At 43.0% G+C, this 125,403-nt stretch overlaps 2 protein-coding genes across 4 annotated transcripts; both read right to left on the reverse strand.

Annotated features, from left to right (window-relative positions):
• Positions 1–6,254: 6,254 nt before the first annotated feature.
• Positions 6,255–76,494, reverse strand: LOC144669367 (protein phosphatase 1 regulatory subunit 12C-like). Its single transcript, XM_078531744.1, has 22 exons — positions 76,161–76,494; positions 67,505–67,635; positions 62,482–62,600; positions 61,030–61,189; positions 59,483–59,627; positions 58,596–58,670; positions 55,184–55,269; positions 51,187–51,356; positions 50,763–50,866; positions 47,593–47,775; positions 38,415–38,512; positions 37,073–37,189; positions 30,642–30,732; positions 29,936–30,079; positions 27,338–27,443; positions 20,314–20,441; positions 17,035–17,081; positions 13,470–13,581; positions 12,197–12,301; positions 11,223–11,273; positions 9,125–9,175; positions 6,255–8,250 (listed from the first exon to the last, which is right to left on the reverse strand). Exons 1-22 carry the CDS (start codon positions 76,470–76,472, stop codon positions 8,164–8,166), a joined length of 2,622 nt encoding a protein of 873 aa, XP_078387870.1. The 5' UTR covers positions 76,473–76,494; the 3' UTR covers positions 6,255–8,163.
• Positions 76,495–80,419: 3,925 nt separating this feature from the next.
• On the reverse strand, positions 80,420–109,621 carry tnnt1 (troponin T type 1 (skeletal, slow)). Of its 3 annotated transcripts, none has more exons than XM_078531758.1 (12): positions 109,607–109,621; positions 107,100–107,123; positions 106,789–106,812; positions 104,972–104,993; positions 104,054–104,114; positions 102,928–103,044; positions 96,957–97,034; positions 96,577–96,690; positions 95,249–95,358; positions 92,918–93,008; positions 83,464–83,504; positions 80,420–80,673 (listed from the first exon to the last, which is right to left on the reverse strand). In XM_078531758.1, exons 6-12 carry the CDS (start codon positions 103,024–103,026, stop codon positions 80,628–80,630), a joined length of 579 nt encoding a protein of 192 aa, XP_078387884.1. In that variant the 5' UTR covers positions 103,027–103,044; positions 104,054–104,114; positions 104,972–104,993; positions 106,789–106,812; positions 107,100–107,123; positions 109,607–109,621; the 3' UTR covers positions 80,420–80,627. The 3 variants fall into 3 exon arrangements, with proteins under 3 accessions (XP_078387884.1, XP_078387883.1, XP_078387885.1); XM_078531757.1 differs by having other exon boundaries at positions 107,100–107,126; positions 109,607–109,620; XM_078531759.1 differs by lacking the exons at positions 106,789–106,812; positions 109,607–109,621 and having other exon boundaries at positions 107,100–107,126.
• Between the last annotated feature and the right edge of the window lie 15,782 nt (positions 109,622–125,403).

Raw genomic sequence — 125,403 nt, forward strand, 5'->3', positions numbered from 1 at the left:
ATAAACAAGTTAAGGTGCAGAAAGCAATTTTTACAAAATACATGAAAATTACTTTAAAAAGGCATCATCGAACAAAAATTACATCTAATGATTAACAAATACTGCTTCCGGCTGTATGTATGAATTATGGGAAATTAAGAGTCTTCATGCTTTGATTAAGCTTACAACAAAACACATTTTCTGGTCTTCAAAAGTCATTTATAATCTTCACATTTCAAGATATGGTGATAATGGCTGGCAGGAGGAATTATTAAACGGTGAATATTAATACAAAAACCTATTTAGCTCCTAGTCACTGTTTGGCAGATGACAAAAATAGTTCTTGAAGCCATAATGTTTACCTATATATCTAAAACACACCCTATCACAGCTGCCGTGCTTCAGGGAAAGATTTCTCAACAATGTTAACCGTCTAATCTTAAGGTTATGGGGAGCTTTGATAGGAGTATTCAAAATCATGAAGGGTTTTAACAGGCTAAATGTGAAACCGTTTAGAGGAAGAAGGGATGGTAACCTGAAGGTGATTTAAGATGATTGGAATAAATGCCAGAGGCAATTTGGGAAAGCATACTTTTATACCTCAAGTTATGATAATCTGGAATCCACTTCCTGAAAGGGTGATGGAAGCATCATGATGCAGTGACAGTCGAAAGGGAGTTGGAAAAATTCTTGAAGGGGAAAACCTTGCAGGGCTATAGGGAAAGAGCAGAATTAGTTGGATAGCTCTCTCAGAGCCAACATAGGCTTGATGGGCCAAATGCCCTCCTGTGCTGTATTACTCTGATTCTTTTCTATCTCAGCTCTGTAGAGGAAACGACTCAACATTCATTTTCAACGCACTCGCAAATGATTAGAATTACCACCTTTCCTTTGAACTGAAGCAATGCCATTTGCCAAACTTTCATACAATAGCTGGCCATTATCATTTGAATCAGGACATTTTACTTTTTGATACTGAATGGACACCCTTAACCTTGAATTGGAAAAAGGAGTAAGGGAACCTATAGAAAAAGCGCTTATACGAGGGAGAAGTAATTTTTGTGATGTATCCTCAGAACTTCAGCATTTGATTGTAAATCCCATTTGTCCATTCCACGTAAAAATAGGTCCAAGACAATAAAAATTTCAGTTTCTGAGTGATAAGGAACTTTAATGTAACAAATAACTTGCCGTAACCATGGTCAAGCAACTAGTTTATCACCTCTTCCACTCACGAGAGATGGGGAAGTTCCATAAGGGGCTCAGTCCAGCAATATTGCTGAAAATTAATCTCTCCGAGTGGGGAGGTGGACTGGAACGGTAGGTTTGACTATGTCGATTGGGCAGGCCCTCTAACCCCATCTAGGTTACTTAAGTTCAATAAGTGTTCGAATGCGAAATGCCTTAAAATAAAGAAGAAAGTTGCATTCCTATAGCACCTTCCACCACCTCAGGACATCGCAAAACCCTTTACAGCCAATTAGCTATTTTTGAAGCGTGGCAAAGTGGAAGTACGGCTGCAAACTCTCACAAACAGCAAAGTAATGGTCAGACAGTACTTTTTCTACGTTAGTATTGCTTGAGAGATATTGTCCAGGACACCAGAAGAGGTCCCTTGAACATCTTCAAAATTGTGGCCATGTGTCTCTTACATCCACCCAAGAGGGCAGATGGGATGTGGGGTTTCCAGTCCTATCTGATAGATGGCCCCTTTCCCTTCCTCCGTGCTGGCACTGGGTGTATTGGCCTAGATTGTGTGCTCAAATTCCTGGATGTTTTAATACATTAAAAGACACTATATAAATGCAAGATGTTATTGTTAACTAAAAATAAAGCTAAAACTGGCATCAGCATGTTAAAAATAGGAATTCTTCCAGTGTCATCTGAAGAATAGAGAGTCCTCAAGAGGCACAAAAGCAGTGTGCACATATACACCCACTGTTTACATTCGGCACAGAATTTTAAAAAAGGCAAGGCAGCGTTATCCAATTTTAAAATGCAATTTACAGTTTAATAAACATCGATGTTGCCTTTTTAATTACACATTAAGTTATACAAGAAGGCATCAACAGTATGTTTACTGTGCTTAAAGCAATGCAGCTTAGCTGCTGTAACAAATAAAGTACATTTTTTTTGTGTAAAGTCCGATGTGTATTGCACATTGCAACAATGCATATTTGATTTATTTTTTAAAAAGATTCCATATACATATATTCAGGCCACCACTCGTGGCACAGTTTTCAGACACCACACAACATCATGGCCATTTTGAGAGAGTCCAGCCAAAAGATAATTCAAAATTAGGGTTGAAGATGAAACAGCAAACCATTTTGCTGACAGCCATTGATACATAATTAAGACCCCTGCTGACACACATGTTGCCGGTCACTATACACTTCACATTTTATATTGAAAAAAAAAATCATTTAACGCGAGTACTTCAAAATTAACCAAGTTGCGGCATAATGCCAAGGCACTCCTTCAAATCGATGAAACCATGATTCTTTTTGTGACACCAGGTAATCATCAACTAAAGCCATCATCTCTTTCCCCACCCTTCCCAGTATAAGTCTTGGTCTTGGGTCATCAGCTGAACTGGCAGTGGAACCACTCAGTGCAGAACAAAGTCAGAATTGTACTGAACCTCCACACCATCACCTCAAAACATTCTCCACCAAGAAAAAAAAGCATCACTGAATGCCCTTGAGGTGTGGAGCAGGAAAGCCAAACCCATAACCTGGAACGATTACAGATCAGCAGTTTCAGAGCGGCACTGAGATTGCGCTCGGGGATACCCTGGGTCAACGATGGCACGTTTGCGGTGAAGTGCGCTAACTTCTGACGGGCCTCAAAGCAAAGAAAAAAAATAGCGCTGCAAGAGATTTTTTCCAATCTTCACCAAGTCCTAAACTAGACTCTGCCACGTTAAATAACTGATGCACCAGTACTACACAGTCAAATTCCCTTGGAAGTAAGTTAACAGTTTCCTTGGAAGTTTACTGCAACAATTCAGCTGGATTACTGATTTAGAAAAAAAAATCCAACCATATGTCACTATATTTAAAAAAATATATATATATTTATAAATGTTCACAACACATTCCATCAAAGAGTTTCAGGCAACAACCCTGGTTGCTCAAAATAGTCTCACTAGTATTGATAGCCATTGAACAGTTCTTGTACCTTGCCACGCAAGGATTAATAGCTGCATTCTGTGGTATTCCAAGGTGGGGGAAAAAGCTTCTAACAAGCAGATAGAAGAACCTGCTCAATTCTAACAGGCTATTTACAGTGTGTGGGGATTAATTTAATCTGTGGGAAGAGGACACAAACCTCTATATGCTTGAGCTTTTGAAACAGAGAGTGTAATTAGAAATACAGGACAGTCTTGAAACTGTGGCTGGTCAGTTGGAAAACATATCTGTAGTTCATTTTGAGCAATTATGTTTTACATTGAAACAGCTATCATGGTGTGATCACAACAGGCCTTGCAAACTTCAAATGCAAGGCTAGAATCTGCAGAACAAATGGTCCAAGTCCTGACTGCACTCCACTCACCAGAAGGGAGCCTTGCACACAAATGCACAGAGCACCGTTCCTGGCTCCTCCTCATTTATAAATAAAATCGAGATTGCAGGTCGGAACCTTTACTTTTTCAAAACATTAAGAAAGGGGCTGGGTGCATTAAGTTTACAAAACATTCGGGGGTATTTAAAAGCACGTTATAAGGCTGGTTTGAGGAATAAATATTGAGGAATACAATTTATATATTGCCATTCACAACCTCAGGATGTCCCAAAGTGCTTTATAGCCAATTACATATTTTTGCAGCGTAGTCTCAGCTATAAACAGAGGAATCGGGGCAGCCAATTTGCACACGGCAAGATTCCACAAACAGCAAGGCGAAATGATCAGGCTATCTTTTCTCGATTGAGGGATAAATATTGGCTAGAACACCAGGGAGAGCTACCCCGGTCTTCTTCAAAGTAGTGCTACGGGATCTTTTATGTTCACCTGAGAGGGCTGACAGGGATCTCAGTTTAATGTCTCATCTGAAAGACGGTACTGCAACATTGCAGCACTCCCTCAGTACTGCACTGGAGTGTCAGCCTAGATATTTGTTTTCAAGCTGCTAGATTTGGACTTGAACCCACAATTTTGAGACTCAAGAGCAAGAGTGCCACCAACAGAGCCATGCTTACGCTTGATGACTGAGGCAATGCAAGTGCACTCTTTCCAAACCATCCTCACTCAAAACTTTATGTTCTTCAGACAAGGCAAGGAAACAGAAGCCAAACAAAGCTAGTTAACCAATGTAAAAGGAAAGATTTTAATCAAATCACCACAGGAAACTATGCTGCACCAGTGACTTCGCTATCAGTGTTTTGGAACCAAGCAGGTTGAAAAAGGTTGCACGTATGCTGGAAACTAACAAAAAAGACTGGAGATTCTAGAAACAGGCCCATCAGCGCCCAGAAGAGGGAAAATAAAGCAGGTGAATGCTTCACGTGAAAGCCCTGCCTTTGTGTTAGGTATTGGGGGCAGGGTGGACAGGTAGGGTAATGCGGGCTAACAGCAAGCCTCTCAGAGTTCCAGGGCCTGACTGCAAACCCCAATGCAAGTGCGTGGGCAATAAGAATGACCTCGGCTGCAATGAGCAAAAAGCCCATCTCTGCTCAAGGTTCATCCATGAATAACAGTCAGGTGGAACACAACAAACAACCCTTGGAACTGTTGAAGCAAGCAGTCTGTGCCAGCAGAAGTGGCAAGTAAATGAAAAATGGATCATTTGGTGTTTGGGGTGGGGGGGGGGGTGGATTGGGGAGAGGTGATATTTATGTGAATAGGCAAGTGAGTGTAAATAGATCCAGCAGTTCCCCTTTCAAATGGGGCACTTAATTAGTAATGGGTTTACGACAGAGGGATAAATGTCTACTCATGATGCTTAAAAACAGTTTCTTCGGTTAGGCACAGCCTTTTCACTTCTGGGTCTAGGATGAAAGTGTTCTCTGCTAACTATACGGCTCTGCCCTGAATGAAATTAATTTGGCAATTTCAGTCTAGTTCCTAAAGGATATGGACTTGCAGCACTTCACTAGTTAGCACACAAAATGGAAAAGAAATGCCATGCTGGTGTAATTGGGTACGTCTTCTGAAGTTGTGACGAGACAAGTCGAGAGGGGGTTTTGCACTGCACTATACCTGACCTGGGAGGCTTCGATGCTGGGTGTGTGAAATGGATTCATTTTCCAGCACTAGCATCCCTCACCTTGATGAGCGAGCCATGTCAATTCCTGCACGAGACGCCGGAAGGTGCACAAATTGGAGAGAGTGAGGCGCTTGAGCTAAAGGAAAAATCACCAACAGTGACACAACACAAACTATACAACCTCATTTGACAACCTGCGTACAGAAGATCTCGAAGAATGTACACAGCAGTGATTAACCATATTACAAAAACATATGTTTCTACTTGTAACATAATGCTACCATAAGGCAAGTTCCACCTGCTTATGTTTCAATGACTGTTAAGCATGGCAAGAACAATTTACATTGAAGCTAGTGAACAATGATTAAAAAAGGGTCACGGAATGTCCATAACAACTGGAAATAGTAATCTGCATAAGCGATAACATTCCTGGATGGCAAAGTGGGTAAGATTATGTTTAATTGTATTGAGCCACAAAACTGGAAAGTTCCACTACCTGGTCTATAGTGGGTGAGTTGATTGTGGATGGGCAGTAACAACTGGGGAGAAGGGGGGATAATATCAAAGCAGGGCATTTGGTCCTGATTGCCATCAGTAACTGCTATAAAGTGTAAACATTCAGCAGACTGTGCCCTTCCGTAACGCTACACAATTGTAGGGATCTTCCACCTACGTTCGCTAAACTCATTTACCTGGACTAAGCAGGCTTGCTGAGGAAGTGTACCTCAACAGGCAGCTTTAGAAGAAGGAAAGCACATAAGAACCAAAAAAAAAAAAATGTACCCCACACAATTTTTTTCACTGAAAACCTAAGAACAAATCAATCTGCTTAAAAAGGCAAGAACCACTCAAGTCACAGGAAGCCAGCGAAAAAAACTATTTTCAACCGCACCGATAAATTCAAACTTCAGATCAGCCTGGTTGGTTGTCCTCGAGTAATCAGGATCAAAAACAGAAACTTAAGGAGATTAGAAAGCAAAAGGGTTCAGACAAAAAAAGCGTTTTTCATTTTCTCCCCCAAAAAGCACAAGATTTGCTTTAAGATAATTCCACTGAATTTCTTTTTGGCTTTGGAATTAAGAATAGGAGCTGAAATTAAATCAGAAGACATATGTATGCACTTTGCAGATGGTGAACATTCACAGTCTAAACCTTGAGCGGGTGCTACACAAGTGCGATGTGCACATACGGCTGGGGTTACAGAACTGTGAACAAGAGCAGGAGCCCTGGCTGATTTTAATATTCCTCTAGCATGGCGATCCTGACTAAATGGAGCTCTCTACTGCAGCCTTGCATTCAATTAGCCAGCTTATCACAAACTAAAGATCAGATCTATGATTGCCCTGGACTCCTTAGCTCAATTCCATACCACACAATCCATTAAACCTGTCGTATCATTGGGAAGCATTATTTTAAAATTTCTCGCTCTGCTCCCTGACACTGCTAACCCCCCCAATATAACATTTAGTTTTGGCCTTTGCTTAGTTTTCCTTGTACCACATAGGTTGGACAGTAACTTGGTTCCAAGGTTTTTGCCAGCTGCCTGTAAACAGCTACCAATTGGCACACAACAGAGAGCCCCCAAAATTTTCACCGCAACCTTGAAACACAGATGCAAAACCACACTGTACTGCTTTGTGGTAAAGCTTGCAAGTTAAGCATTTTGAAAATATTTAACTCAGAGTAAGGACCATCATAAAAAGGCAGTTAGAATCATGATCGCTGGTGAGGCTAGTTGCCCGTTGAAATAGGGCACGTCTATAGTTACCCTCCGCACCGCCAACCCTGTCTAGTCTTTAAGCAGAAAATAGCGTAACCGTAAATTATTACAACACCGAAATTGACTTCTGTTTCAAGATATGCTAGTCCAGGATCCAACTGCATCAAAAGAATTCGCAGTAAAAGGAAAATTTCTTGGGTTTTGCACTACCTCTGTCTGCCACTAGATGCTGCTAGCATTATGCCCTTGAGCAACACTGCAACACTAACAGGCGCACACAATTTCCCTCAAATCAACCTAAGGTTATGAGTTCACTGCTGATTTTGAAAAAAAAAATTGACGTACACAATTAAATGCTTTTGAATACCAAATGCCTCCTCTAACATCCTGAAAGGTCAGAGGGATTTAAACAAAACATTTCCTCCACTTAATAAGTGTTATGATGCTACTGGTGAAAACTGCATCCTAAACAAGGATTTAAACCTCAGTGGACCAGGGCATTTTAACCAGCTGTACTAAATTTCAAGCCCCAAAGATCTGTTTAAATTTTGAAAAGTACACCCCCCGCTCAAGTCAAAATTAATTCACATTAAACTTTTGGTTTAATACTGGTCTTAATATATTTTTAAAAATACTGCACAGAGGCATTCAAAATCTCTTCTTTTACCTTTCACGTACTGATCACCGTTAGAGCTTACAGAAAAGGAGTAAGACTGAAATGCATTCCATCACTGCGAGATTTGTTTTTTTTGATGGGGTGGGAAGGGCAGTGATAACCTTCAAGTGGCCAGAGCTTTAATGATAGTGAAAATAAAATATTTATCCAACTGACCAGGACACACAAGAGAGGAATGTGGATTAATGAAATAAGTTTTCCATTTACTAGAACATAAATATATATTTTATGTGCACACACAGGTCTCGAAAGAGAACCTTCACAATTGGTTAGGTACAAAAATCAAACAAAAGGAACTCCGGACAGCAGAGTCACCGTTGGCAATTTTACTCAACCAGAACAATATCTGGCAACTTGCATCAGCTTTGGCCACTGGAGTTACTTAGTTTGGTGGCTAGCTGCCTAAACTACCTTAATTTCTCCCCTCGCCCCACACACACTGGTTAACTGTATTGGCTGTGGAAAAATACTTGGCATTGAAGATGTTCTCTTTTGACCCAAACCTAGAGTCAACTCTACAGTATCAGTGATGGCAACGGTTTTCCCATAGGGTGATGCAGCTGGATGATGGCATCTCAACTATTTTGACAACTTGCTGATGACACGGATCAGGGCTGCATTCTCATCCTTTAGTCTCTGATTGTCTGTTTTTAAGTCTGTTAAAATCTGTGAGGGCAGAAAAAAAAACATAACATAAACATAAAAACATAACATAACACGCAATACATTTCATCTCAAGAAAGAGAGAGAGAGATGTTGCTAGTGGAATTTTATTTTATATTATTCTAAGGCTGTAGAAATGAACAGGGGATACTGTCATTTTCAGGACTAAGAGCCTTGTGACAAATATATAGCTTGTCCTACACTCTAGAGTTATCACTCTGGAAGCAGATCGCAGTTTCTCTGAAAAGAAGGAATAGCAAAGACAGAGCAAGTGAATAAATGGGGAAAACAAAGATGCTGATAGGAAGTTCCAACTGCAACCTCTCAGACAGATGGGGCAAGCGGAGGGAATGGAGCAAACTCTATCTGAAGCATCAGGTTCACTGTCTAAACAGCCGCATAAAAATGGACTCAAAAAATAGAAGCACCAACCTCTGTGACGAGTCTATTATTTTCTTCTATAAAAAGGGGAGGCAGGAGTATGCTTTTTTAAAAAAAAACTGTGCTAGTACAAGAGAAATAGTCTAAACATGAAATTATGTTGAGCAAAATAAAAGCATTTGAAAGTGAGCGCACAAACGTGAGAAGAGTGCTTGAGGATTCCATCTGGATCCTTGTGAGCTGCTAGTCTTCATTGCACTCAAGTAACATTTTGCCAGAATAAATACTGAACAGGAAAGGCAGGTTTGATAATGGCTCCCGCTCTCCAATTTAGTTTACATATTAAAAAAAAATCAACACCACCTTCCTAGCATCCCTAGTTACTCTCAAGTAGGCCTGCTATAACAATGTATAGCCACAGATTGACAATAAAATACATCTGGGAAAATTATACGTTTGATGATTCTGTCTTCACTTGTTTAAAATATATAATTACCTTTAGCTGCTCTTCCAGTTCAGCTGTCTTTCTTTCAAATGCCCTTCGCTCCTGTTTTGTAAAGAAGCAGACAGACATTAAACATTAAGATACAAAATGACATTTTACCCACTGACAAATAATGGGAACCAAACATAAAAGATGGTCATATTTCAAAATTTCCAGTTCTGATTCTGATCTTTCACAGAACAGAACCATAGAATCACACAGCACAGCAGGCGGCCAATCAGCCCCATCGTGTCTGTGCTGGTTCTTTTGAAAGAGCTATCCAATTAGTCACACTACCCCTTGCTTTTTCCCCCATAGCCCTGCAATTTTCGCTACTCCAAGTATTTATCCAGTTGTCTTTTGAAAGTTGCTACTGAATCTGTTTTTTCTCTCCCATCCCTTCCCAAAAAGCAGAACCACCAGTTCACAGCACCATGGGTTTGTGAAGTGCTACCTGTGAAGCAGATAATCCCAGACAGAAGATGGCCACTTACTGTGGGGCAACCATAGTTCTCATGAAAAACTGCTTTCTTGCCAAAACAACAGGCGGCAAAACCGATACTGTCTGTCCTTGTGAACATTTACCCAATAGTTACCATTCATCTAAATAATAGGAACATCGGACTTAGGAGCAGGAATAGGTCATTCAGCCCTTTGAGCCTGCTCCGCCATTCAATAAGATCATGGCTGACCCCTGTTGTGGTCTCAACTCAACTTTCCTGTCTGGTCCCCACAACCCTTGACTCCTTGTCTATCTGTCTAACTCTGCCTTGAATAAATTCCATCCTCCACTGCTTTCTGGGGAAGAGAATGTAAAACTTCAATGGCAAGTTGGTAAAAAAAACAAGTCTTTACTCCTTCCAGACAGAGCTTTATTCCAACTCACATAAAGCTCCTTCCCAAATCATTACCCTTTTCCTCTTTATATGCACCCAGTGATGTGCTCAACCAATTAACCTCTAATTACTAATATAATCACCTGTTGATTATTAACTATTTCCTATCCTAACAGAATTTCACAAATGATGAACCTCAGAAAATATTTCTTCTCATCTCCGCCTTAGGTAGACCTCTTATTCTTAAACTGTGTCCCCTATTTCTAGTCTCTCCCACAAGTGGAAATATCCTCCTGGTATTAACCCTATCGAGTCCCCTCAAAATCTTATATGTTTCAATAAGATCACCTCTCATTCTTAGAAACTCCAATGGGTATAGGCCCAACCTGTTCAACTTTTCTTCATAAAATAAGCCCCTCATCCCAAGAATGAGTCGAGTGAACCTTCTCTCAACTGCTTCTATCGCAATTAAATCTTTTTTCAAATAAGGAGGTCAAAACTGGACACTGTATTCCAGATGCGGTCTCCCCAAGCTCTGTACAGCTGCAGTAAAACTTCCCTACTTTTATATTTCATTCTCCTTGCAATAAACGGCAACATTCCATTTGCCTTCCTAATCACTTGCTGTACCTGCTAACTTTTCGTGATTCATGTACCAGGACACACACATCCCTCTGTGCCACCGAGTTCCGCAATCTCTATCCATTTAAATAGTATAACGCTTTTTTGTTCTTCCTGTCAAAGTGGACAAGTTCACATTTTCCCACATTATACCCCATCTGCCAATTTTTTGCACACTCACTAAACCTGCCTATATCCCCTTGCAGAGTCTCTCCCTCTTCTTGAAAACTTTCCTACCTATCTTGGCGTCATTGACAATTTTAGCTACCATACATTTGGTCCCTTCATCCAAATCATTGATGCAGATTGTAAATAGTTGAGGGTCCAGCATGGATCCCTGTGGCACTCCACTTGCCAACCCAAAAAATACTCAACTACCCCAACCTCTCTGCATCCTGTTAGCTAACTAATCCTTTATCCATGCTAATATATTACCCAATACACCATGTAATCTTAGTGTGGCCACCTTTAGTGTTGAATAAGTTGCACTGTAGTAACCGCTAGACAGTTGGTTTTGGTGCATTCATCGATTGTTATATTTTTAACTTGTATAGTTTTGGACAGCATTGTGTAAACATGGCAGTTTTGATGGAAAAAGATTAAATGAACTGCTGTACCAGAATTTACGCGGCATGTACAATATGATGACTTACAAATCTTTCCAGCTCCAGCTGCGCCGGCCTATTTTCATGCCTCCCTGGTCTCTAAAAATGGACAGAGTGAACAATAGTAAACAGTGAAGAAAAGATGGAATACCAAAGAGTCAGAAATGCAAAACAAAATTCCTCCCTATAGTGGCTGATCACATCTCAAGGTGCTGCATGTGCAATGAATGACTTTATAAAGTCACTATTCCAGTATAGGCAAATGCACGGATTATCTTCTTCCTCGCAAGGTCCCACAAGCAGCAATGAGGTGAATCTATTTTTTCTGGGGTTGACTGAAGGAAGAATAGTGACCAGGTTGCGGGTGTGGTGATATCAGGAGAACCCTCTGCTCTTCTTCTAATAATGCAGTAGGATCTTTAACATCTACATGAACCACCAGAATAGGCAGAGGGAGCTGTAGCTGATGTGTGCCCAATCCGTGGATTGGAACTTGAACCTACAACCTTCTGTTTCAGAGGCGAGGATACTAGTATCAAGGAAAGATATCAGAATACAATGAGACACAGTTAACAATTTTGAATATTGCACCGCATATCAAATAGATAGAATGGATAAATTCTTGCTCATGGTACCAATGTTGCAAGGGAACGGGGTTGAATTTTTATTGTTGCGCACATGATAATTAATCATCCTATAATCACTGACTAGGACTGCAGTGAAAAATGACCACTTGCACAAAAGAGAGATCAATAGGATACCAGTCACTGCCTCCAAATGAGGAAGACAAGATGGGGAAAACACAATGAGAAACTGAAGCATTTCCAGAATGAGCACTAGCCACCACTATTTGATAGGTATGTGTTCCATCTTGAGCGTTAGCTACTGAATAAGTATAAAATACACATCATGGCCCTGATGGAAGGCAACTAACAACATGCACACAAAATACAAGGACTGTGGCGATAACAGGTCCACAGCTAACACTTTCAAGCAAGATGCGTGCGACTTTAATCTCTTACCTGTAAAACCCTCTCCAATTCCTGATTAGCTTGTGTGAGGTAGGTTTGTGCTTCTCGTAACTCATCCTTAAGTCTCACGTTCTCTGACAAGACCACCTCGTACATCTGCTTAGGGAAACAGAGCAGAATGGCTTGCTTTGCTGTGCAGTGTAGTTAGGATTGTTTTGCATGCAGAGTAATCACAACACAAAATGCTGCATTTATACAGTGTGTTATCACGTTAGTGAACTATCTCAAAGCACTTTATACAACAGGTTACTTTCTAAAGTGCTGTTACATAGGTAATTGTAACAGCAACACTCGACAAACAGCAACAAGTCAAATGTTCACTTTAAGGCATTTGACAAGAAAGGGATAGGTATTGAGAGGATTCTCTGTCAACCTTCAAATACAACTATGCATTCTTTAATGTCTATAGCAATAGATAGTTCTTGGCTTAAGGTCTCATTGTGATATTTACTGTATTGGAGGGTCAATCTAGGTCACAAGTTCAAGTTCAAGTTTTGGATTGAAGCCTTGAACCCACGACCTTCTGTCCAGTGAAGGAAGCACTGCCAAACAAGCCAAGCTGGCACCCATTGACATAAATCATTTACCAACTTAAGGGTGCTTGCATTGCCTAATAATTGGATTAGTTTAAATCCTGCTCTTGGCTGACAACCATTGTTTAGAGTGAGCTTCATCAGTCCTCAGTGATACTGTTTGATGCAATGGTCAGTATTCACAGAAGCTCCACAAAGTGGAGGGAGATAATGGTAGGGCTTCACCTGTGCAAGCACGTCTGGGGAGGTAAAGCAATGTCATTATAACAACGATGCAGAGATCAGCACATCACCCAAGGTCTCTCCAGGCGGCTCAAAAGGTGAGACAAAATACAAGTCTGTTTTCTTTTAATTAAAAGAGGGCTATATTCAGTGGAAACAATATAAACATGCTATGTGGATTATACAGGTCTGCTTAGACTGTGGAGCTATTGCAGAGGTTGTTTGAAGCAATGGATACAGCTTTCAGAATTTCAAATCAAGGCAAAGATTCGTGTGGTGAACTTCTTGAGCTTCAGTGTTCTGTTTTTTTCCTTAGAAAGATGAAACATTTTATTTAAGAGCAGGGGCACTGTTCCATTAGCTCATGATGACCTGGCTCTAGATCAGCTGCCTAGTTACAAGCACAACACTTTCCTTTGGACTGAATTACTTAAGATATTGCATCACAGTCTTAAGCATGCACACATAGATAACTACAACAATGATCCATCCACGTGTCACTTTATTACCTTCCTGAAGTCGTTATTACCATCCGCCATTACCCCTGTACTGGAGTGGGAGGAAGTCCCAATTCTGCTTAGAAGCCGATCACTCATCCGGTCACTCAGACTTGGGCCATACCTGCCACCAATCAAAGAGATTTATTTGCTGACAGGGTAGTTATGCATGGATGGAGGAAACCTACAATTGACAGCAAATGAATTACAGACAAACCGAGAAGACCCTACCAAACTTTCGCAAAACCCAGGTGGACTTGCAATTACACCAAGGTTGTGGCTTTCCAATTTTCTGGGCTAGAACTTTGGCATTAATTGGGAAAGAGGCTGCAAGTTGATTTAAGGGCGGCTACATTTCGTGATACAGTTGGCACGTCCAAAGTTATCATAGAAAGCTTTTTTCCCCACAAATGGATCAGCTGCTGGATTTTGGCTTTAGGCCAGTTGCAAGTATAATGCAATACCAAACTGTGAAAAGGCAAGGGTTTAAGTGACTGTGAGGATCTCAGACTCTCCCTACTTCTTGGATGTCAATTACGCTGTACGTCTCATTTCCTAACCAGGGCACAGCTGCAAAAGCGTTAAAGCTCTGCAGTACCTTTCCAAATGGTCTTTATTCATGTGTGGACAGGCTAGTCATCTACAGGGGTCAATATTGCTTATCTAATGTTCACACACTACATTTTCAGCAGGGATGATAATTATGAGCTAGAACTACATCTGATTTTCCCCTTTCTAATAACTCAATGTGCCACTCTTACCTCTCATTGACCAAGCTAGGATCAGATGACTCAGCACTGACCTTGGGTCAAACTTGGGACTTGCCTGATTTGTAAGGCACTGCTACTGACAGGCACTGCTACTGAATGGATAAACTCATTGAGCGATTTTGGTAGCAGTACACTAACTTCTCCAGTCTGGAAATCTAAAATCCGGACACACCAGTTGTCCGGAATTTTTTGGAACAGCTCTCTGACTCACCACTCATGACGCTGCAACAAATCGTGAAATAGTGAACGTGATGGCCTTTATGGTCATTGTAATGGTCCTGCTTCTACTGTGTACAATACTAAATCTAAATTAGAGCTTCTAGGAAAGGAAGGAGTAATAGCTGCTGAAGGTAAAGGGAGCAGTCTTTGGCTGTTTCAATCGGAAGGCTGTAGGTGAGAGAGACAAGGTGGATGACAGAGGAAAAAAAGTTGTCTAACTTGGGAGAAATTAAAATTGTGACTAGACATTCTAGTGTTATCTGTAATCCAGAAAATTCTGAAGTCCAGATATTCCTTGGTCCCAAGCATTCCGGACTGGAGAGGTTACAGGGTATTGCAAAACACCGAATCACAGGAGCACAAGTAGGCCCTGCTCTGCTTTTCAATTATATCATGTCTGATCCGTACCTCAACTCCATAACCCTGGATACCCTTAACTAACAAAAATCAACCCGTCTCAGTTTTGAAAGCTCCAGCTGTACCCAGGGTATTGGGGAAAGAGATGCAGGTTTCTACATCAAGGTTTAGCCAAACGTCAGAATGACAACGAAATCAAGAGATTAATTCATGACTCTTATACAATCCTACAGTCAATAGTTGTGGACCACTAGTTAGGATCATGATGGGCAGCCTGGCTACTAGATTTTTCCTGTTTTTTTTAAAAAAAGAGACCTTCCCATCCAATTTCCAATACCTTGAAGAAGGATCAATCCTTTCTCAGGGCTGCTGCGGACACTATATTTTAATTGGTGTTGTATTTGAAAAATTTAAATAAAAATAGAAAATGCTGGAAATCAGAATGATACAGCACAGGAGGCGGACATTCAGCCCATCATGCGTGAACCAGCTCTTTGAAAGAACTATCCAGTTAGTCCCATTCTCCACAGCCCTGCAAATTTCTTCATTTCAAGTATTTATCCAATTCCCTTTTGAAAGTAATTTTTGAATCTGCTTCCACCACCCTTTCAGGCAACGCATTGCAGGTCACAGCAACTCAGATTATTATTTTTTCCCCTTAAGTCGCCTCTGGTTCCTTTGCCAATTACCTTTAACCTGTATCCTCTAGATACAGAGGTTCTGACACAGGAAACAGTTTCTCTTTATTTATTTTTGAAACTCTCTAGGATTTTGAACAACTAAATCCCCCCCTTAACCGTCCTCCTCCAAGAAGAACAATCCTGAGCTTCTCCAGCCTCTTCATGCAACTTTTCATCCGTGAAACTATTCTAGTACATTTCCTCCATGCTCCCTCCAAGGCCTTGACATCCTTCCGAGAATATGGTGCCAAGAACGGGCCGCACTACTCCAGTCAAGGCTCAGATAGTTTTACAAAAGGTTTAGCACAATTTCTTTGCTTTTATACGCTATGCCTCTACTTATAGATTTAAGGGCACCATGCACCTTTTTAAAACAGCCTTCTCAACTTGTCCTGCCACATTCAAAGGCTTGTGTATGTCCATTCCCAGGTCTCTGTCCCTGCACTGTCTTTAAATTTCTTCCATTTAGTTTATGTTGCCAGAAATTCAGAAAAAGTCAGACTGTAATTAAGTGCATTCTGATAAAAGGATACTGTCATTGAATGCAAGCAGACCCACTATATAGTTCTAGCATCCGCTTTTAATATGGATATCCAGCATTTTCTTATAAAACTTGCTAATTGAATTAAAGCCCCTGCAGGATTTAGGAATGGAAACCAATTAAACTGCACTTGCACCATTATGGTGAAAACTGAAGGAACTGTAACTCGTGTCCGTATCAATACTGTGTACAGTGAAATTCTGCAGTTTCTCTAATCAACAATTTAAGCCTCTGTAGCCCTCTTTACATAGAGTGTTTTGCAGGTACGTGGGATAGCAAATGACAACCCAGTCTACGGATGGATATCAATGGTTGGGAAGCTATAGGGTCAAGAGCATTTTGAAGGGTAGCCAGTGGAAATATTGAGCGAGTCCCAGGGAGCCAAATTGGGTGAAGGCACACCAGTAACAGTGGAGGGCACAAGAAGCATACTGGTGTTGGAGGACCAGAAGTGACACACAGAGACACCAGACTGAAGGGAATCAAGAAGATACGGAGTGGTGGTGTCTACACCACATTTTAGTAATTCACTATAATGTTACTCGGTCAGGTTAATGAGGTACAATTTAGTCATTTGGTAGTACAGAACTTGTGTATTGCTGAAAGAGAGAGACACGGTGAAGCTTTTCGACTTGAACTCATCAGGACACTTTGCAACAATTTATACTGTATGAGAAGAGAGAGTGCTGATTGGTTAGCAAGTGGACTCTGATTGGTAGAGGTGTTGCCATGGAGAATGCACCAATTGACAGTGGCTGACAATTAACTGCCAACCATTGTTTGAAAAATAAACTGGGCAGCTTGACCCTAATTATTGCAAAGTGTTCTGATGAGTGCAAGACGAAAAGCAATACTCGAAGTACAATTTGTTCATTTTCTGTGAAGCTCTGGTCTGGACTACTGCTCTGGTCATGCCAAAGTGCTATATAAATGCAACTTTTTTGTTCCATCAGGCTCCAAGAACCATTTAAGTCTGTTCAGTCAGTGAGTGTCAAGTAAAATGTTCTTGCCTGTGCATTGCAGTATCCACACTGTTCATCTGCTCTGTGCTGTCTTCCTGAAACACAACATAGAAACACCACATTAAAACAGACAAACCCACAATCTTAGTATCTTGCAGGTGCAAACTTGTATCTGGTGAGCAATGACGGTATCGGGAGTTAGAATACGTCATATAAACGTAACTGTCCTTATTGTTTGGGTATCATTTATAAATGAATAGCCACAAAAAATGCAGCTGCAAGGCACACCACCCCAAATTGAGGGAGAGGTAAAGATGTAAACAATATGAACAAGGCTCAAAGAATAAGATATATCGTGGGGTTCCCCAGTGTTCAGTACTAGGGCCACTCTTTTTGGTCTATATTAAAGACCTAGATTTGAGTGTGCAGGCTACAATTTCAAAATTTGCAGATAACACAAAACCTGGGAGCATCGTCAATTGTGAGGAGGATGGCGATAGACTTCAAGAGGACATAGGCTGGTGGAATGGATGGACACGTGGCAGATCAAATTTAATGCAGAGAAGTGTGAAGTGGTGCATTTTGGCAGTAGGGCCAAGTAAAGGCAATATGATGGTGGCAGGGGCAGGTTGAACAAGTGGTTAATAAAGAATACAGGATCCTGAATTTTATAAATAGAGGTGTAGAGTACAAAAGCAAAGAAGTGTTGGTGAACCTTTATAAAGCAGCATGGTCTCAACGAGAGTATTTTGTCCAATTCTGTGCGCTGCACTTTAGGAAGGATGTGAAAACATTCGAGAGGGTGAAGAAATGATTTATGACAATGGCTACAGGGATGAGGGGCTTCGGTTACTTGGGTAGACTGGCAAAGCTAAGGCTGCTCTCCTCAATGTTAAGAGGAGATTTGACAGAAAAGTTCAAAATCATGCCGGACCTGGGCAGATAGAGAGAAATTGTTTCCATTTGTGGAAGGGTCAAGAACCAAAAGGACACTGATTTAAGATGACTGGCAAAAGAACCAAAGGCAACATGAAGGAAAAACTTTTCTAAAAAAAGCGCAGCAGTGGTTAGGATCTGGAACGCACTACCTGAGAGTGGGTGGAGACAAATTCAATTGTGGTTTACAACAGGTAATTCGATAATTATCTGAACAGAAAAGATTCACAGGGTTACAGGAAAAAGGCAGGGGCGTGGGACGAGCGGAGTTGGTCTTGCAGAGGGCCTGCACAGGCAGGACAGACCAAATGGCCTCCTTCTGCGCTGCAACTGTTCTATGATTCTATAACCCATTGCTAAAAGTCAGCCACGATAAATTCTCTCATTAATCCAATGCTCCTATACAAAACATACTGAGAGAGAGAGAGAGAGAGAGAGAGAGAGAGAGAGAGAGAGAGAGAGAGAGAGCATGAGAGCGAACAATTTAATGCTGTTGCCAGCTTGGAGCCCGGCTGCACTACATCAAGATAGCAAGGCTTTGAAAGTGCATGCAATTTATTTAAGATTCTTTCCTTAGAAGTAGAGTCAAGCATCTTTCACGAGTAAGTCCGTGACTTGGTAATAAATTAAGCTGAATGATCACTGGATGTAATCCGCAGGGAATAAAGTGTCAAAGCAAATTCTACTAGGTAATAAACTAAAACTATGGTGTAGGAAAGGTTTAATCTCTTTATAACCAAAGAAAACAGACCAGTGCCCAGTCTGGCAACTGACTGCAACCCAACATACAAAAGGAACAATGGGAGTCTTGTACATCCACCTGGACTTCCTTAGACACAATTTTAGGTCCAATAGTATAAGGCAGATCCTCCACAAGAGTTCACTAACTCAGAGCACAAATCAGAGCTGTATGCCAGTCTTTAGTCAGAAATTCATAAGAAATCATGGGTTCAAATAGTTCAGACACAGGATGCTCAAAACAAGCTTTGAATTTCAGGAAGTATAGGCCCAGAAAGGTCGTTTTTGCAGAGAATCACCACCGGATCCCCAAGATAACGTCCAGCAAACACCATCGGCATTTCCCAAAAAAGAGGTGTGGTTAAGGGGTGAGGAAATCTTTTAATGACATTGAGAAGACCACAAAACAAAAACTGAAGTATCTACCATAGGATGGGGTGCCTTATTATATTAACATCTATTCCCATTGTCTCTACAATAAGCGCATGCACAATCCCCACCACATACGAGTGCACTCATGCTTAGAGATTGGCCTGCAATATTGTGCATAGCAAGCCCATAATAGGTTTAGCAATAAAATAACTCCAGTAATAAATGCAAACAGCTGATTTAAGTAGCCTGAAGTCTCAATTTTCCAATTGTCTCCCAAAATTTTTTTTTAAGTGCCAACAGCTGATGGAGACTTCTAGCTGCTTTAATCAGTTATTGGCAAGTACCGAACTGCACAAAATAGGGGGCCCTTAAATGGTGCCTTTGGAATAAACTCCTATGCCAATAACAAGTGGCTATCACCATTTGGCCAATATAAGTAGTTGGCAGTGATAAGCATGGATGTTATATAGGTACTATAACACAAAAGACATGTTCCTAACACACATGTATGATCTTAAAATAATGACATCCATGCCTTTCCCATCCTATGGCTATCGGCCTGTGTTAAGTGTTCCTCTTTTGGGGTATTTCATCCAGCTGGAAACTTTTGGTTTTGAAGATTGATGGAGCTGCACCTTTTATAGTAGGACAGCAGCAGAGTTAATATTTACAAATTGCAGAACAATACAATTTTATTAAAGGGATTCAGAACTGCTAGGTCTAAGGAGCAGTCACTCCAAAACATATGTCAGACATCTACAGTTCTAATAGCTCATGCGGAAAAACTCTATGAATATTGGGCAATCCAATCTCTACAAGTTTCTCTCACTGGATAAAAGGGAAAGGAAACACTCCGGCCTGAAATTACCAGTCGATGCAAGGACGACAAAATGCTTGCTTTGGGATGTTTGGTAGGCCCGTCTAGATATCTGGCTCATGGGCACCAAAAGATCCTCTTGACTTAGATAGGATCTGGTCTGTTCAGCATATACTTAGAAAGTACAGGTTTACTAGAGAACAAACTGGCAACGTGCGACAATTGGGGTCTCTGTGATTTATTTCCACTGTAAATACAAAGGCTATATGTCCAAGACAATTCACACAGACAGACTGATTGAAACAGAACAAAAAAAAACACCCAAAATTCTGGAAGAAGCTTACAATTACATTACATACAAGCAAACCTAGAGTGCCCCAAGCAAATGTCTCCTGAAGAAGAGCACCAGCAAAGTTAGCCTTCTCTTAAATTAGCATTTATTGTACCGTCAGTACAGCACTTACCTCTTCTGCAAATTCTGGCTTGCCAGTAAACCTACGTTCTTTTCGGGCTTTCCGTCGATCTCGTACAGATAACCGATTTTGATTGCTATGGTCCGAATCTCCTTCCTCCCTTTTGCTGCCTTCCGATTCTGCAGATGGAACAAAGAGAATAGTTCCAGCTACTGTGTGCTCTGAAACTCTGTTAAGTCATTCTACAATTGAACAAGGAAAACTGAATCAATTACCTTTATTCATGCAGACAGCTGGGTTTACAACATATGTTTCATTCTTAAAAGTTACAAATTTATCAAAGGCCACTGGGAGGAGTTTGCTCCTTGTAGTTAATGCCTAGATGAAAGCAGAATTTCTATTCTACTCTTATAATTTCAGCGATATGCCCAAGGTACAAAATGCAGAGGGAAATGTTAAGAATCTCATTCTTTATATAAATTAGTATCTCCATTTGAAAATGAAAAAGAAGTAAAAGCCAGCGGGAAGGTTTGCATGCAACAAGGGAGACTGATTACTGTTTTGGATAATGACCAGAACTAACGCTCTGGAATTCAAAACCCAGGCACACTTAAGTTGACTCAATTTGGAATTCCCCTCCAACGATCTAACTTTTGAATTCTTTATCTGGGATATGAGATAGCAGTCTTGTCACATTATGCAGGCCTTTCCCATATCAGTAATTTATCAGATTTGGCTGTCATCACAGTAACCTGACTTATGTTCTCCCAAATAGCCTTTGGAATCTATCCACACTATTGGCAGCATTACAAGACTTGGAACAACAGGACACTGCAAAACTCTAGGGACCCAGAATAAAATGCCAGGTTAAGGTGGAGTTCTTAAGAACATAAAAAGGCCCAATTTTGAAAGTGTCAGGCAGCAACAAACAACGTGAATTTATACAATTACACCCATCCAGGACCCTCCACCCCTGCCTGTCCCTCTGTCCCCATCCCGTCTTCCAATCCTAGCCCCGGCCATGTATTCACCATACCCCCTGACCTTCCCCTCTCCAACGCTGAACGTTCAGTGCTCAGCAAAGGACTTAGTTTCATACCCTTACGCCCTCATCTCAATGAATTTCGGGCTCGGCACGATGCTGAACTCTTCTTCCGCCGCCTTCGTCTCCGTGCTCACTTCTTTGGGCAGGAGTCCTCTCCCCATTCAACAGATCCTTTTACCCACCTCCAATATTCTCCCTCCACCTGGACCCCTCCCTCTGGATTCTTACCTTCTCTTGATCTTTTCATTGAGAACTGTCGGCGTGACATTAGTCGTCTCAATTTCTCTGCTCCTCTCATCCATTCTAACCCGTCTCTCTCTGAACTTACTGCACTCCGTTCTCTCAGGTCCAACCCTAACATTGTCATCAAACCCGCTGACAAGGGTGGTGCTGTTGTTGTCTGGCACACTGACCTCTACCTCACAGAGGCTGAGCGTCAACTTGCAGACACTTCCTCCTACCTCTTCCTGGACCATGACCCCACCAATGAACATCAAGCCATTGTTTCCAGGGCTGTCACTGACCTCATCTCCTCTGGAGATCTTCCTCCCACAGCTTCCAACATGATAGTCGCCCAACCTCGGATGGCCCGCTTCTACCTCCTACCCAAAATCCACAAACAGGACTGTCCTGGCAGACCGATCGTGTCAGCCTGTTCCTGCCCCACGGAACTCATTTCTTGCTATCTTGACTCCATTCTCTCTCCCCTTGTCCAGTCCCTTCCCACCTACATCCGTGATTCCTCTGACACCCTACATCATATCAACAATTTCCAGTTGCCTGGCCCCAACCGCCTCCTCTTCACCATGGACGTCCAATCCCTCTACACCTCCATCCCCCACCGGGATGGTCTGATGGCTCTCCGCTTCTTCCTCGAACAGAGGCCCGAACAATCCCCATCCACCACTACTCTCCTCCATCTGGCTGAACTTGTTCTCACACTGAACAATTTCTCCTTAGACTCCTCTCACTTCCTCCAAATAAAAGGTGTGGCTATGGGTACCCGCATGGGCCCCAGCTATGCCTGTCTCTTTATGGGGTATGTGGAACATTTCTTGTTCCAGTCCTACTCCGGCCCCCCTCCCACAACTCTTTCTCCGGTACATCGATGATTACTTCGGTGCTGCTTCATGCTCTCATCTGGATTTATTAATTTTGCTTCCAATTTCCACCCCTCCATCATTTTCACATGGTCCATCTCTGACACTTCCCTTCCTTGACCTCTCTGTCTCAATTTCTGGTGATAGACTGTCCACCAATATCCATTACAAGCCTACCGACTCCCACAGCTACCTCAACTACAGCTCCTCACACCCCGCTTCCTGTAAGGACTCCATCCCATTCTCTCAGTTCTTTCACCTCCGTCGCATCTGTTCTGATGATGCCACTTTCAAAAACAGTTCCTCTGACATGTCCTCCTTCTTCCTTAACCGAGGTTTTCCACCCACGGTGGTTGACAGGGCCCTCAACTGTGTCCAGCCCATCTCCCGCTCATCCGCCCTCACACCTTCTTCTCCCTCCCAGAAACATGATAGGGTCCCCCTTGTCCTCACTTTTCACCCCACCAGCCTCCGCATTCAAAGGATCATCCTCCGCCATTTCCGCCAACTTCCAGCATGATGCTACCACCAAACACATCTTCCTTTCACCCCCCCGGAGGCATTCCGCAGGGATCGTTCCCTCCGGGACACCCTGGTCCATTCCTCCATCACCCGCAACACCTCAACCCCCTCCCACGGCACCTTCCCATGCAACCGCAGAAGATGCAACACCTGCCCCTTTACTTCCTCTCTCCTCACCGTCCAAGGGCCCAAACACTCCTTTCAAGTGAGGCAGCATTTCACTTGCACTTCCCTCAATTTAGTCTATTGCATTCGTTGCTCCCAATGCGGTCTCCTCTACATTGGAGAGACCAAACACAGACTGGGTGACCGCTTTGCAGAACACCTTCGGTCTGTCCGCAAGCATCACCCAGACCTCCCTGTCGCTGACCACTTCAACACTCCACCCTGCTCTCATGCCCACATGTCCATCCTTATCCTGCTGCATTGTTCCAGTGAAGCTCAACGCAAACTGGAGGAACAGCACCTCATCTTCCGACTAGGCACTTTACAGCTTTCCGGACTGAATATTGAGTTCAACAATTTTAGATCATGAACTCTCTCCTCCACCACCCCCCCCCCACCCCCCACTTCCAATAATTTATATAGATTTTTCTTTTCCCACCTATTTCCATTATTTTTAAATGTATTTCCATCCATTGTTTTATCTCTACCTTTTAGCCTTTTTCGATTCCTTCAACCCACCCCCACCAGGGCTGTCAGTACCTTGCTTGTCCTGCTTTTTACCCTTAATTAGCACATTCCGTAGATAATATCACCACCTTCAACACCTCTTTGTCCTTTTGTCTGTGACATCTTTTGATTATCTCCACCTATCATTGACCTTCTATCCAGCTCTACTTGTCCCACCCTCCCCTTAAACCAGCTTATATTTCACCTCTCTTCTACTTTTACTTAGTTCTGTTGAAGGGTCATTCGGACTCGAAACGTTAACTGTGCTCCTCTCCGCAGATGCTGCCAGACCTGCTGAGTTTTTCCAGGTATTTTTGTTTTTGTTTTGAATTTATACAGCCTTTTAAAATATTAAAACATTATAAAGTGCTTTGCAGAAGTACTATTGGACAGAAATTTGACACTGAGCCACATAAAGGGACATTAGGACAGGTGACTAAAAGCTTGACCAAAAAGGTAGGTTTTAAGGAGGAACTTAGAGCAGTAGAGGGGTGAAGAGGTTTTGGGAAGGAAATCCAGAATTTAGAGCCTCAGCAATGTGGAGCGAAGGAAAGCAGGGATGCACAAGAGACCAAACCCCTCCCAATGGCCTTTGATAAATGCATAACTTTTCAGAGTGAAACCTTTCTTTGTAAACCAGTTGTATTCTTGAATAAAAGTCAATTGATTCAGTTTTGCTTGTTGAACTGTAGAATTACTATGATGTAGATTTCATGTAATTTATCCCAATGGTAAATTTTATGCAGGTGATGCTGTGCTTCTGATAAGTTTCCACTGTTAATATACATCTGCATGGGTATATATATTGTATTCTATTGGAGGAGCACTGTGGTCCTGAAGGTTTGGAGGAGGTTACAGAGAAAGGGAGGGCAAAGCTGTGAAGGGATTTGAACACCGAGGTTGAGAATTTTAAAAACAATAGACATATAACTGAGACCAAGTGTTTAATTATTTTGCTCGTTCTTCCAAAGGATCTGAAGAAACAAAGTGCACCAGTTATAGGTTAATAGAAAAGGACTTGATCTGGCTTTCTAGGAGTAGCAACCTTAACTACCCAATGGTTCTCTATGACCTTCCATCTGCTGGGAGACACTAAGAGATCTCAGAACTCTTCCAATTCTGTTTCATGCACGACCTGATTTTCATCACTTCAACAATGAGGGCACAGCAGCCAGTTGCCTGGGCCCTAAGCTCTGGAAGTCCCTTCCTAAACCTTGCCTTTCCCCCTCTCCTCCCATATTCCTAAAACCAGCTGGCTTAACCAAGCTTTAGTTCACCCGTCCTAATATCTCTAAGTGGCTGGTTGTCAAATTTTATTTGATAATGTTCCTGTGAAGCACTTGGGACGTTTCTCTATGATTGAGGTGTTACATAAATGGACGTTATTGTTCATTTATGAAGGAAGGGAAGGAAAATATCCACAAATTTCACTTCCCTTCAACGTCACTGGTGTCAGTACACTGGCTTGGGAGGCATGCACTTTTGTCCAGTGCTAAAAATATTTTCATCAATTACTTAACCTCTTTTGTGAGGTATGCAGTTGCAGCTATAAACGGATTAAACAATGTAGAAGAGCAGCAAACAGGACTTATCTGGAGTAGTTCTTTCTCCGCCCCCCCTAGTTATACCCTGCCTTGTACTGTCATATGTGTCTGATCCATAGTTCTGATTTTTCAATGAGCTGGTTTTTAAACATCTCTTTGCTTGAAAGATCAAATTAAGAATGCTCTCAAGTGTGATGTCTAATACATTAAGCATTTGTAAACTTTTGTTCTAGGGTATGTCAATTAAATAGTCAATCATGGATTAAACGTTCTAGTGGGAAGCTCCCAACACTCTAGCTTAGCAACCAATTATGGGTTAGAGTAGCAGAGCTGTAGAAATTAGTAACAGGCTCAAGGGGTTGAATGGCTTATTTAACAACCATACACCATCTGTTGGGCCGTTGCTATATCAGGAAGAAAAAATATTTACCATTAAGGAGTCTTGAGGTGCTGTAATTAAGTGTTGGAGTTTCAACAAGAAGGTCTCTTGTAATAATTCTCTGACATCAACAAGTTCTTATATGGGGAATCCTCTTGTATAAAGAGCTCGTCTCAATTAGCTCCAATATATTGAACTGCTAAAATGTCATTAATTCATATGCATGTTTTTTTATTAAAGCAGTATTATTGTGTAATACAACTAAAGGCTGGCCTCAGCTGTGACTCATGTTGGTAGCACACTAGGCTAAGTCAGAAGTACGTGGGTTCAAGCCCCACTACAGACTTCTAGGCTGATACTCCAGTGTGGTACTGAACTGACGTTAAACCAAGGGCCCCATCTGACCTTTTGGGTTTAACATTTTAAAATCGGTCAAGAACACAGATTATTTGCCAATTATAAAGCACCATTGGATGTGACTAGTGGAGTTCCGCAGGGGTCAGTGTTTGGACCACAACTTTTCACTTTATACATTAATGATCTAGATGAAGGAACTGAGGGCATCCTGGCTAAGTTTGCAGATGATACAAAGATATGTGGAGGGACAGGTAGTATTGAGGAGGCGGGGAGGCTGCAGAAGGATTTGGACAGGTTAGGAGAATGGGCAAAGTGGCAGATGGAATACAACATGGGGAAGTGTGAGGTCATGCACTTTGGTAGAAAGAATAGAGGCATAGACTATTTTCTAAATGGGGAGAGAATTCAGAAATCTGGAGTGCAAAGGGACTTGGGAGTCCTAGTCCAGGATTAACTTGCAGGTTGAGTCGGTAGTTAGGAAGGCAAATGCAATGTTGGCATTTATTTCGAGAGGACTAGAATATAAAAGCAGGGATGTGCTGCTGAGGCTTTATAAGGCTCTGGTCAGACCGCATTTAGAATATTGTGAGCAATTTTGGGCCCCATATCTCAGGAAGGATGTGCTGGCCCTGGAGAGGGTCCAGAGGAGGTTCACGAGAATGATCCCAGGAATGAAAGGCTTAACATATGAGGAACGTTTGAGACTCTGGGTCTATACTCGATGGAGTTTAGAAGGATGAGGGGGGGATCTGATTGAAACTTACAGAATACTGAAAGGCCTGGATAGAGTGGACGCGGGGAAGATGTTTCCATTAGTAGGAGAGACTAGGACCCGAGGGCACAGCCTCAGAGTAAAGGGAAGACCCTTTAGAACAGAGATGAGGAGAAACTTCTTTAGCCAGAGAGTGGTGAATCTATGGAATTCATTGTCACGGAAGGCTGTGGAGGCCAGGTCATTGAGTGTATTTATGACCGAGATAGATAGGTTCTTGATTGGTAAGGGGATCAAAGGTTACGGGGAGAAGGCGGGAGAATGGGGTTGAGAAACTTCTCAGCCATGATTGAATGGTGGAACAGACTCGATGGGCCGAATGGCCTAATTTCTGCTCCTATGTCTTATGTGGTCAGACACCAGATTGATTTGGAAACCCTAATTCTTCCAGCCAAAGATAGATGTGAAGAGTTGAGAAGCAAGACCTGCCAGACCACAAGTAATGCCTGGTGCCAGCCTCTTGAGAGGTTCATTGCAAGAACTAATCAGTTTAATCTCACAATGGAAGAGTTTTTATGCTTCTATTTGGGTTGCAAATGAACTCAGGAGTAAATGTTAATTAGTGCATAAAATTACCATACCAATTACTACTTTTAGATACAAACCAAGTCTAAAGTGAAGGTGAATTTATTCAACTAAAACTCTAAAACTTAGAAAGATATTGCTGATATAGTTTTACATTACCTTTGTTTAAGCCTATAACTGAAGCTGAAGGAATAGAATATCTGGAATATGCAGAAGTAAGCGATATGCCTTCCGTGGTCAAGGGTCTCAGTCGACTACCCACTTCCTGTAGAGGCAGCAGAGAAACCATTGTTTGGTTTGGTTCAAGAGGATAGAAAATAAATGTTCACACTCAGGAGCTGAATATTTTTCGCCGAGCGGGACATGCTTTAGCACACCAATGATATGAAGGAGTTAAAATCAGAGGTTGAGTAATTGGCAGTATTGATTTATACCTCAATTCCCTTTATCAGCCTTTGCTCTCTCTCCTTTGATACCTTTAATCTAACAAAAAAATCTATCAGAGTACTCAAAATTGCAATTAACTCCCAATCTGAACAGCCTACATTTTATAGGTTTGGGGAGGGGGGAGGTTTGGGGAGAGGGGGGAGAAGAGCACTCCACATTTCCACACTCCTTCCTGCCCTCTTGAACAGCTAGCACTAATTTTAAAGTTTGTACCCCCACTTCTTCTGGAGTTCCTTCACCAGAGGAAATAGTTTCTCTCTCTCTCTCACTCTCTCTACCCTATCAACTCTTTTAATCATTTTAAACAGCTCAATTAAATCATCTATACTCAATGGAACACAGATCTAATCTATGCAACCTGCCTTCACAATTTATACTGGCAAATCCCAAAGCATGTTTTGCAATAAACAGAACCTTATTTCACTTTCATCTCAATCATCACCAGAAAGCAGCCTTATGGCACTGGGGAAAGGAAAATATCAGCAATGCAAAGAACATTAGCATGTGTCTCTTGATTTAATAATTTTCTGCCCAGCTCTTTTGTCAGCTGAAAAAGTCTCCGCATACAACAGATTCATAATGGTCAAGCTCTTATTATCCTACTGTTGAGTCATGCACAGGGAAATGCATTCCACATGTTGAACTATTATTCTTTCAGATTCTGGCTCAAATGATTTAATCCCTCAGTTTAGTCAACCACTGGCAAAGTAGCTTGACAGTGGGAGTTGCAGTGTAATTTGTCCGAATCACTTTATGCAACATTTGGATGTAACCATTAGAGTTGGTTAAACAGATACGAAAGATCATTTCATTCTCTCCTATCCCGCCTAAACATTATTTCAAATAAAAACTAGTCTTATTTGAACATGCAATTCACAATCTCCAGTTCTGGATTTTGAATAATAAACCCCAGCTGCTCAATCCCAGCAACACAACAACACACTCAAAGAGCTCCAGCTGCTAAATTGCACGCATCCAATGCTCAAGCAGCTCTTTTCAGCCATTAAAGCAATGTGTGCACAACAGTTCTTTGCCCCAACTTTTTCATCTGTCAGTTATTCTTCACACACAATATCAAATAAAGTAGCATCTCAGTTGGAGCTGGGTTTAGTAACGAGGGAGGGTCATCCAAGACAAGCTGGTGGAACAAACAGTACTAGTGTTACATTATGCGCTTGCAGGATAGCTTCCCTTAACTTTTGAGAGTAGTTCAGCCTTGATTAAGGACACATCATTCAAAATTGGGGAGGTTGGGGTTAGGTTGGAGAAGAAACACTGAAATACTCTCTCTCAATAGTTTGCATTTTCCAGGAACCAAGTGGGCCTGGTCAATTGCTGACTTCCTGAAGCACCAGTTCCACCATTTCACCTCACCTCTAAGCAATAGTGGAGATATCCAAATGATGCAACAGCACAAAAAGGTAATAAAAAAAAATTCCTTGTTTACGGCCAAAAGTAACAAAAATGTAAGATGAATGGTTCTCAGTGTATTGAAATTGAGCTACATTCAAAGAATGAGCAAAATCTTAACCAATTACAGATAATTTACCATTCTTACTTCTTTGTTTAATTACCATGTACAAGATGGGTTATACATGGGATGGTATGAAAAATGTAGCTGGGTCACTCATAGCACAGACGTACCAAACCTCTTGAGATGTCAGATCTTAGCAACAACAAAGCTGCCTTGCAGGTACGAGCAAGAGAAACCCATCTATCACTCCATGAGACTGCCATAGTATGAGCAGACCAAACCTTTACCTTGTCTGTAGCTTTCAACCAGGTAAACAAAATCACAAGAGGAATTCTACCACTTGTTGAGTCACACATTCCCTCCTAATGGGTTTACCTGACGTTCCAAAAACCAAGCTGACTGCTTTGGCATAGGCTATGGTAAATGCAAGTGACTCGGGTACTCGGATACCATTCAATGATCCTGCAACTGGAGGTTGTGTCAATACTGACACTTCAGTCACCTTCACCTCGAGTGATTTTGAACCTGAATAGAAAGACCAACTTCAGCCCCGAGATCAGAAAAATCTGACATGCAGGCAGAACTGGGTAAATTATAAAGGCAAGCAAAAGGAGGAGAGAAAATAAATTAAAGAGGCCAAGGGAAACACTGAAGACAAGACTGCTGAGAACATCTCAAGTGACAGCTTTTGAAATATAGATATATAAACAAAAGGATGAAAGGAAACGCCAATCCACTTCAAAACAATAGTTCAGGGTAGTACCCAACCAAATGACCCATTGCAGGTTGTTCTCTTCGCAGTTTCAATAACTTGTTTGATATCTGTGCACACTCACCTTGTCCTCTGTCACAAAACTCCTTCCTTTTTTGCCATCATTCTCTTTCCCTTCTTCCCTCTTCTCCGGCTGATCTTGCGATTTTTTCTCAGTGGCAATACCCAAGGTCTTTTCCGCCTCTTTTAGATCCGTGAGTGTAACGCCCTACGAACAAACCGAAAGCATAATTTGTTTTTAAAGAAGACAAGTACATTCATGGTAGGGACGAAATCATGCATTCCAATTACATTCCACCGACACCAAACCAAACATTATTTTCTTACACACAGCATCAATTATTGGGACCTTATTATCACAGCACTACTTTGGACTTCACATAGAATGGACAAATAGTGAGATTGCAAATTCATGTGAAACCATCTATATTCACTTTCTTCAACTTGTCAATAATTTAGTTTTGGTATGAGCTCTACCCAGAATAACAGTTTCCCAGATGCTGACAGACTTGATGTGTGGTTCAGGTACAGATATACAACTATTTCTTTCTTTGAAGTAAATCTATCCACTAATTAATCCCCCATTCAGGCATGAACCAGTACTGGATTGAATGAGTGGTCGAAAGGTGGCTATGGGCAGATGCCACTGCAATTTTATGCCAAGTACAGCAGGTTACCTTAAACTGCAAAGTTAAATGGTCACATTTGAGTTACTGAAGTCATGTTAAAGCAGCTACATTTAGCACTTGTTACAACATGTTATCACTTACCTGCGTCGATCGCCTGGACTGCCGTGCATGCCGTGACCGTGCCTTTCTTTGGGATTCTGATTCCTCATCACGCACTGGGGTAAGATATAACCTGCAGGAACCGGAGGGGGATTTAAACCAAATGAACTTTGAAATGGCCAACGATAGTGAAAAATTCCACAGATAATCAGTCAGACAGCTTTTCAAACAGCGATGATCTATGGGTATGCCAGAGGGGTTGCATACCTGTCAAACTGGCTCTCCAATACTGGCCCTTCTATCTTTGGCAAAAGGGGCAAAACTACTTATTAACCCTCCAACAGCTAAGGAGTGTATTTTCATTGCAGGTGGCTTGCAGAGAAAGGCTAGTATCAATAGCATGATCCACCAGCCTTTCAAGGGCGTCAGTTAATTCCCACTTTAAATTGCTCGATCATAGAGTCATTGGTGATTCAGGTACGGGTATACCCATGAATGGGCGTAACAAATTCCATGCAACATTTTGTCGTGTCAATTGTACAAGCATTATTCCAAGCCTTGATGGAGTTTAACCAGAAGTAAAACTAACTCAATTGCTTTGGTGAACAAACTCCATTCACTAACTCCATCACCACCCCCAACCACATAACTGCTTTAATCACTAGGACTACCTATTTTCACCTCTGTAACATTACCCATCTCTGAACCTGCTTCAACTCATTTTCTGCTGAAAGCCTCATCCATGCCACTATTACCTGCACTTAACATACAAATTAGGGGCAGGAGTAGTCCATTCGGCCTGCCCCACCATTAAATAAGATCATGGCTGATCTGATTTTAATCTCAACTCCACGCTCCTGCCTACCTCGATAACCTTTCACCCCTTTGCTTATCAATAATCTACCTACCTCTGCCTTAAAAACATGGCTATTAGTACAAATTGAGATAAATAAGTGCGATCTATCAATTCATCAGTTTTGTTTCAAATGCTACATGCACTCAGATACACAGCCTTAAGTTTTGTCCTTTTATTATTTTTGTAACCTCTAGCCTTATCTGCTGATTTACTCTTAGATTTGTACTCTGTCCCTTCCTGGGATGGTCTGCTTATCATTTCCCACATTAGTACCTTTCTCGTTTGCCTTGTCTCTACTCTTATCACATCTTCCCAAATTTGATCCTTTTCCCCCACCATTTAGTTTAAAGCTCTCTATTTCCCTAGTTATGCGGCTTGCAAGAAACTGGTCCCAGCATGATTGAGGTGCAGGCCCTCTCAATGGTACAGCCCGCACTTTAAAAAAAAAAATCGTTTATGGATGTGAGTGTCGCTGGCTAGGCCATCATTTATTGCCCATCCCTAATTGCCCTCGAAGGTGGTGATGAGCTGCTTTCTTGAACCACTGCAGTCCATGCGGTGTAACAATACTGTTAGGGAGGGAGCTCCTGGATTTTGACTAAGTGACAGTGAAAGAATGGCGATATATTTCCAAGTCAGAATGGTATGTGGCTTGGAGGGGAACTTCCAGGTGGTGGTATTCCAATCTGTCTGCTGTCCTTGTCCTTCTAGATGGTAGTGGTAGTGGGTTTGAAAAGTGCTGTCTAAGCAGACTTGGTGAGTTCCTGCAGTGCATCTTGTGGCACAGTGGCAGCAGTGAATGTTTGTGGATGGGGTGCCAATCAAGCAGGCTGTTTTTTTCCTGAATGGTGTCAAGCTTCTTGAGTGTTGTTGAGCACTCATCCAGGAAAGTGGAGAGTATCCCATCACACTCCTGAATTGTGCCTTGTAGATGGTGGACAGGCTTTGGGGAGTCAGGTAGTGAATACTTGCCACAGGATTCCTAGCCTCTGACCTGCTCTTATAGCCACACAGTATTTATATGGCTAGTCTAGTTCAGTTTCTGGTCAATGGTAAACCCCAGGATGTTGATAGTGGGGAGGGGGTTCAACATTCAATGGCATTACCATTGCTATGGGGCGACAGTTAGATTCTCTCTTGTTGGAGATGTCATTGCCTGGCACTTGTGTGGCATGAATGTTACTTGCCACTTGTCAGTCCAAGCCTGGATATTGTTCAGGTCTTGTTGCATTTGGGCATGGACTGTTTCAGTACCTGAGGAGTTGTGAATGGAGCTGAACTTTCCCCAGTACTAGTGTTAGTGCCCCACGAACCAGAACCCAACTTCTCCCACACCAGTCTTTAAGCCACGCATTCATCTCTTTAATCTTATTTGCCCTATGCCAATTTGCACATGGCTCAGGTAATAATCTAGAGATTACTACCTTTGAGATTCTACTTCTTAATTTGGTGCCCAGCTCCTCATACTGACCATGCAGAACCTCCTTCCTTGTCCTATGTTGTTGGCACCTACTTGGACCACGACAAATGGATTCTCCCCGTCTCACTGCAAGTTTCTCCAGCTCTGAGCAGATGTCCTGAACACTGACACTGGCCAGGAAACACAGCCTTCTAGACTCTTGCTCTTTGCTGCAGAGAACAGTGTCAATCCCCCCTCACTATACTGTCCTCTACTACCACTACATTCCTTTTAACTCCCTCCGCTTGAATGGCTTCCTGCACCACGGTGCTATGGCCAGTCTGCTCATCCGCCTTGCAGACCTCACCCTCGTCTACACAGGTTGCGAGCACCTCAAACCTGTTTTGACAATTGTAAAGTCTGATGCTCCTCCACTACTGTCTGCTCAGTCCCTTTACCTGCCTCACTCGTGCTCCTCATGTCCCTCACTGCTGACCAAAACAGATTACTTTATTCTAAGAAATGTGACCGTCTTCTTTAACAAAGTGTCCAGGTATTTCTCCTCCTCCCTTATGTTGTGCAGTGTCTTTTGCTGTACCTAATGATACCTATCTTCTTTACAGTTAATTATTTTATTATAAATTGCTGTTCAGAATAGGTATTGTGTGCTTAAAAACAAGCCACCTGTGCATGCAGTGGTCACATTTTGTTGCAGAGGCTACGCGATCTTCAAATGTTGTGCATTTCTCTCCTGCAGCTCGAATGTAACAAGCACACTGCAGTCCCCACAGCTTCCCAACAAACTAAACCCATTGTCCTTTGAGTTCACTTAATAACAAATTCTTAGAGAAACAGCTCATCTCACCAACAGATTAATTAGCATATTAAAAAAGGTACAACACATCCTTAAATGTTCAATGCATACAATGCTGCAGAGATCCATTCACATCCCTACGATCCTGAGTTTCTGGTCAATTGCCTCTGTAAGTTGCCATCCCACTCCATCCTAGCTGCCCTCAGCCTCCTACACTAGTCTGATGAAGTTTAACGCAAACTAGACGGAACAGTAACTTGTCTTTCTACATGGCACTTGCAACCTTCCAGTCTAAACACCGAGTTTAACAACTTTAGATCTTAACCATCACTCCCATTTTCTCCTTGGTCATTCTGTAACCTTCCACGTGCGCTAGACCATTATTGGTTTTCATGTTTGTCCAAGTATCACCTCCTTTACCTTGAACCACGATCCCATTTGTTTTTCAATCACTCCTGCCCTTCACCTCATTGCAGAACTTTTTGTTCTTTCCCTGCCCCCCCACCCTGCTCCAACTTCCAGTTCCAATGAAATGTTAACTTTTTCACTCTCTACAAATGCTGCTCGAGTGTTTGACATTTTCTGGTTTAGTTTAAATTTCCTGCATCTGTGGCTGCAGGACAACAAAGATTGGGTCCTTAATATTGAGGGGTACATGACATTCAAGAAGAATAGGAAGCTAGGTCAAGGTGGAAGGGTAGCACTGTTAATCAAAGAGGGCATTGGTGCAATAGTTAGAGATGACCTTGGTTCAGGAGATCAGGATGTAGAATTGGTTTGGGAGGAGATGAGGAATAGTAGGGGAAAATAGTCATTAGTGGGAGTGATCTAGAAGCCTCTAACAGTAGCCACAGTGTAGGACAAAGTACTCAAGAGAAAATATTGTGTGCTTGTGATAAAGGGACAGCCATAATCATGGGTGATTTTAATCTACACAAACTCGAAAAATCAGTTTGGCAGTAGTAATCTGGATGAGGAGTTCTTAGAATGCTTTCAAGATAGTTCCTTAGAGCAGCATGATCTGGAACCAACCAGAGAGCAGGTTACATTAGACTTGGTATTGCGTAACGTGACAGGATTAATTAACGACCTCAGAGTAAAGGCACCCCTAGGTTGCAAAGGCCGCAATATGACTGAATTTTACATCCTGTTTGAAAGGGAGAAGAGTGGGTCTAAGACTAGCATCTTTAACTGAAATAAGCGCAACGATGTGGGGATGAAAGCTGAGCTAGCTGAGGTGAACTTGGAAACTAAGCTAGAGGATGGATCAATAGAGAAGCAATGGCAGACTTTTAAGAGGATATTTCAGAGTATTCAGAATAAGTGCATATGTACTATAAAGAAAAATTCTAAGGGGAGGGCCCACTATTGATGGTTAACTAAAGTAGTTAAGGAAAGCATCAAACTTAAGGAAAAAGCATACAACGCCGCGAAGATGAGTGGCAGGACAGATGATTGGACAGAATATAAAGAATGGCTAAAAGGTTAATCAGGAGAAAGAAATTAGAGTATGAGGGGAAGCTAGCTAGAAATATAAAAACGGATAGCAAGAGTTTCTACACGTACTTAAAAAGGAAATGAGTAAGTAAAGTGAGTGTTGATCCTCTAGAGAGAGACATTGGGGGGTTAATAGTAGATAATAAGGAAGCAGTGGAAGAAATGAACAAATATTTTGCTTCTGTGTTCACTATAAAGGATACAAAAAACATTCCAGTAATAGCTGCAAATCAGGAGGTGAATGGGAGAAAGGAACTTGGGTGAAATTGAAATCACTAGGGAAATGTTACTGAGCAAATTGATGGAGCTGCGGGCTGGCAAGACTCCGGGTCACGATGGACTACATCCTAGGGTCTTAAAGGAGGTGGCCAATGAGATAGTCAATTCGCTGGTGTTAATTTTCCAAAATTCGCTAGATTCTGGAAAGTAGCAAATATAACCCCTCTATTCAAGAAGGGAGGGAGGCAGAAAACAGGAAACTATAGGCCAGTTAGCTTGACGTCTGGTGTGGGCAAGTTATGAGAATCAATCATTAAGGAGGTTATAGCTGGGCACTTAGAAGAGCTCAAGGCAATTGGGAAGAGTCAGCATGGTTTTGTGAAAGAAAAATCATGTTTAACCAATTTATTGGAGTTTTTTTTTGAAGGAGTAACATGCGCAGTGGATAAAGGGGAACCTGTAGACATACTGTACTTGGATTTCCATAAGGCATCTGATAAGGTGCCACATCAAAGGTTACTACGGAAAATAAAAGCACATGGTGTAGGGGGCAACATATTAGCATGAATAGAAGATTGGCTGGCAGAAAGCAGAGAGTATGCATAAATGGGTCTTTTTCTGATTGGCAGGATGTGATGAGTGGAGTCCCACAGGGCTCTGTACTTTTTACAATTTACATCAATGACTTAGATGACGGGAGTGAAGACATGGTAGCTAAATTTGCAGATGACACAAAGATAGGTAGGAAAGTATGTTGTGAAGAGGACATGAGGAGATTGTAGATGGATATAGAAAGGTTGAGTGAGTGTGCAAAGATCTGGCAAATGGAGTTTAATATGGGAAAATGTGAAGTTGTTCACTTTGGCAGGAAGAACAAAAAAGCAGAGGATTACTTAAATGGAGAACGGCTGCATAATTCTGAGGTGCAGAGGGATTTAGGTATTCTAGTACATGGGTCACAAAAAGCTAGTGTGCAGGTACAGCAAGCAGTTAAGGCAGCTAATGGAATACTATCCTTTATTACAAGTGGGATTGAACATAAAAGTAAGGATGTTATGCTTCAGTTATACAGGGAATTGGTGAGATCTCACCTTGAATACTGTGTGCAGTTTTGGTCTCCTTATTTAAAGAAGGATGTAAATGCATTGGAGGTGGTTCAAAGGAGGTTTACTAGATTAATACCTGGAATGAGTGGGTTGTCTCATAAGGAAAGGTTGGACAGGCTGGGCTTGTTTCCACTGGAGTTTAGAAGGGTGAGGGGTGATCTGACTGAAATACAAAAGATCTTGAACAGTCTTAAGAAGGTAGACTTCGAAAGGATGCTTCCTCTTGTTTGAGTCCAGAACTAGGGGGCACTGTTTTAAGATTAGGGGTTGCCCTTTTAGGGCAGAGATGAGGAGGAATTTTTTTCTCTCAGGGGGGCTGTGCGACTTTGGAACTCTCTGCCTCAGAAGATGGTGGAGGCATGGTCATTGAATATTTTTAAGGCAGAGGCAGATAGATTCTTGTTAGGCAAGGGAGTCAAAGGTTATCGGGGTTAGATGGGAAACACAAGGTGATCAGCCATGATCGTATTTAATGGTGGAGCAGGCTTGAGGGGCTGAATGGTCTACTCCTGTTCCTATTTCTTATGTTATGTTCTATTTTGATCTTGCCTGTATCTCTGTTCGTGTCAAAAGCTAACTTACCGACGCCTCTCTTTAATGTCTGTGATGCTTGTCAGGGCAGTGGTACCACCTTGATAAGTGCCTGTAACATCCTTTGGCATCTGGGAGCTGGGTTCTCTACCCTGTTGGTGTGCAGAGCTTGAGGCAGACAACAATGAAACAGTTCAGTAAAAGAAATGAAAAAAGAAAATATATAAGAAACAGATCTTTTTAATTTCCCATTTTTCAGTTCTTACGAACAAGGATATGTTATATACTGCCCATGTCCCCCTTTCTTTCATAGGATGTGTGCGCATAGTAGTTAGACGCTATAGCCTTAAGGGACACATCAGTTACCCACAGTTTCACAGTGGCAGCAGAATACAGTTTCCTCATCAAACACAGTAAATTCTGACTTACTATGAGCGTGACACAGGTATGGTAGTGTAAACGATACAGGATTCAAACGAAAAGATTGGAATTCAAATCTCACTATGCATGGCTAGTTATGAAGCTAAATTCAACTCAACAGGAGCTCCACAAGTAAGTTACAGAAAATGCACAGAATACAATCAAATCAGCCAAAAGTTCTTTATTTACTCAAGAGCGGAATGGTGCAGGACCACTGATATAATTCATGTTGGATCAGTGTGGAAAATACGTTCATTGCCATGGTCTCTAAACAGAGAGTGTGCTGAGCTGGTGTAAATGTACAGCAAGCACACTCAAAAGATTTCCATAACCTAACGTCAATGAGAATAGCTAGCATTTCAAAACCTGGTGGTGCTCTTTAAGTTAAAATTGAAGCAGAGGATAATTTCAAGAGATTTGATGCCATTTCATTTTCAGATCAACAGAGAAAGAAAGATCTTCACAAAAATATTTCAATGCGTATTTTGGGAACAAACTGAAATTCACTTTTTATTATTAGGGACATGAAGGGAAATGCTACTGCTGTTCCAACAAAAACAGTTCGCAAATCAATCCAATAGGGAATTCATGAGAAACATCTTTACCCATGGAGTGATTAAAATTTGAAACTCAAAAATCACATGGGGCGATTATAGTGACCAGCTTTGACATATTTTAAGGGGCAGCTAGACAAAAACAGGAAAGAGTAGAAGATGTACTGATAATGCACGATGAAGACTGGCGAAAGGAAGCCTGTATGGAGCATTCACACCAGCCTAGGCCTCACTGACCCATTTTGGTGTGAAAAGGGGCGGACGACAGAAGAATTTTTAAATTATGAAACTGGGTCACCTTGTGCAACGTTAAACGCATGCTCCAGAACTACAAAAGAAGAGGGGCTTTGCTCTAGGTAGCTATTCCAAAATAAGGATCATAATATCACAGAACTGATTTGCTCCAACCCCAAACTCACCTTACTGCATGTTCAACAGAAGTCTCAGGCACACTGAACGTTCTTCCGACTGGAGTCGGAGGCACTCTGGCCAGGCGGGTCTCACGTACTTCTTTGTCCTGCAGAATTGGGAAAAAAAAATGCTGCATGAGTAGTCACACTTTGTTAGTGATTTCTTCCCAAACAGCCTTTGTGAAAACGACTGGCTTCCTCCCAACGGGTTCTTCTAGCCGGGAGGCAGGATTGTACAAGCAGTTACAACAAGAACTCCAGGATCCCAAGAATCCAGAAGCAAGCTGCAATAAGCTGATTGGGCCACTGATGACAATTCCTTAGGGGGTGTAACAAAGCAGTGACTTTAAAATCATTGAACAAGATTAACAGCGTGATGTCGCAATGGTGCTCTAGACACGAGCAACACCAGAGGAGCTGCACTAATATAAACCAGTTGCATTTACGTAATACTTCTAACATAGCAAAATGTCTCAAGGCCCTCAAGAAGAGCATCAATAACATTTTGACACTGAGCCATAGAAGGAGATATCTGAACAGAAGCCCAAATGTTTAATCAAAGACACAGGTTTGAAGGGGGATTTTCAAGGAGAGGGGTGGAGGCAGAGAGGTTTGGGGAGGAAATTCCAGAACTTAGTGCCAAGGCACCTGAAAGCATGGCCACCAGTGGTGTAGTGAATAAAATAAAATCAAGGATGCTAGACTCCTGCATTCTCAACACTTTCTGGGCAAAGAAGTTTCTCTTCCTGACTTCCTTATCGGATTGATTATATTTTGGAACCTAATTTGAGCCATAGAACACCAAGTCTCAAAGCAGCTTTTAGGTTGATGATTCAGGCCAATTGGGATGCACGAAAACACTCAAAACCTTTTGCTGTTAACCTTAGGAATGTTAGTTTGTTGTTTTTTTTATTCGTTCATGGGATGTGGGTGTCGCTGCCTAGACCAGCATTTATTGCCCAGCCCTAATTAAGAGTCACCCACATTGCTGTGGATCTGGAGTCAAATGTAGACCAGACCAGGTGAGGGTGGCAGATTTCCTTCCCTAAAGGACATGAGTGAACTGGATGGGTTTTTGCAACAATCAGCAATGGCTTCATGGTCATCATTAGACTTTTAATGAATTCAAATTTCATCATCTGCCGTGGTGGGATTCAAACTGGGGTCCACAGAGCATTACCCTGGGTCTCTGGAATGCTGGTCCACTATGCCACCACCTCCCCTTTTTTATGATCAACTATAGATAATCTATCTATATTTGTTCAAAACACCAAAGCCAGTTTTAGTATTCTCTTTTCGTTATTCAAAATAATCTCAAGACCATTCTTCATTGTATTTGTCAACCTCTCTTTATTCTTGGTCACTCATGGTTCCTCTTTCTGTGTTCCAGTGACAGGCAGTAATCCATCTGCTGCTCATGCCCACCCGTCTCCCAAAACCACATCCTCCTTTACCAACAGTATCAATATCTAAAACCAGCCACCACAATCAGATTACAATACTGACTGTGTAATGGTCTACCGCGATGGGGAAAGAAAGGCAGTTCCGCCCGTGTGTTTTTTTTCTAATTTTTTTTTCCATCCTGCAGGGATTGGTTCTTGCTCTACTACAGGGGAAGACGCTAGTTGTTTGGTATCTAGTAAGTGGATAAGTCTACTCTATTCCTAAGGTTCAAAACAATACAGGAATTTGTGGTAAGATTTATAAATTACATAAAAGAAAATAAACAATCGAATAAAATAATTAAGTAATTAATTAAAACACATGAAGATGGCAGGACAGGTGGTGTGTTATGGCTGCAGCACGTGGGACTCCTGGATGCCAGTGAGATCCAGGGAAAACACAACTGCAGTGAGTGCCTGCGCCTTGAGGAGCTTTGGCTCAGAGTCATTGAGCTGGAGGCTGAGCTGAGGACACTCACATCAGGGAGGGGGAGAGTTACCTGGACACTTTGTACCAGGAGGCTGTCACACCCCTTAGGATAGGGTTTTCTGATTTGGAAAGTGGCCAGGGAAAGGAGGTTGTGACTGCGAGTGAGGCAGATAAGATGACCCAGAAGACAGGACTGCAGAAGTGTCAGCCTCTGCAATTGTCTAACAGGTTTGAAGTTCTCTCAGCTTGTTTGGGTGGGAGTGGGGGGCTGCAGGATAGTTGAGCTGACTGACCATGGCACCGTGGTACAGGAAGCCATTTAAGTAGAGGGAACAAAAAGGAATGTAGTGGTAGTAGGGGACAGTATAGTGAGGGGGGATTGACACTGTTCTTTGCAGCAAAGAGCGAGAGTCCAGACGGTTGTGTTGCCTGCCTGGTGCCAGGGTTCGAGACATTTGCTCAGGGATGGAGAGGAAATTGCAGTGGGAGGGGGTGGATCCAGTTGTCGTGGTCCATGTAGGTGCTAACAACATAGGCAGTACAAGGAAGGAGGTTCTGCATAGGCAGTATGAGGAGTTGGGCACCAAATTAAGCAGAACCTCAAAGGAAATGATCTCTGGATCACTACCCAAGCCATGTGCAAATTGGCATAGAACAAATAAGGTTAGTGAAATGAATGCGTGGTTCAAAGACTGGTGTGGGAGAAGTGGGTTCCGGTTTGTGGGCCATTAGCACCAATACTGGGGAAAGTGGGGGCTGTACCGTTTGGATGGTCTACACCTGAACTGTGCTGGGACTGATGTTCTAGCTAGCCACAAAACTAAGGAAGTGTAGAGGGCTTTAAACTAAATAGTGGGGGCAAGGGATCAAATTTGGGAAGATGTGCTAAATCAAAGAGTAGAGCCAAGGCAAGAGAGAAAGGTACTAATATGGGAAATGATAAACTGAACATGACAGGAAGGGACAGAGAGGGTACAAATGTAAGAGGAAATCAGCAGATAAGGCCAGACATTACAAAAATATTAAAAAGACAACATTAAAAGGATCTGTATCTAAATGAATGTAGCATTCCAAATAAAACAGATGAACTGATGGAGCAAATAGAAATAATTAAGTATGATCTAATAGCCATTACAGAGACATGGCTGCAGGATGACAGATTGGAACCTGAATGTCGAAGGGTGTGAGATATTTAAGAAGGACAGGAAGCTAGGGAAGGTAGAGGGCTGGCTCTGTTAATAAATGATGATATTGGCATATTAGAGAGGGCTGACCCAAGCTCAGGAAGCCAGAATGTAGAAGCAGTTTTGTTTGAGATGAGAAACGATAAAGGCAAAAAGTCACTTGTGGGAGTAGTGTACAGGCTCCCTAATTGTAACTGCATGATAGGGCAGAGTACAAAGAAACTTGTCAGAAAGGTACAGTGCTAATCATGGGGGATTTTAATCTACAGGTAGACTGGAGAAAGCAGATGGGCAAAGGTAGCCCAGATGAGTAGTTCATAGAATGTTTTCAGGATAGTTTCTTGGAACAGCATGTCCTGGAGCCAGAGAGCAGGCTATACTAGACCTGGTACTGTGCAACGAGATGGGATTAGTTGATAACCTCATAGCGAAGGCACCCCTTGGCAGCAGCAATCATAATATGATTGAATTTTGTATTCAGTTTGTGGGAGAGAAGAGTGGGTCCAAGACTAGCATTTTAAACTCAAATAAAGGCACTTAAGAGGGCATGAAAGCAGAGCTATCTAGAGTGAACTGGCAAATGAGGTTAAGGGATAGGTCCATAGAAATGCAGTGGCAGACTTTTAAAGGGATATTTCAGAATGCACAGAACAGATACATTCCAATGAGAAAGAAAAATTCCAAAGGGAGGGCACACCATCCATAGTTAACTAAAAATGTTAGACAGTATCAAAGTTGAAAAAAAAGCATACAATTGCGCAAAGGTGGGTGGCAGGTCAGAAGATTGGGCAGAATGTAAAGAACAGAAAAGAATGGTAAAAAGACGAATAAGGAGAGAAAAATTAAAGTACGAGAAAAAGCTAGCTGGAAATATGAAGTTGGATAGTAAGAGTTTCTGTTGATAGTTAAATAAGAAAAAAGTTAACAAAGAGAGCGATGGTCCTATAGAGAGTCTGCGGAATTAATAATGGAAAGTAAGGAGATGGCAAATGTATTGAAGAGGTATTTTGCATCGGTTTTCATTATACAGGATGCAAGTAACATCCCAGAAATAGCTGTAAATCAGGAAGTAGAAGGGAAGGAGGTACTCGGGAAAATCACAATCACCAGAGAAGTAGTCTTGAGAAAACTGTTGGGGTTGCGGGCTGACAAATCCCCAGGTCCTGATGAACTTCATCCTAGGGTCTTGAAAGAAGTGGCTAGTGAGATAGTTGATGCACTGGTTTTAATTTTCCAAAATTCCCTGGATTCAGGGAAGGTTCCATTAGATTGGAAAATAGCAAATGTGAAAAACAGCAAATGTAACTCCTTTATTCAAAAAGGGAGACAGAGCAGGAAACTACAGGCCAGTTAGCTTAACATCTGTTAAAGGGAAAATGTTAGAACCTATTATTAAAGATGTTGTAGCAAGGCACTTAGAAAAGTTTATGGCAATCAGGCAGAATCAACATGGTTTTGTAAAAGGGAAATCATGTTTAACCAATTTATTGATGTTCTTTGATGGAGTCACATGTGTTGTGGATAAAGGGGAACCAGTGGATGTACTGTGCTTGGGTTTCCAAAGGCATTTGATAAGGTGCCTCATCACAAGGTTATTTCGGAAAATAAAAGCTCATGGTGTAGGGAGTAATGTATTGGTGTGGCTAGAAGATTGGCTAGCTAACAGGAAACAGAGTGACCATAAATTGGTATTTTTCTGGTTGGTGGGATGTAACAAGTGGTGAGCCACAGGGATCAGTGTTGGGACCTCAACTTTTTACAATTTATATAAATGACTTGGATGAAGGGGCAGAAGGAATGGCTGCTGAATTTGCTGAGAATTGAAGATAGTTAGGCAAGTAAGTGTGAAGAAGATGCTACAAAGTGACATAGATAGGTAAACGAGTGGGCAAAGATCTGGCAAATGGAGTATAATGTGGGCAAATGTGAAATTGTCCATTTTGGCAGGAAAAGTAAAAAAGAAGCATATTATCTAAATGGTGCGAGATTGCAGAGTTCGGAGATTCAGAGGGTTCTGGGTGTCCTAGTACATGAATACAAAAGGCAGGTACAGCAGGTAATTAGGAAAACTAATAGAATTGAATACAAAAGTAGGGAGGTTATGCTTCAGCTGTACAGAGCACTGGTGAGACCACACCTGGAGTACCTTGTGCAGTACTGGTCTCCTTATTTAAGGAAAGATGTAAATGCGTTAGCAGCAATTCAGAGGAGGTTTACTAGACTAATACCAGGAATGGGCAGGTTGCCTTAAGAGGAAAGGTTGGCCAGGTTAGGCTTGTATCCACTGGAATTTAGAAGAGTAAGAGGTGACTTGATCAAAACCTTTAAGATCCCGAGAGGTCTTGACAGAGTGGATGTGGAGAAGATGTTTCCTCTTGTAGGAGAATCTAGAACTAGGGGGTCACTGTTTAAAAATAAGGGGACGCTCATTTAAGACAGAGAAGAAGAGAATTTTTTTTCTGAGGGTTGCGAGTCTTTGGAACTCTCTTCCACAAAAGCAGTGGAAGGTGGGTCTTTGAACATTTTTAAGGCAGAGCTAGATAGGTTCTTGATTAATAAGGGAGTGAAAGATTATCAGGGGTAAGTGGAAGGTTACAATCAGATCAACCATGATCTTATTGAATGGCAGAGCAGGCTTGAAGGGCCAAATGGCCTACACCTGCTCCTAGTTCATATGTTAAGTAAAATAATCCCTGCAGGTATTTGGATTCTTATTGTTACAAGCAGCTTTTCACATGCTCAGTTTCTAACTCATCAGTTTCCTTGCTCGCTCAATGACTCCAGCTGACACATGCATTCTTTCTATCTAGAGGATACAAAAAACATTCCAATAGTAGCTACAAATCTGGAAATGAAAGGGATAGAAGAACTTGGTGAAATTGAAATCACTAGGGGAATAGTACTGAGCAAACTGATGGAGCTGCGGGCTGGCAAGTCTCAAGGTCCCGATGGACTACATCCTAGGGTCTTAAAAGAGGTGGCTAACGAGGTAGTCGATGTGCTGGTGTTAATGTTCCAAAATTCATTAGATTCTGGAAAGGTTCCATCAGACTGGAAAGTAGCAAATATAACCCCTCTATTCAAGAAGGGAGGGAGACAGAAAACAGGAAACCATAATAGGCCAGTTAACTTGACGTCTGTCATGGGCAAGTTGATAGAATTGACCATTAAGGAGGTTATAGCTGGGCACTAAGAAGAGCTCAAGGCAATCGGGAAGAGTCAGCATTGGTTTTGAAAGGAAAATCATGTTCAACCAATTTACTAGAGATTTTTGAAGGAGTAACATGCGCAGTGGATAAAGGGGAGCCTATAGATGTACTGTACTTGGATTTTCAGAAGGCATTTTATAAGGTGCCATATCAAAAGGTTATTTTGGAAAATGGAAGTGCATGGTGTAGGGGTTAAGATATTAGCATGGATAGAAGATTGGCTGGCTGGCAGAAAGCAGAGAGTATGCATAAATGGGTCCTTTTCTGATTGACAGGATGTGACGAGTGGAGTCCGACAAGGGTCTGTGCTGCGGCCTCAACTTTTTAACGATTTACATCAATGACTTAGATGACGGGAGTGAAGACATGTTAGCTAAATTTGCAGATGGCACAAAGATAGGTAGGAAAGTATGTTGTGAAGAGGACATGAGGAGATTGCAGATGGATATAGAAAGGTTGATGAGTGTGCAAAGATCTGGCAACTGTGAAGTTGTTCACTTTGGCAGGAAGAACAAAAGCAGAGTATTACTTAAATGGAGAATGGCTGCGTAATTCTGAGGTGCAGAGGGATCTAAGTGTTCCAGTACATGAGTCACAAAAGGTTAGGGTGCAGGTACAGCAAATAATTAAGAAGGCTAATGGAATGCTATCCTTTATTACGAGAGGAAATGAACATAAAAGTAAGGATGTTATGCTTCAGTTACACAGGGCATTGGTGAGACTGCACCTCGAATACTGTGTACAGTTTTGGTCTCCTTGTTTAAGCAAGGATGTAAATGCAATGGAGGCGGTTCAGAGGAGGTTTACTAGATTGATGCCTGGAATGAGTGGGTAATCTTATGAGGAAAGGTTGGACAGGCTGGGCTTGTGTACACTGGAGTTTGGAAGGGTGAGGGGTGATTTGATTGAAGTGTACAAGATCGTGAACAGCCTTGACAAGGTAGATGTATAAAAGGATGTTTCTTCTTGTGAGAGAGTCCAGAACTAGGGGGAAATGTTTTAAAATTAGGGGTCACCCTTTTAGGACAGAGATGAGAAAAAACTTTTTCTCTGAGGGTTGTGCAACTTTGGAACTCTCTGCCTCAGAAGATGGTGGAAGCAGGGTCATTGAATATTTTTAAGGCAGAGGTAGATGATTCCCTTGCCTAACAAGAATCTAAGGTTATCAGGGGTAGATGAGAATGTGGAAATCAAAACAAGATGATCAACCATGATCTTATTGAATGGCAGAGCAGGCTTGAGGGGCTGAATAGCCTACCCCTGTTCCTACTTGTTATGTTATGTTGTTTCAGCCTCAAGTGTTTGGCATCTCTTTCTCCCACTCCTCCAGTCTGCCCTCTCAGGTGGCTGCATTTCTGCTGGTTGTTTCTGCATGCTGCAGAACATACACATCCCAGTCTCGTATGTCATTGGCATCAATATACACTTCAAAATATTTTGTATGAGGAAAATGCCACTGCCTGCTGAATGCACAGCAATTAGTGTTATTCTGTTCAACACTGTTGCCTGCACAGTACTGCAATCACATGTTGATCAAAATAGTTGAACAGGAGTTTCTCAAGAAGTTATGCCATTTTAATTAATTGAAAGCATTGAAAGGGAAGCTGTTGCCAAAAGATTTCAGGGAGGAATATGTACACAGGACAAGCCATTCTGTCCAACTAGTGCATGCTGGTGTTTACGTTTCTCGAGGTATAACCTCTCCAGCATAACCCTCCATCTCTTTCTCCCTCATATACCTATCTAGCTTCCCCTTAAAAAACGTCTAAATCATTCATCTCAACTACTTCATGTGGTAGCAAGTTCCACATTCTCACCTCTCTGGGTAAAGAAGTTTCCTTTGAATGTTCCATCTGACTTTTTGGTAACTGTATTTCATTGATGTCCTGCGGTTTTGTTCCTCCTAGAAGTGATTATTCTATCAAAACCTTTCATAATTTTCAATACCTCTATCAGGTCACCCCCTTTTTCAAAAGAAAATAGAGCTAACCTGACCAGTCTTTCTCTGACCAGTATTACATCATTATTCTACCATCATCCTTGATACCTGCAATAGGGACTTTCAAAGGTTAAACGAGTGGGAAAAAACCAAAGCCATCCACTTTGGTAGAAAAATTTCCACTTTGGTAGTAAAAACAGGGAGAATTTTTTTTTTTTAAACACTTTTGGGACATTGGGAAATGTTGAAATTCAGAGGCACCTGGGGTCCATGTACACAAGTCATGAAGTTAACATGCAGATACAGTAAGCAATTAAGAAAGCAAATGGTATGTTGGGTTTTATTACAAAAATGATTGGAGCATGAAAGAGTAAAGTCTTACTGCAATTGCACAGGGCCTTGGTGAGGGCACACCTGGCATACTGTGTACAGTTCTGATCTGATCAACTCAGGAAGGAGGGACTGCAACGAATGCTCACCAAACTGATTCGTGGAATGAGGGGATTGCCCTATGAGGAGATATCAAGTAGACTAGACCGATGTTTGCTGGAGTTTAGAAGAATGAGAGGTGATCTCATTGAAACATATAAAGTTCTTATGGCTTTAAACTCCCTATATTTTAGAATATCTTCAAAGAAATGTGGAACTATATATCTTGACTGTATTACGTCAACCAGTCTAAGGGTGTACAAAGGTGGCGCCACAATTGCATACAACCAGCCATTCAGGAAGTTAGTGTGGGTTTAGTAGGCAAAATAGTTTTGTTATTTTAATATTTCAAAGAACAGTAAAATTTGTATTTACTGTTTGCTGAACCGAACAGGTCTTCACACACAATCAATAAATTCACTGATTGGTTTATAGGCCAATTGTTCATACAGATTCCTAAAACGCAAGGGAAACCCATGTGCTTCATAGACATAAATCACACAAATAATGATCCTTCATTTCAGAACAGCAAGCCAATGATGAACTCTACTAACCTTCTCATCCGAGCCTAGCCGCGGGGAGGACGCAGAGCGTTTGACACTGCCCACTGGAGTCTTCTCAGCTGGACTCTGGGCATCGTGCAATGCAACGTAGCTGCCAGTTTTCCAAAGTCCAGTGCGCCAAGCTGCAGGAGGGGCTTCTTGCTTGACAGCTGGCTTTGTAGATGAGCCAGTGCACTGTAGGAAAAGGGAGAAAGTAAAGCATTTGCGGAACACCTAAATTTAACTATACCTTTCTTTGGTGGATATCCCCCCTGCCCCGGCACGGATTTAGATACTTGCTTGGAGAACGGGTGCTTGCAAATAATAAAATGTGGGACTGAACTAGACAGGATTGAATTCACCTTTGTTACTTGCTGTTTCTCCTGGCTGGAGAGTCTAGGACAGTGTTTCCCAAGCTTCATCCTGGTGTGACCTCATTTCAATGACTTTTGCGTGACCCCAGAGTGAAAATTTGTTGGGGTGGGGGGGGGGTCCAAGAGTTGTTGAGCTGGAGGATTGGCCTTCAGCTGTTGACTGGGGGAAAAGGGGGAGTGAGGTTGCGGCACAAAGTGTTTAAACTGCAGGTTTTAAAACGCTACCTTTTCACGGGCTTTTATTTTAAACAGCAACGACTAGGCCTCAAAGATCGTCCGTTATGCCACATCCACCATTAGAAAAATATGTGAGGATTTAAAGGGACCTCACAGTTGTTAGCACTCAGTCTGAGCTCCACAGCAGCCACTGCTGCTTCGGAGCTCATGTCCCCAAAATCACATCTCACGATCCCGCTGGGGATCGTGACCCACAGTTTGGGAAGTCCTGGTTTAGAACATGGAGTCATCGACTCAGTCCTTATCCCGAGACCAAGAGAATTTCATCACTCAGAGGGTTATGAATTCTCTACCCAGAGGGGGTGTGGGTGCTCAGTCATTGAGTATATTCAAGACTGATATAGATTTATTTTTGAACGGTAAGGGGGGAAAAAAAGCAAGGGATATTGGGATAGGTCGAGAAAGTGGGTTTGAGGTAAAGATCAGCCATGGTGTTATTGAATGATGGGGCAAGCTCAAGAGGTTATATGGTCTACTCCTATTATTGCAGCATTTGGGACAATAGCTCATTTATCAAAGCATTAGGAGTACAGTACAGACAAACATTTCCTTACATCAGTAGTAGTAATATATCCACAAATTGCTGGTTTGCATCGATGTAACCTTATACAGGTGGCATGCTGGCCCCACAAATCAGGAAAATTTTAAAGTACCAGTGCACGTTTTTTCATTTCTTTTTCTCAGAATGTAAGTAAGGCTGTAGGTATTGCCAATCCCTATACACTCCGATTCTTGGCCAACTGTCTCATTTACAATGGAATAAATTGCCTGTTTTTGAGGAAGCCAGAACAGTAAATAGTGAAAATCCAAGCATTACTCCTAAAGCTGAAGCCATTGAGTTGATGTTGAACGTAGACGAGTCTCTAAGCCTACTTTCAAAAGCAACAATGCCTCGTGATGGCAAGACATGGAAGTTGGGTTAAAATCAAATGAAGCATTGGAGTCAATGAACTGTGTTCACGTAGCTGCAGCTAAATACTCCATCCGCCACTTCCCCAAGCAATTCTCCAAAGTAAAGCAAGTTGAAGTCCTCCATGTTAACAGCCAAACAGTGCAAAACAAGGTCACAATTGAAAATTGAGCAATGTACTGAGAGTGCAACCATGTTATGATCAAGCTAAGTGTTTGCAGTTGCAAAATGCAAATTGCAGGACTATAAATAACTGAAACTGCTTTAGGCGACAAAACATTTCACATTTAGGTCAGTCAAATGCTATGTTCCATGTGTCTGCACCCACTACCTCAGCTGCAAAGACATTAGAAGTGCATATTATTGATATCCACTAACGTCTCATCCTTTACCAACCTCCAACCTCACACAATAGTGACGCTAAAGGGGTTTTATTCAGAGTTCTGACCTGCCAAATAAACACTGATACTTCCTGCAATATTTCCTGTTCCTTGCATCCGCCTTCTTCAAATTCACTTTCCTGCCTGAACAGAAATTTCAACAGCACTGTGTTTGAGCTGTCTTTATTAATTGCATCCTACCCTCTTCATATAGAAACATAACAGATAGGCAGACACACACAAGCTCGTGCGTGAACACAAAAATAGTTTAGGCTTTCAAATGTGACTGCGGACACATACAACTTTCTGTAATCTTTTAAAACACATGATACTCTGCAGCAAAGGCGAAATATTCCAAACCAAACAATGCATCAGTGACTCAGTTATTGTATTTCACCTCTTGGCTCAAGTATTTAAATCTACTTTCTCATTGTACTCAGATAATACTACAGAAGAGCTGCCACATGCAGGATTTTGATGCTCTAACACCCTCTCTGATCTGCATCTTTGAATCCCATGCCTCCAGTAAAACTCTCTTGCTCTCTCCCACCCTTGGTCAATCCCTTGTACCTCTGCCTTAAGCGCAGACTTGAATATATGTGGCCACAAATGGTTCAGCCATTCATTGCCAAACCTGGCTTGACCACATCAAGCACTATTAGGCCCTGTCTGTGCTGCCAAAATTACTCACCGCTCCTCCAGGATCATCCATTCAATACAAAGATAACCCAACTCCTTTATCTTCATTAGGTTTTATACGTACATTGACATCATCCAGGTCTGCCTCACCATTGTGTGTTGTTAGCCTATGGAACAACTAAAGCCAGTGACTTTGGTGACTCCTGCTACAAACTCTATTCCCTCAACAGCAATTCCAAACCCTTCCTGTATCATTATCTCAGGCTGCACTAGTTTGTTTGCAACCTTTGACATCCAATTTGATTCCAAGCTCAGCTTCAGGCACCATATTCTCTCCATCATAAACACTACCTACTTCCACCTTCATAAACCACAACCCTCCCCACCACCCTGCCCATCAGTTCATCTGCTACCAAAACCCTCATCCATGCTTTCTTTAGTTCTAGTCTATTTTAGTCCAATGTTCCCCTGATCACCTTTCATCTTCCACCCTCCCTTGAGCTGAGCCCATCAAAATCTCTGCTGTCCATCAACAACAATTTTTTAAAAATTCCAATTCAGCTGTTGGAACTCAGGCCTTCGAGCACAATATAGAATCATAGTTTTCATTTTGCTGAAGCCATAAACTTTCAATGCTCTTACCTTCAGGTGTGATGGTGCGAGTGTGACAGGAGGTGCTAGAGGAATAATTTCAGTGCCATTCAAGTTATTGGTATCATTATTGAGCGTGGGTTTCCTATTCTTCTCTGCACAGAATGAAAATAAATCCTGATCAGCAGACAAAACAATGTGGCAGAACATTTCTAGAACAAAAAAAACCATTAGCCAAGCTTTCGGTTTGCTCTCCGTACTAAATGGTGACGGTTAGATAAACCCCATTCTGTTTTATTCTCATTTAATTGAGACAGGAATATCTCCAATTATATTAAACAGGTTGATTATATCCAAGTAATTTTCACTATTTTGATATTTTTAAAAATGCATAATCATATCTTTCTAACCTTAATTTTAAAAAAAGTGGCCAGGAAACAGGATTTTTTGCAATAAAAATATAAATCGAGTTTACCAGTTTCACATTCAGAGTCGGACTCTGAGGCCTCCTCAGTTTCTGAACTCGAACTGCTAGATTCCTCTTTCCTGCTTTCATCCAAAGGCATTGACTCCAAGGTCTTGCGCTCCTTTGACAGATCTTGCACTGAAATCTTCTCCCTGCTGCTCATCCTGCACACAGAGCTCCTAGCACAACAAAAGTGGAATAAGAAAAAGATCGAAACTTTCTTGTGGGTAATCCACAGGTTGGGAGCCCTACCCTGCCAAAAAAAAATTACACATTTAAAAAGTTCACTCACAAACAGAAACTTGTATTTTCTCATTACTGCTTTTCTGCTCACTTGAAGGTAATACAATTGGTTCAGCAAGCTAGCATTATGCATTACTGGAGGTGCTCTGGATATTTACATAACAGCAGTAATATTTTGAGGAAAAAGCAGTAGAATCACTTCTAAAACTCCCATCAGCTTTTCTTATTGTGATTCCTGTATCCCCTTTCCCACTAGCAATTCTTCCAGTCTTTTTTAAAAAAAATCCTGCCATGGTTTCCTGTTCTGAAACACTTGCTAGTTTCTTATTGTGCTTACGTGCAAATGCAATTCTCAGTTATACACAATGACTGCTAGGAGGTCTATTGCACTATTAGTAATTAGCAAGAAAGCAAGAATGCCTTAGGCCACCATTGAATAAACTAAACAAGACAACATGCTGCAACTAGCTTTATTTAAATTGCATCATCATTTAGTATGCAATGTAACTCCACACCACTTAGAGGGATTAGTGGGGGTTAAGTGCACAAAAGGTAATTGAACATTAACACAGTGTTATTTACTCAAGGTTGTTCTTGCATTCAGTGCACCCAAAATCAGGTGTGAACTAGTGAGTAATCACAGATGTTTCTGCCTAAAATAACTTGCAGTACTTTGGACTATAACGTCATTTTCAAATTTGCCAGTTAATGAGTCAGTCATTACAACACAGGAGGCGGCCAAAAACAAAAATTACTGGAAAAAACTCAGCAGGTCTGACAGTATCTGTGGAGAGAAACACAGAGTTTAGAGTCCGTGACTCTTCTTCAGAACTAAAGAGAAGTAAAAAAAAGTGCGGTGAAATATATACTATTTATTAAGCGGGGTGGGACAGGTGAAGCTGGATAGAAGGCCAGTGATAGCTGGAGGCAAAGGAGACATTGCAAAAGATGTCATAAACAAAAGGTCAAAGGGGCGTTGATGGTGGTGATACTGGCTGAAGGAGGTGCTAATGGTGACATTAAGAGTAGAAAGCAGAATGAGCAAGTGACAGATGGCCTGGGTGGGGCTGGGGGGGGGGGGGGGGGGGGGGGGGAGGGGACGGTGTGGGGAAAAAGATCGAAATAGGCTAAAAGGTGGGGATATAACAATGAATGGAATTTAAAAAAATAATAAATAGGTGGGGAAAAATATATATAGAAAAATTAAAAAATAAATATTTGAAAAAAGGAGATCAAAAAGGGGATAGGATGGAGGAGAGAGTTCATGATCTGAAGTTGTTGAACTCAATATTCAGTCCGGAAGGCTGTAAAGTGCCTAGTCGGAAGATGAGGTGCTGTTCCTCCAGTTTGCGTTGAGCTTCACTGGAACATTGCAGCAGGCCAAGGACGGACATGTGGGCATGAGAACATCTTCCGGTTAGGCACTTTACAGCCATCCGGACTTAACATTGAGTTCAAGAACTTCAGATCATGAACTCTCACCCCTTTTCAAGCCCCTTTTTTCATTTAAAAATTTTTTAATATATTTTCCCCCCACCTATTTCTATTTTAAAAAAAATTTCCATTCATTGTTTTATCCTCACTTTTTAGCCTATTTCGATCTTTTTTCCCCCACTCCATCACCCCCCCCCCCCCAACCTGGGCCATCTGTCACTTGCTCATTCTGCTTTCTACACTTAATGTCACCATTAGCACCTCCTTTAGCCAGTATCACCACCCTCAACACCCCTTCGACCTTATGTTTACGGCATCTTTTGTAATCTCTCCTTTGCCTCTACCTATCACTACCTTTCCAGCCAGCTTCACCTGTCCCACCCCGCTTTAACAGTATATATTTCACCACACTTTTACTTCTCTTTAGTTCTGAAGAAGAGTCATACGAACTCAAAACGAGAAAGTCTTTCTCTCCACAGATGCTGTCAGACCTGCTGAGTTTTTTCCGCCAATTTTTGTTTTTGTTTCAGATTTTCAGCATCTGCAGTATTTTGCTTTTAGAACAGAAGGAGGCCATTCGGCCCATCAAGTCCATGTCAATAATGCAAGTTCTAAAGATTAATGCTTATAAGAGACTGTCCATTTTAAACACGGACGATTTAAACAATGGAAACTGTAATTTGTTGCACAATTATATCAACTTACTAAAATGAAAAACCTTGCTTTGATTTCCTATTTCCCTTTGACCTCAACCATCAAATTAAATGCGGCCCTTTCAGCTTCCAACCGTCCTAGATCCAAATTCTCCACATTTGTGAAAATTTAATTGAATCAAATCAAACATTTCTCTGCTCAGAAGAGTCATACAGACTCAAAACATTAACTCTGTTTTTCTCTCCACAGATGCTATTAGGCCTGCTGAGATTTTCCAGCATTTTCTGTTTTTGTTTCAGATTTTCAGCATCCTTAGTGTTTTGCTTTTATCTTTCCTCCTTCATACTGATTTTGCTTCTGTAGCATTCTTTCCCCTAGCCCCTGGAAGCACCAGCCTTTGTTTTGTAGTACCTCACCCAAGCAATCTTTCAGTCTTAAGAGAGTTGACTGTGGTGGGCATGACAGCAAACCCTAATCCTGTCCTCAAATAAATGCTCACATATAAACTTTCCAGCAAAGAAGTGGGTGATGAAAGCACTGGCTAGGGCTCAGAAGCAGGAACCCCAACTTCTGCATCAATGCAAGAACTAGGAGCTGGAATAGGCCATTTGGCCCCTCGGGTCTGCTCCACCTTTCCAAAAGGTCTTGGCTGATCTGATTGTGGCCTCAACTCCACTTTCTGTCTGCCTGCCTCCCCTACCCTCAACCCACCCCCACAGCCCCCCTCCCCTGCCATAACCCTCAACACCCTTGTCAATCAAAAATCTATTTAACTCAGCCTTGAAAATATTCAATGACCCAGCTTTGACTGCTCACTGGGGTAGAGAATTCCAAAGACCAATGACCCTCCGAGAGAAACAATTTCTCCTCATCTCAGTCTTAAATGGGAGACCCCCAATTTTTAAAACTGTGCCCCTTAGTTCTAGTCTTGCCCTTAAGTGGAAACATCCTCTCAGGTTCCACGCTGCCAAGTCCCCTCAGGATCTTATTAAAATATAAGATCGCGCCTCATTCTTCTTAACTCCAAAAGGTATAGGCCCAACCTGCTCAACCTTTCCTCATAAGATAATTGCAGAGATGCACTGTAGGAGTTCCACTGCCACCAACCCACCCTCGCAGAGATCAACTAACTTGCCACAAATGAGGAACAATCATTTGAACTTTATGCATCAATTGCTTTCTGCCTTTGCCATCTGAGTCACTAGAGGAGTTAAGCACTATATTTATAGCTGACCTGCAAGAACATCACCCACCTCCAATCATGCATTCCACTGAAATTGCTGTAGTCATCCAGCTCATCACAATGAGCAAAATAATGAGCATAATTCACAGAGGAGTCAGCAGTGGAAAAGATCACAGCCACCCCCACCCCACCAGCCTGTGGCAAATTTGGAACTCATTGTCCCAAGTTCGCAATCGCCGTTAGGGATGAAAACTGCCCCTATCCCAATGTTACTCATTAAGATTTATTGATTTGTAATGTATTAAAGTCAGTGATCAGCTGGGATAAGAAAGGCTTTTTTCCCCCCCTCCTCTACCTTTCTATCCGTGTGAATCTCACACATTAAATAACAGCACAAAGGTCAATAAAATATTGAGTACCAAAACATAAACACTGCTGCCCTTGGGTTTGTAATTACAACGTTACATTGTATTTAGTGCAGAGATTCCTTACTTCCTGGGTTTGGCCGGCTGCTGCTGTTGCTGTACAGAGGTTTCAATAATGGCTCGTTTCATCTTTTCTTCTTTTTCGGTCCTTAGCTGTGTTAATAGAAGAATGCAGACCAAACACTCAATTGTATCATAAGCTCTCCAAGTTCTCAATGCTGTGGTTTAACTGCTGCATTTGTAGTTTTGGGCGTGGTAAGTGAGGCACACAAGCACTAGGGAATAACAAGTTATCTGCTTTCTGCCCTCACTTCGTGACTAAGTTTCAAGCCTCCTCTTCCTTCACCCTCCTGATATCATCCTAGTTGAATATTCTTGTCTGGACAGCCTCTGCTACCTTGTCCTATACTATCCTAGATAGTCAGATGGGGGCACTATTCATGGAGAATCATGGTTCAGGCCTGATCTCATCTTTGTCCCGTGTCCAAAAGCATACGCTTCCAATTTAACTGGACAGTAGTAGGAGTGGGATCTCTAACTGATGTTCTTCTCCCCAAACAGGAGGTGCTCTGAGGTCTACCACCTCCTAACTCAATCCAGTCAACAGCATTACCATTGCTGAACCCCCTATCATCAACATCCTAAACTGAACTGGACTAGCCATATAAATACCGTGGCTACAGTAGCAGGTCAGAGGTCTGGTATCCTGCAGTGAGGAACTCACCTGCTGACTCCTGAAAGCCGGTCTATCACCTACGAGGCACGAGTCAGGAGTGGGATGGATTACTCTTCACTTGCCTGGATGATTACAGTTTCAACAACACAAGAAGCTCGACACTATCCAGCACACCTCATCCATCCCTGTAAATATTCCACTTCCTCCCTCATTGGTGCACTGTGGCAACTGTGTGTACCATACACAAGATGCGCTAAGTTTGCCAAGCTTCCTTCCTAGCACCTTCCGAACAGCAAACACATGGGAACACTACCACCTACAAGTTCCCCTCCAAGCCACGGACCATCCTGATTTACTACGATATTGTCATGCCTTCACTGTCACTGGGTCGAAATGCTGGAACTTCCTCCCAAATGGCAAGGTGGGTCTACCATCACATGGGCAGCGGTGGTTCAAGGCGGCAGCTCAGCACCACCTTCTCAAGGACAATTAGGGATGTGCAATAAATGCTAGCCTAGCCAGCAACAGTCACATCCCATGAATGAATTTAAAAAAAAAAGGCATTCCTCATCTGCAATATTCAACTACTCACTGCCTTAATGGGATGTGCCTAGGGAGGTATGTACTGATATTTCTTACAGAAACATTGCTCGTTTTAAATACTAGCCAATTTCTCCTTGAACTTGGTATGAGAATCAGGGCCGAGTGTAATCTTTAGGTATGGTATGGTTAAAGGGAGTTTATGGTTAAAGGGAGTTTCATGAGCCGTGGGGCAGATGGAATTGAGTTCCCGTTTTAAAGTAATACACTATCATAATTTCCAGCAGCCACATTTATAATGAAAACCGTGTAAATATGTCATGTTGTAATTAGATCTAGTTGAGAGTGGTGGCAACGAAGCCCCTCCATTAGCGAGAGGGTATAATTACATCATGACAAGTTTACACAATTTATATTAAAAATGTGATCATAGGAAATTGTAATGTAAATCATAGGATTTTTAGCAGATGTAAGATTTTTAATTCATCACTTGTTGAACTCCTGTGGCTTTGTACACATTAACATAGATAATATGTCCTTGCTTATCTATCTTGTGTGTCCATTATTTCTGTCTCTGCTTCTACTCCACTTTTTCATGTGTTCTTCCCCCTTAGCTTTTACTTCTTTGTCATCTTCTACCTCTCCTTCACACAGGTGTTGGTGGATGCTGTGTCCGCGAAAGGATTTACAACAAGAGGCTGCGAAACTTCCTTCCTATTCCCTCCACCAATTAATCATGCTCCACCCACACCCTGTTCATTGCACCTCCTATCCTTTATTCTTCCAGCTAATCTCACCCTTTCCCAGGCCTATTACTGTCCCTACCTCTTCTCCTTTGAGCTACCACTCAAACCCTAGGGCCTCCCCATTTCATAATCTGCTGTGTCACATTTCATACATAACCCTCCACCTACTTCCTTTCAAGGCAGACTGTGAAAGATCAAAGGCTTCATCCAAAGCTATTTCTTGCTTCCCCTCCATCCCGTTAATTTCTAACAAAGCAATTTGTTTGTTTTCATAGCACAATTTCTAGGAGAGGGAAAAAGCCCCAAAGTAGAATGAGTAAAGAAATCATCACTATATTTGTCTTTCTCTCTTTATCATAGACATTAACAATTAGAATTTACCACATCGAATCCTAGAAGACAGTTGAGGTTGGCTTCAAAATTCAATTTTGGGGGGATGGGGGAAGAAAGAATTGTGTTTGGGGGAAAAAAATTGAAAATTAGCATGAGGAAAGACACTCTGCCTCTCTCTCTCTCTCACCCAAACACATTTTCTCAAGCAACAGGCAAGAGCCAAAACAGATATGAAATTATTTCCTCACTGTTAAGACACACATATACACAACTTTGCTGACTTTAACTCTTGGATTTGTCCTTTTTTCTTGACCAGACACTGCTAGAATGAAAAAGTAAATTATGCATGTATGTGTACATAATCCAAATTCAGCTCACAGCTCTGGGCAGAAATAGCAACAAATCTAAGTCCAGGTTTTAGAGAAAAGCTGACATAAAAACTTCAGGGATTGTACTTTATTCTTTCATGAGATGTGGGCGTCACTAGGAAGGTCGAAATTTGTTGCCCAACTCTAAGTGCCCTTGAACTGAGTGGCTTGCTAGGTCACTTCAGGGGGCAGTTAAGAATCAACCACATTGCTGTGGATCTGGAGACACATGCAGGCCAGATCAGATAAGGATGGCAGATTTCCTTCTCTAAAGGACATTAGTGATCCAGATAGTCAATATGACAATCAATAATAGTTGCATGGTCACCATTACTGATACCAACTTCATATTCCAGGTTTTATTAAATGAATTTAAATACCGCCAGCTGGCGTGGTGGGATTTGAAATTTTCCCCCAAGCATTAGCCTGGGCCTCTGGATTACTAGCCCCATGACATTGCCACTACGCCACCATCTCCCCCAAGACAGAAAGGACAGTCGAATTGATAAATGTGAAATTGTGTTAACATTTAATGTATAATTAGAAAAGGTTTTTTTTTAAAATTTGTTTTAAACTCCTCTTTTTGACATTAGAAATGTCAATTGCTGAGAAAAACACAGACCTCATGAAGTTGTGAGTGATTTTCAGGAACCTGGAGACCCGAATGTGCAGAGGGCGGTGAGACAAAAGTCATTAATAAACGTGAGCAGAGGAATCCTTATGTGCAAAATGCGATCACAGGGAGTATGACAGATACAGGAGTTTTAATCAAATATAGATATTAGTAAAATATATAAATTTAAACTCAACACTCACGTCATCCTGTTTCTTCTGCAGGTCCTCAAGTAATCCCAAAATGTCCTCATCTGCAACATCAAACGGTGTCTGGCCCTACCAGAGGGGAACAAAAAAAATCCCATTTGATGCCAGTTGCCATTAATAAATTTTAATTTTGGTGTCTTGGTGCAATCATCAGCCACCCTGGTAACTGAGTATCTGCTCGGCACCAATTCATTCCTCTCATACTGTATGGTGAAAAATGGTGAGATTAACTGCAAGCTTTGAATAAATTCCTCATTTTGCCCCTCCTGTTCTTGAAGGCACTTTCAGTGGATGTCCAATTATCTTGCATAGACCACTCTATATCCATTAGCCTTTGGATGAGGGAATGGCCAAGACCTTTTTCTCTTTACATGAGCCACTTAGTTGCACACTTGCAGCCCCGAGAGCCACAAAAGGGAAAAAAAAAATTGTTCAAATACCAATTGAACTTTCCATTCCTAGGAGGAGAAACCAGTGTAAAGTGTGTCAAACTTCCTGCTTTCCACCCTCTTTCTGTCGAAAACAATGGAACAGATTTTCTTCTTCATCCACTGATTGTGAAATAGGCACTGGGTGAAGTTCAGAAAGACAAATCGGTTGGCAAGGATTACATAGCTTTTGCACCTGATTTTCCTTCCAGTTCGTTTCAACAGATTCAATGGGTTGAGTATAAGGCATCAAATCTTCCGTTCAAATTTTGCTGGATTTTACTGTGGTAGCTAAATAGAACTCAATCACACATCAACAGTAGATAGTTCTCCATAGAAAGCTGCATTTAAATATTTTACTTATTTTGGCCAGACACTCCAATTTGCTAAAAGTGATAAATTGCAGTTGAAGAGAACTGAAAAAAAAACAATTTTTTATAGTAAAAAACTTACCGAATTATTTAATGCTTCCATGTCACAGAAATGCTCCACAAGGAGCCTGCAGGAATCTTCCATTCCCCAGTGTGCTGCAGCATGCAATGGAGTCCAACCATCTTTATCTTGTGCGTGAACACTGAATCCTGCTTGAAGGAGTAGCCTGCAATAAAAATTACACTGGTCAAAATGGAAGGTAGCTCCACAGTTTAGATGAGTCATCACAGATGGTAAGTACTTACTCAGCGAACTCCTTCCAAAAATATGACATAACACCCAGAGAAGAGAAAACAAGAGATGACATATACACTTGCAGGAATTCTTCAATCATCGAGTACAGAACAGAAGGAATCCTTTTGGTCCATCGTGCCTGAGCCATTTCTCTGAAAGAGCTACCAATTAGTCCCACTCCTAGTAGTTTCTCCCTATCTACTCTATCAAAACCCTTCCAATTTTGAACAGCTGTGTTAAATCTCCCTTTAAACTACTCTACTCTGAAGGAAATCCAGGCTCTCTATGCTCTCCAGATAACCATTTATACTAAGGTTGCAAGTTATCCCAGTTATTGGCATTACACAGCTATCTTTGTAGCACAAGATGCAGCCACACAACCAGAATTATGATGCCCAATTGCATCTCAAACTGAGCTTGGTGACAACAGGTCTCTATGTGCATTTAAGCATGTAAGCACAGATCATTTCTTAAATCAGGAGAATGGCAGCACAAGCATCTGCTCTCTTCCAACATTATAAACTATGATGGATTTTCCAGAGGACTCAAGTGGATTGCTGAGGACTTTCAAAGTTAGTAATCACACTGGGTTGGATTTATATACCATCTGGTGTGGATGCCGGAGATGACTTGCTGGATTTGATCTCAGTGCTTGATTTAGCACACTATGGAATCCAATCCCTTGATATTGATCTGTACTACTTCTGGCAACACAATGCAAATGTGCTGTGATACATCAAAGTGAAGAAAGCAATGCAACCCCAGCCCTCAAAAATAAAATTCACCTCACCTCACCGGTAGAAAAGCAAAAAGAACTTGCATTTATAAAGCAGTGCCTATCTCACAATTCGCCCCAATTACTTTTGAAATGCAATGACTCTTACGTAGGCGAATATGAAAAGTCCTTTTGAGCATAGGATCTTTAATGTCCACATGAACATGCAGAAAGGGTGTTTTTAACATCACAAAGCCCTGCATCTTGTCAGTGCACTATTCTATCAGGAATACAACGCTGTCAGCCTACATTTTATGCTCAAGTCCTGGATTGGGGCTTGAACCAACAAACTTCTGACTCAGGAGGAGAGTGTGTGTTACCAAATGAGTAATGGACATCATGTCACCACCTGATCCTGTCCTCAACGTCACTTTCCACATCGATGTGGAACGATATAGGAACATAGGCAATTCCTCCTGCCAAACTTTCTCCTTAGCGGAAGAGCCCTTTATTACCACCTTGCCCCAAATCAGTTCACTATGCAGAGACCCTAATTCAAACTTTTGTAGCCCTGGTAGGAGCACGTTCCAGACACAGGGCAAAGGGAATTTATACTTGCCTCATCACCTCTATGTAGCTTTTGGCTGCAGCGACATGGAGAGCATTGGCACCAGATTTTGGGTGAGATGCCTCCTCTATCTTCCCACTGTTTAGCCACTGTCTGGCATGCTGTAGCATCAATTCCTCTTCCTCACGCCGTGCAGACTCCACATCAATGCCTACAGAAACAAGAACAGGGGCTTTCTAACATTGCAAACACAGTAAGGACATAAAAGGTAAAATATAGCACAACAACACAGTGACACTTCAAACCTCAAAGTGTCACAAGGACTTTGACAAGCACTTTAAACCAACAAACATTACAAAGCCGCCCTATTTTAGAAATCACAACATAGTCCCAGCCGTGTAAATTGAGGCATTGCTGGACTGGGAGCCAATGTAGGTCAATGAATATGGTGGACACTGTATCTGAACATGTGCTGATAACAGAAGAAATAATTGCAATCGTTGTCACAACACCTCTCAATTATCCCATTTTCATGTTCCAACGTGAAATAACATGAAAATTCAGCAGGGCAAGCAAGATTCCCAGGTCAACAAGGTGGGCAGCTCCCACTCCTCTTGGGTAAACATAACTCAGACTTAAGCACTGACCTGAATTCTACTATTTCAATGTTTTTTGCAAGTTATGAAGGATGGTTAAGTTAGTGAGGATTTACGAGTGACAGCTCTGATCTTGTGGACACTTAAATGTGCCAAGAAAAGTTGGTAGCTAAATAGGAAAGAAAGGCTTGTATAGTGCCTTTCACAACATCCTAAAGTACTTTACATGCAATGAATTACTCTTGAAGTCATAGGATTATATAGTACAGAAGGAAGCTATCCAATAGTTCCATTCACCTCCTCTTTTCACACAGCCTTGCAAGTTGTTCATTTTAGAATATATCAAATTAACAAATGTAGTCAACTGCTGTAGGAAATAAAGCAACCAATTTGTACACAGTAAAGTCCCACAAACAACAAGGTGATAGCAGCCAGATAATCCGTTTTAGTGAAGTCATGTTGGACTTGAAACGTTAATTCTGTTTCTATCTCCACAGATGCTGCCGGACCTGAGTTTTTCCAGCACTTAATTTTTATTTTGGATTTCTAGCATCCATAGTATTTTGCTTTTATATGAATCCATTTTTGTGATGTTCGGTGAAGGATAAATATTGGTCAAGACACAGGAGAATTTTCCTGCTGTTTCAAATTGCGCCATGGGACTTATTACATCCCACCTGAGGATGGAGATGAGATTTTGGTTAAACGTTTCATCTGGGTGATGGCGTCTCCGACAGTGCAGCGCTCCCTCAGTGTTGTATAACGCTCAAGTCTCTGGAGTGAGACTTGAACCCACAACCTCCTGACTCAGAAGCAAGAGTGATACAATTCATGTCAGCCATGGCTCAGTGTATTTGTAATTTAGACATTATTGTACCACCCATAGTTTCTAGAGGCTCGAACATACCCTGCTTGTTAATGTGATCTTGCAGCAGGGTCTCCATGTAGTCCTCCTCTGCGAGGTCAATTGGCAACTGCCCATCACTATTCACAGCGGCAATGTTGGCACCATGGTTGATTAAACATCTATAACAAATTTTAAAAATATTGAACATGTATGGTAACAGTTTGAAAAAAAAAGAAACATAGTTGGAGGGGGAAATATGTGCAGGAGACCACCAGGATTTAAAGCAGGACAGAAGCCAAGATAAATAAGGAAGTAACAATTAATCAATGTCAAGCTTACAATCATTACAAGTTTTAAATTGCATACGGAAGGCAAAAATTGGAAGACGCAAGGTTTTTAAAAAAAATATACATTGATAGTACAACACAGAAACCATTCAGCCCCACAAGTCCATTCTAGCATTTATGCTCCACATCAACCTCCTGCCATCAATCTGCATATCCTTCTGTTCCTTTCTTACCTATTTGTCGAATTTTGCAGTCCTGAGAAAATCTTAGAGTAGGAGATTTTCCAAATCTCTATTTTAACAGAGGATGCATGGAGAAGCAATACAGTTTGTTAATAAACCCATGCCCCATAGTGTAACATTTATGAAGAGCGAAGTTAGGAAATGGAAAGGGTGGTAAAGTTTAGAACTCTACTTCCGCAAACAGCAGTCGATTCTCGGTCAATTGTCAATTATAAACCCATGATGGTTAGATTTTTTGTTAACCAAAGGTATTAAGAAATGTGAGGTAAAGGCAGGTACATGGAGTTAGATCACAGATCAGCCATGATCTCAGTGAAGGTTGGAAAAGGTTCACAGGCAAATGTCCCACTCTTGTTCCTGGCAGCAGAAATTTCTAAGTAACTGACCGACACTCAGGTGGTCCCGCAGTACGTGTTCAAGCCTGGATCACATATCTCCTGTTACATGGGGCTAATCTACAACAAGCCACAATCATGGCATTTGCATGGCAATTTTAACACACAAAAAAAGTACCAAGGTGGAGGGAAACAGATAAAGGAACGGACACGGAGACATGGAGGGAGATGCAAGAATGGTAAATCAAAAGTTTGACGGAGAAAGATGGGTTTCAAGAAGTTCTTTCTGCACTTTTTTTTTAAAAAGTGGAAAGACTTAGGGAGTGAGTTCCAAAGAATATGTCCCAGCAGCTGAAGCTCTGATAATGGCAGAGTTGGGAAGAGGGGAAAGAGACACACAAAGCCAGAGTTAGAGGATATAAGATTGGAGAAGGTAGAGATAGAACAGGGAGAGAAGACAGGGGGAGGCCAAAGTGAGATTTGAATTTAAATTCAATGCACCAGGAGGCTAGGGAGGGCCAGAAAGAGTGGCATGCACAACACAGGGCATTTGGGTTCTTACTTACCTTACGGTTCAGTGCAACAGGTATTTGGCATGTCTCTGCGAGCACTTCAAATATAATATTCTTTTTGCTAGTCAAAAGCAAATGCTACAAGCTTTTGCCCATCTGCCGTAACATGTGCCTCGGTGTTTAATTTTACTTCATAATACTGTGAAGTGCCTTGGGAAGTTTTATTGCATGAGTGGCACCATATGTTACACAAATATATGTTGCTGTATTGTACAGAGGCCCCAGTTTAGTTGACACCTACAAAATTTCCTAAAGGATCAAGAACTCTATGTGTCCTTTATAGTTGTCAACTATTGTTTAATGGTGGCTTCCCATCAAACTAGAGATTTAATAAAGAGCAATGTAAACAAAGAATGCCATACATAGTGCCCTAGTGACAGTTGTACAAATGTCGTACACCTTTGTAAATGGAGGCTGGGGAAATGCACGCCACTATTTTATTAACGTGATCCAGTTCTCCTCGCTGTGCATCTAGTGAGGGCTCAAGTCTAATCTTGTCAGTTGTCTAAGGACCAACAACCGACTATCCTTAAGAATGAGTGCGGAGGTGGAGAAGCAGAAGCGACAAGTAGAGTCTAAGGTAGGGGAAGTGTGTGCGTGCGTGTATTCAGTCAGGTAAACAGAAAATTTGCTCATGTGGATTTCGAGCAGTTTGACCCAATACCCGAAGTTGATGGTTAATTCCCGCTTGTTAGGTATCTGGCAGATAATGAGTGAAAAAGTATCTACTACTCATAATATTAGTTAATTGGAATTGTTACCATCATATCAATACACTAATCTTGTACCCTACTGAACTCAGCCTCAGATTGCTACAGGCACCAGTTCCAGCCCCACCTACATCTAAACATCAATGCTTCACCAGAGGAGTTCAAATTTCTCTCTCTAAATAACATTAGTTTGGAAGGACCGTAAATCGATAATTGTACCACTGGGTGTTTTTCACTGTTGTAACAGGATGGAGTTCAAAACTGACACACCCACATTAACCATTAATAAAGTCTTATATCTGGAAACACATGATTATCAATTCCTATTGACACATTTAAAATGGAAACGTCCCATTTAAAAAGCATTCACAGTGCAATTACATATTCCCTTCTCCCCAAAAACCAGTGCAGCTCCACCACAGGACAAGCATGGCTGTAGGTTGAAAGTTTCCATGATAAACACGAGCACCGAATTCATTTTATCCTTATTTTTGCATTTCTGTAACGTAGGACTTTAAAATGGATTCTAGACATCTAGCACAAACTGTCACTGTAAGTGACTTGAGGGTGTTTTTCCAGTCCAGACACAGGAGGTGGTGTGGTTGGAAGGGTGCAGAGGTACAAAAAAAAAAGTTGGGAATCAGAGAAGCCTTGTCCGTGATTGAAATAATGGGAATAGCAAGGCCAGAAGCATGGAGGACAACGACTGCAGAGGAAAGAGGGAATGAAGAGCTGAAGCGGTGGTTCTAATACTAACTGCCGTTACTGGTGGCTGTGCCATTATCCTTTATTTGCACTCTCTGACTTACTTCAAGGAATGCAATGGTTGACACACAGATATACGTAACTTATTCTCTCATGGCCACTGCTCACAGCAGTTTGAAAGGATAGGCTGTTTTCCAAGAGTGTGAGTAGTATACCAAGAAATGTCTAATGTAGTATTCTGCCGTTATGTCTCACTTTAAAGCCAAAGATATTATTGCTGAGTTTTCTCAAGCTAAGTAAAGGCCATCTGCTCAGAACAGATCCTCGGGTCTATTGAAAAGGTCAGACTGAGACCTTTTCTTTATACTTTTAAAAAAAAGACTTCTGGAGTTAACTAAAAGGCTCTCATTAAGTGAGCTAATTTCTTTATACATTGGAATTATGAGGAAAAAATAGAAAGTAGGATATATTCCAACATTAGCTCTCTCGTACCACCCCTTCCACAGTCACTGATGATTGTATGAGTCCATCATACCATTTTCTGTAAGCTCTATTAATAATTCTTCAAAAGTTTCTTTAGTATAGCATATTCATCAGCTCTCAATTATACCCTTGTAGATGTTCCAAAGGATTCAGGGGTGGAGGAAGCTTGGGACCATTTCTGTCCTGAAATTTGAAACCTCTTTATCCAAGATATAGATTGGTTAATTGACAACAAATACCCTTTAGCCACTGCCCCAGTGCCACATTCATTGATGCACAGAGAAGCAACAAACAGGGGATCAATTGCACTCTCCCCCAGTTTACAGATGTATGGATAACGCCACAGTCTCCTCTGATATCTCAATGATGGACTGAAGAATCACATTCCCAATCCTCTAATACTGAAAGGCAAATGCCATAAAAGCAAGCTGACCACAGCCTCTCCAGCATATATTTTCAGACCTTTTTTTTAAAAAAATTCATTCACGGGATCTGGGCTTCACTGGCTGGGTCAGCATTTACTGCCCATCCCTAGTTGCCCTTGTGGTAGTGGTGAGCTGCCTTCTTGAACCGCTGCAGTCCGTGTGGTGTAGGTACATCCACTGTGCTGTTAGGAAGGGAGTTCCAGGATTTTGACCCAGTGACAGTGATGGAACGGCGATATATTTCCAAGTCAGGGTGGTGAGTGGCTTGGAGGGGAACTTCCAGGTAGTGGTGTTCCCATCTATCTGCTGCCCTTGTCCTTCTAGATGATAGTGATTGTGGGTTTTGAAGGTGCAAGACATGTCCAGGTTGCACCATCTCTAACTGCCCCTCTTACAATCTTGGTCTTGGAGAAGCAAATTTTTTTATCAGGGAAATCAGTGCACATAATAGCGCCCCACCCCATAATTGCCTGAAATGTATTAAAACATTCCAAGGTGCTTCACGATGCCACAAAGGAGACAGGGGGACAGTTGACCATAAGCTTGGACAAAGATATAGATTTTAAGCAGCATTGAAAACTCTATTTCCAGAGACGCAACATTTAGTCATGTTTCAATGTGTCAACAGTTAGGGTTGCAAATCGTTAGAGCAACATTCCCTATTAATTTTTTTTAAACGTCAACTGAGGCATTCAATTTGTGAAGAAGGTCACTGATCATAGTTGCAGTCGTAATGGGAAATAGCCAGTGGAAGGAGAGGCACACAGTGCTGACACAACTTAATTTGTATGTAAACAATAGGGATTGCTTAGGTGCAAAATAAACTTAAACTTGGGTACTTCTTGCACAATGCGCCCAATTTAGCAGGACAGACCTGCAACCATCAGTACTTCAGACATAGCCCCACGTTTGCAGCATCGATACATTTTGCCAATTAGCATTTTCACACTTCAAGCAAATATAGTAAGAACCTTTCACACCTAGCATGAAACTTTGACACGTGAGTCAAATAAAAAAACACACCAAAACTGCAATTGCTTGATATTTCAGACACCCACATAGATGCTTTGCCAAACAGCAACTTGGGAGCTAGAGATCACAAATGAATCATCAGCAACCTACACAAAGCTATTGAAATGTATTGCAAGGCCTTGGTAAGATGCCAAATGGATTACTACTCATGGCCACCGGATTGACTAGGCTCCTCAGCAGCCCTGCTGAATTCCACACATTGGCAAGTTTTAACTTGGGGGTAGAAAGACATCTGATATAACACTTCTTCAGCATACAGATTTGAATTTACCAAAGTAATGTTAAAACTTACTCAACAATTTCAGAATAGCCGCATGATGCGGCCACGTGCAGTGGTGTCCATCCCTCATTATCTGGCCGGTCAACATTGGCATTATGTGCCAGCAAGAATTCCACCATTTCCAGGTTTTCATCTATACATGCCTGAAAAAGATATATGTGCACTTTGAGACAAGGTACTCAATTCATTCCCCGAAAATTTTTCTCCCATAGACTAATTCAGAATGGGGTCCAGTTTCACAGACAACTTTTTAAAAATTCTTTCATGGGATGTGGGCATCGCTGGCAAGGCCAACATTTATTTCCCATCCCCAATTGCCCTTGAGAAGGTGGTGGTGAGCTACTGCCTTAAACCGCTGCAGTTCATGTGTTACAGGTACACCTACAGTGCTGTTAGGAACAGAGTTCCAGGATTTTGATCCAGTGATATTGAAGGAACAGCGATATAGTTCCAAGTTAGGATGGTGTGTGGCTTGGAGGGGAACTTGCAGGTGGTGGTGCACCTGCTGCCCTTCCTCTTCCAGGTCACGGGTTTGGAAGGTTCTGTCGAAGGAGCCTTGGCAAGTTCCTGCAGTGCATCTTGTAGATGGTACACACTGCTGCCACTGTGCATTGGTGGTGGACGGTGTGAATGTTTAAGGTGGTGGACAGGGTGCTAATCAAGGGGGAGGGGGTCAGACGGTGAGTTACTTTCTGCCGAATCCCCAGCATCTGACCTGCTCTTGTAGCCACAGTATTTATATGGCTGGTTCAGTTTCTGGCCAACAGCAATCCCTCAATATTGATAGTGTGGGATTCAGTGATGGTAATGCCATTAAACGTCATTAAACGATGGTTACATTCTCTTTTGTTGGAGATGGTAATTGCCTGGCACTTATGTGGCACAAATGTTACTTGCCACTTATCAGCTCAAGCCGGGGTATTGCCCAGGTCTTGCTGCATATAGACATGGGGCTGCTTCAGTATCTGAGGAGCTGCCAAAACAGCAACGAACATCCCCACTTCTGACCTTATGTTGGGGGTGGGGGGTCATTGATGAAGTAGCTGAAGATGGTTGGACTGAGGACATTATCCTGAAGAATTCCTGATGCCCTGGGGCTGAGGCAACTGGCCTCCAACAACCACAGCCATCTTTCCTTGTGCTAGGTATGACTAACCAGAGAAGAGTTTTCTCCAATTCCCATCGACTCTAATTTTGCCAGAGCTTCTTAATGCCACACCCAGTCAAATGCTGCCTTGAAGTCAAGGGCAGTCACACTCACCTCACAAGGTCAGCTCCAATGTCCATGTTTAGACCAAGGCTGTAATGTGGTCAGAAGCCGAGAGGCCCTAGCACAACCCAATCTAAGTGTCAGTGAGCAGATTATTGCTGTCTCTAAGTGCTGTTTGATAGCACTGTTGATGACACCTACCATCAAGAGCAGGCTGATGGGGCAGTAATTGACCAGATTGGATTTGTCCTGCTTTTTGTGGATAAGAAATATCTGGACAATTTTCCACATTGTTACTTAGATACCTATGTTGAAACTGTACTGGATCAGCTTTCCAGTAACCTACATTCTTCTGAGAATTGCACTGTTACCTGGTCCATCGTGCCTCTTGCAAAGAGCTTCTCATTCGCCCCACATCCTTGTCCTTTCCCAATACGGACATACAAATTAGGAGCAGGAGTAGGCCACTTGGCCCCTCGAGCCTGCTCTGCAATTGAATAAGATCATGGCTGTTCTGAATGTAACCCCATGTTCATGCTGACCCCTAATAACTCTTTCACCCCCTTGTTAATCAAGAATCTATATAGCTCTGCCATAAAAATATTCACTCTGCTTCCACTGCCTTTGAGGAAGAGAGTTCCAAAGACTCAACCCTCAGAAAAAATTTCTCCTCAATTTGTCTTAAATGAGCAACCCCTTATTTTTTAAAACAGAGTTCTAGATTCTCCCACAAGCGGAAACATACTCTCCACATCCATCTTGTCAAGACCCCCCAGGATCTTAAAGGTTTCAATTAAGTCACCTCTTACTAAATTCCAGTGGATACAAGCCTAACCTGTCCAGCCTTTCCTCATAAGATAACCCACCCATTCCTGGTATTAGTCTAGTAAACCTTCTCTGAACTGCTTCTAATGCATTTACATCTTTCTTTAAATAAGGAGACCAGTACTGTACACAGTACTACAGATGTGGTTTCACCAGTGTCCTGTATAACTGAAGCATAACCTCCCTACTTTTGTAATCAATTCCCCTCACAATAAATGATAACATTCTATTCGCTTTCCTAATTACCTGCTGTACCTGCATACCAACCTTTTGTGATTCATGCACTAGGACACCCAGATCCCTCTGAATCTCTCGCCATTTCTAGAAGCTTCCTTTTTATTCTTCCTGCCAAAAAGGAGCGATTTCACTTTTGCCCCACATTATACTCCATTTGCCAGGTCTTGCCCACTCAATTAATCTAAGTCACTTTGTAGCCTCCTTACATCCTCTTCACAGTTTAATATCCTACCTATCTTTGTGTCATCGGTAAATTTAGCCACCATTCCTTCTGCCCCTTCAACCAAGTCATTTATATAAATTGTAAAAAGTTGAGGCCCCAGCACTGATCCCTGTGGCACACCACTCGTCACACCCCGCCATCCAGAAAAAGACCAATTCATGTCAACTCCTTGCTTTCTGTTAGCTAAACAATCTTTCCTTTTCAGATATAAATATATCCAATGAAACTGCATCCACCAGCCTTTCAGGCAGTGAATTCCAAATCACAACTCAGTATAGTCTACCCTAACATCCTAGGTTCCATTCAGCTCTGGGCTTGCTGACGGACACTGGCTCTCCGTCCACCAACGCTTCCATTTTAAAATTTTCATTGTAGATAGGGTGAGGAGAGACGATCTCTGTAACCTCCTACAAGTTCTCTGCCCTCCTCCAATTCTGGCCTTGCCCACATCCTTGGTTTTAAATGCCCCCCCCGCCCCACTGACAGCCATGCTTTTAGCTGCCTCGGCCCCAAACCTCTAGAAGTCTGCTTAATGTTCTGTAAAATCTATCACGTGTCCAAATATCCCTTGTGCGATTCGGTAACTGTCCTGTGAGGCACCTTGGGATATTTTACTATGTTAGGGGTGCTATATATATTGTTGTCACTTTTTTAAAAAAAAATCTCATTTCCCTTATGGCTCTTTTGTCAATTATTTCTTCATGTGAATCCAGAAGGAAGACTTAGCACGGAGTTCAATAGCAGAAAGCATTACGAGTCAACGCAACGCGCGCAGAGAGTGCCTGAACAGAAATCAGTAACACAAATTACTCCCTTGCACCCAATCCAAGTTTTGCAATCAGCCCCTTGCAATTAGGCATCAGTGACATCACACATGAAAACATTATGGTTTATTTTATAATAATTACAAAGAATTTACAGCACAAAAACAGGCCTTTCAGCCCATCTGGTCTATATCAGTGATATTTATTCCTCCCAACCTATTCATCTATTCCTTTCTACGTCACATTATCATCCAGCTCCCCCTTAAAATGTATTTATGCTATTCACCTCAGCTACTTCCTATGGTAGCAAGTTCTACATTCTCATCACTCTCTGGGTAAAGAAGTTTCTCCTGAATTCCCTATTGGATTATTTCGTGCCCATCTTATATATTTGAAATTTCGTTTTGTGTCCCCCAAGCGTAAACATTTTATTTAGGTGGGGAGGCAAGTGGTGAGGATGACACAGTCTACAGAGGGATATAGACAGGTTAAGTGAGTGGGCAAAAACTTGGCAGATGGAATATAATGTGGGTAATTGAGGTTATGCACTTTGGCAAGAAGAATAGAGGAGCTGAATATTATTTAAATGGAGAAAGACTGCAGAAAGCTGCTGCAGAGGGATTTGGGCGTCCTCGTGCACGAAATCACAAAAAGCTAGCACACAAATTCAACAGGTAATAGAAAAGGCAAATGGAATTTTGGCCTTTACTTCAAAGGGAATGGAGTATAAAAATAGGGAAGCCTTGCTAAAAATATACAAGGCACGAGTTAGACTATACCTGGAATACTGTGAACAGTTTTGATCCCCTTATCTAAGGAAAGATATACTGGCATTAGAGGCAGTCCAGAGAAGATTCACTAGGTTAATCCCAGGTATGGAGGGGTTTTCTTATGAGGAGAGGTTGAGCTTGTACTCATTGGAGTTTAGAAGAATGAGAGGCGACTTTATTGAAACGTACAAGATTCTTAGGGGGCTTGACAGGGTAGATGCTGCGAGGCTGTTTCCCCTTGTGGGAGAGTCTAGGACCAGAGGGCATAATCTCAGAGTAAGGGGTCACCCATTTAAAACGGAGATGAGGAGCAATTTCTTCTCTGAGAGGGTAATGAACTTGTGGAATTCTTTACCAGAGGGCTGTAAAGATTGGGTTAAGTATATTCAAGGCTGAGATAGACAGGTTTTTAATCAGTAAGGGAATCAAGGATTATGGGGAAAAGGCAGGAAAGTGGAGTTGAGGACTATCAAATCAGCCATGATCTCATTGAATGACAGAGCAGGCTCGATGGGCTGAATGACCTAATTCTGCTCCTACATCTTAATAGTCTATTTGTGTTTACCTCATTTAAAACACTTCGTAACTTAAAGATCTATCAGGTTATTCCTTAGCCTTTTCTTTTCTGCAGAAGGAGCCCCCAACCTGTTCAATCTTTCCGGCTGGGTGTAAACTCTGTTTTGGTATTGTCGTAGTAAATCTCTCTTTCAGTCTCGTTCCAGTGCCTCTGTATCCTTTTTGTAATAGGGTGATCAGAACTCTGCTCAGTATTCCAAGTGCGGTCTAACCAAGGTCCTGGTCTAACCAAGGTTCTAGGCAGGTTTATAGTCCTAGTTGGTAGAAATCGGGAAGCAGAGCAGAGACCATGCATTGTACTTGGAGCCAAATGGTCTGTAAGGCTTGGTACAACACTGGGTAGTGTTGAACACCAACTGAGGCACTGGGAGAAGCTGGAAGGAACTAAATTCAAATCACAGTGAAAAATAAGGAACTATGACATTACAAATCCTGTCCCTCCTAATGCTTGCTGAGAACATCAAGGGCCATCACACCAAAGAGCATAAATCATTTGTTTTGATTAAAAGTGACATAACCTATGAATGCACTCCCTCTTCACCAAAGTAGATTTCCGTTTAATTCAGTGTGCGAGACAAACTAATGCTGCAGGCAACTGATAAATGCAACCCCCAGTGTGCACATAAACACAATCTGCAGCAATGTTGCAATCGTTTGCAAACAGTTTTTTAATAAAGTGCAAATGCAAAGTTTCCTCAATGGTTTTTTTTTGCTCCTCTGCAGACAGGCTCAGTACAACAACCTGCATTTATATAGCGCATTTCATACAGAAAAATGCTCCAAAAAGCTTCACACAAGTGTTATCAAGCAAAATTCGACACGTCAGCAGATATTGGGACGTGACCAAAAGCTTGATCAAAGAAGCAGGTTTTAAATAGTGTTATGAAGGAGATAGCACCAAAAAAGCATTTTTTTTTAAAACTAAGACGAGACACTAGTTAGTAACTGGGTATTCAAAGGCATTTGGACATCCTTGCACATGAATCACATTAACATTAAAATTAACATGCAGGTACATCAACCAATTTGCAAGTCAAATGATATGTTAGTTTCTATTGCAAGGAGGCTGAAGTTCAAGAGTAAGGAAGTCTTGCTGCAATTATATAGGGCTTTGGTGAGACCACACCTGGAATACCATGTGTAGTTTTGGTCTCTTGAACCAAGGAAGGATATACTTGCCTTAGCGGGAGTGCAACAAAGATTCACTAGATTGATTTGTTGGGCAAGAGGGCTGTCCTGTGAGAAGAGATGGAGTGGAATGGGCCTATAATCTTTGGAGTTGAGAGGAATGAGAGGTGATCTCATTGAAATATAAGATTTTGAGAGGGCTTCACAGGGTAGATGCTGAGAGGCTTTTTTTCCCATTAGGGAAGTCTCAGAATTGGGGCATTATTGTCTCAAAATAAGGGGTCAACCATTTAGAACTGAGATGAGGAGAAACTTTTTCACTCAAGAGGGTTGTGAATCTTTAGAATTCTCTACCCTAGGGAGCAGTGGATATCGGAGAGATTAAGATCAAGGTTGCACAAGAAATCAGGATTGGAGGAGTGCAGAGATTACAAAGATAGGGAGAGTAGCAAGACCACAGGAGGGATTTGAAAACAAGGATAACAATTTTAAAATTAAGACGCAGCTGGACTGAGAGCCAATGTAGGTCAGCGAGCACAGCTGGGAGGGAGCAGCGGTGTTATGTTTGAACTGGATGGTACAGGTTAGGATACAGTCCTTCATGTGCAAAGTCAGAGAAAGCTTGGAGCAAACACGCAGAGAGGATTGCTGCTTGAATGCAGGGGTTGGAACAGGTCAGGGAGTTGAGAGCTGAGGAGAATCATTGCCAAATAGGGAGGAGGTGGATTGTATGTCAGATCAAGCCAACAAAATACATTTGCATTACTCTTAATTCATCCGATTAAGAAAGACGCAGTTAGTCCAGAAAAATAAAAGATCTGCTAGAGGGGAAGCAACAAGCTGTAAGGGATAAATGAAAATGACTGAAAATACACAAATCAATCAGCATTTGTGAAGGACAGTCAGGACTTGCATTCATCTAGCACCTTATCTTATCCTCAATGTTGTTCAACCGATTAATTACTTTTGATGTGTAATCTTGAGTATAACAACCTGTACTTATATCTCACCTTTCAGCTGGTAAAATATCCCATGGTGCCTCACAGGAGCATAATCAAACAAAAGCTGACACTGAGCCAAGGCATTTGGTCAGGTGACCAAAAACTTGGTCAAAGAGGTAAACTTTGAGGGTTGGAGAGACAGTGATTTAAGGAAGAGATTCCAGAGTTTAGGACCTAGATAGCTGAAGCAATGGCCGATTGTAGTGAGGTGAACAGAGTGGAGAGATACACAAAAGGCCAGAGTTAAAACGCAGAATCTTGAAAGGGATGTAGGGCTGGAGTTAGTTTACAGAGATAGGGAGGGACAAGGCCAAGGGCAGAATTAAACATTTGGGAGTGTTTTAAAATAGAGGTGCTCATGAAGGGGGAGCCAATGTAGGTCAGCAAGCCTTCACAGAAATTAGGGACAGCAGAGCTATGGATGAGCTTATGGCGATAGCAGGCTGAAAATGGGAGGCCAGCCAGGGCCATATTTAGTTGAGTCTAGGGGCAACAAAAGCACAGTTGATGGTTTCAGCAGGTGGGCTGAAGTGAGACAGACATGAGCGAAACTATGGGGGTGAAAGTGAGCAGTTTTGATGCTGGAGAGGAAGAAGTCAGAAGCTCAGTTCATTTTTTTAAAAAAAGAATCAGAGAATTGTTACAGCACGGAAGGAGGCCATTCAGTCCATCAGGCCTATGCCAGCTCTCCAAGTGAACCATACGCTAGTGCCACTCCCTTCCCATTTTTCTTTTTCAGATAATAATCCAATTCCCTCTTAAATGCCTTGATTGAACCTGCCTCCATCACAGAGGCAGCACATTCCAGATCTTAACCACACTGCATGAAAAGGTTTCTCATGTCTCTATTCATTAGTTTTCTCGATCCTTCCACCTCATTCCTGCAGACAAAACAGTAAATTTGTGCAGCATCCCACGTGCAAAAACAGACGGATCTCAGAATTGTTACAGCACAATTGGCCCTTTGTGTTAGCACTGGCTCACCGAATGAGCAACTCACCTAGAACCATTTCCTGCCTTCTTCCCATAACCCTGCAGAATACCAGTTAATATGCTTTAGATAATGTTAGTTGAGTGACTATTAGACTATGTTAGGAAATCTCTGGTCTTTGGTAGTGTCATGAGATGATGAGCATCTCATTCCAAAAGGGCCCCTCTGACATTGCAGAACAGAAGTGGAGTGGAGATTGCACCAACATCTTTCTGACTCAGTGCTCACACCCATTGAAGAGTTACGCTTCTAATATTTTTTTAAAAAATTATCTTAATAGACACTGACTGATCAGGACATTTCCAACAGCTTCCCTTTTTTCCCCAAACTGAACAGCATGATACACCTTTCATAAACCACAAAGCTGCATTTCGATCAAATAAACTAAAAAAACTGTCCGTGTAATTTTAAATTCTTTAAGTGAATATAAATGAGAAAGGACAAATTTCGAGTACCACTGTCAAACTGTGTAAAGATTGCCTGATTATGAACGGCCAATATGAGGCGCACATTTTGCGTTAACAATGATCAGTTTCACCCCTGAAACTTTCAACCCCACCCCCAGATATTTCATCATTTTACTCCCAAAACCAATTATCTACCATTGTGATCTATATTCATAATTCGGGAGTATGCTGTTCCCTGCAATTTTCTGGCAAAAGAAGTGCCAGAGAGCACAGCACTTTTAGTTTCCCCAAACTTGAGCAGGTATATAAATACTTCAAGACACCTAGATGCGGAAACCAGGATGCATGTTCGGAGATGTAGTCCCAATCGCCATAAATGACCATTAACGCCTAGCAGGGAAAGAGCGGATCCGAACTACATTTCCCAGAGGCCCCGTGGCCTTGCGGTCACCGTCGCGCGTGCGCATTTTGCCGTTGCCGGCACGGCTGGGCATGCGCGCCACGATATGCCGGTGCAGCGCAGGCGCAGTCCGCACCTGGTGAAGGGCGCTGATTCCGTCCGTGTTGGCGCAGTTGACGTCGGCGCCTCCCCTCAGCATTTCCTCGGCGTCTTTCGCGTCTCCGCTGGCGCAGGCCGCCAGGAACTCTGCCGCCGCCTCGAACCTCACCCGCCTCAGGCTCGAACCCCTGACGGCACCGGCGCCCGTCCCGGGCCGCGCCAGCCACCGCGGCTCGCCCGCTTCCAAATCGGTGCAAGAACCCTTCCAGCGCTTCAGCTGCTGTTTGCGCTTCTCCTTGGCAGCGACGGCGGCGGCAACCGCAGCGCCGCTTCCCGCCCGCTCCGACATCTTTGACTGAAGCCGCCCTCTTTCTGCTGGGTGGAGCTGCGCGGTGACGTAGAATCCGGTGCCTGACGTGACGTGCTGCGGCCTCCTGGGAAATGTAGTTCGACGGAAGCCAGGAGTGAAGGATTGTGGGAATTGTAGTTCCTACGCATGCGCATTGTTCAGCTGGTTGGGTGGATGGCTGGTAATGATGGATGTTGTAGTCCACAGCCTTCAGTGTTTCATCCAAAAGTGATTTGGAAGGGTGCAGAATGATCCGCAGCAATGTTAGCCTGCTGCCCTGCAAAGGCCTCTTCCCGATTAGATAGTTCTAACTCTGCTTTTTGGTTATTCATTCATGGGATGTGGGTGTCGCTGGCATTGGCAGCTTGTGCAACCTTGGGTTTGTCAAAAGGGAGCTCAAAAGCAAGGAAATATTAAACCTGTATAAAACACTGGTTCGTCCTCAACTAGAGTATTGCATCCAGTTCTGCATGGGCACCACACTTTTAAGAAGGATGTGAAGGTATTAGAGAGGGTGCAGAAAAGATTCACGAGAATGATTCCAGGGATGAGACACTTCAGTTGTGAGGGAAGATTGGAGAAGTTGGGACTGTTTTCCTTGGAGGGGAGAAGGCCAAGAGGAGGCTTGATAGAAGTTTTCAAAATCATGTGGGGTCTGGACAGAGTAGATAGGGAGAACTGTTCCCACTTGTAAATGGACTAAGAACCAGAGGGTACAGTTTTAAAGTGTTTTGCAAAAGAAGCAAATGTGAGGTGAGAAAAAGACTTTTTCACACAGCGAGTAGTTAGGATTTGGAATACACTGCCTCACATGTGGTGGAGGTAGGTTCAATTGAGACAGTCAAGAGGCAAATGGTTTATTATCTGAAATGGAAAACTTTGCAGGGCTATGGGATAAAGGCAGGGGAGTGGCACTAGGTGAATTGTTCCTTCAGAGGGCTAGCACAGACATGATGGGCTGAATGGGCTCCTTCTGTGCTGTAAGCATCCTATGTATTGCCAATCCCTTATTTCCCTTGAGAAGGTGGTGGTGAACCGCTGGAGTCCATGTGGTGAAAGTACTTCCATAGTGCTTTTATGTCAATATAGTTCCAAACCAGGATGGTGAGTGACTTGATGGGGAACTTGCAGGTGGCAGTGTTCCCATGCACTTGCTTCCCACGCCCTTCTAGGTGGTAGAGATCGCAGATTTGGATGTCAACCCACACAAAAAGCTCATGAACAACATACAACTCAGAAACAGCGTACAGCTTCCAAACAGCCCTGAATAAAGGTCATTGCTTCAAGACAATACGTTAAATTTCTCTTTGTTAATTTGGATATTGTGATTTTAATGAGTGTTTGATACCAGTCAAAACAGAAATGGCACAGACTTGGGCTGAATGGCCTGCTCTTAAGCTGTACTATTCTATAAAATACTGTGGTGGTGCTCAGTACCTTAGTTTTGCAGCCTGTACTGCAGAGAATCCCCTATGCTATAGACTCTGCTTATGTTGTATGATTTGTTTGTTTTAACTATAAATACAAAATCAAAATATAATTTTTTTAAAAAGCAAAATATCCAACTTTAAAATGGGGACTAAGTTATGCCCAACTTCCCATTGTCGCAATTTTTGAGTCAACATTTAACACTTAAACTGTAAAAGCTGCATGTAAAGAGTTGCCTGTAGCAATGTAGATGCAGGCAGTGGCCATTGGGCAGCACAATGGAGTGAGTTTCTGAAGTCTCTTCTACCCTGTTGCCATCTTATATATGAGAAACCTATTCATCAGTGCCAGAGTTTAGTTTATTAGTATATATTATCTGTATCCGAATTCTTGCCGGGTGTGACAGGGTGGATGTAGATAAGATGTTTCCCCTGGCTGGTGAGCCCAAAACCAGGGGACATAATCTCAGGATAAGGGGTAGGCCATTTAGGACTGCGACGAGGAAGAATTTCTTCACTCAGGGTGATGAATCTTTGAAAGTCTCTGCCCTAAAGAGCTACGGAAACTCAATCACTAAGCATGTTCAAGACAGAAATCGATAGATTTCTAGAGACTATTGACATCAACGGACTCGGAGATAGTGCGGGAAAGTGGCACTGAGGTAGATGGTCAGCCATGATCTAATTGAATGGCGAAGCAGGCTCGATGGGCTGAATTCCTGTTCCTATGTATGATGGCTAATGTTCACTTCAAGTCCATCATATTTCAAGTGTAATATACAACTTTCTGTAAACGAAAAGGGAACAAAGGAACTTTCCAGGAACTCAAAACGCCAAGGCCATGATTTTTATAGTTTCTTTGTATACAATAATCTAGTGTTTATTTAACATCCTCTTAATTGACCTCTGTATGAACCATTTCCACCAATTAGACCTTGTAGCCTTAAAGGGATACACAACGACTCTGCAGAAAAGGATAACGTTTTGTGGTATAACGTCCCTGTCTTCATAAGGCATTCTTTTACTTACTGTATCACAGTATCTTTCCAGTGCAGAAGGAGGCCATTCGGCCCATCGACTCTGCGCTGGCTCTCTGAAAGGGCATTCCACATAGTCCCGCACCCCTGCCTTATTCCTGTAACATTGCACATTCTCTCTTTTCATGGATTGATTGATTCGCGCGCACAAAAAATGTAGGAACACATCATCAGACTTCAACACATTGCTGCAGCTGCACAACAATTAAAGAACATGTTTCCTTTTTTTCTGGCCTGACTTTCATACAGGCAACAGCCAGAGCATTGCAAGCTTCTGGAAATCAACAAGACTCAGATATTAGCCATCAATTAACATCAGGTTGCATGGATTTAGAACCACCCCCTCTCCCTCCCCACTTACCGGGAATGCTGGAGCCACAGCCTTAAGGGAACTGTTCAGATTGAATACAAATGTACAGTGCATGGACTTCGCTGTTGGTAAGAATGTGGTGCTCACTACCATGTGTCATGATTGAGTCAAATAGCATACATGCCTTTTAAGGGGAAGCTCGATAAGTACATGAGGGAGTAAGGAATAGAATCTTTAGAGTGTTGCAGACAGAACAGGGCCATTCGGCCTGTCACGCATGTGCCAGCTGTTTGAAAGAGCTGTCCATTTTAGTGCCACACCCTGGCTTTCTCCCATTCTTCTTCAGGTCCCTGCCTGAAAGCAGTCCAACCTGTAACGTTGTGCTCACTACCCACAGGTCGGGCAAGGAGGCAGGCCCTGAATCCACCCCAGCAGAACAGGGATTATATGCCCTGCTGATACACCAATCTGATCCACACTGGCCATCCAGCCCAACTGAGCCAACCAGCGCCCCCCTCCATCCGCCAAGGAGTCCACATTGCTGTGCCTGGAGCTATGGATAATGATGGTAGGAGGCTCCAATTTATTTCAATTCAATTGGATGACCAAGACTGTCTCCCACTCTTACCACCTGATATTGGCATGTGTTGGAAGGATTTATAATTTGCTATTCAACCCGTTTGGCCATGTCACTTGGTCATCAAGTGCTGGAGTGGGGCTCGAACCTGGAGTTTCTAGCTCAGAGGCAGGGGCATTACAACTGCGCCACAAAACCTCCTGTTTCTCCCCATCACCCTGCAAATTAGATCTCTTCAAGTACACGTTCAAATGGCTTTTGAAAGTTCCTATGGATTTCACGTCGCGTTTTGCAGACAATAACGACCCTCTGCGTGAAAAAAAATTCTCATTTCCCCTCCAGCTCTTTCGCCAATTATTTTAAATCCGCGACCTCTGGATTGTGAACTTACTTGCTAGAGGAAGTGGTCTGCCTTCACACGCCCTTTTCAGGCGCTGCATTCTAGATGCTTGGTCAGAGAGGTGGGAGAGAGATTTAGGGAGGGAATTCTAGAACTTAGAGCTTGACCCCAGTCTATCCAGGAGCAATGCCATCGAAGGTCAGTCAGTGTAACAAAAAAAAAATAACCAGAAAGTTGCATTGTCAAACTCGGCAGACATTGTTTAGTCATATATTTTATTGAAGCATTGAAGGTAAGGGAAAGGCTCAGGAAATTCCATTTCATCAACTGCAAGAAACACACATTTTGGCCGCATAGCCATGGAAAAAGCACAGGAGCTATGTCAGGAAGTGTGTCTTTGTCTTTGGATTCATGCCCTTTGCCGGAAGCAGACATCTGACTGCGGATCCAGTATGCTTTGTTGTTTATTTCCAGCGGCCTCCAACCTTGCCTTTTCCCGCTGCTTTCTTGCTGTTGGAGAAAGGAATGTAAAAATGAGACTGCGAAATTGCAAAGAGCAAACCACCGCCTAAATGGCGGATAAGCCAAATCAGATCACTGGGTGCTGTGCCGGTCCTGTACCAGGACACCGGGCTAGTGATGCAGCAGTGCAATGGCAAGCAGGCAGTTCATTATAAGGGCGGTTACCGACTCTGGGGCCACACAAAGAGCGGCTGGGGCAAATAGCATGGATGCATTTAAGGGGATGCATTGTGGGGTATATTTTTGTGAGGGCTAGGACCCTCGATGCCCTGCCAAGCAGCACACCCACATCAAAAGGGGTGTGGATAGGGGAAACCAGTGTCCCCCAGCTCTCCAGCTCTCACTTATGGCTCCAAGTAGCTGGTTGTGCACACCAGCTGCCATAGCCCTTGGATCGCGACTTGGCAAGTCAAGCAAAATAAGTGAGGCGCCCATCAGCTTAGGCTGCTGTGGGGCGGGGAGGTCACCCTTTCTAAAGACTGGGAACGGCGGATGAGGCAGGGGGATCCCAACAAGAATGCAGGACAATGACTCAGAAGGCGGAGACCAGCAAGGTGTGTGACACGTCCGGCGCACGGTCATGACGCTTAGGGGGGGCAAGTGGCCAATCACCCCTGAAGAGTCGGGGACCTCGCACAGTATAAACCCCAGTTAGTCCAGGAGAGTCAGCGACGTATCGTGACAGCAGATCTCCTGGTAGGAGCGGCTACAGGCTGGGCTGGAAGGGATTTAAGGGGAAGCTAGATAAACACGTAAAGATGAAAAGAATAGAAGGATGTATTGATAGGGTTAGATGAAGCAGTGTGGAGGAGGTTCATGTGAAGCATAAACTTTGGCATGAACTCATTAAGCTGAATGAGCTGTTTCTGGGCTATAAATTCTATGTGGTGACTGCCACGTCCTATCAGCTTGTGCAGCTCCTGATTTTATTACTCTTACTGAGAAATGAATATAATGAAGTTGCTGAATTGAAGCTGCCTTAAAAATGTGTTTCCTGCTCCTGGGCCTTATCTACTGACTCGCGCTAGAAAATGCCTGTGTTTTGGAGTGTGTCGGAGGCAGGTTCATTTCGAGGCATTTCAAAAGGGAATTAGACTGATATCTGAAAAAGAAGAATGTGCAGGGTTACGGGGAGAAGGCAGGGGAATGGCATTAGGTGCAGACACGGCGGGCCGAATGGCCTCCTTCTGTGCTGTAATAATTCTGTGATTCTGTATTCGGACAACTGCTGAAAACACTACCAGGCCCAACTGTGCAACCACCATGGAGGAATAGCCATCTTGAAGTTCACAGTCTCAATACTGGATGTTGGCCAATGCCCATGAATCACAGCTCTGAAGAAAGAGTCATACGGACTCGAAACGTTAACTCTGCCTTTCTCTCCACAGATGCTGTCAGACCTGCTGAGTTTTTCCAGCAATTTTTGTTTGTGGCTCATGAACCACACCCCAGCTGGAGCCAGAGCCTTGGGGAGAAGAGTGGGTGGTGCATAGGGAGAGAATTAGCAGTAGAAAAATTTGAAGATCATGGTCAGTGCACAGGCTCCTTAATTAATAGGTTCATGTGTGTCAATAACAGTACTGGGAGCATGTGCAAATAGCATGAAGGACAGTAGAGTGCTGCAAGAGTGCAACCGAATGGACATAGGATCATTCCTCTACATAGTGAGATCCCAATTGCACCTCTGAAAAGACATGAGCAACATCCCCACAAAAAAAACCATGCAGCAAAGAGGGAGGCCATTTGGCCCAACACATCTGTGCTAGCCTTTTTGAAAGAACTGTCCAATTAATCCCATTCCCCATAGCCCTGAAAATATTTCCTTGCTCGCATTTATCCTGCCCTTTGAAAATTGATTCCTCTTTTTAATCAGTCAGGCAGCAGGTGGAAGGAAAATAATTTAAAAATGGGAGGGTCACAGAGCCCATCATTTTGTTTTTAGATCTTTGAGCAGCAGGTGTGGTTAGAAAGATTACTTTAATCGCACTGAGGCCTATCAGTACTTGACGATGCATCTGCTCATTCACCTGTTGGCATGCGTTTGTGATGCCGTTGCCACCTCAAACAGACTGCTATCGCATTATGGTGCTGCTGAGGATTTAAAGCAGGGTGTGAAAGCACCAATGCCAACTTCCTTTCTGGCTCAGTTGGTAAATTGAGCACTGAAGTTGAGACACTCAGACCAGATGGCCCAACATCTGTGTTGAGTTAACCAACCACGCCCAGTGCAGTGGAAGCGGCTGTAAAATAAACCTTGGTGACTTTGGGTTATGGAGGTTAAGGTAGCTTGGGGGTTAGTTGGCGGTGGAGAGAGAGAACACAGAAAAACGAAAGAAATCAGCCAGCGTTCCGGTTGCTGATTGGGCAAGGGCAAAGGTCAGGCTCAGCGGCGATGCCTTCCCTGGTCAAAGAGCTCAGCCACACCCACTGTCAAATGTAAGCTCTGAATAACAGGCACTGCGTAGGGGGTGGCTGGCACCTGTGGGACCATATCCCAGATGGCGGTCGATGCCTTCAGGAAAGCAGAGGAATATAGAAATATTCTACAGAACACTTCTGCTGCCTAATTCTCTCAATGTGTCTGTTTTGAAGCCTTTTTGAAGCTACCTCACTTATTCTGGTAAACCACACTGAGTTTTGGTGCCGTTATTATGAACCCCGACCCCCACTTTTGCCATCAAGATTTAGTTGCCCTGAGAGTTGACCCAAGGCTATAAACATTGAGAAGGGGTGAGACAGGGAACCTTAGGTTTACACCGTATTTCCGGATATACTCACAATTTCTGGTGTTCGTTGATGCGGTTATGCAGAAGGTTAATCTAGAAAGAATACACATATTTAATCATCATCAGGAAAGAAGTGAAGACAGAAATGACACACTGTGCCTCACTATTCTTCAACCATTTATAATATCAAGCTGAGATGATAGTTGTCTGCTAGTGCTGGGTTGTGGAGTGAATAAGCCTCACGTAAGGCATTTAGGGCAACTCGGTGCAATTTTAGCTATTTCATCCAGTTTCCAATCTGTGGCTGAGTGAAACTGAGCTCAGTCGAGGTTGCTATTGGGGCCACGTTGACCATGTTATCTGGGAAATGGAAGAAACTTGAGCTGTTCAGCCTTGAAAGGAGACACTTATGAAGTGATGGTAATGAGGTAGACAATACACATAATGGTATGGAAAATCACCTGAATATAAATTGTGTGAATAGGACAAGGAAGACACAGATTCAAACTCATAAAAAGCAAATTTAGGATTAATACCAGGAAGTGCCAAACATCTGCAAAAAATTCCAAAGAGTTAAGTAGCGCTGAAAATCCTTGAATCATATTTTTAAAAGTTCGTTCCTCGGATGTGGCGTCTCTGTCTAGGCCAGCGTTTATTGCCCATTCCTAATTTCCCTTGAAAAGGTGATGGTGAGCTGTCTTCTTGGACCACTGCAGTCCATGTGGTGAAGGTATAGTGCTATTAGGGAGGGAGTCCCAGCTCCGATGTAGGAATGGCGATTATATGTCCAAGTTGGGATAGCGTACGTGGGGAACTCAGGGGTGGTGGCGTTCCCATGTTCCTGCTGCCCTCGTCTGACTAGGTGGTGAAGGACATGAGTTTAGGAGGTGCTGTTGAAGAAAGGTTGGCTTGTTGCTGCATTTCATCCTGTAGATAGTATACACTGCAGCCACGTTTGGAACTAATTGGATGCTACAATGAGGGATGACTGAGTGGATGAACTAAGATCATCCATAATTATGTTGTGCTCTGGCATCAGTGCCCCATGCTATGGAGAGAAGATAAATCAGGGTTCACTCGTGTTGACCACTATCCGGTAATCTCTGTTGGAAACAAGTGTACTGGGTGAGAAAAGGATCAAATTCCTTGCTAATGGTCACACATGGTCATACTTCGGTGTGAGGTAACAGAGGCCAGGCAGTTTTGCCTTTAGACAAGGAGGGAAGAAATGAAGGAAAATATTGTAAGTAGATAAAGAAAATGCAGTGTGTTCTGAAACTGCATGGACAATTTGTTTGGGAATACAACACCACGTTTAACATTGCAACTTCTCTTCATCCTCAATGATGACCCTACTGTGGTCTTCATGGGCAGAATTTTACATCCCATGGGCGGGCGCCCGCCCAACCCGATCGGGCATAAAATTGCACACGATGACGTCGGGTGAGTGTCCCAGCACGATATTTCGATCGGCGGGCACACGTGAGTGCCAGAGCCGCACCCGCCATTAATTAACAGGCCATTTAAGGCCCTTAACATACAATTGACGGTGTCTTTTCATTGCCCGTGCGGTTTTGCTGTCGTTGCACAGGCAAAACGGGCAGGCGGCCAGCCGACATCTTTAAAAACCTCATCCATGGGCGGGATAAAAAGAGTCAGCAGCATTGCCAGTGAGAGTAGTGAGGAGTGTTGGAGATAGTTTGCTGCTGGTTGCTTATTGGTACTTGGCAGCCTCATGTTCAGGGCTTCATTTCCAGGCTTCATTTCAAGACTTATTGGCGTCTGCATGGCCCCCGGAGGATTCAGACCGTGTGGACCCTTCCAGGTATCAGACAGCCTTCCCTTACCCCGGGAATGGGGATTGTGGTCTCCGCGGGTGGCACCTCCTCTGAGGAGGAAGAGAGGGGCAGAAGGGAGAGGAGGCCGGGTGTCCCAATGCAGCTTCCAGGGGAGGGACCTATGGGGGGAGAGGCGCAGGCACAAGGGGCGCAGGACCATCAGGAAGTCCAAGGTGGAAAGGGCCGCAGAAGGTGCCACTATCCTGCTGCCAGGGTTTACAGGCAGCGACGCAGCTACCTCAATATGTCTGAGGTGCAATGCTGAAGGAGGTTCCGCCTCTCAAGGGAGACCATCACCTCCATTTGCCAGATGATTGGGCCTGAGATCAGCTCCAACTGGGTGGGTGGACACCCCATGCCAATGGCTCTAAATGTCACAGTCGTCCTCAACTTCTATGCCTCCAGTTCTTTCCAGGGGTCAGTGGGGGATCTGTTTGGAGTCTCCCAATCAGCTGTCCACAGTTACATCAAGCTGGTGACAGAAGCTCTGTTCAGACAGGTACTGACCTTTATTCTTTACCATACTGATGAGGCCATCCAGGCTGAGCCAACCAGAGACTTTGCAGCATTTGCTGGGTTCCCCCAAATCCAGGGTGCAATCAATTGCACACATGCCCATCAAGGCGCCAGTGGGTCAGCCAGGTGCCTTCGTCAACAGGAAGAGATTCCACTCCATGAACGTGCAGATAGTTTGTGACCACAGATTGGAGATTCTGCAAGTCTGTGCAAGGTACCCAGGCAGCTCGCACGACGCCTACATCCTCAGATACTCCCAGGAGCCGAGGCTCTTCAGTGCTCCAGCCCGACTGGATGGATGGCTGCTGGGTGACAAGGGCTATCCATTGAAGAGATGGCTCATGATGCCTCCCCGCCACCCAAGAACAGAAGCAGAGAAATGTTACAATACGAGTCATGCCTCCACAAGGGCGGTGGTAGAGAGGACCATAGGTCTTCTCAAAATGCACTTCTGATGCCTGGACCATTCAGGAGGAGCATTACAATACCCCCCAGAGCAGGTGTCACTGATCGTGGTTGCATGCTGTGCTCTCCACAATCTGGCACTGGCAATAGGGGACCCACTGGAGGAAGAGGATCTTGACACTGCTGCACAGGCCACAGATGATGAGTACAGCAGTGAGTCTGAAGGTGAGTGCGGTGAGGAGAACACTGAGGGCATGGAGCCAGATTTCGGTAACCTGCAGGGAGGCAGAGACACCTTGATCAACGCTCCTTCAGCTTGGCTACCAATGATCAGCTTCAACTGCGTGACAGGGCTGCCGCATCCATCCTGGATATATGAAAGGACCCTTTCATTTGGACACAAAGAACACTTAGTGCCTGAGCAATAAAGTTCAGAGCCACCTACGTCCAGCATTACACACTGGCATTCCCCACACCAATGAAATAAAAAGGTGAAGCATATTCAGGCCATGGTGACAAAAACACAATTTATCTCATTCTGACAGTTCAATAATATTTACATAAATGTTTCTGGTCTTCAAACCCAGACCAGTATACATGAAGTCAATATAAATGAACATAAAATCACCCATGACCTGTCCCTCTTGTGCTCATGGTGCCTTTAACTTACGCTTGCAAATGCTACGTCTTGATGCTCCCCACTCGCTGGCACCAGCATTGGAGACAGCCTGCTGACTGTGTCTTGCTGGTCTTGATGGCCTTGGTGGCCCGTCCTCTTGCCAATTGAGCCTGTGCTTGCCCCGCCTGGGCGGGAGCAGCCAGTGCCACGGCTGGCATCTCCCAAGTCGCCGCTGCCTCATCAGATGCCACAGTCACTGGCAGAGAGGTGGAGGAGCTGCTGCTGTCACCCACAGCACCCTGAGGAGAGCCCACAGAGATGACAGGCAGCTCGTGCGCCAATGTGAGGTCGCTCTGGACCTCTCTCGCCATTGATGGATGGGCACCTATCTGGGATACTGGGTGCCTCATCCATCTCCCACATGGACACTGACCACTTGAGGGCTTGCAAGTCTGAGCACAACCCCAGGGACCCCTGATTCTGTTCCTGGAGCAGCCTCTCCATTAGAGTCCCCACTCTCTCAATGGAGGAGGCAGTGCACTCAGCCATGACGGTCAACACAGTGCTGATGCTCTGCATGGACTCCTCCATCACGGAGACCATAGCACGCATACCCTCATGGATCTCCACCAGATCCTCCCGCACATCTCGCTGGACATCCAGCATCTGCCCCCTAATGGACGACAGAGGCTCATCATCAGCCTTCAACTGAGCACCGTCCTGGACCCCAGCAATCCTCCGACTGCCAGCGCCACGGGCACTCTCTGCCTCCACCTGCACCTCAAGCGAGTGCGAAGTGCCCTCACCAATGTGCACCAAGATACTAGCTGCTGATCTAATGCCCACTGAAGTGCTGGTATCTGAACTGGCACCTGCTTCAGAGAGCGGGTGTGACGCTGGTGCAACAGAAGCTCCAGTGTCAGGGGTGGCCCTTCGGGGACTGCAGAGCTCATGCCTGCTGGTGAAGTAAAAAGGGAGAACAAGGACATGTCATTAGTTAAAGTCATCACACTGTCACTGTGCAAGCTGTCCATGGAGATCTGCATCATGGTGCCCTCATCTTCCAATGATCAATGGGGACTTCAGGTTCAAGGCTCACATCAATGAAGAGACTATATTAGAATGGTTGGACCAAGCGAAAGTCTTATCACTGTACACTGCACCCATCTGGCACCCCCACCTCTTCATGCCCAGTTGCACAGGGCACGTGCCAGCTCTCAAGCTCCAGGGCATCTTGCTCGTATCTGGAAAGGATTAGGAGGCTAGCGGGGCCTCCGCCGGTCCAAGGCCTTTTAATATTGTGTGGGCCATCACTCCTGAAACAACAGAGGAGCTTGATGAGTCCACTCTCTACCTGCGGCGCCATTGCAGGCTGGCCAACCCCAGCTGAGGAACACCTGGCAGGGCACATCCGAGTTGTGGCCCTCAAGACACGGGCACTCGGTCCAAGCAGCCAGGGGCTCATCCCCTTGGCCAGCTCCCGTGTCATTGACAATTGGCACTCAGACTCTAGCACCCCTGAGATCCACGGGGAGGACGGCCAGACCTTAACACTTCTGCACACTGACCCATACCAACATGGTACTCACCCTTCCTGAGCGCGGCAGGTTATTGAAGCACTTCTGGCACTGGACTCAGGTGCGTCGCACCACGTCACGGCTGCTCACCATTGCTGCCACCTCCTCCCATGCCCTTTTGGTTAGGTGCGGTGGCCTCCTCCTCCCATCCCTGGGGGCAAGCATGTCCCTCCTGGCTGCCACCTCCTCCAGGAGGATGCCAAGGCAGTCGTCAGAAAAGTGGGGGCCGAGTGCCCGCTCAACCTGCCCTCACGCCTGCCATGCCCAACCGCACTCGAATCCATGGCGAAAGTACAGGAGACGTCCTTCCGTGCCAGCCTTCCAGGGGTTGCCTGGGCCACTTTTAAACCAGGCACCGCTTCGCCAGTGGACCCGGTGGCCGACAGGCCCCCGCTTGGCCCTTCCCGGCCAGCGCAGAGCCGCGTTTCACGCTGGGTGGGCCTTAATTGGCCCGCGCAGTGTGAAATCGTGACCGGGGCCCAATCAAGGGCGACGGACCTTTTCCCAGCTACTCCCGGGCCCGGCCGCTGATCTCAAAATTCTGGCCCATCAGTTTTTTTTTAAACTGATTGTCTCTCTGAGAGACGCCTTTAATTTAATGGGTGAAGAGTCACAATGCTGGGAAGACAGATTACAATAGTCCCAGCAGTTATCAGCCAGGAGGCTGGCAATATTTCCATGTTAATCTTGAAGAACCCAAGTGACTGTTTTCTGATTAATCTTGACCCTGGGTTGGCAGTGGTGCTATAATTTTAGGGGGAGATGGTGATGTAGTGTCTTGTCACTGGACTAATAATCGAGAGACCCAGGCTAATGCTCTGGGGGCATGGGTTCAAATCCCACCACGGCAGCTGGTGGAATTTAAATTCAATTTATAAACCTGGAATATAAAGCTAATGGTGACCATGGCAACTATCACTGATTGTGGTAAAAACCCATCTAGTTCACAAATGTCCTTTAGGGAAGGAAATCTCCCATCCTTACTTGGTCTGGTCTACACATAAATCCAGATCCACGGCAATGTAGTTGACTCTTAAGCGCCCTCTGAAATGGTCTAGCAAGCCACTCAGTTCAAGGGAAATCAGGGATGGGCAATAAATATTGACATTGTCAGTAGTGCCCACGTCCCGCGAAAAAATAAATAAAATGGGAGATTTTGAACCTGACAGGGTAATGAAACGATTTATCTGGCTGAATTACATTAAGAAACTCAAAGTGTATTCTTTGGAAAGTATGATTGAATTTTTTTTCCATCTGGGCTCCTGTGACTGCTGACCTCTCTTCCCTGGCTGATAGTTTCATCTCCGTATTGTTCATCTTTTGTTTAGTTTCTGCTGCACTTGTTTTTCAGAGAATGTCATTGGCTGGATGCCATTTACCTTCCTGCTGAATGGACAACACAGATCGGACAGCAGCTAGACTGACCTAAGGAGCAGGAACATGTGATACCATTCTCATTTTAACACCAAACTAGAAAGGGAAGCTAAGAGTAGTTTGTTCAAAGAAAATGTCACCGTTTATAATTTCACTTGACCAATAGAGAGCCGTATTTTGTTTGAACATGTTAAAATCTTTACATGTGACAGAAATTGGTATATGCTAAGTGACTTCATGTCCCAATGCTCCCAGATAGTCTGAGGCCAGAAACATGCCTGTGATGTACAGTTGCTAACTCGGTTGCTGTCAAGCTCCTCCCACAGGGAAATGCTTGAAATACATACGAACATACGAATTAAAAGCAGGAATAGGCCATTCAGCCCTTCGAGCCTGTTCCGCCATTCAATGAGATCATGGCTGGTCTGATTGTAACCTCAACCCCACATTCCCGTCTACCCCTGATAACCTTTCACCCCCTTGCTTGTCAAGAATCTATCTAGCTCTGCCTTAAAAATGTTCAAAGACTCTGCTTCCACTGCCTTTTGAGGAAGAGAGTTCCAAAGACTCACGATCCTCTGAGAGAAAAATATTCTCCTCATCTCTGTCCTAAACAGTAACCCGTAGTACTGGAATCTCCCACAAGAGGAAACATCCTCTCCACATCCACCCTTTCAAGTCCCCTCAGGATCTTATATGTTTCAATCAAGTCGCCACTTACTCTTCTAAACTCCAGTGGATACAAGCCTTGCCTGTCCAACCTTTCCTCATAAGACAACCCACCCATTCCTGGTATAAGTTTAGTAAACCTTCTCCAAACTGTTTCCAACACATTTACATCCTTGCTGAAATAGATCCTGAGGCCAATTATTTTTTCTCAAAAAGTTTCTCGAGGTTAATAGCATCTTTTAGCTCCACTCTTTATGTGAGATCAGGTTATCGCAAGGCTAGAAAAACACCCCAACTGGAAATGATTCACCTTTATCCTAACTTTAGTACCTAGATTTTTGTTTTAAAGATTGTTCAGCTGGCATTTTCTATGATATGAGGGTGACTGCAGATGATGGATCCCGGAGGTGTTTCATATTGTTTCAGGGATGAACACCCTGAGTTCAACTTGGTTTGCGTTCCATTAAATATAAAAACTCACGGGTGCTGTAGATGATTGGGATTCGAGAGGGTATGTCGTGAGAAATTATTACCCCTGGTGAGACAAATCCAGACAAGGGGCCATAACCTTAAAATTGGAGCTGGTCTGTTCAGGGGTTATACCAGTGAACACTTCTTCATGCAAAGGGTAGTGGAAATTTGGAACTCCCACTCCCAAAAAAGCTGTCGAGGCTGTGGGGTCAGTTGAAAATTTCAGTGCTGAGATTGATAGTTCTTTTCTTAAGCAAGCATAAAAGGGCTATGGACCGAGGCCACTAGATGTATTTAAGATACAGATCAGCTAGAATATATTTGGTTGTAGAATCCGGGGAGGGGGGGAGCTGTATGTTTCTGTGATACTCCTGATGTCAGTAACTCGTTGCCACAGTTGTCAACTCCCAATGTGTTACAAAAAGGTGGAATCAGGTCAGCACACTAGGACAGAAGCAAATTCTTTAGTCCTGATGGCTTGGTCTTTATCAACAGTCCTGTTTAACAATGGGACACCTTGATGAGGAATGTATATTGAGATCAACATGTGTTGCAGCTGCAGCGGTAGCAATCCTGTCATCGTGAACGCAGGAGAGCTTTTTAGACAGTGCTGTTCAGGGATCCAGATTTTTTGTCTAATATCATGGTTAATTGCTCTTGCTCTTGTGAATGAGTCCGTGCACAATGGCATTCTGATGACATTACACACACATGTTACATACTTACTGCTCAACAACTATCTGAACCCTGTTATGAAGAATTTTAATCTAGAGGAAACAGAAGCTGTTAGTTGAAATAACTCTTTAAATAAACCAACCATAGAAAAAAATTGAAGCAGATAAATCTGTTATCATACCTGTTAGAACACGAAAAGAAACAAATTCAACTATGGTGCATGACCCAGAAATCCTGTGCTCCAACCTACTGGTATATATTTAAAAAGATTTAACACAACAGAAAATTTGTTGGGGACTAGCAAAAGGGTTCGCAATCAAAGTAAGAGCTCTACCTGTGACTGTGTGAACTCACCGAGACTCCTTAGACAGCACCTTCCAAACCCACAATTGCTGTATTCTAGGAGGACAAGGGCAACAAATAGATGGGAACACTACTACCTTGTAGTTCCCATCAAAGCCACTCACCACTCTGACTTAGAAATATGTTGCCTTTCCTTCACTGTCGCTGGGTCAAAATCCTGGAACTCCCTCCCTCATAGCACTGTGGGTGTACCTGCACCACATGGACCATGACAGCTCACCACCACCTTCTCAAGGGCAATTAGGGATGGGCAATAAATGTTGGCCTAGCCAGCGACACACACATCCCATGAATTTTTAAAAAGTCCCCTCAAGAGCTAGTTGTTCCCATCAGGAATTAGATTTGAGATCATCTGGTCTCATTTCACACTGGACACTTTGCAGCTTATTAGTCCAATAAACCATGATAAACCATCAGTCATTCTAGGCAGGATTTGTACCCAAATTCCAGAGATGAGAAGTCTAGCATCTAAGTGCCACCTAGCCCTGGAGATGCCAGCCATTAAGACAGAGACACTGTTATTTCAGTTGCTTGGTAATACAGAACTTGAATATTGCTGAAAAGAGAGACACACATTACCGAAACTTTTCATCGTGCACTCATCAGGACAAATGCAAGAATGCCAAATTTCAAATGATCACAATTTCTACTACAGGAGAAAGGAGTGCTGATTGCTTGGCAAGTTGACTCTGATTTGTTGAGGCTTTGCCATGGAGAAAGCAATGGGGAACTGCAAGCTCCCCAAGCTCCCAGGTGATTCAAAAAAGGAATAAGGCTTGAACATATTCCTTTTGTTTGCAGAGAATGGGTCCCCATGTATGAATTTGCTGCTTCTAGCAAGTGTAAATGAGCCATGTTACCAGCTTGACTGATTATCTCAAATTGTTTGTTAGTGTAGCTATTAACGCACTCAGGATTGTTCAGCAAGTGCTGTTAGATGTGACTCGTGATTGGAATTCATTCTAGCGAGGGACATCCTGGTCTGGCTAGATCACGTACCTCATATTTCTGTCGTTTCAGTTTCTCCATCAGGTCAAACTTCTCAGACTCCAGCTGGTACATCCAGTCACACAATTCCTTGGCTTTCTCCCTGTGCAAAGATAGAAATAACACTGGAAATGAGGCACCTTGCTGAGTAAGTAGTGCCCTACAGAGACCAGAAGGTTCCAGGTTTCCTTGCTCCGTAAGCCTGTCTGAGCTGTGGTCGCGCTAGGGATACAGCAATTGGCCTCAGTTCCTTTGGGTTAGGCAGAGGTTGGGCAGGAGGGGAAGAAAAAAAATCAGTTAGGATTCCTGTTGAAATGATTTTCTCCAGGGTTGAATAGTCTGCCACTGGTGTCCACTGTCTAAGACCACACATGGAAAATGGCCATTGGAGGGCTGCCATTTCTAAAAAAAAATATTCATTCTTGGGATGTGGGCGCCGCTAGCAAAGCCAGCATTTGTTACCTATCCCTGATTTCCCTTGAGGAGGTGGTGGTGAGCTACCTCCTTGAACTACTGCAATCCACGTGGTGTAGGTACACCCACAGTGCTTATTTCTGCAGCAGTTTGATATAACTAGATGGCATGTGAGGCCATTTCAGAGGGCAGTTGAGAGTCAACCGCATTACTGTGGGTCTGGAGTGACGTGTAGGCCAGATCAGGTCCAAAGGGACACTAATGAATGTAACGAAAGTATAATTCTCGTAATTCTACTGTCCGGGGTATTGTGTTGACTTGCCTGGATCCGTTTAAAATCGATTTTTTTTTTACTGTTGCCTTAACGGGGGGTGTAACTGGAAACCAGATTAATTAGGGGTTTAGGAGTTATTATAATAGCAATTTGTAGACCTATGTATGTGCCCGAAATCTTTTCTTTTGTTAATAAATGTTTAATTTAGTTTTTTTTAAAAATCTCTGAAGTCTTGGCGGATTTATTACTTCTGAGCTCAGGGCATGCCTCTCAAAATAAATACAAATTGCAAAACTCTTGTGATAGCGTGATCAAATTTCCCTTGTGGCTTTGATCCGCTGGGCACACATCATTTATCGCGTCATAACATAAGCCAGATTGGTTTTTAATGACAATCTGGTAGTTTCGAGGTCATTATTACAGAGACGAGTGGCGGAATTTAATGTAGGCAATGGGCATCTCGCCTGCTGGCTGGAAAGCCAGTGAGAGCACCATGTCGTTTATTTTCAGGAAGGCCCACTGAATTACGTGCCAATCAGGAAATTAACTGGGCAAGTGGCAGGCCTTTCCTGGGATCATGGACTACGGGGGTTTTGGGATGGGGATTGAAAGCCCACCACTCCCTGCCCCACAAGAGCTGCCGGCCAATCAGGGAGTGGCAGCTGTGCATTGCTCAACAGCATCACCGGAGAGGTGGTGGCTACTGCCGGTACTGCACTCACCTGAGGCCCAGAGTCGCTGGGTGACCCAGGCCACGGGTGATTGTTGGCAGGAGTGGGAGATTGCAGCGTGTGGATCACGGGGAATGGGACGGGGGAGCATCAGCAGCAAGGGCAGGGGGATTTTTCTCAGCAGGGCCCGCTTTCCTGGTGCCCGGTCCCTCGGTCAGGCACTTTGGACGAGGGACCCCACAACCCCACTGCTCCCCATCATTCCAGAAGCCCACAAGCAACCTCAAAAGGGCTTGGATTTCGGGCTTTCTGCAGTGCAAGGTCCCCACCCACATTAATTGCCCACTTAAGGACCTCAATTGGCAGAGGGGAGGGAAGTCTGTCCATGAGCCTTCCCACCCCGGGCTTAATTGGGGCATAACCAGGAAGGCGGCACAGTCCCTACCCACCAGCCTCCCGCCTGATTAAATGCCCCACCCTGCCACCAAACCTGCCTTGTGCGCCAACATTAAATTCCGGCCTTACTTTGTATTTCAGATCTATTAACTAATTGAGTTTAAATTCCTAAATCCAAAACCTTTTATTTAAAAATGTATTCTTTCATGGGATGTGAATGCCGCTGGCAAAGCCGACATTTGTTGCCCATCCCTAATTGCCCTTGAATTGAGTGGCTTGCGAGGCCATTACAGAGGGCAGTTAAGAGTCAACCACATTGCTGTGGGCGTGGAGTCACATTGTTAACTAGAAATCCTACTTGGCACCGGAATGAGACCTTAAAAGATACCCCAATCACATCTAATTAATGGCAGTGGGTCGCCAATCCGACCATGAGTTGGCCTCTCTCAAAATGGCTTGGGGTCAAGGGTCATGGTGAGAACCTTCGCAGAGGCGCCAAAATGCACACCTGCCGACTTTCAATCTGGACTCCGACCTATTTTAAAAACTCAGCCCTAGGATTCGGAGATAAGATCTAAATGGCTTTACCTCATTTTTTCATCATTGAGATGTTCGATATTGAGGGGTTTGCGTCTCTCCGCCAAAATTTTCTTCTTCATTTCACGCCCTGTCTGTCTTTTGCCTCTTCTCTGCTCTACCTGTGCAACAAACAGAAAAGTAAACACATTACTTCCTCTGAAGGTTTGTCAATGTCTTGAATTTAAAATTCTCAGCCGAGTGCTTGAATCCCTCCATGGCCCTCTCCTAGCTCTGTAAACTGCTTCAGTCCTACAACTCTCCAACATCTTTGCACTCCTCCAATTCTGGTCTGAAGTGCATCCCTGACTCCTCTTCTTCCACCATCTTGATTGGGCCAGAACTTATGGTGATTGACCATCAGGAAACATCATTTGGATGCTCCCAGGCCATGACCTGAGCAAGGCTTCACTGTCCAACAGACAACTAGCATTTTCTGTTTATATTTCAGATTTCCAGCATCCACAATATTTTTGCCTTTGTACAGTCGATGGGTAGTTATAGCCAATGCCCATGAAGGACAATAGGCGTCTCTCCCTATTAGAGAGGGACAATCGATGATATGGCTTGAGGGGCACCACCCCACGTTAAGCATGGGGCAGGTGAGGAAGCAGGTCTCAAGTTTACTTCAGGCAGAATAGGAATTGAATTCATGCTGTTGGCACTATTCTGAAACACATGCTAGCCATCTAACAACGGAGCTAACCTTTGTACGGCTGTTATTGTTTAATTTAATGTCACTCTCTTCCAGGACTGCCCACCTTGAAGAAATTCAGCTCTTCTCTCCAAAGGGATTTCCATTTGCCTCTTTTACCTTGTCAAAACCAGCTATATCTGTAACATTTTCCACTTTTGATCAGAGGTCACCGACCTGAAATGTTAAACTCTCTTTCTTTCTCCGCACATGGTTTGGGGGGGGTGGGGGGGGAGTTTTATGGCCCCATCGTGGCAGGGGCAGGGCCGGAAGATGCAGCGAGCCGCTCAGAACTCCATTGACTTCAGCGGGAACAGAAAATCCCACCGACGGGAGGGGCCGTAAAATTCTGCCCATGGTACCTGACCCGCTGAACGTTTTCCAACAATTTCTCTTTCTATTTCAGGCAACTAACCGGTTCCCAGCTATCCTCATACACTATGGCGACGTAGTCAATCTCACTCCTCCCAATAGGTTAGACAGAACACAAAGTAAACACAGCTACTTATAATTTAAAGGAGCATTGTTTTCATGGACGTGTTAAGGAAACCTTTGGGAAGGCTGGCCTTTCATTGCCCTTTAATAACAGTGCACCTTACTGTGCTATTCACATTGGTGATCACATTGGCATTGACTAAGTCCCTACCTTAACAAGGTAACCACCATAATGTGCACCCATGTTAGACAGGACTTTCTTCTTCTTGGCATCGTCTTCCGCACGCTTCTTGGCCTCTTCCTCCTCTTTGCGTGTTTTTTCTTCCTGTTTCCAAAAATTGACATGAAATATCTAAGTGTATATTGTAAACATAACCTGTAATGGCAAGTGTAGTGGGCACCACGCACGCTGTAAATGGAAGAAACTGGTTGGTCTTGCACTTAATGTCATGTCAAATTTGAGCTTTAATTGGTAATGAAAGGAGAAAAAGATTAACCGTAGGGGTTTTGGGAATAGTCAGTCTATGTGGATAGTATTAAATGCAGGATAGTGAAAGGGGACACTAAGGAACAGAGAAAGGAAGGACTCACAAGAAGCCTGGTTTGGCGGTCACGCTCTTTTTCGGCACGGAATCTCTGCTGTTCTGCTCTCTCCGCTCTCCGATGTTCCTAGAAATAGAATAAAAATATCTTGTGTTGTAAATTAACGTGCAACCGGAAGTTTAGAAACCCGAGTGATTGGCTAAGACTCACAGCGCAGGGACTGCTAAGCCGGAAAAGAGTACGTAGGAATACATGAGCAGAAGGAGGCCATTCAGCCCCTCCAATCTGGTCTTCCCTTGCATTAGATCATGGTTGATGTGTTTCTTAACTCCGGGTGGTGGTGGGGTTGGGTGGGTGGAAACATGAGGAAGAGATATTTTACCCAGTGAGTGATAATAATCTGGAACTCGCTGCCCAGGAGGGTGGTGGACGCGGAGAACATTGAATGATTTCAAAAGGAAATTGGGTGTGCATTTGAGGGAAATAAGCTAGCAGGGCTATGGGGATACAACCAGGGAATGGGACTCATTCGCTATCTCTGCAGAGAGCCTGCATGGACAATGGGCCAAATAGACTCCTTCTGCGCCCTCATGAGTCTATGACTCCATCTAATCACCTTGCTTCCGTGCCGCTTAATACCCTCGCCTAACAAAATCTACATCGGTGTTGCATTTTCCAGTTGAGCCCCAGCCTCAACAGCTTTTTGAAGTAGAGTTCCAGATTTTTGCCACCCTTTGTGTGAAGAAGTGTACCCCTCACATCACCCCCAAGCCCCCCTCGCCCCAGGCTGCCAATCTCTAATTTTAAGGTTACGTCCTCTGATAGATGCAGTGATCGGACCTTGGGACCTCAGAAAAGGGTCTGTAGAAGGAGAGACTTTGCATATTATAGCACCTTTCACATCCAAAGCTCCTCGCAACTAATGAATTATTTCAAAGGCAGCTGCTGTTATGTTAGTAAACTAAGGGCCACAGTCTCATGATAAGGGCTGAGACGAGGAGAAATTTCTTCACTCAGAGGGCTGTGAGTCTTTAGAATTCTCGACCCTACAATACTCTGGATGGTCAGTCATTGGGTATATTCAAGACTGAGATGATTAGGTTAAGGGAACCAAGGGATATGGGGATAGGGTGGGAACGTGGTAAGCTCAGCCAGGATTTGATTGAATGGGGCAACAGGCTTGATGGGCCAAATGGCCAACTCCTGCTCCTGTTTCTTATGTCCTTACATGTGACAGTCGCTTTGCATACATCAAGGTCAATGAGGCAAAAGACCTTCTTTCCATTCGACAGCTGCAAAGTGAAGTCAATTTGATCAAGTTGAACCTAATGTGTGTGTAATAGAAAGAATTACTCACCAGGGATGGGGATTCTATTTATATGTGAGTGTAAGTATGCACAATAGGATTACATAGCATGTTAAAACAGCTGCAACTTGACTGCCACAGTGTGCTCCCCTCCTCTGATTAAGGCATTTACTATTTACTGGGTACAGGCTCATGGTTACTGGATGCCCCTGGTACATTGCCCAAGCAGCCACTCATCATACAAGAGTCTTGAAAGTGGGTGTTAGTAGGATATTCAACTGGAATGGGTATTCTATCCACGCCTGAATTCTCTACCCCAGTGGATACTCCATTGTTGAATATGTTTAAGGTTGGGATAAACAGATTTTTGGTCTCTCGGGGAATTAAGGGATATGGGGGAGTGGGCGGGAAAATGAAGTTGAAGCCCAAAATCAGGAATGATCGTATTGAATGGCGGAGCAGGCTCGATGGGCCATATGGTCTACTCCTGCTCCTACTCGTGTGGTCTTGTGGTCCCGTTATCCCCACGATTCAAAGAGAGATTGTTGGATGAGAATCTAAAAGCAGAAATTTTGTGGCCTTTTTCCCCTCCTTGACAGCGGGGATGCTGAGGCCAAAAACAGTCCCACCGTGGCAAATCTCTGCAAGTCCGGTCTGCACGGTTCAGTGACAGAGTGGATAAGCTCGCTGAGTCACTGGTGTTACTGGTGCATAATTGGGCTGGATTTTTGGTTATCAGAGGGGGAGTAGGATGGAAAATTATCCCCGGCAGCCGGGGTTCCATCCCACATCTGGGCTATTTTCGTGGAGACTGGATCTGGTCTTCCAAGCGTGGTGGGTGGCCGATTTGGCTCACTAAGAGCAGAATTAAGTCCAAATTAAGAAGCCGATAGGGATTTTCCAGTCCTCCTCCAGTTTCCTCACTGATGGGGGCCACTTTAGGTGCCTGGAGGCGGGTGCCGGTTGGAGGCCAGGCAGGGGAGTGGGGGCTGTGCTCCAGGCTGACCTCCCTGTCTGCCTGAGTGTGAGAGCAGCCAGAGGTCCCCTGTAGAGGGGTTCCCTCCCTCCACAATTGTGGCCCGGCTGTTGAATCTATTTTTTAATTAAGGATGTAAAAAAATTGGAGAGGATGCCTCCATGTATAAACGACTCTCTGTTACTAACTTTCCATCATAGCCTCTCTAGTTGAAAGGCCTCTATGGAGGACTGTCCCTCCAAATTTGTGACCCAACTACTGCCTTTGATTGAATGAGAACCTGTTTACATGACAATCACGAGGTTTCCCCCATGAAAATCCCAATGAGTAACTGTTCCCCCTGTCCCAACTCCTGCTTCCCGCCATTGGAGGACATATCCAGCCCGTTATGTTCAATTATATGCAGGTGGTGAGCATTAACTGGGGATTTACTTATGCTCTTATATATAGGAACAGACTGAAACGGTGATTGTTGGGTTAGGAGATGCACGTTTGCAATGTGTATCTCTGTAAATAAAAGGTTACAAAAATGTGTAAAGATTGGTTCCAGTTCTATCCTTCACTGCCCGGTGGAATTGTCGATTGGAAATCATAAACACCCCAGATTGTTGCCAACTTTGCTTGAATGTATTCCTGGAGGTTTCACCAAATCCACCTCCAACTGGCTGCCCTAGTCTAGCAGCCCTTTCCTTCCATTTCCAATTTTTTTGTACTGAACTAAAAGGTTCGACGAATACAAACAAAAAAAAAACCACACAAATTCCTTCAGAATCTGTCTGATCTTTTCCCAAGTTCTTCATGGCAGACTCCAGGAAATTAATCTTCATTTCCTGGAGATTCCCAGACTATTCTGGACAGTTGGCAACCCTACGATAATCAGTCTAGCTGTAGGGTTGTGCTTCAATATGCCCTCTAAGTCAATAATTATGTTTTACAGTAGGGCTATTTCTGCAAGATGAAAGGTGGTTGTGAAACATGTATTCTTCCACTAGGACCATATGTACACTGACCAACAAAATACTGCTACATACCACGCCACCCCAAATTATGTAATAATAACTGTCATTGTTTTTCTTCTCAAGAAAGAGGAAGACAGAAAATATAAAAGTAGGGATGTTTTGCTGCAGTTGTACAGGGCATTGGAGAGACCACCTCTAGAGTGCTGTGTACTGTTTTGGTCTTATTTTTGAAAGGACAAGATTGCATTAGAAGCAGCTCAGAGAATGTCCACTTGACTGATTCCTGGGAAGAAGGAGTTTGTCTCATGAGACCTATCGATTGGCAAACCGAGGTAAAGATGTGGAAACCCAGAAAGTGCAGTATGAGTTCTGACAGTGGACCAGAAAGTGGCCGTGACCCTAGGAAAAAAATCACTGACTTGCGAATGGAGTTCTGATCACATGGGAAGATGATCATATAGTAGCAGTCCAGAAAGGGAGAGGAATGTGAGTAGAGGCCGTAGCTTAACAAGAAGGACTAGAAAGCAAGCTAGCAATCTAAATAGAAGGAGAAGTCCTTATGACAGAGATTCTAGTAGCTGCTAATAAATTGGAAAGTAAGCTGATAAAGGAAGCCAAACGGAAAGAGTTAGAAAGTTGGAAGGAATTTGGGGTATATTGTGAAATACCTGACAGAGGACAGCCAGCTTTATCACACAGATGGATCTGTACAGAAAAGGTGCTCCCAGATGTCACATATAAGGCCAAAGCGAGATTAGTAGCCCGAGGCTTTGAAGAGAGACTAGGGGATCAGGATGTCAGAGTGGACTCGCCTACCACGAGGGAAGTGAGTTTGAAGACTTTTTTAGCTATTTTGGCATCCTATTCCTGGGAGTGCAAATCGATTGATATGAAGGCTGCGTTTTTACAGGGGGAGAAGTTTCAAAGGCAAGTTTTTTTTGAAACCACCCAAAGAAGCCGGGGATGTGGAAGGAAAGCTATGGAAATTGAACAAGTGTGTTTATGGGTTGATGGTATTTTTCCATGAGTCTGTCCTGTTGAAAACCGGTTACATTCAGTTAGAGGCAGACCCTATGATGTTCTACTGGTACCATAAGGAGAAACTAGCTGGAATCTTTATCAGGCATGTTGATGATTTCCTGTGGGGAGGATCTGTAGAATTTGAACAATGGGTAATCGAGAAGATAAAGAAGGAATTCCAGGTCGGAAGTCAGGCTTCTGGGGCCTTTGAATACATAGCTTTAGACATTCAGCAGAGCAAGTTAGGAGTGACATTGAATCGACAATCTTATCTAGAAAATGTTAATTATATTCCAATAACTCGTGGTAGACCCCCAGAGGATCCTGCTACCAAGGAAGAAATGGAACAGTTGAGAAGTTTGATTGGGCAGTTTTGAACTGGTTGTGCACTCAGCCTAGGCCTGACGCTAGTTATGATGTGTTGCAGCTGAGTATCATGATGAAATATGCTACAGTTGAGCAAGTTCTGAAAGCAAATAAAACACTTAAAATTAAATTCGGAGAGATGTGCTTAAGTTTCCAGCCTTGGGTGGTCCAGAAGATATGAGGTTGGTCATTTTTAGTAATGCTTCACATGCTAATCTTCCAGATGGGTACTCTAGCACTGCAGGGTTTATCATATTCTTGGTGGGAAAGAATGATAAATGTTGCCCACTGGCTTGGGAGGCCAAGAAAATAAAAAGGGTAGTGAAAAGTACCTTAGCTGCTGAAATGTTAGCCTTGGTAGAAGCATTAGATATGGGGGTTTACTTATCCAATGTACTGACAGAAATATTATATAAGGGGCAATGTGGGAAAAGTTTGCCCGTAGAATGTTATGTTGATAACCACTCTCTTTGCGACAACGTTCACTCCACAAAAAGTGTCACTGGAGAAAAGGCTATGAATAGACCTAGCCAGCATAAAAGAGATGTTAAAGAAAAGAGATAAAATGGGTTGATGCAAGTCACCAGCTGTCAGGCTGTTTTACCAGAAACTCTTTCGAGTTATCAACAGTCACAGATTGCAACTCTTTCGAGTACAATCACAGTTCTTGGTTTCCGGGAGTGAGACATGAACCCACAACCCTCTGAGTCAAAGGCGAGGGTGCTATGGACTGAGCCACAGCTGACACCTCCTGTTTTACCAGAAGTGCCTGCTCTAAGAAATTATTAAGTGTGTTGGAAGAGGTGTGTGTAGAGCCTGTTAATATGGCAATTGCTAGTTAAACAGGTGATGGGCATTAATTATCCCATCTAAATAGAATACAAAGATACAGCTGGAACTTTTTTTTTGTGTGGAAGCTACTAGGAAGTTAGTAGCATTGAGGAGTTGTCTTGAAAATAAACCAGCTTTAACCAAAAGACCAGCCTGGATTAATACTTCCACCACAACCTCTTATTGTGAGTAACATCAAGGGTATTGGGGGTAGGCAGGATAGTGGCATTGAGGCCACAATCGGATCAGCCATGATCTTGTTGAGTGGCAGAGCAGGCTCGAGGGGCTGAATGGCCTACTTGTGCTCCTAATTTGTATGTTCGTTATGGCAACAGTGAGTAAATTGGAAGGTCAGCAATTGTTCAGAATCAATGAATGTGCTTTTTAGTGAAACTGAAAGGCTCTTATTTGTTGGGACCTACCAAGGATATTAATGGTGTCTTGAGTATATAATAAAACATTTATATGTAAAACATTATCTATCCAAGATTTACTGTTTCTTTGCTTTCCACACTGGGAGCTAGAAATGATGAACTATGGAGAAGTTCCAAGAACACTTACAATCCTCTCCTTCAAGGCAATCAGTTCTTCCTCCTCCTTTTTCCTCTGCTCAAAGTGGACTTCAATCAGAGTCTGTAGTTCCAGAAGATCTTTCTCCATGCGCTTCCTGTAAATGTCCTATAAAGAGAGGAGGTTGAAGGGGAAAAGAACAATAAATCAATGCTCAGTAAATATCAGTCCAGGCTTGTCTGATATAGAGTTGGCATGATGACAAAGTACTATTTGTTTGTTTTACCAAATCTGCTGTCCTAAAATAGGGCACACTACAGATCCATTGTTTCATAGAGTCATTGCAGCACAGAAGGAGGCCATTTGGCCCATTGAGTCCATGCCAGCTCTCCATAGAGCAAATCAGTCAGTCCCATTCCTCCACTCTATCTCCAGGCCTATCCCCATAGGCCTGCAAGTTTATTTCCCTCAAGCTCCCATCCAATTTTCTTTTCAACTAATTAACCGTCTCTGCTTTCACCACCCTTGAGGGCAGTGAGTTGCAGGTCAATATCGCTCAATTTTCTTTGCATTACTAGCTTTAGATTTATCATATACCTCGTTCATAAGTCTCATTTTAATTTTAGTTTTTCCATCATTCCAGGCACTCTAGCAAGTTATCCATTATCATGTCCCTATTAGTTCCATATCCTAAAGGATTTGGCCTTTAATAAAGGGAGCCAAAACCATCAGCAAAATTTAGATATTTTTCTTCCTTGCATAATTCATACAATTTTCCTTCTGGAAAATTCATTCCAATTGGCCTTGACATCTCCCCTGTTGAAAATGCAAGCAGGCTGATGGTTTATTCCCAAACTACTGCCAGTGTCTCCCTGTAGCCAGGCAACACAAGGTGCTAGGAACCACTAATCTGCTCTCTGATTTTGCCCCTTTACGCAAGCAAGCACCAGACATTGTTCAGTGCCTCCCACTGCCATGGCTCTGAGGAACAGGGTCAAATGCCTGTCTGTGGTTCCATGGCTTTGAGCAATCATGCTTTAACACACCACTCAGTGTTACAATACCACTCTTAAGTTTTGGACTTGTGCACCTTGGACCAATTAGACCACTTAACCCAATTATGAGCATGGACCAAAAATAACACCAAAACCAAATAGGATTACCAGTGCGAACTTACATCGAAGTCAACCCTTTCTCCATCAGGGATTTTGGGACAAGAAATCTGGGGGACAACGAGCCTGAGAGAGACAGAATGGAGCATTACTTTCAGAACTGTCAGCACTTGTGAAACCATTTTCAATAAGTCAGAGCTGTGAGGTCCTGTTGATAAAATTTGTGCTCAATTTTAATCAAACCCGTCCATCAGAAACTGAAGGGATCAGGTGCAGTGCTGGTTTTAAAGCCAATGGAGACCAAAATTAGGCAGCGTGTAAAACTAGCATTCCACCTGATACCAGGGGTTTTCTGCTGGGTAGCTTGGGTTGAAATTATCCCCTGCCGACCTGTCCATCTCTGTCCATGTTTGTTTGCATATATGTCATCAGTATGTTAAAAATAGAAAGGCACTGATTTTTAAAAAATATCTCAAATTGTTAGCCCACCACAATTGGCCACACTGCCCTGTGCCGGGGAAAGGAAAAGTGAAACCCTGGAGGCAGTGCAGGAGAGTGTGGATGTTGGACGGAGATGAGATTGGGCTTGGTTGCAATGCCCTCTACGGTTAAATTGCCTGTTGAAACTCATCCATCAGGGGGTGACACATGAACAGCACACAATGGGCCACCTGGTTGAGGTCCTGAAAAGAAACTTGACAAGAATCAAGTGTCTTCAGAAAAGAAAGATAGAAAACAGGTGGAGAGGTGAAAGGTAGGCCAGGTACAATGTAAAGTGTATTGGAGAACCACAAAAATTAACTGAGAATCTCTTGATCTCATTCAATAAACATTCTGTAAATTGAAAAATTCATTTATCTATCAAAGTGTATTTTTAATATTATGCCACGTGTTCTTTTAAGAGACGATTTTTATCGATTTTTAAATCCAATGTCTCTGAGGGCTGGAGTCGGGTGCATGAAGTGTAAATTCAAAGTTCTTACTTCGGTCTTGGCCGTTCCTCTTCTGTGGACGATGTGGGGGGTGGGGGGACAAAAACAGAAGAAATGTTAATTTTGGAGAGAACTTGCTTCCAAATCTCATTCAAAAACATCATTATGAGCTCTTAAAGAAGTCTGAAAAGGACAAACATCAGACAGAGATTGGCCCGAGTGTTATCTGAAGTTCCAAAATGTAATTATAAAACACGGGATGTGTTCATTAACCCCTTTGGCCAACAGCCCAGCTCTGCGTGATAGCAACGTGTGTGCCAGAGATGGTCTACATGAGCAACATAACATAGCACTTGGGCCTAGTCTGACAGGTCATTTCTGAATCAGTTCACTCAAAGCACTCTGCACCAGTTATTTTCCTGAGTCACACCATTCATGTGCGTTTGCAGGCAGTCAAGTGATTCACACTGCAAGTACCTTTCACCACCTGGTTAGAGCAACTGAATTCTAACCTTGCCTTCAGGCTTAAACAACACTATATGGAAACTGCAATGCAGTTTATAATATTCCTATGGTCTCCACTCCATTTGAAGGGGAGATAGGGGGGAAAAAAAGAGCGGTAAAGAAAGGTTTAGCTGTATTTTGAAATGATATGAAAAGGAACAAGCTTGAGGGGCTGAATGGTCTGTTTAAACTTTTGAGCAGTCTATGGGGATGACTGTGAGGAATTGACAGAGAAGAAAGGTACCCCAGTGTCAGGATCTCAGTGTGATTTTCGGAGATACCCTGTCACAAGCCACATTACAGACTCGAACCAAAACACTCTCAGATTTAAGTGGAACTATTCAATGGGTATGTCTGTTAATGCATCAGCATGCATTGGTGGTTGTCCTGTAGGTTTCATAATGTCACTTGCCCACAAGATGGTTGTCATGGTTGCAAAAGTCAAATGTGTAGACTAACACAATAGTCAACTAGTAACAAAGTGGTAATGTTAGTGGACTAGTAATCCAGAGGCCTGGGCTAATGCTCTGGAGACATGTGTCCAAATCCCACCATGGCAACTGGAGGAATTTAAATTCCATAAATTTAATAAATCTGAAATAAAATGTGAGTCTCATTATCATGATTGATAGATCATGAAACTACCAGATTGTTGTAAAAACCCATTTGGTTCACCTTTAGGGAAGGAAATCTGTCATCCTACTCTGTCCGCCCTACACGTGACTCCAGACCCACAGCAATGTGGCTCACTCTTAACTGCCCTCTGAAATGGCCCAGCAAGCTACTCAGTTGTAGGCGGCTCACCACCACCTTCTCGAGGGCAACTAGGGATGGGCAATAAGTGCTGGCCCTACCTGTGTCACTCACATCCCAAGAATTTATATATATATATATATATATATATATATATAAAAAAAGACTGGCGCATGGTCTTCTTTTAGCTCCTTTCCATCTCTCGTGAAGGTGCTGGGATATGTTTCACACTTGACTAACTGTGCCTTCTTCATATAATCTTGGTGTCAGCACATTTCTTGATCGGATAAAAGGGTGCATCTCTAAACGTACATTTTAGAGTGATAACTTTGGACTATTGCAGCCTTTAAGAAAGTCAAAACCGTAGATGTTTCCATGTTATTAATTCCCCATTAAATGAATCTGTACGAGGTTCCAGTAAAGCTACGAAAATAAAATTTAATATTTGTGAACTTTTTGAATCCCGCATCTTTCGAGTTCTACACAATTACCAAGGGGTCATTTTTATAGCTTTTTTTTAAAAAAAAAGTTATCCATATCATAATGTGGTCTGCCATTAGCTGACCCGAAGGCACTCTTAAATCAAATGAGAAAATATCACTGTTTCTTACCTTCTACCTCAGGTTGCTCGACTTCTGCAGAGAGGGAGCATCACCATAGGCAGTAATGAGAGGCAGAAATTGGTGAGTGAAAAATATAAGACCAGCATGAGACAGTTAGAACAACCTTGATAAAAGATATCTTTTTAATTAAAGAAGTGCGGAAGACATGGCCCTTAATCCAAGAGTTACCGAATAGCAACCAGGAATAAAGAGGATATGAACGTACTAATTTGAAAGTTAGTTATGAGCACACTGTGCTTTGCTGTTTGTGCCAAGGGTTTTACTCATGATGCAAAAGTAGTAATTGATGGAGTGCTCACCTTCCTGATCATATTGCTGTTCCTCTTCTTGTGGTAAAGTTAGCGTATGCAGAGAAAGAGAGACAGTTAGAGGGAGAATATACTCTGCATTAGATTTATCTTCAATGTAAAAATCTACATGGGGGCTGCATCAGGAGCATCAACATGGTGGTGGGGGGGGGGTGCAAAGATATATTTTAACAGTTATATTTTCCTGATTTCTCAACAGATACAGAGAGCAGAATTTTGCCCTTGATGGGCGGGCGGGCCCCACCGGCTCGGCGGCAGGCGGGCAGCCGATCACCGTCACCGAAACAGGCCCCGCCGCCATTTTGAGTGGGGGCGGGACAATTAAGGCTCGCCCAGCGGGCCACCTGACGGGAAGCGCTTCCTGTGGCGGGGGTGGGGGGAGGGATTCCCCAACTGTCAAAGTGCACGAAAGAGTGCACATCTCCCTGAGATTAAGTGCTGCCTCAGGGAGAGCACTGAAAGTTTTATAAACTTAAAAAATACAAAAATAAAAAAATTATTAACATGTCCCCCTCATGTGACAATGTCACACGAGATGGGACACGTTAATAAATATCACATAAAGTTTATTAAAGTTTTTAAAAACAGACATGAAACCTCATCCCGCCAGTGGATGAGGTTTCATGTTTTTTCAGAAGCCCGCCGGGGCTCCTGGCCTGCCCGCCAGCCTTAAGGTTGGCCGGGCAGGGCCTTTAATGGGCTTAATTATCCAGTCAATGGCCTCAATTGGCCAGTGACAGGTCGGGGGGGTGGACAGCTGATTTCGCTGTCCGCCTGCCTTCCTGAATATTTAAATGGGGTGGGATGATGTCCGGGGTTCCTCCCGACATCATCCCACGTCATTTTCGGGTCGGCAAGTGGGCCGCACCCCCAACTCGCCGATGGAAAAATTCTGGCCATAGATAGGCATTCAATGATAGGCACATGGATAGATAGATACTTAAACATAGCATCACACAAATAAACATTGAGTCACAGATAATGCAGTCACCATCCTCACACACTCCAAGCCAACTCACCCAGTATCTACCATGGGCAAACAGCAGGAGCCATGTTGAGATGAAATAAAATAAAATCTAAATATCTATTGTAACTTTGACTATAATGAAAAAAACTTCCATTCATGAAAGTCCATTCAAAACTTTCAAAGACCTTCAAGAACTTAATCCTTTATTGAAACAGACATGTACTCCACATCAAAACCAGCTAATCCTGCAATAATCTCTTTGAGCTGTCAGTCAAACTGTGAATTTACAACCTCCCACACCCCACTGGGATAATTGTAGGTTGTGGAAAGCAACCAACCATTAATTTTGATATAATGATAATCTTTGGGGTAATGTTAACAAACAGCTGTTGTAATTGCCTTAACAGAGTTTTTCAGCTCTCACTAATACAGGCAGGCTTTTTTTCCCGCAAATTTTTAAAGGCCTTGGAATTGAAATGACTAAACAGCTTGAGTTTTTTCAACTCTCACTGTGACAGGCAGTTTTTTTTAATTTTTAAAAGGTTGGGGATTTGAATAACTTGGACAGCTTAACAGTTTTACAGAAATTATCTTTGCTTCAAGAACATTTATGGCTACTTTAAAAATGTGTAACTCCTACACTGTGGGTTAAGGCCCTAACTACAGCAAAAATGGGGTCTGTTTGAACTCAATACTGAGTTCAAATTGTCCAGCTGAGTTTGGGCTTCCCTCATGTGAGTCATGCCCTGCCCCCTTTCCCCCACTGGCAAAAATGGGGTCTGTCAGAAATAGGGGTGGGACTTCTGAATCTGGTTCCTGTCTGCCATTTTTAAAGGTCTGTGCGGTCTCCACGGCTCCGCGAAAATCCGAGCCTATGACTTAGTTCTATGATTCTATGAATAGCACAGATGCATTTCAGAGGAAACACCTGAGGGAGAAAGGAATAGAAGGATGTGTTGATGGGGTTTGGCAGGGTAGAGGCTAATGTGGAGCAGAACCCACAGCACAGAATAGTTAGACTGAATGGCCTGTATTTATGTTGTGAATTCTATGTAATCTTTGCATGTCCATCTATGTATATCTCTCTTCTTTGAGAAGCCTGAACAGTGGAACAAGGCCTACAATCCGAGGAAACATCAAGATGTGCCGACGAATGTGTCTGCAGTACACAGATAGTTGCAGCTTTTCTAAGGGAACATTGATGCAAATAAAATGCGTTCTCTCCCTGGATGCTTGTGCATAAGGTATTGGGTTGGCTAATGTCTTAAATCTATAATAATCAAATAAATAATTAATCTAACATTAAGACTTGATGCAAAATTACACCAGACAAATATTTGGACGCAGAATCAACCATAAACACAACACCGCTCTACTGGACTGTCTAAAGCTCATGCAATGTAAAAGGCTTGTTTGAGTGCAGTTGATGGCTTCAGTTGGGTTGGGAAGGAAGTATAAAGGTTTTCTATCACCTGTGCTGGACGTTGGCACGGAAACAGGCTGAGATCAAAGCAACCACTGAGCTGCATACCTCCTTCAGGTTCTTCCTCTGTGAGAGCAAACAGGAACCTCATTATACACACACAGCAGCATGAGGCAGCCTTGCTTTGCCAAGGAGGCCTGCAACAGAACCAATGTTTGCATGCAACCCTTGACTGCACTTTGCTTTGACATATCAATCATGAGACTTTAGCAACAAAGAAAACGAGTATAGCACGTGTCATTGATGGGCACTTGAGGGAAATAAACTTGCAGGACTACAGGGACGGAGTGAGACAATGGGACTGACTGGATTGCTCGACAGAGAGCCAACATGGACTCGATGGGCCAAATGGCCTCCTTCAGTGCTGTAATGACTCTATCTTTTTATTTGGTAACTTTGTAAAGACAGGAGCTTTAACAGTTGTTCTAGTGCAAAAATAACTCTAGTTACAACTTAAAGAAGCATTTTCCTGTCCCCATTTTAAAGTAATTTCTTTTTTTCAGTTCCCTGATGCAAGACACTATTGCCTTTCTAGGGTATGACAGGGGTTGCTTGCAGATATGTGTGAATACCATTCTTGATTTCTTTACTAGGTGATGGGTGAGGTGGCCTGACCCTGGGCCCTGCCTTGATCTGCTTGGCTCCTCAATTGTCTTGTTGGCATCTTTTCTGGATTATGGTTTGTCTTGTTGGCTGTTAACTTGATCTGTTGGTTATTGGCTTCTCTTGCTGATCTATAGCTTGGCTTACTGACAGCTATTGGCTATTAACTTGTATATTCCAAACAAATGAACAATGATAGACAGGTAAAGACCTTCTGGGTTGGTTGTAGATGCTTGTGCTGGATATTGTCATGTATTGATAGTCACTGGTTTGTATCAATGTATTTGATGCATTGACTGGGGAAGACGGTGGTGTAGTGGTAATGTCACCGGATTAATAATCCACAGACCCAGGCTAATCCTCTGAGGAGGCATAGGTTCAAACTACCGCAGCTGGTGGAATTTCAATTCAATTAATAACAAAAGAAATCTGGAATTGAAAGCTAATCCATGGTGACCATGAAACTATCATCAATTGTTGGAAAAATCCAACTGGTTCACTCATGCCCTTTAGGGAAGGAAAACTGCCATCCTTACCTGGTCTGGCCTACATGTGACTCCAGATCCACAGCAGTATGGTTGACTTTTAACTGCCCTCTGAAATGACCTATCAAGCCATTCAGTTCAAGGTGGACAACAATTGCTGGTTGTCTGAGACCTTTCTGTCATAGTGCACCAAGGGACTGGGAATTGTAAAGACCCTGCGGGTTGCACGACTCTCAAATATATGTAGTGAATACTAAATGTGTTATAATTGTATTGAAGCACCTCAGAGTGCAACATGATGTATGTTGATAACTCCAATCCCATTGCATTGTCTGACTGTCTGTAATGACCATATCGAAATAACTAATATTCATTGATTGTATTGAAGCACCTCGTGATCCATGTGTAAAAGTTGAATCTGATTGCACGTATTGTGATGGCCATTTAGAAATGTTTTGTAATGTTCTTTCAGGGTACTTTATGAATAAAGTATATTTTTCCAAAAAAAGCCAAATGCTGGCCTTGCCAGTCATGCCCATGTCCCAGGAAAGAATATAAAAAAAGTTCCTCCTTTTATTCCACAGAGGTAAATTGCTTCCACCAGCTGGTCAGGCCACCATGGGAATAGCTGCAAGTCCGCATCCTAATGGAGCGTTAGCAGACCTAGGCGCTGCTTTGCCAGCAGCTTTTTGGAAAGATCCTGCTGGGTGATGAGCAGCGAGATTCCCAGCGGAGTTGCCTGCTAAAGAATCTTGCCACTCATGTCAGCAGAATGGTCCTCAGTTGTGAATGAACACCCAGATTAGTACATTTTCAAGGAGAAGGAAATTATCAGTCTGGCTGGTCCTGGTTTCTGATCAGTGAGTATTAGAGTCTGTACCCAGCGGGTTTTTATCCTGCGCGGAGACCCCTTTACAATGAAAGGGCTCCTTTGCAGTTACCTTTGGCTTCTGCCTCTTACACCCCTACTCACTACTATACACGCATTATATTTCAGAGAACCGCTTTCTAAAGTAAAGATTAAGCTTGATCTTAAATTCCGAGGGCTGAATTTTACAGGGGTAAGGGGTAAGGGGGCATTGCCCCCTTGGGGCACAGGGCATGCCCCTTCCCACCTTTCCGCCTGGGATGCTGAAGTAGCAGGCTGGTCTCCTTCTTTCCACCTTCTCAAGCCATACATTTTATTGCACCGGGGGCCAGAAGCAGGCCTTTAACTTAAGGGCCTCAATGGGCCTAAGGGTGGGTGGGCTAGCTGACACCTTACCCTCCCACAGAATTATGTGGGGGCAGCTTGGAGGTGGGCAGGAAGGTGGTGGGCTAGCCACACGACCTATTTCAGGTGCCCCTCGCAGCCTACAAATACCTCGGCTGGGGTACTGTAAAGTTCCCCCCTCTAGTTGGCTAGAGTCCCTCATCATGGCAATTTTAACTCAAAATTAAATTGAGTTCGCTGACCAGTGATCATTATTTTAAGATGATCGACTGAGTGAAAGAAGTTCAAGGGGTACTTGCGACAATTGGATACTGCCCCGATATTGAAATTAATACAATTCACCGTTCTGTCTTTCAGCCACAAACCACTATCGCGAATAAATTGAAACGACACATTTTATCACTTCTAAGATTAGAAAAGTATAAAATGACACTTACCTTCCTGCTGCTCCCTGTCAGGGGGGAAAGCAAAATTGGTTAATGTCTATTATTATGCAAGGTTTGACAGTTCAATATGTCAGGATAATATAATTATTTTCATAATGTCATTGGAATTTATTGTAAAGCAAAATAATAATGGTGTGTGTGTGACTTAATTGAATTAAATACAGCTGGTCTGGAAGCTAGGTTTGAAATGCTAAATAGGTAAACATGGGTGAAGTTTTAGAATGTGAGGTCTAAAGGGAACATTTGCATTTTTAAATAAACCAGAGTACCTTGAATTCAAAAGAGGGGGTGAAATGTTACACCTAGCCAGAAGAAGTTAAGAAACAGTGTGTTTATTTTTCCCAAAGATTACTGGTAAAATTAGCACTATGATAGATTTTTTATTATTAGAGAGGTAAAGTCCAAAGACATAATTAAACAATGGGAATTTGCGTTTAAAGGGGAAAATATGTGTAAAGGAGAGAAGGCTGTGTATAAGGGCAGGCACTTTGAGATCTAAAAAGTGTGAAAAGCCTCCAGCATCTAAGCCTCAAGCTGCTGTCGACAAGGAACTGAAACTGAGAAAAACTCACTTTGAATTCGACTGTCTGGAGTGTGTGCTTTGCCTGGGTCTGTTTAAATCTATGTGTTTTACTGTTGCCTTAATGGAGATGTAACTGGAAGTTAGATTAACTAGAGGAGCTAGGAGTTATCATAGTAATTTGTAAACCTATGTATTGGCTTAAAATCATTTTTTTATTTAACAAAAGGTTTAATTTAGTTTTCTAAGAAACCTATAAGACTCAGTGGTCTTATTACTACTGAATTCAAAGCACGCATCTCGAAATAAATACAAATTGTAAAATAGTTGTGGCAGTTGTTTCAAGTTTCCCTTTGGGATTTGAACAGCTCAGCATTTACCATCCGCTGTGCCATAAAAAATAAGGAATATTTAACCCAATTTAAACAGAAATATTTCTCAATACACAGCGTATAACCTATAGTTGAAATACAAGCAACAACACTACTTTCTACTTCTGGACGAGCCCAAAGCTAGAAGATGCAAATACAGGTGGTCACTAATAAATCTGAAAAGGAATTGAGGTGGAACTTCTTTACCCAGAAAGTGGAACTCGCTAATGCATGGAGTAGTTGAGGAAAATAGCATAGGTGCATTTTAGGGATACCTAGATAAACATGAGGAAAGACAGGAATAGGTTATGCGGGTAAGGTTAAATAAAGAGGGGTGGCAGGAGACTTGCGTGGAGCATTAACATGGCGTGGACCAGATGAGTCATGTGGCCTGGTTCTGTGCTGTAAATTGTATGTTATACTTTCTTTCATTACCTCTGAGTCCTCACAGCCCTCTGGGAGGTTGTCTTAAAGGAGAACAAAACAAGAGAGCCGGCATGGGCACAATGGGCTGAATGGCCTCCTGTGCCTTAACCATTCTAGGAGTCTAGGTGTCGCTGTAACTAAAACACTGGGAAGTGGGGACAATAATGACAACATGGGATAAATCAGTGTTCACAAATTGGTGTGGGGGTCGAACCATATCAATAACATGGGGCAGAATTTTGCCGTCGGTGAGCAGGGGGCGGAATCCGCTCGCCGATGCGTAAAATGATGCGGGATGACGTCAGGCGGAGCCCCTCATGTCACCCCGCCCCATTTAAATGTTTTCAGGAAGGCGGGGGCACAGCAAAATCAGCTGTGCGCCCGCCGACCTGTCAATGGCCAATTGAGGCCATTGACAGGATCATTTAAACAATTAAAAGACCTGCCCGTCCAACCTTAAGGTTGGCGGGTCGGCCAGGAGCCCCGGCGGCAAATAGAAAAAACATGAAACCTCATCCACCGGCGGGATGAGGTTTCATGCAGGGTGTTAAAAATTTTAATAAAGTTATTCAGTAAATTATGAACATGTCCCATCTCATGTGACATTGCCACACGAGAGGGGACATGTTAGGGAATTTTTTTTTTCTATTTTTAATCTTTTTTAAAGTGTCAGCGATCTCCCTGAGGCTGCACTTAGCCTCAGGGAGATGTGCGCTCTTTTGTGTGCATGCGCGAAAGAACACACTCTTGCTTTTAGGGAATCCCCCCCCACCCCGCCGCTTCCTGTCAGACGTCACGCTGGGCGGGCCTTAATTGGCCCGCTCACGTAAAACGGAGGTGTGGACCGCTTCTCTGGCAGGGATCGGCTCCCCAGCCGCCGGAGGTTGGGTCGGGCCCGCCCGCCCAACAGGCAGAAAATACTGTCCGTGGTAAAGCTGTGTTTGCATTGTGTCATTCATGTTAAAATGATTGACAGCCTATTAAATATGTGTTTTTTGACTTATCTATAATAATCTAGATTCTTACTTCTTCTATATAGTTCTGGAAATAAAACTTAAAAAAAATTCAGACCCTGGCAATAGCAGCCCCCAGTAAGGCTACCAACCCTCAAGGGTTGGTCTGGAGTCTCCAAGATTTGAAGATTAATTGCCAGGCACTGCAGTGAGCAACACCCAGGGCAAATATCATCATTAAACCATCATCATGGGGAGATGGTGGTGTAGTGGTAATGTCACTGGGCTAGTAATCCAGAGACCCAGGCTAATAAGGTCATAGATTCAAATCCCACCATGGCAGCTAGTGGAATTTGAATTCAGTTAATAAATCTGGAATATAAAGCTAGTCATCAGCGATGGTGATCATGAATCTATCTTCAATTGTTGTTAAAAACCCATCTGGTTCACTAATGCCCTTTAGGGAAGGAAATCTGCCATTCTTACCTGGTCTGGCCTATATGTGACTCCAGGCCCACAGCAATATGGTTGACTCTTAACTGGCCTAACAAGCCACTCAGTTCAAGGGTATTTAGGTATGGGCAACAAACGCTGGCCTTGCCAGTGATGGCCACATCCCATGAAAGAATAAAGACATTTTTAAAAATCTTATGTTTTATTCATTCTTTTTAAACACGTCTGATTATTAGTTCTAAAAATATTGGAAATTGGGGGGGACAAAGACGTTTGTTTGACAGTCAACAATCATCAAAATGGTAATGGTTTGCTTTCCAAGGTGGGCACCCAATAGCTGGAGCAGACGGAGTGAGAAATTGGAGGCAGGGGGTCATGTGATGAAACCTCCAGGAATACATTCAACCAGAGTTGGCAACCTTAAACCCTAACAGGCTTTGTGCACTTCATATTCCTAGAGACTTGAAGGGTGACACTGTCTGAACAATGGAGTCGGCCTCAGTCTGTGCGGGTCTAATTACTAATCATTTCTCTGCTGGCCTGAAGGCATCCCCACTTACAGATAAAAAGGGAGAAATGAGGCAAGGGGGATAGGACAGCAAAAATAATCCAAGAAACTTACTCATATTCACCAACATCCTCCGTGTCGGACATTTTTGAGCCTGTGATCTACCTGGAGTCAAAGAACAAAGTAGTCATGCATTGTTCAATAAGTCTTTGCCTTTTCAATTCTTCAGAGTTCATATATTCCTCTTCAAACTTATGGTAGAAATGTCCAAAGTGGAATTAGACTAACTTGCAGAATCAGAAAGTAGTCCAATGCATGGCACCTCATCCAACAGATATCAAGGCCTAGTGGTCATCGAGCATTCATCAATTCCACTAACATACTAAACACAGAAGATCACTGGTTAGGTATCATGCGTAATCTGCCATTGAGGAGATATCAATGCATGGTGCATCACTGAGTGGGGTACCAATTTGGGATGGGTCCCTAACCAGTATCAACACACGGTGTGTCACTGACCAGGAAGCAATTCACAATATGCGAATGTACAGATGTGTTGGTGAGTGGATACCAGCCAGTGTCAATGACTGACTACCAATACACAGTGCATTGCCGAAAAGGGCACTACGTCAATAAGCATCAACATAGCAGCGCCATTGGCATCCGCTAGAGGTGGCAGAAATGGAAAAGGCTGACCCATTGAACGTTGAGGCTGGTGAGGTGAAAGGTGAGGATAAGGGGAGAACCCATATCTGTTCTGGAAGGGTTGAGAGCAGAAGTGAGGGCAATGGGGTGGACATGGTTGAGGGCAATCTGCATATTGCACCAATTTTCAAAGTGCCTCTATTTGAGTCCCAAAGCACAGTATGGAATGAAACAAATACCATTGCATCACATGTCATTGACATTGTTGGTGTAACTTTGGATGCTTTTGAAAGGTTACATTACTGAACAATGAGCTGAGATTTAATATAAAAGTCAGATTGCATTTCAGTTATTTGGTTTATTTTCAACCCTCCCAAATCTTGGCCAACTCACCATGACCCCAACAATTCGGGAACAGCACCATTAAAGGAGCATTGACAGTCTTTCCTCAACACCATATTGACAGCTGAGCATTTTTCAGCTCCTATCGGGTTCCTCATCCAAAGGGAACACAATGCTACTTTGGCTGGGAATGGCTGACATAATCCTCTTGCTTTATTTCGCATTTGGTCGGCAGGGTTTCAGAAATACAATATGGAATACAAAAGCTCCTCTCTTGTAACCCTCACTGCTGGATCAGGCTATTCTGAGAAATTGGTGTGGTTTTGAATGAACAACTTAATCCCAGAAGAATGTGTCTGAAATGCTTTCCGACTTAACAGAGAACACTGGCTAAGTTTAAAGGTCAGTTGTCAACCTTGTCAGTTTTATGCAGCTGTGAATGAGAAGAGTCTGATGTACATCCACAGCCTTTTCACCGTAATTTACACTATCCATTGTGCGCAACATAACAAGCTATTGGAAATGGTTGCCAACCCTCCAGGGATGCCCTGCAGTTCCCAGAAATTAAAGACTGAATTCCAGAACATTGCTGTAAGCAACCCAGGAGAAAAATCAAAAATTGTGTTTTAAAAAAAAAAAAATTATTTCATCGTTTTGGCTATTCGTTATAAAAATATCTAAGATGGGGATAAGTTATACTTCTTCCTGCTTCTTTCCTTTCACACCAATGATTCCAGTGTGTCATCCCTTTTCCATAAATGAGGATTCCTCTCCACTGTGGTTAGCTGGGTCCTCAACCGTGTCCATCTCATTTCCCATTCTTTTGTTCTCACCCCTTTTACAGTCACAGATTGCAACTCTTTCGAGTACAATCACAGTTCTTGGTTTCCGGGAGCGGGACATGAACCCACAACCTTCTGATTCAAAGGCGAGGGTGCTATGGACTGAGCCGCAGCTGACACCTCTTCACCCCTTTCTCTCCAGCCCAGTGTTAAAGTCTTGTCAATTACATTGTTAAGGTTTGTTAGTGTTGATTACATTGTTAAGGTTAGGAGAAACAGGTGATGGGCTTTGAGCACATATAAATTGGGCATAGCCCTGGAAACGAGATTTTGGTTTAGTTTTGTAAATTTCCATTCACGTTTTTGTTTTAGCTACAGTGCCCCACCAAGGTCTGTCACCGCTCATTAATATTTAGTTTAATTTCTTGCTCTTGTTTTTAAAAAAAAGTCTATAAATTGGGTGTGGCCTTCTGCGATTGGTGGGCACCATTAGGGTGCATGATCACCCTGGGAAATTATATTTTGATTTGATTTTGTAAGTTTCCTTTGATGTTTTGTTTTTGTTACAATGCCTCAAAAATGATAACAGAGCCTATAAATTGGGCGTAGGGACTGTCACCTCTGTTAATTTATTAATTGGTTTATTTTTATTTGATTCAAAACAGCATATACATTGGGGATAGCTGGGACACTGGGTTGAGTGGGAGGAGAGCTGTGAGACTGAACAAGTCAATAAACTCTCTCAGTAAAGAAAAACTCTGAGTCTTGGTTTCTGCTTCACCAATCAGCTTGAGTCCTATTAACCCAGAATCGAGATAGGGTTCCTCTTGTCCTCACCTTCCAAACCCCGAGGCTCCACATTCAACATTCATCCCCTGTCATTTCTCCACCTACAGCATGATGCCTCCCCTTTCAGCAATCTGAAGGGACTGTTCCCTCCTTGACACCTGGGCCACTCTTCAATTAGCCCCAACAAATGCTCCCCTTCCCACAGCACCTTGCCATGTAATCACAGGAGGTTCAATACATTTCACCACCCCCCCCCACAACCCACCCCACCCCTTTCCATCGTCCAAGACCACAAACACTCCCCCCAGGTGAAATTTCAATTTACTTTGTACTTCTTTCAATTTGTTATATTCAATTAGCTGCTCACATGTTGTCTCCTCTACACTGGGGAGACCAAATGCAGATTGGGTGGTCACTTTGCTGAACTCCTTTAAAAGGGGGGATCTATGGACAGTGAGCAGGAGTTAAGGAGGACAGGACTGAGCGATCATAAAGAGGTAGATAGATCTTCAAGAAGTTTTTGGAAATTAGCTGCCATGTTTCACACCTCTTGATGGCACACCATATGGTACCGGATGCCTTTTACTGTTCACACATCAGGTGTGAACCCTGTGACTGTCAGTAGGATATTCAATAATGGAAGATATCACAGCTAAGCTGGCCTTGCATCCACACACAAGCAGGAATCATTGGCTAGTGATCAGGAAGAGGAATTCCAGCTAATGCTTCAATATAGCCATGGACAGCAGGTCTTCAGTAAAGCACGATAAGAAGATTGCACAACATCAGCTAAAACTTGAGCAGGCATGTGCAGAGATGGATGTTATTCATCTAGGGCACAGGGCTTCTTTTGCAATCTTACATGAATGGTGTCAGCCTTGCCAATATTGAACTGTAAAGAATTCTGGTTCGCCCACAATCTGATGTCAGAAAAGCAGTCCAGTAGCTGAGGCAGCAAAGAGGTAAAAATGTATATTAGCAGTGTATTTATAACAGTCAAATGCTTACTTATTAATAATGCTACTGTTGAGAAACACATGTGAGGAATAATAAGCAGACAAGGATGGAACATGGGAGGCATATTCCATATGGGAGAGAAAAACCATTATAGGAAAGATGCTGGTAACATTAGGGCAGGCTGAAATGGAACCAGAGGAGGGCAACATGACAGAAGTGAATCACGAAGGAGAGGTTGTGGAGGACAATGTTTGATAGACCTTGTCAAAGGACCTAGAGAGATCAGGGAGTACAGAAAGAATAATACATCACAGTCACACAGAATATTGTTTACTCAATATGCATCTCCATATATCCATGTAACATCTAGAATGAGTGAACAATGCGTACTGTAGCAAAGCATTGAAGAAAGGACATTGAAGCAATGTAAATGATTTCTTGTGCTTTTTCTACTCACAGATTCACAAAATACCAACTAGTCGTTTGGTAGTACAGAACTTGACCATTGCTGAAAAAATACATTTTTGTCGAAGCTTTTAGTTTTGCACTCATCAGGGCGATTGCAAGAATAGCAATGTCAGGGGAGTTGTTGCTTTCCCTGACATTGGTATTCTTGTGATTGTCCTGATGAGTGCAAGATGAAAAGCTTTGACAAAATGCCTTTTTTCAGCAATACTCAAAATACTAACCATGAGTTTTGATTATTGCTACCTCAACCATGAGTGATATAGATGCTGACATCAGATACCACACAAAATGGCTTTTAAATGTTTTGAAAGAGCTTTGAGTGGCAATATTCTAGAGCAGCACTAAAGAGCACCAGTAGTGAGCAGGTCATCTAGTGGTAGTCAGATTACTTTGCCAACTTTGTCCAGTCCAATTGCACAATATTGTGAAATGCAACTAAATCTGAATGTTACCAGGTGGCTTGGTGGCATAAACATAGCTACCGGTTTGATTAAGCAGATACACCCCTTTGCCAGCAGATTCTGGGATAATAGTGAGCATGTTCAACAAGCAATATTTGTCCTGTAAGTTTTAGCAGATCTATGGTGTGCTGCAGAAAATCTACTGTTTACCTAATGCTTAGGAACAAAAGATGGGCGATGTTCCTTGACTGGATAATATTGGTTCTTCTGCACTAAAGGGTCTGACATCTTCATCAATGACTTACACCAAGACAACTAGCCTGAAGAATACAATATAATCAATATAGCTGGGTAAAGATGACTCCTCTGTGGAGGGATGGAGAATCTTGTTTCATTCATGATTTGGGACCATATATTCATTTGAAATACAGGTCTGCAGCAGTCACGATAGCCATGGGATAATTTATGGAGATATAGAAATGGTCATACCTTTATTGTATAGATATTTGCAAGCTAACACTAGTAAGTTGATTAAAGTAGTTGTAGTGAAGAGCACTATCAAGTACTGGATGAGTAGACTTAAAAATATAAAATACATTTACCAGATTTTTCAGACTGAGACATACTTCTTCATGGAACTGGCTGAATCAAGTGCTCAGATCAAGTATTTATTCTTGGTTTTGAAGAGGACTTGTGTTTACTCTCCTCTGTGCCACCTGTTTGAGGCTAGTAATCTGTTATCGGCAATCTTGTGCTCACATAACCTTTTTTGCTTTGGCTCATCATAGCTCATTCATGCGTTGACCATCTGTGATCACCAACATCCCACATTCATCATCCTTACTCAACAAGTTTTAGTGGCTTACCCACCCATATTGGGTGCTGGTCCATAATTTAAGTCCCTCCCCAGTCTTGTTGCATGATCTCCTCCTGCCAGATGTTCCAGAGGCTCCCTCCACTACCTTAAACCCAGTTTGCTATTCATTACTTGCTCCATGAATAACCAATCACTCGGTCACTCTGCCCTTGACATCTAAATGCTCCCGAAACACTTCACTGTTTCTCCTCTCTCTTCTTTCCAAAAAACCTCACTCTTCAGTTGTGCTTTCAATTCCCCTCCTTCATTTTCCCGTGTCCTGATTAATATTCTCTTTTCCCTTCACTAAAATGTTCTCCCGCATGATATTGGCTCTTAAAAGGCACCGATTTTGAGCTAAGAAGGTTTCTTTTAATTGAATGAAATGTTTCTAACAAAAAAATTAGCTCCACTTTGGTAAGAATTCAGAGCTTGGGGAGTTTAATCTTTATCCCTTACATGGACTATGATTTGTTGCATGCACTTGGATGTGTTTGCCAGTATGCTAAATTTCAAGAATTTCAACCAATTTCTGACTGGTGATTTAAGGTTCATGCGATTGCCCAAGTTTCAGGCTGTCATACAGCAATGTCATATTTAATTCCTGGAATCCTCTAGACTATTTTGGATCTGGAATAAATGCCATTGCCTTTTGACCTTCTGTGCTACTCAAATGATGTACGTTGGCTTTTGGACAGATGGTCAAAGGTGATCTGCATGGACTTGCAGAATCCTAATGCACATTAGAAGAAAAAAATCTGCTTCATAATCTCCATGATCCAAACGTACGCACTCTCCACTGTACAATGAAATAAAAATGATGCATCCACAATGGCATTCTTTGTAAGACTTTGCAAGTTTTACTGCTAGACCGATGTCACAAGACCAGGACATTTTGGAGGCAACCTGTAAGTCGAGCCCAGGATAGGAACTGAAGGGCAAGGAGCCTTGGAATGTCATTCTGTGGACTGTCGTCCCAAGATTGATGCAGGTAAGATACTTCCTAGAACCAGTATATCTGCCATCCAAGATTTCAAGGTGATCCTTTGGACTAAGGTACTATTGGTCACACACATAAACCCTCCAACTACATCTCAAATTGATTGCTCAAAATACTTCAAATGGCACCTTAAGTAGCTTCATCTCCAGCTCTTATGAAACACTTTGGGACAAGCTGCTAAACATAATGCACCAGATTAGCTTGTGCGGTGACTGCAGCAATAAGCCTAGGGCATGCACTTGCATGGTTTTGTAGGAGAGCCTACAGCAAAGAAAGGACAGAGTACTCTACAGCCAATGAAGTACTTTTAAAGTGCAGTTACTGTTGTAATATAGGAAACACGCCAACCAGGTTGTGCACAGCAACCTCCCACAAACAGCAATGTAATAATGAACTGTTGGTAATAATCATGAGTCAGAAGATTCTGAGCTGAAGATCTCACTTCGAGGTTGTTTGGCAACCTTCCATCTGCGGGAGATGACAGGAATGCAGCCTCAGAGCTTTGGTGAGATCAGATGAGACCATCTGCTGCACTTTTTTGATGGCTGAACAAGTTGATTGTGGAAAGGCAAAACCTGCAACAAGAGCCCCACATGAAGTTGTCCCTTGCTGTTGGTGCGCTGTGATCTCTGCTGATGCCTTGTTTGCAGGACAGGCACCTGCTTCGGATCTTCTGAAACCACATGTCGCCATGGTGGCGAATTCCTGCTCATAGCTGGTGTCACCATTTGCATTGACCATCAGCTTCAGTCTAGGTGGACAGTCCAGTCAGTGCAGGACTGAGGGAATGCTGCACGAATGGAGTTGCCATCTATCAGGTGAGACTTACTGTCAGCCATGGCCCCGTCAGCCTTCTCTGGTGGAACAAAAAGACTGACATTCCCAACACAGTGCTGAGGGAGTACTAGACTGTCGGAGACGCCATCTTTCAGATGTTTAACTTTTCAGGCGGATAGGAAAGGTCCCATAACGCTATTTTGAAGAAGAGCAGGGGACTGATCTCTGGTGTACTTATTCTTCAACTAACAGCACAAAAAACAGATGATCCGCTCATTGTGATATTGTTATTTACGGGAGCTTGCTGTGTGCAAATTGGCTGCCGTGTCTCCTACATTACAACAGTGACTACATTTCTAAAGTATTTCATTAGCTGTAAAGCGCTTTGGTGTGTCTTGGGTTCATGAAAGATGATAAATAAATGCAAGTCTTTTTTTTATTAATCCTAAGGTATAACTTTGAGAACCAAATTTATAGGTGAGTTTACCATACAAGGTCCCAAAGGGTATGATGTACTTGCCTCAACTTCTTTTGAAGCATTGAGGTGGCAATGAGTTGCCTGTAACACCAGCCTGTACTAGAATAACACAAGTATAGATATTCAGTTAACTTGCGAGGAATGAAGTTCAACACCACTTGAAAACAAAGCTTCTCCTTGTGTTGTCTGTGACGTGCATTTAGACTGGTCTAGGACAAGATAGACGTCAAACTGCGACCACCTACGGCACCAGCTGCTGTTTCACAATCATTGTCAGCCAGAATCTCTATATAGCAGATGGAGTGTCATGTGGAAAAATGTGAGGTTGTCCACTTTGGCAGGAAGAATAGAATAGCAGAATATTATTTAAAGAATACTGCAGAATGTTGCAGTGCAGAGGGAACTGGGAGTCCTTAAACATGAATCACAAAAAGTTAGCATGCAGGTACAGCAAGTAATTAGGAAGGCAAATATAATGATAGCCTTTATGCAAGGGGTATGGAGTATAAAAGTAGGGAAGTCTTGTTACTGCTGTGCAGGGCATTGGTGAGACTACACCTGGAGTGCTGTGTATAGTTTTGATCTCCTTGCTTAAGGAGGAATATACCTGCATTGGATGCAGTTCAGAGAAGGTTCACTAGGCTGATTCCTGGGATGGAGGGGTTGTCTTATGAGGAAAGTTTGAATAGGTTGGGCTATGCTGATTGGAGATTAGAAGAATGAGAGGTGATCTTACTGAAACATTTAAGATTCTGAGGGGGCTTGACAGGGTGGATGCTGATCCTCTCGTGGGGGATTCCAGGACTGGGAACACAGTTTAAAAATGAGGGGTCTGCCTTTTAAGATGAAGATGAAGAGGAATTTCTTCTCTCAGAGGGATGTTAGTTTGCGGAATTCTCTTCCCCAGAGAGCAGTGGAGGCTGGGTCATTGAATGTATTGAAGGCTGAGTTAGACAGATTTTTTTTATCTACAAGGAAGTCCAGGGTTATGGGGGACAGGCAGGAAAGTGGAGTTAAGGCCACAATCAGACCAGCCATGATCTTCTTGAATGGCAGAGCAGGATCAACGGGCTGAATGGTCCACTCCTGCTCCTATTTCTTATGACCCAATGGATTTTTTAAAGTTACATTTTTGGCAAGTTGTTTTTTGTTCTCATGAGGATGAAGGACATCAACGTTAAGAAGAGGAACTGTGAGCATTGCAAGGTTGAGTACAATGCTGCCCAACGCAGAGTATGATTATTAATATTGTAAAATGCACTTGCTCTGTTCAGAACACACTTGACTGCACCAGCACGACATTTACATTTCCCACAACAGACATGGTTTCACTTGGTGAAATTGAAAGCCTACGCAACAGAGCACACAGGAATTTATTACAGTCAGCATTCAATGGAAAAAAAGGAACAGGAGGAGGCCATTCATCCCCTTGAACCTGTTACGCCATTCAATTAGACCATGCCTCATCTCTATCTTTACTCCATTTACCCACTGTAGTTCTGTGACCCTTAATACCTTTGCCTTACAAAAATATGTCAACATCAGTTTTGAACTTTCAATTAATCTCTAGCCTCAAACCTTTTTGGGATTGAACGTTCCAGATTTCCACTAATTTTTGTGTGAAGAACTGCTTCCTGATATCACCCCTTATCAGCCTGGCTCTAATTTTAAGGTTATGCTCTCTTGTTCTGGATTTCCCCACCAGACGAAATAGTTTCTCTCTTTCTATCCTACTATATCCACTTGCCTGGATGAGTGCTGCTCTATCATCACTCAAGAAGCTCAATACCTTCCAGGACAAAGCCGCCCACTTGATTGACACCCCATCCACCACCTTCAACACCCACTCCCACCACCGCTAATGCAGCAGTGTGTATCATCTACAAGATGAACTGCACCAACTCACCAAGCCTCCTTAGATAGCACTTTCCAAACCCATGAGTTCTACCACCCAGAAGGACAAGGGCAGCAGATGCATGGGAACACCACCACTTGAAAGTTCCTCTCCAAGACACTCACCATCCTGTCTTGGAAATAAATCGCCGTTCCTTCACTGTCGCTGGGTCAAAATCCTGGAACTCCCTCCCTAACAGCACTGTGGGTGTACCCACACCACATGAGCTGCAGCGGTTCAAGAGGGCAGCTCACCACCGCCTTCTTAAGGGCAATTAGGGACGGCAATAAATGCTGGCCCAGCCAGAGACGCCCACGTCCCATGAAAGAATTAAATAAAACCCTTTAATCATAAACACCTCAATTAAATCACCCCTTAAACTTCTAGATTCGCAGCAATGCAAATTCTGTGCAACCAAGCAACATTCATATCTGAACTTCGTTGTTAGGAAGCTGTACCCTTTTGTCTGGAATAACAA

The sequence above is a fragment of the Cetorhinus maximus genome, chromosome 29 (genome assembly GCF_964194155.1).
Source record: "Cetorhinus maximus chromosome 29, sCetMax3.hap1.1, whole genome shotgun sequence".
NCBI lineage: Eukaryota > Metazoa > Chordata > Chondrichthyes > Lamniformes > Cetorhinidae > Cetorhinus > Cetorhinus maximus.

Coding starts and splice junctions, on each gene's coding strand:
- tnnt1 (XM_078531758.1), bottom strand. CDS start 103,026: ATGGAGAAAGATCTTCTGGAACTACAGACTCTGATTGAAGTCCACTTT. Junction 83,505..92,917: donor TGAAACGACAGAAATATGAG/GTACGTGATCTA, acceptor TATTCTTTCTAG/ATTAACCTTCTGCATAACCG. Junction 80,674..83,463: donor ATCAACGAACACCAGAAATT/GTGAGTATATCC, acceptor TTTCTCCAACAG/CAAGAAAGCAGCGGGAAAAG.
- LOC144669367 (XM_078531744.1), bottom strand. CDS start 76,472: ATGTCGGAGCGGGCGGGAAGCGGCGCTGCGGTTGCCGCCGCCGTCGCT. Junction 61,190..62,481: donor AGATCACATTAACAAGCAGG/GTATGTTCGAGC, acceptor TTGTTTCTGTAG/GCATTGATGTGGAGTCTGCA. Junction 30,080..30,641: donor AGTCCAGGCGATCGACGCAG/GTAAGTGATAAC, acceptor GTTTGTTCGTAG/GGCGTTACACTCACGGATCT.